At 33.2% G+C, this 144,179-nt stretch overlaps 2 protein-coding genes across 2 annotated transcripts in view; one reads left to right on the forward strand and one right to left on the reverse strand.

Moving 5' to 3' along the window:
- Nucleotides 1–7,050: 7,050 nt before the first annotated feature.
- LOC134691367 (two pore potassium channel protein sup-9-like) lies at nucleotides 7,051–103,425 on the reverse strand. The gene is made up of 3 exons (XM_063551873.1): nucleotides 102,816–103,425; nucleotides 63,064–64,076; nucleotides 7,051–9,308 (listed from the first exon to the last, which is right to left on the reverse strand). Exons 2-3 carry the CDS (start codon nucleotides 63,347–63,349, stop codon nucleotides 8,503–8,505), a joined length of 1,092 nt encoding a protein of 363 aa, XP_063407943.1. The 5' UTR covers nucleotides 63,350–64,076; nucleotides 102,816–103,425; the 3' UTR covers nucleotides 7,051–8,502.
- Nucleotides 103,426–142,831: 39,406 nt separating this feature from the next.
- Nucleotides 142,832–144,179, forward strand: part of LOC134690207 (cerebellin-1-like) — a 1,477-nt gene continuing 129 nt past the window's right edge. Inside the window, exons 1-2 of the mRNA XM_063550183.1 lie at nucleotides 142,832–143,015; nucleotides 143,878–144,179. The exon at nucleotides 143,878–144,179 is cut by the window's right edge and continues 129 nt beyond it. Coding sequence (XP_063406253.1) covers nucleotides 142,832–143,015; nucleotides 143,878–144,179 — 486 coding nt within the window. The remainder of the gene's footprint in view (nucleotides 143,016–143,877) is intronic.

Here is a 144,179-nt window from a genome sequence, read left to right on the forward strand (position 1 = left end):
ACCAGATAACAGCTAACAACACATTAAAAAAGGCCGAATCAGGTCAACATAAAAAAGGGGTTGCCCCCGTCTTACAAAATGTTTATCTCGACATTGCTCTAGGTCAGCTTCTGCTTAAACTGCTTATTGTAACTAGGAAATCGTATTGAACGAGACGAGCGATTATGAGAGGATTACAACAAATATTAAACGAGAAACTAGATTTACGCAAAAGTTAATCTACCATTTATTCTTTTCATTATAAATCACCTGCTATGTGTAAAACGTATTTCATCAGTTAAGTAATGATATCTATTGCACAGAATTGCACCAAAATTCTCAAGAATTTTATTTCATTATGCGATGATGTATTTAATTTTTTTCACACATCGTTAATTTTAATTGCTCCATAAATGAGTTTGGACTTGTTCACGTGACTTTATGCATGTAGATAAAACATAGATGCAACGTAGTAAGCAGACGTTGACGTCATTTTATTCCATGTTTTTGCACATATTCTAGACTTTTCATCATTTTAAGACGTCATTCAACAGTTGTAAAATTATATTGGATTTATGAATGGATTTAAGCGATAAGAAGATTTTCAACGATAGCATCGAAATTCACCAGATGTTGAAGAAATTTAAGAAAGAAAGGTACATTGTAATTCAAAGACATATGTTGATCTACGTTTTATTTCTAATCTCCACAACCGGTGACGATTTCGTCTTTTATAGCATTCCAGGAAATCCATCCATGCTCTGAACTACACGTTCACATTTGGTGAAACATGCAGAATCCCAACAACAATTTGGCATCTTATGCATCCTGGGTAATATTTTCAAAAGCGTACACCAAAGCGTTTTGATTGGTTTAAAACGTTATAAACAATGGAAATTTAACCAATGACGTAACGTTATTTTCACTTTGGGGTACGAACAATGAAATTACCCATGATGCCTTAGATTCTAAAACGGCCAATTACGAATTTGTCTTTTAGCGTTCTAGAACATTTTGACAGGCTGTCAGCTACACGTTACACTGTATGAAACATGCAGCATCCGAACAACACTTATAAACCAAAAATATGAAGTAAAAAGAAACAGAGGACTCCTCTTCCAGACCTCCAATGCTGAAAAATGAGCGTTCAAAATAAAAAAAGGAGAAGGTACACATGTATGGTAAGGTCACCAACTTTCATGGTTGATTCGGTGATTCGACAGATAATAAATTATATATTAGTATATATAACATCCTTCAGCTGTCTAACGACAAACTGTTAAAAGTGCCAACATCGCTTGAGTTCTATCCACCTATATGTAAGATACATGTATAAGCAGCAGCCTTACCAAAGAGATAGTTTGCCAAGTGTTGTGTTTGTAGTATTGGTGATGTAAGTAAAATGTCGCACTGATGCAAATGACATATGACATGTGCCTGTTCTTCATTATTTCTTATACAAAAATAGCGTTTTAGTAACCATGTCAAGTTGCAAACTAATGACATCACACATTGAATATGTACACTTAATAGACAGGAGTTAGGTGTGTGGTTTTACTACGTTATACATGTATATATATGTTGTCATGTTACACTTTTGTTTCAGATAAGGGTGAATTTTGGTACCATTAAAACATGTATACCCGCTGCAATCGTTTGCACTTGACCTATAGACTCGATGCGACCTCTAAGCTTTTTTAGTTGTTTTTTTTACATGTAAATCTCAATGACGATTATCTCACATCTCATGCCATATAAACATGAACATTGTATACACATATTCGATGGCAAAGAGACTGCAGTGACACTTTTTCCGATCAGTGTGTGGCTTTCCTTTTCAACTCCCGTTTTTCATGCATGAGATGGCATAGAACACGCAATACTTTTTATAATAACATCGCCTCATATTGAGTTCTATCTGTTAATACGATACATGTATGAGCAGCAGCCTTTATATCAAAGAAATATTTGACAAAATTTTTGTTGTGCAGAAATGTTGATGTAAATGAAATGTCGTACTGATGCAAAATACATTTTAAGTATGTCTGTTCCTCATCATTTTGTATACAGGAGGGAAGAGCTTTTTAGTAACAATGTCAAGAACATGTATGACAAGCCTATTGCGAATTGATGACAGCACACACAGAATGTCTACACTCAGTAGACCGGAGTGAGATAGATGACCTTGGCATATAGAACGCAATACCTTTTTATTATAACAAACCTTTATTGGTCTTGGAAATGACAAAATAATCTCCGGCATTCACATAGTAACAATTCATATAACAAATTGAAAACAGACATATATGATACCCTGAAAATTAAATACATCTTTGAATTGAAATTTTCATTCAGAAATATCATTATTTAATATTCAATCCTATACACTAAATCATATTATTTCATGTTCGGCCATTTTGATGTGTCAAACTGGTTTACTAAGAATGTTAACAGTAACAGTTTTCACTTGTATTACACGGTAGATTTTAGTTGTTCTTGGTCATTTAGATTATTTGCCTAAATCAACAAATGCCAGTGAAAATTAAAAAAACATAAAACTAAGACTATACGTCTTAGCCCTCGTGGTATGAAGATTTAGTACTTTGCAAAGGCTTTGAAATACACAGACAAGGAGCCTAATGGCGCTTTCAGCTACATGTATTCTAATTGCGCATATTTCGTGTCTCACAACTATTCCTTATATACTGCTTTCGTAAATGTTCATACTATGCAAATTTAGATTGACAAGTATATTTTTACATGACGTTTAAATAAAGCATAGCAAGTACTTTTTCTGAATAAAAAATCAATATAACTTTTGGCATTTGTGAAATATATCGAGCTCTCACAGACTGACTTCCGTCAGCCATGTTTAATTCTGTTACATGTATCTGTAAATCAACGTTGAAACATACATTGAAAACGAGTGACTAGGTTAAAGCACAATCCTGATCAGTAATATGTCATATCCAATACGATGTATTTGATAAACGAACTGAAAATGCATAAAAACATTGAAAAAATATAAATATGATGTGTATTGTATGTCGCAATGTAAGTAATAAAAGATTCCAACATACTTTACACTATTTTAACGAATACAGAATAAAACCATTAGATATATAGTCCTGGCTTTTGATAGCGAAGACTGATAAATTTGCCATCACAGAATCTAAAGCATTCTGGGTAATTTTTTCAAATGCGTACATCAAAAACGTTTTGATTGGTTAAAGTGTCCATAAACAATGGAAACCAACCAATGCTATTTTCATCTAAGGGGTACAGTCAATGAAATTGCCTATAGATCTTTGAATTCTGCATGGACGAATTGATATGCTTTGTAGAATATAACATCTCAATTTAAATCTTTGGTATTAGCTTATACGACAAATTTTTGATATGAAAAATTTAATTCTTCAATACAAATGAATTCTGGACTTGTAAATATAAATTGTAATATACACTTATCATATACCTTTAGTTTACAAAGCAAACGGTTTTACCGTTTCATTCCCCGCCCTAGTTTAAAACAAAATGGACATCACTGTAGAAAACCTATTTACGATTTCTCAAAATTTAACAACCTGAAAGATCAAATTAACTGTATTTTCGTCTCACGTCTGCTGTGGCTTTTGTGTTTAAAACAAATCTTTGTACACTATAAAAATTGTAGTTTATATCCTAAACACAATTCTAAGCACATCTTTTGTGCACTTTTTTACATCTTCATGTCTAAACGTGTCTCAGTACAATGAATTTAAGATTGTGTTTAGAATCAAGTTTAGCTTAGACAAATGTGTTTTATTTCTTAACACTTTCATTTCTAAACGTGTTTAAATTCAATTCATGTTAAAATAGTATGTGCTTACTGAGAAATGTGTTTAGAAATTAAACACAATCCTGAACACGTTAAGATCTAAACATGTAACACAAGTGTTTAATTTCTAAGCACGATTTTTACAGTGTTTATAAAACGATTTATTATTCAGGGTATCCAACATACATTTGCATACAAAATCAACATACATACACACACAAAGACTGGTTTCTAGGTAAATATCAAACTAACTATTGGTTTCGTTTTTCTTGTTCAAGGGGTATAAGGACAGAAATCTTGGCTGAGACGGTGTTAATTGAGAGGGAATTTATTTTGAAATACCAATATCTACTTTAATTTTAGGGTGTAGACCTAATTTTAGGGAGATCACTCTTAAAATCAGTGTTGCGTTTGTAAAAGTCAAGTTTCATCAATATATTTTAAGCATTTACCTGAAACAGATTGGAAATAATCTGTCATCTAGAAGCTTAGAATATATTTCAGAAAATGGTGGACAAAAACGTTCAGATAATTTTAAAGAGTGATTTCCCTTGACTTAGGTGTATCTCTGAAGGTGTTTGTACTTATATATATAACAGGTGGTATCTGAAAAGAACAAGTTACGCGTGAAAACAATCGGTTTATTTGGTAAAAAACTGTGGTAACCGAGTTATAAGAAACATAGTCACATCAACTGGTAACCTTAAATCAGCCTAGATAAACTGGGATCCAGCCGTTACTACCTCATTTACCAATTCTGTCACAACAAATTCAACAAACTGACAAAAAATGGAAGAAATATGGAATTGTTTCTCGTAAAAACTGAATGTTAAAAATTCTAATGATATACAAATTTCAACGATTGACATTCAGAAGACTTGACGATGAAACCAGCTAGATGGCAAAATATACATTTTATTGCTTCGATTTATTGCAATGTCATCTAGCTGTTAAAATGGAAGATTCCTATTCATGATTAACATATTCAAACTATTTACAAACAAACACGTAACAAAAATACGAAACAATGGACTAATAAAAAAAAATGCAAGGAAGCAACCATTTTATATAAAACATATTATTCCCTTTTATGTAAATGCTGATATTGAAACCGCATTTGATTGGTTGAAACTATCCCACGTGACATTTAACAAAACTTCCCTCAGAAAATCAGGATAACCTCGTGCGGTTAATGTACATTATTTTTTAATCGCGAAAGTCTGGTCATTATCATGTTTAAAGTTATTTTATACGTGAAAATTCTAATAGACTTTTTTGTTACTTTTGGTCGGTTTTGTTTATCAATCTTTATGTTGTCTTTATTTGATATGAAAATTGTATGGTACTTAATATTTATTGTTCAGGAAGTAAAAATGTATCATCAGAAAAAAAACCCAATTCATTTCCACCGGCTAAGGGAAATATGAAGAGTTGTTCACCCTACAAGGAAGTCGCTATATATGATATAATATATAGTGTCTTATATCAATTTCCTTTTTTAAACCCGACTAAAGGAGAAACTATTCATCTTACTCAAAGAATTGCATCATAAAAAAAAAATTCGTTGGCATATATTCAAATCACTATAAATAATCCAAACGAATGGACACAAAACTTTCAAATCACTAGTTTAGACCAAGTGTTGTAGAAACACGAACACACTACAGATAAAACTATCGAACTGGTTTCATCCGATAAAGAACAACAATAATTGGTATCACCCGATAATGGATAATAATAATTGGTATCGCTCGATAAAGGACGATAAAAATTGGTGTCACCCGATAAAGAGCAATAACAATTGGTATCAATTAATAACGGACGATGATAATTGGTATCACCCGATAAGAGACGATAATAATTGGAATCGCTCCAAAAAAGACGATAAAAATTGAAGTCACCCGATAAAGAGCGATAACAATTGGTATCAACTAATAACGGACGATAATAATTGGTATCACCCGATAAGAGACGATTATAATTGGAATCGCTCAAAAAAAGACGATAAAAATTGAAGTCACCCGATAAAGAACGATAACAATTGGTATCATCCGATAAAGGACGATAATAATTGGTATCGCACGATAAAGGACGATAATAATTTGTATCGCCCGATAAAGGACGATAATAGTTTGTACCACCCGATAAAGAACTAACAAAGAAAATTGAGATTGATTGACTGTTCGCTTCCTAGATCATCGATTTCAAAAATATCATTAACATATAAAATGACACAATGGCATATACAAATGAAACATTACTAGATTTAAAATTTACAATCTTACAAAAATCTAACCATAATGAATGTCCGATGCATGTTTGCACTGGAATGAACAATAAAAAACATCGAAACATCACGATATTAATCGCCACATAAGTCTATCGTAATGAGACACATTTTCAACAAAGATGTTAACTGAAAACGTTTTCTTACATTGTGTTACTGTGTTATACTTCTACAATAAGTATATAGGCAAGGCGGTTACGTGGGTTACTCAGAGTGCACCACATTTTAACGTTATTTCTTCATTGACAGAAAAATTATTATAGTCATTCCTTAAATCGTACTCCGAAATGACGAAAGATGTTAAGCTTTAACAAACGAGAAATAGTTTTAGGGAAAATCCCATGTAATAGACAACGTAAAAATAATAGTTGTGACAAAGTGCAAGGTCACGTTGAGAATGTGACTTCGGGGAATCTTTATACAATGCAGAAATGGTTTTGTATGGCATGGAATGGTACCAACAAAAGTTGAAAATGTGACTCATTACTTTTGCTAAATGTAACAGATACCCACAAAAATCAAAATGTTACCAGTAAACATATAACAAATGCATTTATGTAATACCCGGTATGTGAAAGCTCTGTCAAATCTTAAAAACCCTCTGTATTGGGGTAAAACGTAAAAGTTATGCATTAAAAAAACTCCATAACGCCTTTAAACCCCATAGAAAATGCCTGAAAAACTGATATGTAATGCCTTTAAAAGCTCTGTAATGCCTTAAATATATCAGCCATAAATACAGCAGTAATTAACAAGTACATGTGCAGAGTTAAACTGTAAGAGACTATCGAGAATCAAGAGAATACAGCATTTAATATTATTCGTGCTTGGGATATCAATCAGCGTTGATTTCGTGGATATAGGTTAACCTCCAATTTAAATGTTCAACGACGTAAAACTTTAAAATAGGTTCAATTTGTTTTCAGATTTTGGCAAAACCACGAAATCACAAATAAGTCAAACAGACAATTTAAACGAAAAGCAATGCTGGAAGACAAATATAACCATGATGTTACAATGCAATGTTACCATATAAATTAGAAATGGAAGAATATAACATTATAATTTCTAAAATGTAAAAATATAACATTTTAATTTCTAGCATGCAAAAATGTAACATTATAATTTTAAACTTGTTAGAATATAACATTATAATTGAGACTTGTACAAAAATACTATTATAAAGGAGACATGTGGTATGACCATACAGGGATTATGAAGATTTGACAGAGTTTTCAGCACATTATCAAAATTAACCAATGAAAACCAACTGATATTTTCAGCTCATCTCAAAGTAACTTGCTATAACCTGGAGTTGTATACCAAACCGGACATACATAAATTTTTTGTGTTACATGTAGACTTAGTTGGTAAATTTTGTAACTTACGAAACGACCAATTCGTCGTTTTAAAATCTTAAGCATTCTGGGTAATATTTCCAAAAGCGTACACCAACACGTTGTGATTGGTTTAAAACGTGATAAACAATAGAAATTCAACCAATGACGTAACGTTATTTTCATTTTGGTGAACGAACAATAAAATTACTCTTAGTCCTTTAGATTCTGAAAAGGCATATTAGCTCTTTTTTTAATAAATTAATTATTACTTTGAAAAACAAAAATTATCAGAGAGAATTAAAACAAGTTAAGATTGTTTTTTTTTATATTTAATATAAAGTTACGTTTTTAATACATAAATAGATTGACATTTGCATAATCGAAAAAAAAAACGCCCACTCAGAATAAAATGGTCGTTGTTGACGTTTGAATATTATACTTTTATGTAAACATTATACTTTGATTTGTTTTGCGGTTGCTGTATCAAGCAGAAGTTGTTCTATGCGTCATCGAACGTTTAACATTAATTTTCCTTATAGAATTGAAAAAAAAATTGTAAAGCCTTAAAAGGAATATCTAGAACCATGCAATCCTTCTGATCTTCGTCAAATGGGTTTTATTCAAAGCGTCAATTCACGTTTGAAGTTTTACTTGACGTCATTCTGACATGCGTCAATAGGTTAAATTTTTTGTTTCTAATTGTATTTCAAATGTATAGCAAGTACCGTTTAATCGTACACCACGTCGTAAGCAAAGACAAGATTGCTTGTCATAAATTTGTTGGCGTCCATTATTATTCTGATCACGTGATTTATACATATGAATGTTCTCATACAATTTCCAACATTTGATTTTTACTTTGGATGATTTTAAATGCAATACAAAAATTGATTTTTTTTTTACTTTGAGGCACAACCAGGGGAATGAAAAGCAATATGCTTAGTGTAATGGTTCAATTTCATATGTAAGATATATAAATTTACATAGGAAAACAAATGGCAAAGAAATAGTATGAAAACTATTTGGAATTTCTTAAAAAATAAATAACAATTATAATAAATAATATTAAATTACATAAATCATACTGATGCACGTTTTCTAGATAATGAATAATAATTACTTATAGAGTTAGAATCTCCTCCACAACTATTAATATCTTCCTTGGACTTTATACTATTCATTGGAAGTAAATGTGAGATTTTCCCAGGTTCTCGCGTGACTTTATAACGCTGTTTATTGCTGTTTATTGGACATAAATTATAACATGAGCAAGAACATACTGATATAACGTCGTTAAACTCCGGACTCTCTTGAGCACCTGACACGACATTACCGTTTGCGGTAATGACGTCACCGTCTAATCGAACGGCGGTCTGAGCAGCTGCAGCAGCCTCGAGTTCATCTCGTCGTTCATCTTCGGTATTCATCGTCAAAAATCGTAGAACTAACAAATTCATAGCAGCGGAAATAACTGTTAATCCAGCTAATATGAATATTAAGGTAAAAGCTACGTAAGATGGATTTGTTTGTAGATCACCTTTCTGTAAAGCGACTAAGTCGCCGAATCCTATTGTAGTCAACGTTATAAAACAATAATACAAGGCGTCTAAATATGGCCACTTTTCGTATTTTGAAAATGCTGCTGCACCTGCCGTTAAAACAACGATTGACAAACTCCCAGCCACTAGTATGAGGTTTGTTTGAGAAACTTCAGTGTTCTTTAGTTTAAAACACTTTTTGACTTGTCTCAGAAGATACGTCACAATTGTATTGAGCCTTTCACCAACACTTTGAAACATCACTAAACACAGAGGTATTCCGACTAGAGCGTACGCCATACAAAATATCTTCCCACCATCTGTCTGAGGGGTACTATGTCCGTAACCTGAAAATAAAGATTTCAGAATAACAAAATAGTATAAACTCATTATGACTGCTAATTATAAAATATAAATGGTTATGTGGTATGATTGCCAATGACACAGCATACTAGTTAAAAAGCTTTGAAACTGACCAAGTATAGATAGATGCTTGATGATTTCAATTGGTTTGGCGTCGCTTAAGAGAAAATAAGAGTAGCATATAGTATACACAAATAGTTCATTAGCGAAACAAGTGGTAGGGAAGATTGCGGGGGTTATAACTCCTTCATAAGATCAATGCTTTTGAATGGAGAGATATGGTTGGAACTTTCCCCTTTTATCCTGGGTTAGAACCTCCATTTTGAAAATGGCTGGATCCGCCCTTGTAGTGTACACAATCAAACAAACGGTCAAATTAGAATGTCCTGGAATATTTCTTGATTTCAAACGAACAGAGCTTCAGGTACATGTGTATAAGTTTAGAGCTAGGATTTTGACGGAAGGCGGTAATAGTTGTTTTTTAACTCTTTATAACGACTTCAAACTTCTCCATGACACGTACCAGCTTCCGTATATTTCCTAGATTCGAGTCTCATTACATTAATTGCTTTTACTGCACTGAGTATAACGACAATGTAATTCCTGTTTATGGCCATTTACCCCATTGATCTCAAAAGAGTTTATTTGTTCTTTTGTTGTTAATATTGGTGTTTGACAATTACTTAGCGGCGAAAATATGAACATTAAAGACAGCTGATCTTACTATAAACACTTTTATACTGCAATCAGCTAGTTTACTGTACAGATAAAGCTATACGTATAAACGTTAGCTTTATACGTCAATGACCCCAACTGACCTATAAGCCCCGCCTCCTTATTGTATTTCATCAACAACATCACGTCACGACCATGACAACGTAGAGTAACACTGGTCAAACTTTTTTCAATTTAAACTTTTATGTCTTCAAATTGGTTATTTATATATCATGTTTATCAAATGTTATTAATTAAGTTCATTTTCTCTTTCTAATTCCTTAATACGCCAATGTCTTACCACCTGGACTACGCTCATAGGGAAATACCCCAAAATGGTACCTCATGAGGGAAATTCCAAACACTTTTTTTAACAATTTTTGTTACGTGTTTTTTTCATTTTCATTTTTTTTTCCGATTTCAGTATAAAAACAATATACGTATAGTGTCTTGAAATATGAAATTTATTTGTATTCGGCACGAAACGTGAAAATGCTCGGTAAAACCTCGCATTTTCCCGTTTCTAAGCCTCATACAAATAAATTTCATATTTCAAGACACTATACGTATATTGTCTAATTATAACACTATGTTTTTACACACGGATAGTTAAAAACGTTAGAATGCAATTAATTGAGGATCTGCATGGGGTACCACATTTCTTTTTTATTATCATATTTGTAGACCGTTTTTCTACATTCCGTTTTATTTTACCCATTATTCTTTATTCTTTATAATTAAGCATCAAACATTTTTCTGTTCACATGCAGACGTTATTTGTTGTACTGCCTTGTTTTCATTATTCTTAATTTTCATGGTCCTTTACTCGCCACTTGTTGCCCATTATTCTCTATTCTATAAGCCTTATCCAAACCCCATATCATTATCGACCAGAATATAAAAGCAGTACCATATAAAAATATATATATATGCTTTCTTGTGGGTAAAAGATTAAGGTAGTTTAAAAAAATTTATAAATCTCGTCTAATAAGTACAAACTAATTTCATGCTGCTTAATTGATTTTCTGTAATATAATGTATTTATCAAGGTTTTGTTGGTGCATGCGAACTGACCGAATGAATGAATCACTGTTCAGATACGTCAATTTTTATGAAACGATAAAAACGGTTTATTTTCATTCTGATATTATATGCATAATATGTAATCAACCAATATGTTCACAATGAAGACCAAACAATCATACATGATTACTTTCAACGAGTGTTCCGTACATGCGTCCCACTGAAATAGGGTTAATATTATACAGATAATATATAGCAAAGAGGGTGATAGAGCACATTATTATCCCGAAAAAATATGTCAACAGAGGCGAAGACGAGGTTGACAATGTTTTTTTAGAGCGGTACCAGTTCTGCTGTATCACCCTCTCATCTGTGTGTTATCTAATATTATATTATACTGAGTGCACTATATTGTATTGTCTTGTATAGATAAGCAATGTATTTATAATAAGTGAGAGCAAAGAATTGTCGGTCAAAGTAAGAATGATATATCCGGAAGAAATTACTTTTCACAAATTATGTTAACCTATGAACATTTCTTGATGGATAATACCAAGAAAAGTTTATATTCTCGTAATGTTACCATACTATATATAGGCTTAAAATGCATAAAACAATTAACGATTGTCTTTAAACATCCATCCCTTTGTCTGCAATTTCAATTGACGAAATGGTGTGTATTACAAACAAGTTTAAGTGCATGGACTTTATAATGTGTGCACGAGCTAATCATTAAAGAGTTGAATAATTCAATTGTAATTTCATCGGCGTGACAAAGCATTGATCATGCATAATTTTATTCGTAAAGCAACTCGATCAATGTATTGACAACCCAGCCAAATTATAATTATAAGAATTTGATTTTAATAATCAAATTTAATATGCTACGTACAACTATGAAAAATACGTTTTTTTTCCTCCAATACATTGGTGTGACATTAAAACGGAAAGTTCGTTTAGTCATCAATTTTATTTAGATATATACAGTATGATATTGAAATGCCTCCTCGATTATTTCGGCCAATCAAAAGTAAACAAATATAATGTAATCATTCTCAGACACAGCTATTAGTTTTCAAGTTAACTGTGTTTGCGATAAATGTCAACCGCAAAACTAAAATCGTCTTTGTTTCCAATTTATTTTTTTTACTTTTAGGCTGATGGACAAAATATGTAATTTAAGCTGATTTTATCAAGCGAACATTTGTTGTCAATTGTAGCAGGGAAATTAATTATATTTAATGTCAGAACGTCTTAATGGATCTCTTGGATATGCAACACTATATTGAGCACAATATCATAAAGGAATAGGACCTTGAAAATCTCCAAACAAAAGATAAATATCATAAAAAAGGAAAAAAAGAAAATATCAACTTTTCTTCGATCTCTTAATTTGCTATAGATATAAGAAGATGTGATATGAGTGTCAATGAGTCAACTCTCCATCCAAGTCACAACTTGTAAAAATGTAAGCCATCATAGGTCAAGGTACGGTCTTCAACACGAATCATTAGCTTAGACCGAACAGACGACAAGTGTAAAACCATTCAAAAAGGAAAACCAGCGGCCTTATCTATATAAAAAAAAGAAACACTTATGAACAACATCAACAAACGACAACTTCTGAACATCAGATGCCTGACTTAAGACAGGTGCAAACAAATGTAGCGGGTTTAAACGTTTTATTAGTTATCAACCTTCACCGCTATCTAAAACAATAGTGTAACATCACAACATAACAAGACAAACTATAAATATCCAGCGAAATGGCTTAAGTTGGTATGGGTGTCTTTCGCCATCTTGGATTGTAAAAAACAGAGAATCTAAGGTCCATATTTTCTATCAAGTTAGCAAATTTTGATGCAGGAATGCAGATTTTTAATGTGAATTTTCATTGAAAAGAACCAATTTTTAAGAATATAACTTATAAATATTAATAATTTTAAAATTGTAGATTATTTTTGGTTGTTTTTTTAATATTTTAAAACTGTCAATTTAAGGGGAGGTAACTCTAAAACAGTGCATTTTCTGAAGGACTCTACATGAAATTTTCCTATTTTGTCATTAAGCCGGAAAAAAACGTACGGTGACCCTATATTTTCTTTTGATATTCTCAAAGCATTGTCTGAAAGCAATCGTTTCCTAATTCATTTTACAATTCTATCATTTTGTTTAGTTTCTATTCACAAAATGTTGTTTTTTCCTGTATAATCCATACACAATTTGTCATTTTGTCACAACCTGTAGCTTGAGAAAATGCGCGGTGACCTATTATGTTTATAATATTTTTCAACATGTATCAATAGATACTGCATTTTGACAAAGTAAGAACAAATTCTATCATTTTTATTTTAGACTCCCATACCACCTTAACTCATTCAAAAGACATATAAAGACAAGTGAACATACACTGAACATAAACTGAAATTTTATCTATGACACAATGTAAAAACAAAATCAATATAATAAGGGATGAATAAAAAAACAGGAAACAGTAGTATACACTGTACCGCTATGAGATGTTTAACAATTTCAGAAAAGCAACAATATTAACCTTGAACAAAATGCCGCCAAACAGAATAGGGTACACAGTTGAATGTGAGGTTGCAGTTGCGCAGTACTATCTAATACCGGAAGTGTTATGCCGTAATAGATTGAAAATAATTTGTAAGGTATATACATGTTGTGTTTTTGTGTACAGTTATTTTCTTGACTTTGTTCTTTTACAGCCATGTCCTTGTCAATTTGTCTTCGACTCTTGAGTTTAAATATCCCTTTTGATATCTTTCGCTTTTATTTGCTTATGTATTTGGGCATCGTTTCCTGTCACAGCTATTTACTTATATTCAATCTTTATTACACAAGAATACAAATTTTGTTATACTGTACATATAAAAGATTGCAACACATTGCTTCATTGTATTCTTATAGTTGGTTTGTTACCCACTAATGTTCACTCCGCATCAATTTAGTGTTTCTCATCTCTATGGTTAATAGTTAATAGTGGTAGTGGCCTCATGTGCAAGTACGCACGAAGAGGACTAAGTAAGTAAGTATGGTTAACAGTTATTACTCCTATTGATATTAAAATGTAAAGCTCTGTTTCTTTGTTTTATCTATTATTATAACATTGTTTTAAATGTCTAATGTGCAACCCTCCCATATATGTGTATGTGTTGCAGTAAATGGGCATGTTTGTCTCATTTGCCCTCATACATGTACCACATCTATTTATAGAACTTTGGAAAAATATAAAAACGGTATAAGACTTTTACAGATGGCTTATAATTATACATGTAAAAGGTTTATTAAAAAAAAATATGGGTCAATGGGCAAAATGTTTTATCTATAAAACATCCATATATAATATATATATGTAGATACCAGTTCCTTTGTTTTATTTGTTATGCCACAGTTTTAATGGGTTTTCTTTTGTATTTATATAACTAACAGATGCCTGACTTTTTTTTCATTATATACTTTTTTCAATGTTTCAACAAAGAAACTCAAAATTGTAATCCATTATAAGAAAATTAATATTTAATATATATAAATTACTGCGACACATTTCTTCAATGCATTCTTGGTGGGTGTGTTGTCTTCTAATGTTCTCTCTACATCTATTTAGCTTTTTTATTCATCATTTTATGATTGTAGTTGATAGTTATTGTTCTCATTGATATGAATATGTAAAGATCAGTTCTTTTGTTTTATCAGATATACCATAGTTTTTGATGATTTTCTCTTGTATAATGTATACTCCTCCTATTTTCCCCATTAAGTAGACATATAACCAACAGCTGTCTGTAACGGTTTATTCTATATAAAAATTGTTTTATGTATTAAAATTATGCTGAGGGCAGAAAAAAATATTATTGCTGATCCCTACATTGCTGAGCGAAATTTCACACAAATATATTCTGTCCCAAGTTTAGAAGACTATTGTTCAAAGGTTGTCGTTCGTTGGAGTGGTTCATAAGTGTTTCTCGTTTTACATATGTTCAAATTTATTATATAGACCTTTAGTTTTCCTCTTTGAATTTATCCTTTAAAGCTTGCTGATCGGTGTTAGCCAAGGCTCCGTGTTGAAGGCCGAACTTTGACCTATAATTGTCAACTTTTTATACAATGTAACTTGGATTAAGAATTGTCTCATTAAAAGTAAAGAAAAGCAACAACAGTGACAACATATAACATGGTAGTTAAGAAATGAACTAATGTAACACCCTGCAAATGGATTCAGCCATGTAAACAGTCTTATTTGTCATTCTTTTAAAAGAAAATATGATAAATCAGTTAGTAAACAACTTTAAAAAATATATATAAAACCAAAAAACAGTCCGTTTTGTCGGGCATACAAAGTAAACAGTAAACAACTTAAAAAAAATATATGTACATAAAGAAACAAACAGTCCGTTTTGTAGGGGATGCGAGTAATAAAAAGAAGTAAAAAGCAACAGAAGGGACAACACGAATAAACTAATTTAGATCCGCCTTGTAAAGTCTTGTTTGCCATCCTTTTTAAGAAAGTATGACAAAAAGAGTTAGTAAACAACTTAAAAAATATATATAAAACCAAAAAGTAGTCCGTTTTCTCGGGGATACAATGTGAAAACAAATGAAAAATCATCGACCGATTTTCCCGTTAATTACATCAGTTTCTCGTGCCGCCTAACACAAATGTCCTGTTGTAATATTCTGAGTATAAAGAATCGATCGGCTGAAGCCTTGTTCGTATGTTGTATATCATTTTAAGTCGCATAAAGCTCCATGTTTCCTAATATAGAAATATTAAAATAATTACACTACACGACTTCGTCTTAACTTTAAGACGAATCGTGCTATGAGAACTTTGAAAGGTTTTTTGTTAAATATGAGGATCTTTTTTTATTCATTCCAAAACGAGTTTCCGTTTTTATAAAATTTCTCCGTTTATATAATTATTTCACCTCAAAGCAATAGACGCCTTAACCATATGGACAAACAGATGGTTAATTTACTTATATGCCTATGTGTATGTATAAGAAGATGTGGTATGAGTGCCAATGAGACAAATCTTCATCTTAGTCACAATTAATAAAAGTAATCCATTATAGATCAAGGTAATGTCTTCAACACGGAGCCATAGATATCTCTATTTGAGAAACAATACAGGAATATTTAAAAACCCATTTTGACTAAAATCTTTTCTTATTCAGGTATACTGCCCTCCTTTTAAAGTATTCTAGTCCAACAGACACATAGATTGGTTATCTGTCGGACAAGTCTACTCTTATAGGAGTGTAGTTTATCTAACATAATAATGACTTCACGGTTCAGCTAGCAAGCAATCTATCAAAAGATATTACCTTTGCCAACACACTCAATGCAATAGGCTGTAAAATACAGAGCCTGTGCATGTCAAAGCTTTGCTTGCAATGATCTGAAAACGCGTCGGTCTACTTTCTATTTTAATGACATTTCGGGATTCTATGGTTAATACACACCTTACATAATTTGAAGAATGACATTGCATTGGCTGATATATAATAACTACCAGAACAGAAAGTAAACACCATATGTGTTCTTAGACTTGTGAATAAATGTTGTTTCTTCTAAATATTTTCAATCTTAAAAACAAATTGTATTTAAAAAAAAAGAGACCCATCTTGAAATGAAGAAAAAAGAAGATCCTAATATTTAACAAAAAGAGTTTTGATCTTAAATTCTCGTGAATTGTATCTTAAATTTTAGCTGAGAACATCTTTGCGGTTCATCACATTTTTGTTTTCAATTCTTAGGTTCAGAAATCATTATGCCATTTGATTTAGGAGCTTGTTATGTATCATCAAGAGGTACAGCTTGAGAAAGATTGGTATATTTGTAATAACAGTCACCATAGCAACAAGACTCTTCAACCTATTAATTTTCATCCTGTAATCTATTTCCATAATGCCTAAAGACAAATTATTAAATTTGATGTCACATAAAGGTGTTCAAAATGTACGCCGAATAAATCCCTAGCAGCAAATGTGCCAGCCAATCAAATTTGCCGTAATTAAATCTAAATCACAAGGGAAATAAAAAGCATAATTTTGACAGTGTTTAGTCAATAGTGTCAACAAATTCAATATGGCAATTTTCGTTTTAGGGCACGTGATCATATTATTAATAGAGTCAGTGCCAAGCTTCAAAGACAAGTTATAGAATGTTGTAATATTAAACGTTCTGGTGATCTCAAGTGAATAATTTCCAAGAAAGTAAATAGTCAAGGCACATACGAGATTAATCAGCCATGTGAATTTACATAGTTCTGTGGCATATTTTATTGTTCATGTCTTATATTGTTTAACAATGAAAAGGGTTCCCATGAGAATAAAGGAAAATTGATATATCACCCGTATATACAACTGGAACAATCTTCAATACTAAGAATAATTATACTTGAACGTACAAGAACACATGAAAAACTTAGGCCTTAAATCTTATTATATACACTTTTTGTTTCCATAAGGGCCGTCGATATAAATGATCAAGAAAAAACTGCAAACTGCCAGACTTGACATTGGAAAACGATTGATAAATTGTTGATTGCTAAATGTCCAGTGGCAAATATTTCATGCATATTCAGAACAATGGATAAAAGATCACGAGTTTGCAAAATATGTCGAAAATGTATATTAACCAGACAACTGCAATACCTTCATGAATTATGAACTAAAAAGAAATACAAATTTAAAAAAAATATGTACTCTTAATTTCATTTTTTTTTACCCATCAAAGAGTCAGGAAGCCTTGTTTTACACCACTTAAACAGTTTGAAAAAAAAAAGTATAAAACAAAAACAGAACTCCATGTTTTTTATAGAAATTGAAACAATCGAACGCTATCAACAAATAATTTAATTTTGGATGTAACACGTCTTCTGATTGGCTGACGTTATTTTGTTAGCCCATAGACATAATTTAGTCATGTGACCGTGACGTTATCAACGTTTTTTCATCGTTTTCTACGGTTTAAAATAGAATTTAGAATTAAATTTTAAGAAATGACTGTAATATTTAATATTTTTTCTGTCAATGAAGAAATAACATAAAAATGAGGTGCACACCGTTGAATAACCCGCACCGCGCTAGATTCAGCGGTGTGCACCTCATTTTGTATGTTATTTCTTCATAGACAAAAAAAAATATTACAGTCATTCCTTGAGTGAAAAACAACTGCCATATTCCTGACTTGGTATAAGTATTATTTTTTTTCCGAAAAACGTAAGACTTGAAGAGTTTCAACTATCTGTTTTATTCAGCTCGATTTCATACTGCATATTAAATTTTCTAATTCTTACGACGATTTAAACTTTCAATGGAAGGGTGATTTATTGCTTAATCAATGTATGAAACCTGAATGAAAGATGAATTTATTTTCTAAAACAAAATCTTAGAGAGTTTGATGAAAAAAAAGTATGGAGTACATAAATATTAAAATGCAATCCAATTATCCGTCCAATTGAAATAAATCCTGTCTCATGCCCCCAACCCCAAGAAAAACCAACACGTATGGAACGTGAATGAAAAATAAATTTATTTTCTGAAACAAAATTTTTGAGAATTAGATGAAAAAAAAAGTATGGAATATAGAAATATTAAAATGCAATCCAATTATCCCTCCAATTGAAATAAATCTAGTCTGATACCCCCTCCCCCCCCCCCCAAAAAAAAAGATACTGGAAGTTATAAAAACTTAAAAAGGGTATGTATCTGTATGATTAATAGGATAAGATAAGATATTTTGATTTATGATTTAACAATTTAACACAGTAAAAGATTGCATGCAAGCTCGTTGTACTAAAGAAGCATGCGAACGATTAGGTTAAAGACTATATATATTGTTATGCGTTTACTGTTCTACATTGGCTAGAGGTATAGGGGAGGGTTGAGATCTTATAAACATGTTTAACCCCGACGCATTTTTGCGCCTGTCCCAAGTCAGGAGCCCAAGTCAGGAGCCCAAGTCAGGAGCCTGGTCTTTGTTAGTCTTGTATTATTTTAATTTCAGTTTCTTGTGTACAATTTGGAAATTAGTATGGCGTTCATTATCACTGAACTAGTATATATATTTGTTTAGGGACCAGCTGAAGGACGCCTCCAGGTGCGGGAATTTCTCGTTACATTGAAGACCTGTTGGTGACCTTCTGCTGTTATTTTTTCTATGGTCGGGCTGTTGTCTCTATGATACATTCCCCATTTCCATTCTCAATTTTACACAATATAGCTTGCTATAAAACCACAGCACTTCTTCAAGTTGTATGATACATGATGATACAAGCATTTGTATTTGATATACATATAAATCGTTTGTTTTACAGTAAAATATTTTAGCTTTACATGCAGGTACCCTTTATGTACTTTACATTAATCTAGAAAATTCAAGTTCATATTAATACATCCTTTTTGTGCAATATGAAATTCAATATAGTAATTTCGTGATCTCATGCAAATAGCATATTTTCAACTCCCGCATGATTGAATCTTAAATTATACTTCAATACCCACACACCAATTTTCATTATTTATTAATAACTTCATTAATCACTAGAGACTATCCAATAATAAGCCATGCACTAATTCGAAATCAAAATTGGATTTATCATTAGGTCATGATGATATTTTATATTTCTCTCTGTATGTAATCTTTTGTTTAGGAAAATATGTCTATCGATTTCTTGTTCCTGATTAAATGAGTTCTATTTCTCAGCAGCCTTGTTCCTAAGTTCTGTGTCATTGTTTTGTAAAAATTCTTTTGTTCAGTATACAATAGCAATGTACTAGATTCTCAGAGGGAAATAATATGACTCAAATGTCAATTTAAGGATGAAAAATGAAAACAATGCTGCTATCATGACAAAAGACTCGAAAAAAGAAAATGTAAAAAATACCAAAGGAAAATTCAAAACGGAAAGTCCTTAATCAAATGACAAAAGCAAAAGCTTAAACACATCAAACGAATTGAAAACAACTGTCATGTTCCTTACTTGGTACAGGCATTTTCTTATGTAGAAAATATGTTATCAAACCTGATTTTATAGCAAGCTTACCCTTTCGATCGCTAGTATGACTGTCGTTGAAAATTATAAAAAGGCGGGAGATACCAAAGGGAGCCTCTAAAATAAAGAGACGGAAGATACCAAAGGGAGCATCGAAACTAAAGAGACGGAAGATACCAAAGGGAGCATCGAAACTAAAGAGACGGAAGATACCAAAGGGAGCATCGAAACTAATAAGGCGGAAGATACCGAAGGGAGCATCGAGACTAATAAGGCGGAATATACCGAAGGGAGCATCGAAACTAATAAGGCGGAAGATACCAAAGGGAGCATAGAAACTAAAAAGGCGGAAGATACCAAAGGGAGTAGGCGGAACATACCGAAGGGAGCATATAAACTAACGAAACTAATAAGGCGGAACATACCGAAGGGAGCATAGAAACTAATAAGGAGGAAGATACCAAAAAGGGAGAATCGAAACTAATAATGCGGAAGATACCAAAAAGGGAGAATCGAAACTAATTAGGCTGAAGATAATAAAGGGATAATCAAAACTTACGAGAGGGAAGATATTAAAACATCCAATCAAATAACCAATGTTATCAACAAACTGAGATTGACAGATCACCTTTTATATATGTCTATATACTTCAGATGTCTGATCTATCTTTAAGTGACATTTTGAAAAAAGATGAGATTAAACCTTTGAAAAGTTCTCCACATAATTTTGATTTCACAACAGCGGGTTTTCCATGTTTATGAGCCATTCAAACTGCCGTACTGTGACCTATATATAGTTGTTGATGTCTGTGTCATTTGGTCTCTTGTGTAAAGTTGCATCATTGGCAATCATACCAGGTCTTCTTTTTTATATTCAATTGAAAATTAAATTTTAGACTGACCCTTCTATCGAGAGTTGAGATTAACCTTTGAAAATGTCTACAACTAATATAAATGCATAAGTCGGCAATCTTCATATAGACTTGACATTTAAAATTTTGATGTCAGACTGATCCTTCTACATAGAGTGGTTTAAATGTTAAATGAACAAATGAAATATCAATGGTATATTTAAATGCAGTGTATAATAGACATTTCAGTATATGCATATTCTTCAGACACCATCGACCAATACTCTCAACAACAACAAAAAAATCGATTTTAAAACTAACTTACACCCTACCTATACCACACTTGATTGAATGCTTAAATGTATTTACACCATTTCCCACACGTCTGGCTATTTCGCGCCTGGCCTGTTTTAATTGGTTAAGTGAGTTGGAAGCGCCCGTGAAGAACCACCAATTTTTCGATAGGAAAAATTGCATTTCTTGTACATTATGATAAAATTGAACACACCTACAACATGCGATGTTGGGGATTCAGACCCACACAATCCGTGTAAACAGGCTTGCGATTCAGTATATACATGTAGATGAAATATTTAAAACACTCGGCAATCGAATTCTACCACTTATTTGAAAAATTACATGCATATATTATCACATTGGCAATATTCTTTGACTGAAAAATGTCACGGAGGTTCTTCCCAACTAGCATAGAATCCCAATTGACACTCATGTTTTAATGGGAGATTAAATGATCAAAATCTAATATGTTGTAAAAGCCTGATGGTCATAAACGTATGTTTTGTCCTTTGAATTAAAACATATTTATTTATAGCGGATTATGAAACAAGTTATTGCATCTTTAAGTTATATTAATCCCTTTCCACTTTGCAAGGGGGAAAGGGGGAGCTGCCTTGTAGCGGCATTTAACTGCTCTTTTTTTCGAAATCTACAAGGGTTTCTTTAACGTGCAAGAGATACATGTATTACTTCCCTTAACTCTGTCTACCGTGTATTAGTTTGGTTCTTTCGTATATTGTGGGTCTCATTGTGGTCTAAGTGTGACACGGGATTAATTGTCGATTTTTTAAAAGCGGACACGTGAAATACAAATTATTGTGCCGTGAAAACGGGAAATGAAGTCTGGCGGGACCCGGGAAATTACAAAAAAATTACAATTGCTTACGTATATAGTTTAAGCGGGATACGGGAATGGTAAAACAGTAAACGGGGTCCAGGATCAGACCCCCCCCCCCCCCCCCCCCCAATGAGACCCCCTATATTGTTCTAAGATTTTTTGTCTCCGTGCTTATAAATGTCGTTCGATAGATACTAAATGTAAGTTACCCATCTGAACCTGATGAGCGTCAATTGCATTTTTTTCTATAATATCTTTGTCAAACAAGGTTGTTTTTTTTCTATCGATCAAGATTTTAGCTTGCTCTAAGACACGAAGCCAATAAACCACATGCAATTAGATACGATACAAATATTTTATACTAGATCAATTTCTATTAACACATTTTGACATTTTGATCTAAATATAAAAATATGCCGATATTAAGGGGAGGTTACTCACTTGAAGTACGAGTTACCTAGTTTGAAAAGCATTAAATATAGAATGGTGTCATTGTGACGTTTCCTAGTTGGTGATTTATACCAAGATCAATTGCAAAATCAATGTTAATCTATTAGTTAATACTCTAAAGGAATTGTACCGCAGCGATGATAACAATAATTTCATTAAGTTACTGTATAGTGCATGTACATGTTAATATACTAAACTGGGATCGGTATTTTTCCTTTTTTTTCTTTCCAAACTGCGACATTTAAATGTTTTGCCATATAACGAAAGCATAAACTTCTTGCTTGAAAATAGCATCTTTTAAAAATGTAAAGCCATGTATCAGTTTTATCTAATGCCGACACAAATGTCTTATTTATAAACGAGTTTTCATATTCTCAATTTTATTTCACCATTATTATAGATACAGATTGGTTGGTGCGAATTCGGTGGAATTCACAGGTGTCAAATTAGTTGTCTAGGTTAGTCTACGAAAAAATATATACTATGAAATCTGGAGCGAGGAACTTGCCCCGAGCACGGAATATTTGCATAGTATAACCCTTTTCATAGAAAATCCGAAGGCAAATTAAAGCAATTTGATTGGACGAGAGATGTAAGTTTGTGCTAAGGAAATATATACATGTAGTCGGGAAAACAAATGAAACAAACTATTTACAATGCCTGACCCACTGAGTTCAGCTCGGGTTACTGTGAGTCATGTTCATTTATTCATTTGGTAATTACCGTGCCATGCTGCTAAAATGAATTAACACAATTCTAAAATTTTATGACTTAATGAAAAAAAAAAATTAACTTTCTGTCCTTCATATTATCATCACTGCTGTATGTAGCTTTTGACAATAGGCTGAAATTGATTTTCGATTCATCTTGTAAGAAAATCACAAACTCTTGAAATGTCAAAGTTTAGTATATTTCGGTCGAGTTTTTTTATTAGTCATTTGAAAAGTTCATGCAAGGTTGTGCGTTTCAAATAACACAGTATTTAATGTTACATGTGTGTAAACTTTCATTCCGCAGTAATAATTAATGTCGCTGTACGACAAAAACACGGCAACCCAAAGTATAAAATGGTCTCTCTCGTTTTATATGCTATTCAAGTTGACTTGATTGTTTGTTTATGTGTTACATGTTTGTTTTTCGTTCATTTTTTTACATACATAAGGCCGTTAGTTTTCTCACTTGAATTGTTTTACATTGTCTTATCGGGGCCTTTTATATGACTATAAGCGGTATGGGCTTTGCTCATTGTTGAAGGCCGTACGGTGACCTATAATTGTTAATGCTTGTGTCATTTTGGTCTTTTGTGGATAGTTGTCTCATTGTCAATCATACCACATCTTCTTTTTTTATATTATATAATTGTTAAACGTTATTTTTGCATTGATTACTCCCTCGGTATGTTTTAATACATGTATCTTCTTTCCTACTTTATTTCTTTTTGCAGATTTTATCAAGAAATGTCACATTGTAATACCTAATATTCTTTATTTGAATTATTTTGCCACACATAGCAAGTACAATTATTCTAATCAACCTCTAGTACATTGTAGATGCTGAATTGGGAATTCTAGATTATATTATTTCCAACTTTAATTCCTTTTAGTGTAGATTTATATTTCACATGGGTACAAAACATATTATATTTACCACGAATTCCTGGTAATCACAGTAATTTAGAAATATAGGTCATGACCTAGATTTAACTTGAACAAATCTAATTTTTACCAGGAAACACTTATAAACCACTAAAGAGGCTCTTCATGCAGCTTTTGATTATGGGATTACTTGGCTGTTGTTAAAGTGGTAATTTTATTACCGGACCAAGTTTTTTTGATTATCAATAATCTGATAATCTGGTAAAAATTAAATAATTTTTCGATTATCTTGTTTAAAAAAATAGTTAGTGATTATGTGATTATATTGGCCAAACAATTGTGATTATGTGATAACTTGGACACCCCTATGCGGGGCCTCACTAAATTAACCTTTTTAAATATCAAACGAGATTAGATCTCAACAGAGGCTTCTTCCTAGTCTAAAGAATTGATTTTATAAGAAAAATGAAAAATATACCATAATAGGAAATCTTAAAATATCATAAATTATTTTTGCAATAGTTAAATTGAGTGGGACTAAATGACACAGTTTTCTTGTCCAAGAAGTAAGTTAAACAAATTGAGTGGGACTAACTGGCAGTTTCCTTGTCCAAGAATTCAATTAAATAAGTTGAGTGGGATACTGACTGACAGAGTTAACCCGTCAAAGAAGTAAAATAAACAACGAAATGATCATGAGAAATTCGTTTAAGTATTAAAGAAGGAATTAAGAAAGTTCCTATGGCATGAAAGAGAGGCGAAAGAACAGGGATTATCTAACTCATAAAGTTCAGAACAAACTGTCAATGCCATGGCAACAACAAAATAACACGAAAAAAGACGAAAAACGAAAAATAGTTACAAAACACTACATGAAAAACTACCGATTTGGCACCATTAGTCCCACTAAATTCAGGGGTAAATTTCAATGATTTCAATAAATAATAATAAAATTTTAGTAAATACGTTAGTGACACATCTACATAAATCCCGAAAGGGAGTGTACATGGGATTCCTCTGTACCCTCACAGCTCTCGGAGGGTGATCCAAATAACGGAAGAATCTACACGTACACACAAACATACATTTTTCTATATTATTTCATATTAACATGTGGTTTTATTAAATTAATTGAATGAAATAAAACACTTGTATTAACATATATCTTCCATATCGTCTTGCTAACTGAAAGATTGAAAAAAAATGATACAGTGCCAAACATCCAATTAAAACACACAGAGTATTCACTGTGGGACTGTTTGTAATTTAGATTTGCTGCAGATTAGTACGTGTAATGACTGCTGTGAAAACAACATTTTTGAATTAGATGTTTATTGGTTTATTCTTCCATGTTTAAAAATAAATGAGGCATTGTGGACAACATCAGTAGAAAACCGCTAAATGACCCTTATTTTATTGATTGAACACGTCCCAGAATGAGATACGGCGTCTTGACATGTATAACCGGAAGAAAAGTGACTTCAGGAACTTTTACTTTAATTTGCAAAGTGCTTTTCAGGAACTCTCGTTTTAGATTGAATATTTATATGAACTCTCGTTTAAGGTTCAATATTTATATGAACTCTCGTTTTAGTTTTAAATTGAATATTTCTCATTTAAGTTTTAGCAGAATATTTCTTGTTTTATTCTTAAATATAATGTTTCTTATTTCAAGTATCCAAAGAGATTATAGATTTACTATTTTACAACTTAATCCGATGGATGTCAAAAATGCGAGATAATACATGTATCTAGCACTTGAACTACAAAAGCAATTATCGCTATTTTACTAAGTTCAGCCGGAGGACAATAATCCTATTATCATTACATAACATTGGACAATTATATTTATATTTTATGAGAACCTTTTATAATGTTTTAATACCCTTATCTTTGACTTAATTGATGTTTTGTAAACTGTTGCTGGGGCAGTCTTCCCCTAGCTTTCGAACTGTAAACTTGTGTGAATAAATTTGTATATATATATTATACGGTCTTGCGTTTAAAGCAGCCATAGTGTCGATTATAGACCTACAGACTTTAATGTAACCCGTGCCGAACTTCACGGACTCATGCCGCAAGTTCACGGGGTTATAATTGGGAAGGACTCCTCGATTACCGTAACCTTAGCAGCCAAGCGAGTGTTTTATTTATGAACTAGTCCCAGTATACGAAAATTTAAAAATGGAATTACCGAAATTGGAAAAGTTTAACGCGTTCGAAACAGAAAATGCAGATGTATGGATACAGCGTTACGAACTTATGTGCGAATTTTCAAAGTGGGATGATGTACAAGCCACAAGAGCGTTTACATGTTTTATTGACGATTACGTTTTAGCATGGTACATGTTATTAGACAATGCAGATAGAAACAACAAGCAGACATTGTTCAGAAAATTCACGGAGCGCTTTGGGAGAAAGAGTATAGAAAAAGTGGGATTGTGGAAAGATGCGGCCGATTTAAAACAAAAAGACGACGAAACCGTTTCACAGTTCATATCCAGGATCGAAAGACTGTGTTTTTTAGCAGGTCAAACGCTAATGATGGAACAATTTATTCTTCGTGGACTTAGACCAGAGTTTGTTGTTCCGTTTGTCACCGCAACCGGTCTTAAACAAAACTTTTCCGTAAGTGAGGCCATAGATGCTGCTTTGCTAGCAGACATCACCATGCAGCTAGTATCGAAACCAGAACCAGTCACCAGTGCTATAGAGGACACTTCTACACCACAGATCCAACCCAGAAGTGATGGTAAGTGTGATACATACTGTCATAGTTACGAACATTTTGAGAATGCACAATTTTACGTCCCCCCTGTCAATGTACTTAATCATGTTTATAGACAACAGAAACGCCCTCCAAATAAAAGGCTTCAGAGAAACAAATTCAATTTTTATCCAAGTCGTGCTAAGTCCAACCTATCCCATAATTCAAGCAAAGACAGGTTTATGAATTCTAGAAATAACCCCCCTAATCAGAATATTGTTAATCTTTTTGCAAATACAGGCTGTTCAAGGGCCGATTGTAAAATAAATGTTAGAATAGGTTCCTCAGTTATACATACTCTTGTCGATACCGGTGCAGCAGTATCGGTCATAAATACAAATACTTATAAGTCATTACAAGTAGACAAACCTTACCCTGTAGATAAATCAGATTTGTTAGGTGTTCGTGGTGTAAATGACAATTTTATCAGAGTGCTAGGCAAAGTCACACTGCCCGTTGAAATAGGAAAGCTTACTTTATTTCACGATTTTTATATTTTGGATGATGTCAATATGCCACTTATTTTAGGCCGAGACTTCATGCATGATCAAAAAGCTGAAATAAGTTTCCCCAAACAAGTTTTAACATTACAAAATGGAATGACAGAAGTTTCTTTAAGTCAGGGCCAAGATCGGGATCACACACACAATTTTGTTCGTGTGCTATCTGATGTTACCTTTCAACCAAGACAAAGAGTTATTTTTCCTGTAAAAATAGAAAATTTTAACGAAAACACATCAGGAGTGATTGAACCAAATTTTTCACTTGCTGGCAAACATAATATTATGGGAGCACGGTGCTTAATACAAACACAAACCAACACTTCTGTTTTTGAAATCTTAAATCCTACAAATGCTGTAATTACACTGAAACAAAATACTATAATTGGAAATTTTATTAAAATTCAAAATAATAAAATTTTTGGAGAATTAAAAGAAAATTTTGAGTTTATAGATAGTATCAGAACTGGCGAAGCTTCAAATTCAAATAATAATTATATCAACATTGCTACCGAGATAGGTATTGATCTTTCAAAATCCGATTTAAGCGAAACACAAAAATATCAGTTATTGACTCTGTTAGGGCAATATAGGCAAGCTTTTGCTAAAGACATAACCGAATTGGGCTGTACCAAAATAGGCAAACACATCATTGACACAGGCGATGCAAATCCAGTCAGACAATTTCCGTACCGGACTACCCCTAAAACAAAGGAAGAAATAAATACACATTTGGACGAAATGGAGGAACAAGGTATCATTCGAAAAAGCATGTCACCATGGAGCAGCCCCATCTTGCTAGTAGCTAAGCCCAATGGCGAGAAGAGAGTATGTGTGGACTATCGCAGACTAAACCGTCTTACGAAAATCTATACACAATCGCTGCCAAATCTTTCAGATGTCCTAGATACACTTGGAGAAAAGCATGCCCAGACATATAGCGTCTGTGATATGAGACAGGGCTTCTGGCAGCTAGAACTTGATGAGCAATCCAAAGAAAAGACTGCTTTTATGACGCACCGAGGTCAGTACGAGTTCAACCGACTTCCATATGGCCTAGCAAATTCACCTGCGACCTTCAACATGATCATGAATGAAGTAATCAGAGATCTCAACTGGAAAAGTGCATTAGTTTATGTAGACGACATTCTTATCTACAGCAAGAACTTTGAAGAACACCTTTGTCATTTAGCAGCCCTATTTGATAAACTAATTGAGGCTAACCTTAAATTGAAGCCGTCAAAATGTCAGTTCGCTTGCAAAGAAGTCCAATATTTAGGCCACATTATAACCAAAGAAGGCATAGCAGTAGATCCAGAAAAAACAGCATCTGTACATTCCTTTGCAGCGCCGAAAAATGTCAAAGAAGTACGCATGTTCCTTGGACTCTGTAATTACTACAGAAAGTTCATTCACAACTACTCCAAGATTACTTCTCCGCTCAATCAACTGCTACACAAAGATCAACAATTTCATTGGACAGACGAATGTCAACGATCGCTCGAAACTCTCAAGACAAAACTCACATCAGCTCCCATCCTAGTATTTCCGGACTTTAATAAAGAGTTTATTTTACATACTGACGCAAGTGGTACTGCAATAGGATATGTTCTGGGTCAACATGACAAAGACAAGAAACTCCGAGTAATTGCGTATGGTGGACGTATGTTACGAAAACCAGAACAAAGATGGGACGTTAAAGACAGAGAATGCCTCGCACTAGTTGTAGCTATCAAACAGTTCCACGTTTATTTGGCCAATAACAAATTCCACGTATATACTGACCATATAGCTTTGCAATATCTTCATCGTATTAAAGAAAGTACCGGACGTTTAGCTAGATGGTCCATGTATCTTCAGACGTACAATTTTGAAGTTCACTATCAACCAGGAAAAGACAACGTTTGCGCTGACTTCCTCTCCAGAATTCAGCACCCCGAGAACCAGCGTCAGCGTCGACTCAGTATAGACGAAATCGAGGCTTCTTATACAGCAACTGATCAACCCAGAAAAGAAACCAATCATCATATGTACAATGAATATCAAAGGTCAGTCGTCCAGCCAGTTCAGTTACAAGACTCGGACACATCAAAACATGAATCAGTATCAGCAATTAAGGCAATTACTGAAGCAGACAATCGTTATCGTAATGCGGATCCAGTACTCATGATCATCGAAACCACAAAGCTAACAGAGGATAGAATCCAAGCAGCTCAACATGAAGACGAAGAAGCCGGACAAATGCTACAATACATTGTACAAAACACGTTACCCCAAGACAAAAAGAAAGCTGACGTAATAGTCCGAGAGTCAAATCACTACGTTGTTTCAAATGGTATACTGTTTCACCATTACTATCCTAGAGGGAAAGGACACTTATCAGAAAGGGTCATCAAACAATTAGTTATACCAAAGGCATTACAAAACGACGTACTTTTATCGTACCATGATGCAATTATTGCAGCGCACCCCGGTATTGACAGAACTTACAACAACATCCGAATGAAGTATTACTGGAAGAGAATGTACTCAGACATTGAAGATTATGTGAAAACCTGTATTGAATGTCAACAAGGCAAGACTAATCCGCACTCTAAGAGAGCACCCTTACAGCCGCTTCCGGCAACTGGAGTATTTGAAAGAATACACATGGACATTCTTTGCAATTTACCAAAGTCAGCAGGTGGATTCAACCAAATCTTACTAGTTGTATGTCCGTTCTCTAAATGGTGTGAAGCCTTTCCACTTAAAACAGGAGGAGCCGTAGAAACTGCAAGAGTCTTGTACAACGAAATTATATGCCGATATGGTCCTTGTAGACAAATTCTTACAGATTTAGGGAAAAACTTCACTTCGAACCTCGTGAAAGAAATCTGCAAAATTTTCCAGATCACCAAGCTGAATACGTCATCCTATCACCCAGAATGCAACGCAGCAACCGAACGACAGAACCGTACACTAGCAACATCTCTGCGAATGTACTGCCATGACAACCAGTCAACATGGCCCGAATATTTACAAGGCGTAATGATGGCTTTCCGAAACACAATACAAACCGAGTCAACACAATATAGTCCATATTATTTGGTCTTTGGAAGAGAGCCTCGCAATCCCATAGATATTGCACTGATTCCAGAATCTGCAAAAGGTCTGAGCAAAGATGCAGAGTCAGCCCTTAAATTGATCGTTGATAATCTCACCCAAGCCAGGAAAATAGCCAAGACAAATATTGAAGCTGCACAACAGAAGTATAAAACGCAACACGACAAAAATGTAGAGGAACCGAGTTTTTATATACTAGACAAAGTATGGCTTTACTGTACCCGGACTCCAGTTGGTTTGTCTCCCAAACTCCAACGAAAATGGACTGGACCATATTACATATCGGAACACATAGGCGAATATACTTACCGTTTATGCAAAGCTTCTGACGATAAAATATTGAAGGCTCCAGTGCACGCAAATCGATTGAAGAAATTTCTCGATCCCAAGAATCGCCCCACAAACCCACCCGATGAAGTAGATGAGGATCAAGACCTAAACCCAGAGGAACTCATGGACATGCCTGAAATCCTTGACAGAGTCAATGACACAATCATTAACCACACACAAAATCAAGTAGGGAAAAATAATCAAAATGTTCCAACACAATTACACAAAGATACGCAACCGTCACAAAATCCAAACCCCCAACAGGACATATATGATGTCGAAAGAATACTTAAGTGTAGAAAACGAGGCAACATTAAACAGTACCTTATTAAATGGCGAGGTTATAGTAGTTCACAAAATACATGGGAACCATCAAACAACATACATACTAATTTAATCCAACACTTTCATGCTCAGAGTCGAGGTAAAAGTAAGCGAAAACGACATGGATAACTTTAATAATAAACCAGACCAAGTTTTTTTCAGTGGTTTTAATCAAGTCTAGATAATCAACTAAATGAAAAATGTATTTTTTTGTTTGTCATTTTCACATTCACAATCTTTTTTTATTAAGAACACCTTAGATGAATATCCATTTTTTCCTGAGATATTTGTCACTGGCAGTAAGAAAATCACCAATACATTTAGCTAAAGTCTGTGTATCCTTGTTGTGTCCTAGAACCTAGTGTATTACACAAGTAAAGGTTGTAACTTTGAACAAAGATCACTGACTATAGTATACCAAATAACCACAATTATTGTTTAGTTGTCGTTATTATTTTGTATCATTTCACGTACCATGCTATAGGTAGTTGAATTTACACGTATGAGCTTCCGTATGAATACATAGATTATCAGTGGTATAACAAAATCATTTTGGAATACAATTTTGGTCCGAAACAGGAGTGCAAGATGGACTCGTCACCTATCTTGTGTTCTTGTTTCCATGGGTGTACAGGAGTGACGACCTGTATAACTACATGTCAGAAAAATGCTTTGTTATGTTTGATCAAAACCTGCTTACAAGGTAGATATATCCACTGATAATCTGTTAATCTGTTCAAATTCTTGATAGTGTTTTCGAAAATCTTCAAGATAGTCTAGTGTAATGTAGTATGTTAGAATCCTAAACGGGCCATAATGATTGATCATTATTGTCCCCCTTTTTTCGGCAATTCATTGAATACTCAGATACTTAGTCCTACTTTTATGATTATGATGAAAGCACCCCTTCGTTGTTTTATATATCTATACATATGATTAAGTCAGGTCTATCCGAAATGTGAAGTGAAACAGGATATTATAGTATATTTATGTCAGTAGGTCCTCTCATCAGAGTACAGTATACTTATGTCAGTAGTCCCCCTCCTCAGAGTACAGTATACTTATGTCAGTAGTCCCCCTCCTCAGAGTAGTATACTTATGTCAGTAGTCCCCATCCTCAGAGTTAGTATACTTATACCAGGAGTCCCGTTCCTAAGAGCGTTAATATATTTATGTCAGTAGTCCCACTCCTCAGAATACTAAGCATATCGTTGTAGTCCCTCTCCTCAGAGTATTTAGATATTTTTAATGTCCCATCCTCATACCCCCTGTGTATATTAATAAAAAGGTCCAATATATGTGCATTTTCTATGTTCGGGATGTTTTCAGTATGTACACACTTTCAGCAACCAGAAAGAGGAATTACCCATAGACGAATCACCCGTAGACGAATTACCCATAGACGAATTACCCATAGACGAATTACCCAAAAACGAATTACCCATAGATGACATAACATTACCAACCCAAATACGAAATATAGCAAATTGTGCTCGGGACGAGCACTTCGGGGAAGTAGTGGAGAATATAACCGGAAGAAAAGTGACTTCAGGAACTTTTACTTTAATTTGCAAAGTGCTTTTCAGGAACTCTCGTTTTAGATTGAATATTTATATGAACTCTCGTTTAAGGTTCAATATTTATATGAACTCTCGTTTTAGTTTTAAATTGAATATTTCTCATTTAAGTTTTAGCAGAATATTTCTTGTTTTATTCTTAAATATAATGTTTCTTATTTCAAGTATCCAAAGAGATTATAGATTTACTATTTTACAACTTAATCCGATGGATGTCAAAAATGCGAGATAATACATGTATCTAGCACTTGAACTACAAAAGCAATTATCGCTATTTTACTAAGTTCAGCCGGAGGACAATAATCCTATTATCATTACATAACATTGGACAATTATATTTATATTTTATGAGAACCTTTTATAATGTTTTAATACCCTTATCTTTGACTTAATTGATGTTTTGTAAACTGTTGCTGGGGCAGTCTTCCCCTAGCTTTCGAACTGTAAACTTGTGTGAATAAATTTGTATATATATATTATACGGTCTTGCGTTTAAAGCAGCCATAGTGTCGATTATAGACCTACAGACTTTAATGTAACCCGTGCCGAACTTCACGGACTCATGCCGCAAGTTCACGGGGTTATACATGTTTAATTAGGTTAATACACACCAGTGACCAACAAGCTAACGAATGAGCAAAAATACACTGAGATTAGGAAGAGCGTTGAAAATTACTTTGAACTTTTGTACAAAGTCTAAATATGTAATATGCATAAACAACTATTATTCCTATAAGGTGTTTGTACTTCTTTTGGAATAGTAAGAGTATTATTATCAGTATTTACTGTGATCCATACCAGTTTAACCGTTTTGGGTTTTTTTTCTCAGTGGTAGTCCAATTTTCCAATTGTGGATTTTATTATTTTATTACACATTTTTTTTTGGTTGTTTCGTTTTACGGTTGAAAGTTTACAAAATTACTTAACTTCTAAGTCAATATTATTTATAAATTCTTCAGTGTGATCGTTACAGTTAAATACGAAACTCCTCCTGCATTGTAAATGCTAGTTTTAAATCGTTCAGATTAGTGACTATTTTTTTTTTAATTTAAATATATATTGATATGCAAGTTATACACCGTGAATGGATACGAGATTGAAATATCCGCAAAAACAACAAAGATAAAATATATATGCTACACATATAAAATAGCAAGGATGCAAATACAAAATTAAGAATGGAAATGTAAAATGTGTCAAAGAGAAAACAACCCGACCAAAGAGCAAAAAAACCAGCTGAAGATGTGGGTCTTCAAGTTGACAACACAGCGAAAACAAATCACGCATAATAATGCTAACCCATGATATTTGAACTAGCAAGGGTGCAAGGATATTTTCTAATTACCTACCATGATACATAAACTAGATATACAGTTAACCGTACCCTACCTCCTAAGCACGTTTTCTTTCTTATACTTCAAAATAGGAAGGTAACAATTATGTTCTAAATGTATATCCTTACCCAAAAAATCCAGACGTTATACTACGACTTTAAAACTATCGATCGCTACATTTACAAGATAACACTGACCGATAGAGGGCGCTGACTCAATCGAGTTAAAGAAAACATAAAATTGGAAGCAATTACAAGTACATATGCACTCATAAGACAATACGTCATTCTTAACGCCAATTATATTTTAATAGTTACGACTGTGATTACGCCATTAATTTACACATTTTTCCTCAAATATTGTCAGTTTAACCTTGAACCGTTCTGTTAAATTACGTGAAAATAAAGATTCGAATCCATATCCAATTATAACTTGACATTTTCTAATCATGTACTGAAAGTACAAATTACATCGATAAATCACATTAAAACTTGAAACTGAAAAAGAAAACTCGCAATTCAAAATCATCAAAGATACAACATGTATCCGTAAAAGTAAAATTGAGAATTGAAAAGGGGAATGTGTCAAAGAGATAGCTATTCGATCAAAGTGAAGAAAACATCACAAGGCCACAAATGGGTCTTCAACACAGCGAAAATAGAATGAATAACTAAGGGGTCGAATTAAGCTTTTTTTGTGTACTAGCCAGCCGGACCAGTGGACTGAAAACTCTTCTTGAATAAGTAACACGTGTCAGCGTTTACGTTATACACACTATGAACCAACCAAGCCTAAAAATAAACAGGAGGTTCATCAGTATGATCCACCAATGACATCAGGCATTAATGTCACGTGTTAGTGCATGAACAGCCTTTCCATGTATTTAATGTACTTGATTTGAAACTGAACCTCAGGCGACACAAAATTTCCCATAAGCGTTTTTATTGATAAAAGTCATCACTTTCTCTTTAGGTTTACTATATGCCAAAAGAGATTTTCATAAAAACGTATTTGTGTCAGAGGGCTAAATGCGTCATTATGTGTAATCTTATACGACGAACGCACTTTTAGTAGTTTATGCATGCACATCAAACGCAAACAATTATAGTGGTAATAAGGCATTCTATCATGTGGGATATCAAAGGCATCATCTGATTCCTTATTAGGTCGGTGGGCGTGTTTTATTTCAAGTAGCTCAATATCACATTAATGTATAACCAATAATGCATGTTATGATAAGTTTACAGTACTCTGCATTTCTCTCCTTATACGCGTAAAACGAGTCCCGAATAGCCTCTTTAATACCTTGGTATAGCTGAATGTTTCAGTTAGATGGTAGCTGCCGAAAGAGAACGAAGTGGGCTCGGCAGAGAAGTTCAAGGCTGTTGTATAATAAATTTAGCTTATAACAGACACTTACAAATTGAATTACAAAAGTCGGACAATTAATCGCATTAATATGTCATTTTCGAATAAATGTCAGTTACACATTGTCAAATTCAGTAAAGAGTCAGTAAATTATACTGGCTTTCCTATGTCAATATCATATCCGGAGCAAATTTTATAAATCAAACGTGAATGGACGAGTAATCGAGTTTACCCTATAAGAAAATATCAAGGAAGTTATCGCATCCTTAATTAGTGCTGCCAAATTGAATATTATACAAAATGTAATATGACTTACTTCATTAACTGTCATGCGCATTAAATTAGGGGATATGTATTTACTTCCGCCATTAAATACCTATATGGAGCACCTCTTTTCCACTAATACATGCCATTGTTCATCCCAAGTCTAAATGTCGACTAAACGAATAATATAAATAAATTCGAACTTCCAAAGTGATAAACATTCCATTTATACGTTTTTTTTCTAGTTTGTCGTTGTCCTTAAAGTTTGCTAAAATATAATCTAAAAAAATGACGTGGTATGACTGCAAATTATGCATATATAAACCGAAGGCAATATATCAAAGACGTGAAAATCTACACCACCACGTGCACGTGATGAAGAGTTCACTTTCGGGGGACTAGACCACCAAAGATGTCACAATACAAACGAACTTGAGAAGTCTACGGAAACTGATTCCAAACGAAAAGCTTGAAGGGATTTCAACATTGACTTTTATACTTAAATTTGCAAGATATCAAACTTATTGAATACACGGTACAGACATTTCAACAATGTATTTCTTTTAAGAATTCCTCGACACAAAAACCATGCAAATTAACATTTTCCAAACGACAAACAGGAAAGACAATCAAAACCATCAGACAAAAGCTAGCACTCATTTTTAGCAGTCAATCAAGATATCAGTTCAGACACCACGTGATAGAACATCCAACCAACTTCGTGAACACATACATTTGTAAGATCATACCTATCCTCAAGAAAATTTCAAGTTCATGATGGTCTTACGTATGTTTGCTACACAGTTTCAAAACAAGTAGGCTTTTAAAGGACTGGAATACATCGACAGTGTAAGAAAAAAATATCTTAAAAAAACACCCCAAAAAAATCATTATTGTTCTTTTTTTCACATATGTAAATAATCAATTGATTTGGCAGTAATGGTCTCTAGATTTTTTGTTCATAATCATATTTAACACTAAGACTTTTTTCTTTCAAATTCAAATTCTTTATTACCGTGAACTTACAGTTCATCGGTGTAAAGACAAACTTTCATAGTAAACAAATAATGTAATATTGTCTCTGATTTTAAATGCATTAAAAATGTTCAATAAATTTAGACACACTTGGTCTAGACCAGTAGTATAATATTTCTTTATAAATTACACTCTAACTTCCTTATATTTCGGACACATTCAAACATTATGAAAAATAACAAGGATTTAACAAGATTTTTGTTTCTTAACTCTATTATATATGTAGTGAAAAGAAAAGTAAACTTTTTAATGTAAGCGATCAAAAATGTATTGGCACTACATGGATGACACTTGAAAATTCCGAAAATCTGACAAAAAGTCATAGACAATAAACAAGCTTCCTTAAACATGTTTTGAAAAATTTTGCAAATTATCTGCTACTATAAAAACGAATTGAAGGATAACGTGTTGATCAAATCATCCAAAGAATGTTTAAATTGATTTAAGAGTGCATTTATATAAAGATGTAATTTTGATAAAATTATCTTGATTAATTTTTTGTGGTTCCTCGTTGATGATAATATTAGCAATTGCAGTCAATTTCATTTCAACACATGTTAAACCGATAACTTTTTCACCTGCTTTACAAATTTAGAATACGTTATGTATGTAATACAAAAAATCAACAAACTTCTCATTGCTAAATTTAGTGAGTAAAAACAACTTCAAAATGTTCATTTCCAGACAGTTACTTTCAAAAAAATATTTAAGTAAACAATTATTTATGAATTCTACGTCATATAGTCTTCTGTGATAAGTTGTAACAATCATGCCACATTCTCTTACTTTATTTATTACGGAAGATGTGTTATTGCTGGTTATCACTGTCCTCCCAAAGAGTAAAATACCGCCCACTCTATGTGCTAGTTCTTTTAAAAAATGTTTTGTTTTTAATTTCGGTATGCCCTTAATTTTTTAGAGATTCCTTAACGATAAGAACACAGTTATTGATCATATACAATTAAGAAAAAGTTATCGACACTATCCGATTAGAACATAGTTATCGATCCTATACGATAAGAACATAGTTATCGATCATATATGATACGAACATAGTTATCAATCGTATACTATCAGAACATAGTTATCGATCCTTTACAGTTATAATATAGGAATCAATACTTTACCATAAAAACTAAATTATCGATCTTATACGAATAGTATATGGTTATCGATTATATAGAATTGAACATAGTTATCGATCATATACGATTAGAATATAGTTATCGACCCTAAACGACTAGAACATAGTTATTGACCCTATGCAGTTATAGCATACATTGTACATTGTACATCCTGAACGATTAGATTATAGTTATTGACCATATATGATTAGAAAATAGGTATCGGTCCTTTACGATTAGAACACAATTATCGCTCCCTGACGAAGAGAACATAGTGATCGATCCTATACGGTTAGAACATAGTTATCGATATTTTACAATAAGAACATAGTTATTGATCATAAAACAATAAGACCATAGTTATCGATGCTGAACGTTAAGAACAAACTTATCGATCGTTCACGATCTGACCATAATTATCAACCCTTTACGACTATACCATAGTTATCGATCCTATACAGTTAGAACATAGTTATCGATCCTATACGATTAGAACATAGTTATCAATCGTATACTATCAGAACATAGTTATCGATCCTTTACATTTATAATATAGGAATCAATCCTTTACCATAAAAACTAAATTATCGATCTTATACGAATAGTATATGGTTATCGATTATATAGAATTGAACATAGTTATCGATCATATACGATTAGAATATAGTTGTCGACCCTAAACGACTAGAACATAGTTATTGACCCTATGCAGTTATAGCATACATTGTACATTGTACATCCTGAACGATTAGATTATAGTTATTGACCATATATGATTAGAAAATAGGTATCGGTCCTTTACGATTAGAACACAATTATCGCTCCCTGACGAAGAGAACATAGTGGTCGATCCTATACGGTTAGAAAATAGTTATCGATATTTTACAATAAGAACATAGTTATTGATCATAAAACAATAAGACCATAGTTTAATATCGATGCTGAACGATAAGAACAAACTTATCGATCGTTCACGATCTGACCATAATTATCAACCCTTTACGACTATACCATAGTTATCGATCCTATACAGTTAGAACATAGTTATCGATTCTTTACGATTAGAACATAGATATCAATCATACACTATAGGAATAAAGTTATCGATCCTTTACGATTAGAAAAGAGTCATCGATTCTATACGATTAGAACATTATCATCGAACATATTTATCGATCCTATACGAATAGATACTGATCCTTTACAATTAGAACACTGATAATTACTGATTCTATACGATTAAAACATATTTATCAGTCCTCTACAATTAGAACATAGTTATCGTCTAGACATAACCGTAAAATTTTGATACTAATCTTGTCGATTTGTTTACATCTTGTTTGAATAGTACATTTTCTGTATTTTCAAATGCAAAATAAGTGAAATATACTTCAGAAAAAAACATAAATTACTCTTCTTCGTTTTATCAGTTATCTGTATAATAACTTGGTTTAATTGAGAAGAACGAGAAATTTATGACAATTGTATTAAAATATCGAAACGAAAAACGGCTATAAATGTTCTTAACTCTATCATTCCAAAGATATAGATAAAGGCAACCGTAGTGCACCGGCGTTCAAAAGTAATAAATCGATCAAGAGAAAACAAATCCGCGTTACAAACCAAAGCCGAGGGAAACACATCAACTATTAAAGGAATGACTGTTATATTTTTTCTTTTTATAAAGAAATAACGTAAAAAATGTTTGTGCACACATAATAACGCGCGAAGCGGGTTATTTAACAGTGTGCATAACATTTTTTTTATGTTATTTCGAATAGACAGAAAGAATATTACAGTCATTTCTTATAATTTAGTTCTAAATTCCATTTTAAACCAAAGTAGACAACCATGAAAAAACGTTGATGACGTCACGGTCACATGACTAAATTATGTCCATGGGCTCATAACAAAATAACGTCAGCCAATCAGAAGACGCGTTACATCCAAAATAAAATATAAGAGGAAAACAAAGAAACAAAAGGATGTAACGAAGTGCAACAAAACAAAAGCCAATATACATAGACACGAACTATTTGATAACAACTGATATATTCCTGACTTGTTACAGGACATTTTAAGAAATAATGATAGCTTGGTGTAGGTTTAGCTAGCTATAAAACCAGGTTCAATCCACCCTTTTCTACATTAGAAAAATGTCTGTACCAAGTCAGGAATATGACAGTTGTTATCCATTCGTTTGATGTGTTTGGACGTTTGATTTTGCCTTTTAATTTTACACTTCTGTTTTTGAATTTTCCTCGGAGTTCAGTATTTTTGTGTTTTTACTTTTTAATGGCTAGCTAAACCTCCCCTTTATGACAATGTAAACACATATCGCTAAAACACTACTAAAGGATTTCGCTGATTTATTAGTTTGTATGATATTTACAATCTATAAAACAGATTTCAGACCTACAGCATGTTTTGTCTTTGAAATGCTTTGTTCAGACCTACAGCCTGTTTTGTCTTTGAAATGCATTGTTCAGACCTACAGCATGTTCTGTCTTTGAAATGCATTATTCAGACCTACAGCATGTGTTGTCTTTGAAATGCTTTGTTCAGACCTACAGCATGTTTTGTCTTTGAAATGCATTGTTTAGACCTACATCATGTTTTGTCTTTGAAATGCATTGTTCAGACCTACAGCATGTTCTGTCTTTGAAATGCATTGTTTAGACCTACATCATGTTTTGTCTTTGAAATGCATTGTTCAGACCTACAGCATGTTCTGTCTTTGAAATGCATTATTCAGACCTACAGCATGTGTTGTCTTTGAAATGCTTTGTTCAGACCTACAGCATGTTTTGTCTTTGAAATGCATTGTTCAGACCTACAGCATGTTTTGTCTTTGAAATGCATTGTTCAGACCTACAGCATGTTTTGTCTTTGAAATGCATTGTTCAGACCTACAGCATGTTCTGTCTTTGAAATGCATTATTCAGACCTACAGCATGTGTTGTCTTTGAAATGCTTTGTTCAGACCTACAGCATGTTTTGTCTTTGAAATGCATTGTTTAGACCTACATCATGTTTTGTCTTTGAAATGCATTGTTCAGACCTACAGCATGTTCTGTCTTTGAAATGCATTGTTTAGACCTACATCATGTTTTGTCTTTGAAATGCATTGTTCAGACCTACAGCATGTTCTGTCTTTGAAATGCATTATTCAGACCTACAGCATGTGTTGTCTTTGAAATGCTTTGTTCAGACCTACAGCATGTTTTGTCTTTGAAATGCATTGTTCAGACCTACAGCATGTTTTGTCTTTGAAATGCATTGTTCAGACCTACAGCCTGTTTTGTCTTTGAAATGCTTTGTTAAGACCTACAGCATATTTTGTCTTTGAAATGCATTGTTCAGACCTACAGCATGTTTTGTCTTTGAAATCGTTGTTCAGACCTACAGCATGTTTTGTCTTTGAAATGCATTGTTCAGACCTACGGCATGTTTTGTCTTTGAAATGCATTGTTCAGACCTACAGCATGTTTTGTCTTTGAAATGCATTGTTCAGACCTACGGCATGTTTTGTCTTTGAAATGCATTGTTCAGACCTACAGCCTGTTTTGTCTTTGAAATGCATTGTTCAGACCTACAGCATGTTTTGTCTTTGAAATCGTTGTTCAGACCTACAGCATGTTTTGTCTTTGAAATCGTTGTTCAGACCTACAGCATGTTTTGTCTTTGAAATGCATTGTTCAGACCTACGGCATGTTTTGTCTTTGAAATGCATTGTTCAGACCTACGGCATGTTTTGTCTTTGAAATGCATTGTTCAGACCTACAGCATGTTTTGTCTTTGAAATGCATTGTTCAGACCTACAGCCTGTTTTGTCTTTGAAATGCATTGTTCAGACCTACAGCATGTTTTGTCTTTGAAATGCATTGTTCAGACCTACAGCATGTTTTGTCTTTGAAATGCATTGTTCAGGCCTACAGCATGTTTTGTCTTTGAAATGCATTGTTCAGACCTACAGTATGTTTTGTCTTTGAAATGCATTGTTCAGACCTACAGCATGTTTTGTCTTAGAAATGCTTTGTTCAGACCTACAGCATGTTTTGTCTTTGAAATGCATTGTTCAGACCTACAGCATGTGTTGTCTTTGAAATGCATTGTTAAGACCTACAGCATGCTTTGTCTTTGAAATGCATTGTTCAGACCTACAGCATGTTTTGTCTTTGAAATGCATTGTTCAGACCTACAGCATGTTTTGTCTTTGAAATGCATTGTTCAGACCTACAGCATGTTTTGTCTTTGAAATGCATTGTTCAGACATACAGCATGTTTTGTCTTTGAAATGCATTGTTCAGACCTACAGCATGTTTTGTCTTTGAAATGCATTGTTCAGACCTACAGCATATAGCTTATTGTCTTTGAAATGCATTGTTCAGACCTACAGCATGTTTTGTCTTTGAAATGCATTGTTCAGACCTACAGCATGTTTTGTCTTTGAAATGCATTGTTCAGACCTACAGCATGTTTTGTCTTTGAAATGCTTTGTTCAGACCTACAGCATGTTTTGTCTTTGAAATGCATTGTTCAGACCTACAGCATGTTTTGTCTTTGAAATGCATTGTTCAGACCTACAGCATGTTTTGTCTTTGAAATGCTTTGTTCAGACCTACAGCATGTTTTGTCTTTGAAATGCATTGTTCAGACCTTCAGCATGTTTTGTCTTTGAAATGCATTGTTCAGACCTACAGCATGTTCTGTCTTTGAAATGCATTGTTCAGACCTACAGCATGTTTTGTCTTTGAAATGCTTTGTTCAGACCTACAGCATGTTTTGTCTTTGAAATGCATTGTTCAGACCTACAGCATGTTCTGTCTTTGAAATGCATTGTTCAGACCTACAGCATGTTTTGTCTTTGAAATGCATTGTTCAGACCTACAGCATGTTCTGTCTTTGAAATGCATTGTTCAGACCTACAGCATGTTCTGTCTTTGAAATGCATTGTTCAGACCTACAGCATGTTTTGTCTTTGAAATGCATTATTCAGACCTACAGCATGTTTTGTCTTTGAAATGCTTTGTTCAGACCTACAGCATGTTTTGTCTTTGAAATGCATTGTTCAGACCTACAGCATGTTTTGTCTTTGAAATGCATTATTCAGACCTACAGCATGTTCTGTCTTTGAAATGCATTGTTCAGACCTACAGCATGTTCTGTCTTTGAAATGCATTGTTCAGACCTACAGCATGTTTTGTCTTTGAAATGCATTGTTCAGACCTACAGCATGTTCTGTCTTTGAAATGCATTGTTCAGACCTACAGCATGTTTTGTCTTTGAAATGCATTGTTCAGACCTACAGCATGTTTCGTCTTTGTAATGCTTTGTTCAGACCTACAGTATGTTTTGTCTTTGAAATGCATTGTTAAGACCTACAGCATGTTCTGTCTTTGTAATGCATTGTTCAGACCTACAGCATGTTCTGTCTTTGAAATGCATTGTTCAGACCTACAGCCTGTTTTGTCTTTGAAATGCATTGTTCAGACCTACAGCATGTTTTGTCTTTGAAATGCATTGTTCAGACCTACATCATGTTTTGTCTTTGAAATGCATTGTTAAGACCTACAGCATGTTTTGTCTTTGAAATCGTTGTTCAGACCTACAGCATGTTTTGTCTTTGAAATGCATTGTTCAGACCTACAGCATGTGTTGTCTTTGAAATGCATTGTTCAGACCTACAGCATGTTTTGTCTTTGAAATGCATTGTTCAGACCTACAGCATGTTTTGTCTTTGAAATGCATTGTTCAGACCTACAGCATGTTTTGTATTTGAAATGCATTGTTCAGACCTACAGCATGCTTTGTCTTTGAAATGCATTGTTAAGACCTACAGCATGTTTTGTCTTTGAAATGCATTGTTAAGACCTACAGCATGTTTTGTCTTTGAAATGCATTGTTCAGACCTACAGCCTGTTTTGTCTTTGAAATGCATTGTTCAGACCTACAGCATGTTTTGTCTTTGAAATGCTTTGTTCAGACCTACAGCATGTTTTGTCTTTGAAGTGCATTGTTCAGACCTACAGCATGTTTTGTCTTTGAAATGCATTGTTCAGACCTACAGCCTGTTTTGTCTTTGAAATGCATTGTTCAGACCTACAGCATGATTTGTCTTTGAAATGCATTGTTCAGGCCTACAGCATGTTTTGTCTTTGAAGTGCATTGTTCAGACCTACAGCCTGTTTTGTCTTTGAAATGCATTGTTCAGACCTACAGCATGTTTTGTCTTTGAAATGCATTATTCAGACCTACAGCATGTTTTGTTTGTTCAGACCTACAGCATGTTTTGTCTTTGAAATGCATTGTTCAGACCTACAGCATGATTTGTCTTTGAAATGCTTTGTTCAGACCTACAGCATGTTTTGTCTTTGAAATGCATTGTTCAGACCTACGGAATGTTTTGTCTTTGAAATGCATTGTTCAGACCTACAGCATGTTTTGTCTTTGAAATGCATTGTTCAGACCTACAGCATGTTCTGTCTTTGAAATGCATTGTTCAGACCTACAGCATGTTTTGTCTTTGAAATGCATTGTTCAGACCTTCAGCATGTTTTGTATTTGAAATGCATTGTTCAGACCTACAGCATGTTTTGTCTTTGAAATGCTTTGTTCAGACCTACAGCATGTTTTGTCTTTGAAATGCATTATTCAGACCTACAGCATGTTTTGTTTGTTCAGACCTACAGCATGTTTTGTCTTTGAAATGCATTGTTCAGACCTACAGCATATTTTGCCTTTGGGTGCAATCAACAGTTTTTTTCTATGATGTCACATTTTTAGGGACCATGCATAAGTGACCCTTAGTGGTGGACTGATTAATAAAGATACTTGTATAAAACTTGATATCACTGGAATCAGAATGTTCTCTAGTTTATAATGAAATAAAAATAATGTGTACTTTTAATATATTAAAAACATTCCATCCAATGAACATGGGGGAAAAAAGCTCTAATTTTGACAGAAAAAACTTGAAACCAGGTCATGTGCACAGACATGAAGACATGATCCATGCACATTTTTCATAATCAAAACTGTATGAAATTTGTAGGTTTTTACCTGGCCTTTCAAAAAAATCTTGTTTCAGGGTACGGTTTCCTGCTCCTAAAAGAGCTACAGTGGCTGCAAATAAGTTTTCAATTTTCACTGCCAAAAAAACAGGATGTTTACAAAGTTGTCTCCCCTCAAAACATGTAAAGTTAATTTAATTTTTAAAAATATTTCAATCATTCAACCTGTTTTAATTGAAAGCTAATTAACTATTTTTTACAATCAAACACAAAAAACATGATACTTTTGCACCAATTGAGTTAATAAACAGGGGTTTCCCTCCATGGTTATTTTTAGTCAGGGAATAACCCCTAGTTTTTTATACGAAACCGTTTATAGCACCCTTTGAAATGCATTGTTAAGACCTACAGCATGTTTTGTCTTTGAAATGCATTGTTCAGACCTACAGCATGTTTTGTCTTTGAAATGCATTGTTCAGACCTACAGCATGTTTTGTCTTTGAAATGCATTGTTCAGACCTACAGCATATAGCTTATTGTCTTTGAAATGCATTGTTCAGACCTACAGCATGTGTTGTCTTTGAAATGCATTGTTCAGACCTACAGCATGTTTTGTCTTTGAAATCCATTGTTCAGACCTACAGCATGTTTTGTCTTTGAAATGCATTGTTCAGACCTACAGCATATAGCTTATTGTCTTTGAAATGCATTGTTCAGACCTACAGCATGTGTTGTCTTTGAAATGAATTGTTCAGACCTACAGCATGTTTTGTCTTTGAAATGCATTGTTCAGACCTACAGCATATAGCTTATTGTCTTTGAAATGCATTGTTCAGACCTACAGCATGTGTTGTCTTTGAAATGCATTGTTCAGACCTACAGCATGTTTTGTCTTTGAAATGCATTGTTCAGACCTACAGCCTGTTTTGTCTTTGAAATGCATTGTTCAGACCTACAGCCTGTTTTGTCTTTGAAATGCATTGTTCAGACCTACAGCATGTTTTGTCTTTGAAATGAATTGTTCAGACCTACAGCATGTTTTGTCTTTGAAATGCATTGTTCAGACCTACAGCCTGTTTTGTCTTTGAAATGCATTGTTCAGACCTACAGCCTGTTTTGTCTTGGAAATGCATTGTTCAGACCTACAGCATGTTTTGTCTTTGAAATGCATTGTTCAGACCTACGGCATGTTTGTCTTTGAAATGCATTGTTCAGACCTACAGCATGTTTTGTCTTTGAAATGCATTGTTCAGACCTACAGTATGTTTTGTCTTTGAAATGCATTGTTCAGACCTACAGCATGTTTTGTCTTTGAAATGCATTGTTCAGACCTACAGCATGTTTTGTCTTTGAAATGCATTGTTCAGACCTACAGCCTGTTTTGTCTTTGAAATGCATTGTTCAGACCTACAGCATGTTTTGTCTTTGAAATGCATTGTTCAGACCTACAGCCTGTTTTGTCTTTGAAATGCATTGGTCAGACCTACAGCATGTTTTGTCTTTGAAATGCATTGTTCAGACCTACAGCATGTTTTGTCTTTGAAATGAATTGTTCAGACCTACAGCATGTTTTGTCTTTGAAATGAATTGTTCAGACCTACAGCATGTTTTGTCTTTGAAATGCATTGTTCAGACCTACAGCATGTTTTGTCTTTGAAATGCATTGTTCAGGCCTACAGCATGTTTTGTCTTTGAAATGCATTGTTCAGGCCTACAGCATGTTTTGTCTTTGAAATGCATTGTTCAGACCTACAGCATGTTTTGTCTTTGAAATGCATTGTTCAGGCCTACAGCATGTTTTGTCTTTGAAATGCATTGTTCAGACCTACAGCATGTTTTGTCTTTGAAATGCATTGTTCAGACCTACAGCATGTTTTGTCTTTGAAATGCATTGTTCAGACCTACAGCATGTTTTGTCTTTGAAATGCATTGTTCAGACCTACAGCCTGTTTTGTCTTTGAAATGCATTGTTCAGACCTACAGCATGTTTTGTCTTTGAAATGCATTGTTCAGACCTACAGCATGTTTTGTCTTTGAAATGCATTGTTCAGACCTACAGCATGTTTTGTCTTTGAAATGCATTGTTCAGGCCTACAGCATGTTTTGTCTTTGAAATGCATTGTTCAGACCTACAGCATGTTTTGTCTTTGAAATGCATTGTTCAGACCTACAGCATGTTTTGTCTTTGAAATGCATTGTTCAGACCTACAGCATGTTTTGTCTTTGAAATGCATTGTTCAGACCTACAGTATGTTTTGTCTTTGAAATGCATTGTTCAGACCTACAGCATGTTTTGTCTTTGAAATGCATTGTTCAGGCCTACAGCATGTTTTGTCTTTGAAATGCATTGTTCAGACCTACAGCATGTTTTGTCTTTGAAATGCATTGTTCAGACCTACAGCATGTTTTGTCTTTGAAATGCATTGTTCAGACCTACAGCATGTTTTGTCTTTGAAATGCATTATTCAGACCTACAGCATGTTTTGTTTGTTCAGACCTACAGCATGTTTTGTCTTTGAAATGCATTGTTCAGACCTACAGCATATTTTGCCTTTGGGTGCAATCAACAGTTTTTTTCTATGATGTCACATTTTTAGGGACCATGCATAAGTGACCCTTAGTGGTGGACTGATTAATAAAGATACTTGTATAAAACTTGATATCACTGGAATCAGAATGTTCTCTAGTTTATAATGAAATAAAAATAATGTGTACTTTTAATATATTAAAAACATTCCATCCAATGAACATGGGGGAAAAAAGCTCTAATTTTGACAGAAAAAACTTGAAACCAGGTCATGTGCACAGACATGAAGACATGATCCATGCACATTTTTCATAATCAAAACTGTATGAAATTTGTAGGTTTTTACCTGGCCTTTCAAAAAAATCTTGTTTCAGGGTACGGTTTCCTGCTCCTAAAAGAGCTACAGTGGCTGCAAATAAGTTTTCAATTTTCACTGCCAAAAAAACAGGATGTTTACAAAGTTGTCTCCCCTCAAAACATGTAAAGTTAATTTAATTTTTAAAAATATTTCAATCATTCAACCTGTTTTAATTGAAAGCTAATTAACTATTTTTTACAATCAAACACAAAAAACATGATACTTTTGCACCAATTGAGTTAATAAACAGGGGTTTCCCTCCATGGTTATTTTTAGTCAGGGAATAACCCCTAGTTTTTTATACGAAACCGTTTATAGCACCCTTTGAAATGCATTGTTAAGACCTACAGCATGTTTTGTCTTTGAAATGCATTGTTCAGACCTACAGCATGTTTTGTCTTTGAAATGCATTGTTCAGACCTACAGCATGTTTTGTCTTTGAAATGCATTGTTCAGACCTACAGCATATAGCTTATTGTCTTTGAAATGCATTGTTCAGACCTACAGCATGTGTTGTCTTTGAAATGCATTGTTCAGACCTACAGCATGTTTTGTCTTTGAAATCCATTGTTCAGACCTACAGCATGTTTTGTCTTTGAAATGCATTACTCAGACCTACAGCATATAGCTTATTGTCTTTGAAATGCATTGTTCAGACCTACAGCATGTGTTGTCTTTGAAATGAATTGTTCAGACCTACAGCATGTTTTGTCTTTGAAATGCATTGTTCAGACCTACAGCATATAGCTTATTGTCTTTGAAATGCATTGTTCAGACCTACAGCATGTGTTGTCTTTGAAATGCATTGTTCAGACCTACAGCATGTTTTGTCTTTGAAATGCATTGTTCAGACCTACAGCCTGTTTTGTCTTTGAAATGCATTGTTCAGACCTACAGCCTGTTTTGTCTTTGAAATGCATTGTTCAGACCTACAGCATGTTTTGTCTTTGAAATGAATTGTTCAGACCTACAGCATGTTTTGTCTTTGAAATGCATTGTTCAGACCTACAGCCTGTTTTGTCTTTGAAATGCATTGTTCAGACCTACAGCCTGTTTTGTCTTGGAAATGCATTGTTCAGACCTACAGCATGTTTTGTCTTTGAAATGCATTGTTCAGACCTACGGCATGTTTGTCTTTGAAATGCATTGTTCAGACCTACAGCATGTTTTGTCTTTGAAATGCATTGTTCAGACCTACAGTATGTTTTGTCTTTGAAATGCATTGTTCAGACCTACAGCATGTTTTGTCTTTGAAATGCATTGTTCAGACCTACAGCATGTTTTGTCTTTGAAATGCATTGTTCAGACCTACAGCCTGTTTTGTCTTTGAAATGCATTGTTCAGACCTACAGCATGTTTTGTCTTTGAAATGCATTGTTCAGACCTACAGCCTGTTTTGTCTTTGAAATGCATTGTTCAGACCTACAGCATGTTTTGTCTTTGAAATGCATTGTTCAGACCTACAGCATGTTTTGTCTTTGAAATGAATTGTTCAGACCTACAGCATGTTTTGTCTTTGAAATGAATTGTTCAGACCTACAGCATGTTTTGTCTTTGAAATGCATTGTTCAGACCTACAGCATGTTTTGTCTTTGAAATGCATTGTTCAGGCCTACAGCATGTTTTGTCTTTGAAATGCATTGTTCAGGCCTACAGCATGTTTTGTCTTTGAAATGCATTGTTCAGACCTACAGCATGTTTTGTCTTTGAAATGCATTGTTCAGGCCTACAGCATGTTTTGTCTTTGAAATGCATTGTTCAGACCTACAGCATGTTTTGTCTTTGAAATGCATTGTTCAGACCTACAGCATGTTTTGTCTTTGAAATGCATTGTTCAGACCTACAGCATGTTTTGTCTTTGAAATGCATTGTTCAGACCTACAGCCTGTTTTGTCTTTGAAATGCATTGTTCAGACCTACAGCATGTTTTGTCTTTGAAATGCATTGTTCAGACCTACAGCATGTTTTGTCTTTGAAATGCATTGTTCAGACCTACAGCATGTTTTGTCTTTGAAATGCATTGTTCAGGCCTACAGCATGTTTTGTCTTTGAAATGCATTGTTCAGACCTACAGCATGTTTTGTCTTTGAAATGCATTGTTCAGACCTACAGCATGTTTTGTCTTTGAAATGCATTGTTCAGACCTACAGCATGTTTTGTCTTTGAAATGCATTGTTCAGACCTACAGTATGTTTTGTCTTTGAAATGCATTGTTCAGACCTACAGCATGTTTTGTCTTTGAAATGCATTGTTCAGACCTACAGCATGTTTTGTCTTTGAAATGCATTGTTCAGACCTACAGCCTGTTTTGTCTTTGAAATGCATTGTTCAGACCTACAGCATGTTTTGTCTTTGAAATGCATTGTTCAGACCTACAGCCTGTTTTGTCTTTGAAATGCATTGTTCAGACCTTCAGCATGTTTTGTCTTTGAAATGCTTTGTTCAGACCTACAGCATGTTTTGTCTTTGAAATGAAATGTTCAGACCTACAGCATGTTTTGTCTTTGAAATGCATTGTTCAGACCTTCAGCACGTTTTGTCTTTGAAATGCATTGTTCAGACCTACAGCATGTTTTGTCTTTGAAATGCATTATTCAGACCTACAGCATGTTTTGTCTTTGAAATGCATTGTTCAGACCTACAGCCTGTTTTGTCTTTGAAATGCATTATTCAGACCTACAGCATGTTTTGTCTTTGAAATGCATTATTCAGACCTACAGCATGTTTTGTCTTTGAAATGCATTGTTCAGACCTACAGCATGTTTTGTCTTTGAAATGCATTGTTCCGACCTACAGTATGTTCTGTCTTTGAAATGCATTGTTCAGACCTACAGTATGTTCTGTCTTTGAAATGCATTGTTCAGACCTACAGCATGTTTGTTTTTGAAATGCATTGTTGAGACCTACAGCATGTTTTGTCTTTGAAATGCATTGTTAAGACCTACAGCATATAGCGTATTGTCTTTGAAATATGTTTTACAAGAAGTCATCAGTACTTTAATTACGCATGTTTACTTTAGATTATTACTGGCATACTAATTGAAGAATGTTTCCCGTTTAATGGTTCATTATATGTCTTTAAAAAAAGGCATAGATAAGAATGAATGTGCAATTAAATTTAAATTACATGACAAAGAAGTTACAAGAGTTTTGGCGATTAAAACCATCTACTATTTCAATCCTATAAATATTTCTTACAGAGGAATATACAACATTATGTAACCATCAATTGATGGTTGATCTCTCCTGCAAGTAGTGACCCTCTTAAATTGCGTCTGCTCCATCCAATTAAAACTGAATAAAATATCCAGCCAGACTGAGGTAATTAAAGTAAAAGTTGACACTTTTCCACTGAATTTCCCTTAGAATAAAAAAAACTGTTTTTTGCGCTTATCGACATAAATACGAAACTTACATTGTATAATATACGTTACATTTGTTATAGTCAGCCCGCTGTTTCGAACTTTTTTCCTCTTTTTTTTGGCATTATGTCTTATTCACTCACAGAAAAATCATTGAAAAATGAATTTGTATGCCCATTAGCTGGATACCCTTTCAAAATTTCGTATTGAATGTATATAACAGTTAACATAATGTCATTGAATATAAATCAGAAGCACTAAAACAGAGACATTTAATACAAGTAATATATGTCTCTGACTAAGCCAACTGTGAGGTGTAATTAGCCTATATCGGGCATCGCAATTAAGCACCATTTTTGTGGCTAGGTATAAGAGGGTGACACTATTTGATATACAAGTTAATGCTTGATTTGGCTTTAATTAAAGGGAAGCTCTGGAGTACATTTGCATGGTCATATAAAAAAAGATGTGGTATGATTGTCAATGAGACAACTCTCCACAAAATACCAAAAATAACACAGAAATTATCAACTATAGATCACCGTACGGCCTTCAACAATGGGCAAAGCCCATACTAAATAGTCAGCTTTAAAATGTCCAGAAATGACAATGTAAAACAATTCAAACGAGAAAACTAACGGCCTAAATTATATTTAACTGAAATGTTTTGTTTTCATTCTGTGCCCCTTCCTAGACACTCGTATTTACAAATGTACCGCAGACCATACGCTATAATTGATTTAGAGTCTTCAAAATACTTTTAATTTTCTTTTGATGGTTGTATGTTTGCATTTAGCATGTGTTATGTAATTAATAGCTTGTTTACTTATTAAACGAAATATGTGCATTTTGTATAAAGAAAACAATGGGAAAATGATAATAGCACAGGACAAAACAATTGCAAAACTAAGCAATGATATTAGTCATTAATTATTGTTTGTAATTTGCAGACACATAAATGTGAAGTAATGACGTTTTATGTCTTACTTGTTGTTTTTCCCGCCTTTAAATGTGAAATGAATTGTTGTCGTCTGCGTATGATGCAACACAACTTATTAATTTAATTCCGGTATCTTGTAATTTAATTTTTATGTCACTTTGCTGATTTCAATGGTGGTATACACAATAGGAAAAAGAATAATACAAGCGGTAAAACAAAAATATAAAACGCGGAACGCAAGAACAGAAAACGCGCAACGCAAGAACCGAAAACACGCAACGCAATAACAAAAAACGCGGAACGCAAAAGTAAATAAATAACAAATGAAAAATAAAATTAATCCTCGGCCTATTATATAATAATGCTGCTCAAAATTAAGGGCCATACGATGATACGTACTTGTTCAAATCCTTGTTTATAAAATATACATTGTAGTTGGTAAATGTATTACAATGTATGTGGATACGGATAGGGATGGCCTGGACCTTTTTACAGCCACATATACCATTTATACCAATATTATATAAAATAACAAACATTAATAAAATTGAGAATGGAAATGGGGAATATGTCAAAGAGACAACAACCCGAACAAAGTACAGTCAACAGCTGAAGGCCACCAATGGGTCCTTAATGCAGCGAGAAAATCCTGTACAGGTTCTGATTCTCATGATCAGCTGGCACCTAAATGAGAATGTGTCTATTTTGGAAGCCCTTTTTTCAAAATTATGAATCAGACTACATCTCCTTATACTTATATCAAGGAATATCACAAGCGGGTAAGTCAATGCTGGTAACATTATTATATGTATATCAATTAAGTTTGAACTTCTGTTTGTCTATATTGTTACACTCGTATATATCCCTGAAGGTTAATATTATTTTTTCAATCATCTTAATTAGTACATACAGTACAGGATTAATTGAGATTTTTTTTTAAATCTGATCATTTAGCGATAAATTTCTAGAGATTATAAATTATTAAATAAAATACAGCTGCAAATATCAAACTCTGGTACAAATATATATAAAAGCAAAAACATGTTCAATAAGCAGGAAAATAAATTTAAAATCATTTATCTAAGTTGGTACAGTGCATTTGTAGTGCTGGAAATACATTTACTTCTATAATTATTCATCATCAAAGGCATTGCACTGAAACGTGAATGTCAAGTTATTTTCAATACAATTCATTACAAAGCACGTGTAAATAATGGGTACAATGCAGAGTAAAGAATTCAATGACATCTTTATATAAATCCATACTTTACGTTAAGAAATGGAATTGTAAGTTTAATTGTCGTAAAATTAATCGGTACGCGAGGCCTACATCGACATGTATTCTACAACGAGACTTCAACAGTTTCTTATTGTTTGAAACCTGGCCGTCCGAGACCCTCTCGTATTGTCAAGGTCGTTGAAAACAACGAACCGGAAGTATTAGTATTGTTTAACATTGCTTGTTTGATGTCTGTCGAGTGCGATCTGATATTGCTGCAAATGTGTCAATCGATTATACTGAGTACAGTTAAACCTGGCTTAACCGAACTTGTTTAAAATTGTATGCGCTGTGAACCTAATTAAACCGAATATAGGCCAAACCCGAACAAAATCTAAAGTCCAAAAGAGGTTCGGTTCAAACAGGTTTAATTGTAAAAGAAGAAAAAAGTTTAGGATAGAGGGAGGAAAAATGAGGTGGTCTGAATACAGGTTTCCATAGGCGGATTTGGTGGGGGAAAGGAAGCCCGGCCCTCCCCCTGTTCTCAGATAAATTTGGTTGATTATAATAGGTAATCACTGAAGCATGACCGAAGGGGGCCCTCTCTTAGTCAGTGAGTGGGCCCTATTTACAAAAAAAAATCTAGATCTGCCACTTGTTCCAAAATGCCCACCGGCCACGAAAAATATTTTTTTGTTTGTCATTCTCTTTTTTGAAAGGGTAAGAATGAGTGCGTCCATGATTGTTCAACTTCGAGTTAGAATACTGTGGATTCATTATTATTCGTTGGATACCAATTTTCGTGGATTTCGTGGGTACAGGTAAACCACGAAATTAAATGTTCAAAGAATAACATATTTTCTATAGGTTTGTATGCAGACTTTGCCAAAACCACGAAATTAAATATTAACGAGCATGTAATTTTTCCTCTATCCATGAAAATTGGTACCCACGAACATAAACGAATCCATAGTACATGTCGAACAGACGTGGTCAGTTTATTCCGGCCAATGAGATTTGATCTGTATGGTATCTTCCGCCTCTTGACCAATGAGATTTGATCTGTATGGGATCTTCCGCCTCTTGACCAATGAGATTTGATCTGTATGGTATCTTCCGCCTCTGGACCAATGAGATTTGATCTGTATGGTATCTTCCGCCTCTTGACCAATGAGATTTGATCTGTATGGTATCTTCCGCCTCTTGACCAATGAGATTTGATCTGTATGGTATCTCCCGCCTCTTGACCAATGAGATTTGATCTGTATGGGATATTCCGCCTCTTGACCAATGAGACTTGATCTGTATGGTATCTTCCGCCTCTGGACCAATGAGATTTGATCTGTATGGGATCTTCCGCCTCTTGACCAATGAGATTTGATCTGTATGGTATCTTCCGCCTCTTGACCAATGAGATTTGATCTGTATGGTATCTTCCGCCTCTGGACCAATGAGATTTGATCTGTATGGTATCTTCCGCCTCTTTATTATGCAACACTTTTCTTCGAACTGGTTTATAATACAAGACTACATCAAAATATTAGCAACACAATTAATTAGGAAAGTCATCATTGGCTACCTGACTCTCGCTGATTGTTTTAGTGTCAATTCAAATATTACAAATTTCAAATTTAAACAGTTTCAAAGCGAGTTGATGACATGACATATTGTTTTACGGTCGGGTTCGTTGTCGATTTGTACAGAAAATCAACAATTCCAAATGAATTTTTGTCAGTTTTAATAATGTTGTTTGGTGTAAATTAAATTAAATGGTATTTCTATCAATTTTAGATATATAAAACACATCGAATTTAATCAAATTCTTCTGATGTCCTGTAGTGAAAACGTTTTTTACTCGCGTAATAATTTCAGCATAAAATGAAAAATTCAAGATTCAAGTATTGAAGCAAATATATTATTTACGGTATGTGTGATAATATTCACAGCTAGTCTCCTCGGTTGAATTACAAATTATATACAAGACAATGAAAATAAAGTACAAACTACATTGGCGGATCCAAAAGGGGGGGTCCGGGGGTTAGACCCCCTTTTTTTGCCGATCAATTCATTTAAATGGGGACATATAGTTGGGACCCCCCTTTTTAAAATGACTGGATCCGCTCCTGCAGAGGTAATATAAATATGCGACATTGTCCAATTCATCCTGATTTTATAAAGCATTGTTAACCGTATAACAACTTTATGTGTGTAAGTAGATTTGTGAATTAGATTTCTTTGAGAATTTTGAGAATTTTCTAAAAATGCCTTTTTTTTAAGTTTAGAAAATATTAAGTGTTTGATTAAAACAATGAATACGATCGGGATCAATGAATACGGACTATACCTAATTTTAAAAAATCTACTTGTAGAACAATTGCTGTTTTTCAGATAACAATCAACTGATTCAAAAGTGTTTCGGGGACCGATATCGTATCTGAAAATGTGAAGGTCACAAACCACCAATGACCTTGAACCTTATAAAAAAATGTCATAGACAATGAAAATTAATGTCAAGTTTAAAATTGGTTTAAATTTTGATTGAAAACACTTCTATGACTTAGTATTATGGTTATTAGATACATATTAAGAAGATGTGGTGCGAGTGCAAATGAGGCAACTCTCCATCCAAGGCACACTTTGTAAAAGTAAACCATTATAGGTCAAAGAGAAGTCTTGGCTTAAACTTAAAAGCAATGCTGTATAAAAACGTCGCAGGCTCGACAAAAACGTGACTCAAAAAGGTATAAAATCTGAAGTAATAACCTTAATTTTAATCGACCTAAGCTGCTTATATTTCATATTACTGACGATTTTAGTCTTCCATTAATTAAAATAATATTGAATGTCAAGACTCTTAATACTTTGCACACCACATACATTGTATATGCAGTTTTGTTAACCTGAAAAATCCTCAGTTTTAAGTAGGAAAGGTAATCTTTGGTCGAAGTCTGACATAAAGACTTTAAAGAGGGCGAGGACAGTTTGTTATATAAATGAATGTGCACGTGCATGTATAGAGAACCGCTTTCAACCACTGTTATGTAGAGTTACAATATATAATGTACCCAGTGGTGGATCCAAAGGGAGGGTTCCGGGGGTTGGAGCCCCCTTTAATTTGTTTTGGACGATCAATGCACTTGAATTGGGACATACAGTTGGACCCCCCTTATCCTGGGTTGGGACCCCCCTATTTTTAAAATGGCTGGATCCGCCCCTGGTACCTCAGAAGGATACTGTTTTTTCACCCTGTCCATCATGTCATCTTAAAACTAGCATCAAACAATAGTTAACTTGAATACTTATAGATTATCGTTGATCATCTCAACGAGATTGATTTTCTCGCTTGAGCTGGTACAGCGAAAGTGAGAAAAGCAATCGAGTTGAGATGACCAATGATAATCTGTTTATCGCTATTTTACCTATGACGACGTTGTCAATTTCATGTCAATTTCGTTAGTAACGCCACGTGGCCTCCTTAGTTTCTAGCGATAATTTTTCCATCTCAAGCGAGAAGCATGATATGAAAATTATCACAAAAAAGATCAAAGGAAAAATGCACAAAATAGCGATAAATTGTTTTTATTTTGCAGATATATTGAATCGTTTAAAAATGCAAAATGCACGCATATATATGTGAGCTGCAGTATAAGAAATCACACCTTGCAACGTCACACGAGATCTCGTAACACAATGCAATGTATATGCAGACAAAGAACATTTGTCAACCATGTTAACTTTATTGAACTAGTATTGAAAATATTACAAAATAAGTATAGCTTGCACTTTCAGGGAAATGAAATGTGTCACTATGAAATGTCAAGTGTCAAGTGTCTGTATGAATATTGAAGTGCATGTCTACAGTTTTGTTACATGGAGATTGTGGTAATATTAATCATTTTCTGTTGTAAATCAATTTTATAAAAAAGAAGATGTGGTATGATTGCCAATGAGACAACTGTCCACAAGAGACCAAAAAAGACAGACATTAACAACTGTAGGTCACCGAACGGCCTTTAAGTATTTTTTATAAAAAAAAAACTTGACCCATTCTTGTAATTGGTTTATTAATAAGTCAAATAAACATGATAAAAACCTAAATATTTAAATTACGAATTTCTTACTTCTTCTGCAACAAGGAATTATACTGCCACGTGGAATGTTACGCTTACTTAACAATCTTATGTATTTGATTAAATGAAATCAAAATGAAAATTTCATATCTCAGGGGAAAAAAATCAATTATATAATAAACAAAAAACAAACAAACAAACAAGCAAAAAACAAGTCATCATTCAACACCAAAACGATGATACAAAAAAAAACCAACCCAAATGTACCCTAGAGTTCAAATAAACCCGTGACAACGAAGATATATATGTGTCTACAATGGGGGGGGGGGGGGGGGGGGGGGAATGATTAAAGAAGTAAGACATAAGACATGGGACTCAGGGGGGAAAGTTTAAGACCCAAGATATGCGATAAAACAAAAATTAAAGATTTCTAGGATTTATGCTAGAAAGTGCTACCCACTCTCTTTATGAAAAAATGAAAATAATGTATATGAAATTACCACGAGTTCTTCGATTTACTATAGTTTGCTTTAGTAAGGTATTTTAAAACTACATTGTACATGTGAATACTTCAATGCCTAAAGTTGAAAGTATTGAACTACAAAGCAGTCGCTGTATTGTAGAAACAGCTAATCTGTTAAAATAGTTAATTATCAAGATTAAAAAACTACGCTATTCATAATGTTTAGAGCAATAACATATATCGATCTATTTTCTTCCTGACGTGATAAATTTGATAAAAGCAAGATTTTTCACGCCGGATACTCTAACACAAACGAGAAAGGAAAGATTTTACACGCCTGACAGTAACGGTAAACGGATATATCTAACTCAATCTGATTGCTGTAATAGATTTAGTGGATAATGCTGTGAAATAATGTCCTTAAAGCCGACGTTGACGACCGTGTTCGTATTGATTGGTATTCTGTCATACCATCATAACACCGAGTTACTGCAATTAATCCGCGTTAGACGGTTTTATACAAATCGTCATGTCAGCGTTATTGTAACCAGAAGAAATAAAGCCTTTATGATTTGCTTGCATCGTTGATTGCGATCTCATTCTGTGATTATTATTTTTAATATTCATTTCGTTTTTTGGCGGCAAAGACTATATAACAATAGTAAAAAAAATCACAAATAATATCAACCATTTTCCTAAATCATGGCGACGAATGACGTCATACGCTTGACAGTTATGTTGCGATTGACTTTTCTGTCAAATATTTTTGGAGTACCCAATTGATGAATGTGCAATAAAAGTACCAACGATTGTCGAAATGTCTGATTTAGTGTAAACAGAAAAGATTACCAACTATCTGATATACATACATGTATAATGGATTAATTTTGGATAGTTCTATAAAATGGTTTTCAGCAACTTCTATTATGTAATGAAAAGAAAGGTTGTCAACAATAAATCAGAAAATATAGTATTTGCTGTTTGAATCCCCTTGCTTTTATCATGTTAATTTTTAGACACCTAGACAACTAAAAGAAGACTTAGTGTTTACATTTGTAAAAGGAAATAGTCAAGTATTATATTTTGGTCAATTTTTTAAAACTCAATATATGTACATTTTTTTTTAAACAAGGCGATTGAAGTTGGAACTCCATTGCTCCCTTAAGGTACTACGTATTAAAGTCAAACTCATTTTGATTTGTTTATGTGGAAGTGTATTTCATGCACCATTTAACAAAACACAATTTTCATTATTATATCAAAATTATTCATGACATGATTATGCGTAAGTTTCAATATTCCTGTAACATACACATATATTATAAAGTATATTTCAGTGTGTCCAAATTCATTAGTACTTGTTTTGAAATAAGAGAAAATGTACGAGGGTTTGGATGGGGTTAAATGATTAAAGAATAATGCCCTTAAAAAGTGAAGATTTAATAACGGGCAATACAAATGAAGATTAGAGAAATCCGTGGTCTATTTTTTTGGAGATTAGAGAAAAAGGCGTTATTTTTTTTAAGATAAGAGAAAAAAGGGGTGAAAATTAAATGTTTACAGAATAACAGATTCCCCCAATCCAGACCCTCATGCACAATTCAGAAACTTATTATAAATATGGAGGAAGTAGTGATCTAGTTTATTGTTTATGTAAACAAATATTCTATTTAATTTATTTTCAAATATCACATGTAATAGACATGATAGAGTAAAGTTATTTATTCATTTCTACTTCTACTTCTACTTTTTAGTGACCACCGCCTTCAACACGTTGAAGTTTATGTCACTTGTTCTGCGCATATACAGTGAAAAGTTTAAATTTTATGATTAAAAAAAAAATTATAACATTTTTACAAAGTGGTAGTGCATATTTTTATTTTATTTATTTATATATTAAGATAAAACTATTTACACATAATTATTATATCATGTATATGCAGTGTTATTTTTTTAAATTACTGAATAATTAATAATTTACTTTTATATATATTTATATATGCTTGGAAATGGGCCATTTAATTGGATTCAATAAAATAGTCTTCAATATTCTTATATAAAGACAGACTATTAATTTGATAGATATCCATCGGATATGTTAGACAAACGAATAATGTGACGAAGATATAAATGTATACATCTTTACTAAAATGATCAATTATCCGGTAATCAATGTCCAATTTTCTCTGCCGTAGACTACTTTTCAGCCATCGACCCATTACTAGACCACCAGCTGCGAATACAGATTGTTTTAATTTTCTTCAAAAGAATAAAAACCAGAAAAAGAACAAAAACAGTAAAGCAGAACGGAAAATAACACAGAATTGATTACACATATGCACTGAAACTTCAATTAAGCGTTTAAATGAATCTGCATATAATTCTTTTAATGAAACATCTAACTGACACAGACAGATGGTGTCTGTACGATCAATACGACATCTGGTGGTGTTATTACAATCGATCATATTTAATTGTTGTACCTGTTATTATTTGTATTATGTTACTTTGAAAGATAAACCCCGAGGGAATTTCATATTTTGGTTACAGTTCGGATCGACCATAACATGATAACTGTGCTTATATATAGTGTAGCCATATATAAATATATATTTGTGCCATGGTCTTGATTTACAAGTGTAAAAGACATAAACATGACATTGACCCACTTGCAGTACATTTGGAATTAAATTAACGGTACCAATTTTCTTACACCAGATGCGCATTTCGACAATACATGTCTCTTCAGTGATACGTGTGGCCAAAATATTTGAAACCCAAAGCTTATATAAAAGACGAAGAGCTATAATCCAAAAGGTCCAAAAATTAAAGCCATGTCCGTGAAAGGAATCAGAGCTTTGCATGAGGGAGATACATTCCTTAATTTATAATAATTTCTAATATTTTGTAACAGCAAATTTTAATAACACAAAAAATCCGTATTTTCATGCCAGTACTGGCTACTGGGCTGGTGATACCCTCGGGGACTAATAGTCCACCAGCAGAGGCATCGACCCAGTGGTAGTAATTAAATTAACGGTACCAATTTTCTTGCACCAGATGCGCATTTCGACAGTACATGTCTCTTCAGTGAACATGCGTAACATTTTAAAATATGGTTTCATTATAATATACTTATTGTATTATACATTACTTCTTTAGAAAAACTTTTTTCGATGAGAGTTTTCTATTTTAATCTCAAGTTAGACTTTAAACTATGAGACTCTAATCAAAATGCAATTATTTTTACAAAAGTATTTTGTTTTGAATCATGTGAATTAAAATCATCATCGCCATCACCACTTTGTGGTACTCGGTCAAGCATCAGCAACACAACAAGCTTACAACATATACAATCATCAGTTCAATTTGCGGAAAGGCTTAACTGAATTCCGATTATTCACTCGTGTATTGTTAGATGTACAAAAATGTACAGTACATGTACGTTAATAATATAAGTACATATATATTGAGTTTCATTGATTTTTCTGTCTCTCTGAAACAACTAGGTTAACACACGTTTTAATAAAATTGTCATGTAGAATACACAAAAATTAATTAGATTTGGGCTTATATACTAAATCTCAATACAAATGCATTGTATGTTCTCTAGTTGTAATGCTTGAAAGAATTCACAATTAAACTTGTAGCCCACATCTTCGCTAGCCAAGGGTTACGATCCAATGGAGAGTATTAGACTCGACCCTTGGCTAGCGAAGACATGTTGCTCATGAAGTTTTAGTCTTTGTGAAAACTTGATTTGATAGGATAAAAAAAATTGTCCTCTTTTAATTGAAATCTCTGTCATGACTCTATTCGGTGCTGCTTTTTATTATTATAGTTTATCCTAACTAGTTTTACATGAATTGTCATCCTGTGCTTTTTTTGCAACTTGCTCATCCTGTAATGATTGTTTTAATTCAAAAGTTCTGGCCTGCCTATTTTTCAAATTTCATCCTAGCCACCCCACCCTTAAAAATCACTGAAATGATAGCTCCCTTAATCCATGTTTTGATGTCATGAACTCCAAAATTCACACCAATCAAAAAAAAGTACAGAAAGTGCACAAGTTCATGTCTGTATGTCAATTTCAGACAGCACTGAATGGGGATCCTATGTGTCGCCAAAGCTGGATGACACCACAATAAAAAAGGTTAAATATTGACCTGATAGAAGCATCAATTTGCATCTCTAAGATAACAAGAAATAAAGCATGTATAACACCATGCTGTTTTCATTAGAGCCATGCTGTAGGAATTTGATACCCTATTTATACATAATCGATGCGATGGATAAATACAAATGTTTGAAAGTGCTGAACAAATTAAGATAACCAAATAATAATCATAACAATCTTAATTAGAAAATTGTACTCGAATTTATTGTGTTTGAAAGTGTTTTTAGGTCAATGCCCTACATCGAATCTTCTTCGATTTGACACAAAAGTCTGATTCAAGCAATTATAGTTGCAAAGAGTATTTTATCACAATCATACTGAATTGGGAGCTTAATTGTAGAAAAAGTAGAACAATAGAGTTAAATGCAATTTTATAACTTCCAATGACAACACAATCAAGACAATCAAATGAACTTTAAAGAACAATATAAAAATAGTGGGCTAACACGTGTGTGCTTATCTTGAATATATCCTCTCCCCCAATTAGATTTTTATTTGGGATAAAACAATCAAACATATATATCCCCAATCGCAAAAGCCGTGCCATCACTCTCTAAGAAGAGCAAGACAAAAATGTATTACAATAGCAGGTAAACAATTGATGACGAGATTATTTGCAAAATACATTTCAAAGTGTTTGTTTAGTGTGATACTTAAAACTAAGGTGAGCTACATGACACACATAGATTATAGATGTAAGAGAATACAATAGAGAATGGAAATGAGGAATGTGTCAAAGAGACAACAACATGACCACAGAACAGACAGCAGCAGAAGGTTATCAACAGGACTGGTCTTCAATGCAGGGAAGCCTTAATTTAGCACAAATCTTCGAAAGACCGCTAGTAATTTTATATATTCTTCTTTATCTTTTGTAATTGTGTTTTAAATACTCCTTACATCAAGGTCAAGGATAGGATCTCGAATATTCCTGGGCATCTGATGCATGTGAACACGGTGAAGGGATATATCATGTATATTTGGAGTTGCTATAAAATAACATATGGAGTCTTCATGAACATGCTGAATAAAAATCAGTGACTGCCAGGACGCACACAGTTTTATACTCTTAAAGTGTTAAAACCTGATACTCACCTATCGTTGTAACTACAGTCAGTGAAAAATAGAAAGCACCAGGAAATTTCCACTGTCTTGAATTATTAGTGTACGGCATTGCTTTCCATAAAATTATCCGCAATTCTTCATATTCTTTTGTACTTATATTATAATGATCCTTGAAAAAATTCTCTTCTTCTTCGTATATTCTTGTGTATTCGCTTTCGTATTCTGATTCCAGCGCATCAAACACAGCTGCTCCTATGAGTAAGTAGGTAAAAGTGCACACAATTAGGGATAAAGTTCGAACGTTCTGCTTCTTCATATCCTGAAATCCGTATCCATCGCCGGAACCAGTTCTACAACTATACTATTCCGGGCTGTCTGAACTCTTGTCACTTAATTCCATCTGATTCCATATGAAGAAGATATGTAATACCTAATATTCCTATGAGCAAAAACTAGTTTCTTGTTTGTAATCGAAACTGATTACTGCATAATTAAATGCATATTGCATTTATTCTATCATACATGATATAGTTTTAATCCGATCGTAAAATATCTGACATTTCTAATCAAAATTCTTGCTGCAATGTGACTTCCGGTCTAAATAGAGCACCAGTAAATTAAACTATTGATTGATTGTTCGTTTGATTCATTTAAGAACCAATGTGACGTCCTATTTAAGATGATGTAAACGCTTTAAAGACATTGATTAAATCACTCCTGTGACGTAGAATATCAATTGCATTATACTTCCATATGTTTCCTTAGTTATACATCAAAAATCTCATTTCCATTGTTTCCGAGAAACGCTAATTTGAAAATTAAATCAGTTTGATTGGGAATTTATTCGTGTTTCTCGAATAATGATTTATTTTGTTTGATCTCCGGTGTATAATGAGTTTGGAAACAACTGTCAATACCATATTTCTGATAAAAATCAATTATAATCCACACACCATGAGTTTTCTGTGCAAATAAACAATCGTTGATCTTGTCATCAGTATTGCAGTATCATGCTACAAGATCACAGTGTTCAAATGTAAAATCTGAAATGAGAAAAAAAAGTTGTTGAAAAACATTGATAACAAAGATTTGAAATAATAGCAAAATACTGATCAATAATTAACAATGTTCTGATAGTCTGAGTGTACTGTAAACTGATATGTAACCTTCAATAATGGAAAGTTAAGTTATACTAGGGCTTTTCTACCTCAGGCATAGATTACCTTAGCTGTATTTGGCAAAACTTTTAGGAATTTTGTTGTTCCTCAATGCTCTTCAACTTCGTAATTTATTTGGCCTTTTTAACTTTTTTGGATTCGAGCGTCACTGATGAGTCTTTTGTAGACGAAACGAGCGTCTGGCGTATATACTAAATTAAGCCCTGATATCTATGATGAGTTTATTTATTTCGAAGCAGATATTTTTATCTGCATAATTTAAAACATGATAGAAATTGTTACTTTTTTTATCCAAGTAACACGCACTTTATACTCGGAATATTGTACTATGAGATACATGTAACTTTTTATATTTCGTTGAGCGTTTATTAGCATATCATGCAACTTATCAAAAATATCAGCCTTATAATGATGTACACCAGATGCGCGTTTCGTCTACACAAGCCTCATCAGTGACGCTAGAATCAAAACAGTCAGAAGGCAAAATAAAATACGAAGTTGAAGAGCATAAAAACTGACAATTGCTAAGTCAATCTGTAACTTCGGAAAGAAACCTTATGCTCAGCTATTTTAATATTTTTTTTAAAGAGAATTTACCACAAATGTGATATTTACTGATGTATAACGCGTCTTCTTATTGGCTGACAGTATTTTGTCTATTTATAAATGTAGATAACTGTATAATTGTATTTTAAGCTCCAACGGCATCAATTGGGGATTTGATGGTCGCATATTAAGTTTACTGGCGACGCATAAGCTGAAACAGTGAACAAGTATTTGCGACCATCAAATCCCAAATTGATGCCGTCTGAGCCTAAAATACAATATTGTTATCTCCATTTTGATGAAACTGACATAAAACAACGTTAAAACATGTATTTAAAATCTGCCATATGCCGTCTGCACATGCGCGTACGTCCAATAGCATCAATTGTCGATTGATGCCATGTAAGAAAGTGACGTTATCCAATCAAAATGAACGTTACAAACGTTGTTGCATTAGAATAGCTTATAGACATGATTTTGGCATGTGGCTGTGAACCACCAACAGTAGCCTCGACCCAGATATTGTAAATTGTCTTTAAATATCAAAAATAAAAAAACCTCAGCAAAGCACTTGCTTCAAGGAACAACACCTTCTAATCTTAAAAAGAGGAAATAATTTTAAAAAGACGACAAACTGTTATAATAAGTGTGAAATGTGACTAGGTGTAGATGGTGAAACTAGGCTTGGTACATGATATGAACAAGATTTGTGTACTGGACAAAATGGACCTAACACGTGCTGGCATACAAGGGTTTTCTTTTAGTAAACAAATGAATATGCAAAAATTTATTCGTGATAGTAGCTGATATTACAAATCATGCAAACAAAATATAACTTGTTAAAAACAAGAACTTCTGCTGTTGTCTGTTCTATGGTAGGGTTGTGGTCTCTTTGACACATTTCCCATTTTCATTCTCAATTTAAGTTAAATAGAATCACATCAATTCGTACATTTAATTTGTATTGTATTTATTTTAGGATCACACACTTACATAATTAGAACGACGGTTAGTATTTGTAAATTAGAGGAAGTGGTGCGAGCGATGCAAATATGACATACGTTACATTTGTATCACTTTGCAAATAACTATGGAGCATGGGATGTTAATTTCCGATCATTTGATTATCTGCAAGTATACTGTAAAATATCAGCAACGAGTCACAGAAGATATTAAACATATTCAAAATGCAGAGAATATCTAATATAATTATACAATAAAGCCATGCAATAGTTTCCTCATATTGTAATTGTGGGTATTTCATGGTAGAAACAATAGTCTAATCAAGCTGGTATTGTACCATTAAGGATGTTCGCTTGTCAGTTTTTGGGAATCCTCTGGTTTTATCCATCTGAATGCATTAAAAAAAATTGCCAATTGACCTTCACTTTTATTTTTATAATTAAATCATTTACATGTATAATTATAAATCATTTGTTAATTTCTTATTAAATCCTTGTTTTTTTAAACAGATTTTTAGTACCTAAACTTGTCAATCACAAAGCTATGAAAAATCAAGAGAGAACATTTTCCCGCCAAAATTCCAATGGCTAATATCTCAAAATCTAGCATATTGACCGATATTTTCTGTTTGCCCTTTCGTTTTCTTTAATAATCCTAGTGTTATGAAAAGCTTGTTATTTGAAAATGAGTATAGAACCTCCTTAACAAAGAATTTGGTGTCACAACTTCGTGGTATGAAATTTCATTAAGATCTGAGAACAGTGACTGTGTACAACAATGGAAGCTGACCTTGTTAGAGTAGAGATCTTAAGATTAAGGTTCAAAATGCATATGTCACGAAGAACAGTGTCACATCATCGTCATGACCTTTAAGAAGTGACAGATTCTCGCTTTAATTAGACATGACCTTTACACGAATTTACTGTACGTGAATTAAATAAGCGTGACTGAAAACAGAAAACCCAATAAATTTTCTTCACTTGACTATAATTATATTGAAAACTGGAAAAAGTACAAATAAAAAGTACTTTCTTTTCAGCATATGTTATAACTCAGAGTGTCTTTTAGAAAACAAATCAGCTCATATAGTCTAAGAGTTTCTTTTAGAATTAAACCGTGCAAAGTAAAAAGTACTTTATTTTACATGAACTCAGCAAAATATATAATAACTCAGAGTTTCATTTAGAATACAAATCAGCTAAGAGGGTGAAGAACAGTTCATTTATTTTATTTGTTCTGACAGCTTATTTGTTTAATAGAATGGCGCTACAAATACCATAGGAAAATTAACCTGTCAAAAACTTAAGGTGATATGACGTCATTCAATGTACTTTTAAATTATATCTCCTCCTATATATTGGATAACCTCCATTTGAGTATAAGAAGATAAACAATTTTAATAGAGAATTCCAGACGTTAATTAGTTTATTGTATTCTATAATTGACTATTGTAGATATTAGTTTGTCATGCTGTCAAAATAATTCCAATAGTATTTAATATAAGCTAAAACTATAAGAGTAGCAATACTCAACAATAAAAGAAACGCACCGACTGCATTTTAATACTTTCTTTGCAATAAAAACAAATCAATTTCTTTTAAATGTTAACTAAAATGACCCAGTATTTAAGGAATTCAATATAAGATGTCTGTCATTAAAGTGTGCATTTTATCATATTAAGTAAATTTCGGTGAGGATGTATAAAAAAGAAGACGTGGATTGATTGCCAATGAGACAACTCGCCACACATGACCAAGTGACCAAATGACACATATAATAATTTATTTTTCGAGATAGTAAAATTTGTGTTATATGATTTTAATCCACCAAAAATGTTAAAAATATCACAATTTTAACATGAAGCTTGAAGACATCACCTTGGTCAAAACAAAGATTTGTATAGGTAGATCTAACTATACAAATCCTTGGTCAAAATATGCAAAATAACCTGACAAAAAAAACTATATGGTAAATTTTCAATATCAATTATAAATATACATTAGGTCTTCTTGCACTTAAACCGATGCCTCAGTCACACATACATGTATCGTGCTATGATCTATTCACTTAAGCAAAGTAAAGAGCTAGACTAAATACATATTATGTCCGGCTAGTCCAAGTTGACATCTCATTGACGATAGTCGGTTACCCAACAGCTAGTGCATTTTCATTAATAGCTTAAAACATCTATCTGAAAATTGCATGCGTAAAACGTTTTATTCTAAGTTTTAAATCAACAAAAAAAACTGTGATGTATCCATCATCATAAACAAAGTTACATGTTATTGGCCCTTGTGTAAGAATCATAATTTATACTTTAACGATGAGTTTTGTACTTTCAAAACGGAAGTGTGTAAAGTTTACCGGAACTTAATCAAACTAATTCTTTCAGACGTTTTAATACATTTCCAATATTATATAATACACTTTAAGGAAATGATTTGTATTCGGCTCTTTGGATCAAGAGTACTTGGTTCATTTAAACTGTTACACTTTATTTACTGTGGTAATGCACTTTTACCAAAAAAAGCTTATTGACATGATTTATTGTTGGTTGCTCAACGTCTAGTGGCAAATATTGCATGCATGTTCAGGACGACATATATACTTCGTGGCCTTCAGTTGTTGTCTGTTCTATGGTCGGGGTTTTGTCTCTTTCACACTTTCACCATTTCCATTCTCAATTCAGTTTATTAAGAAGAAAGTAAAAGAAAAAACGTAAACAATAAATTATACCATACAAAAGAAAATATTGTAAACCGAAATATCTTGCATAAACTTATGAGGAAATTGTTATCATGTGAAAGTTACAACTGACGAGTGAAGCGTTTCAATACCATACAGTATGAAGATCCACTGCAATCATTTTAGAAATGTGTATTTTCATAAAATCCAACTTTATTAAAGTACATATTGCTATTGACACGAATCCAATTCGATTTAGTAAAATGTCAAATGCTTTTGTACAACTTTAACCAAAACGACTTAATTCAGCTAGATTATCGGTATAATTTTCCTCAGATAGAATTCTTTTAATTTTGCCAAAGTTTTCTTTATATAAATATAAATAAACAGTCAAACCAATAGATTGCAAATCCGTCTCTAAATTTGCAGATTTGGGCTAAGAACTACATACATCGATTGTGTACTGCGATTGTACAATCCAAGATGGCGGTATAACATGAATCTACATTGTCCCTTAAAATATTAGTCCTATTCGTTTTTATAGTATGGTACTTCGAAGAGGCTGCGTATAAATAACTATATAAGTTTGAAATAATGTCCACGGTTGACAAGTCTCATATATATTTATAATTGCTTTTTTTTTAAATTTCCTTTCTACATATAACCCTGACAGCACAAACAAAACATTTGATTGAAAACAAAACCCTCCGCCTTTGTCCTCCTGTTGACTTATTGACTTAACACAATCAGACCTATGTTGTATATTACCCTGTTGATAAAACCACTACTCTAAATTCTAGTCAATTTTTCCTCACACAAAACTAATTTTCCGACAAATCTTCAGGGAATATTGTATATTTTCCAAAGCAACAACTCGAAATTACATTATTTTCTCAGTTGTCAAAATATAATGATGTACACAAAAGACAGAAGAATTGGATATCTCCGAAGGACAGCGACGTTCGGAAAAGAAACCTGTTTAATATTATTTATTAGTGATTCTTTGCGTTAGAATCCTCAAGCCATGGTTGAGGATCTGAATAGGGTGTTCTTCATTTCTAAGCAACTATTTTCTTAGACCATATTTCTACTCTTTATATTTTAAAATCTATTATAATTCTCTATTCTTTATATCTTTGATCTTTTATTCTCTATTGTTTATATTTTAGCACCCGCTTATTGCATTATCAGAGGAGGATTTAGGGGGGGGGGGCGGGCCCCCCTTTTTGAGAAAAAAATGGTTGCTTATTTAGGGAATCATTGAAGCGTGACTGGAGCGGGCCCGTTTCTTAGGTCATGCAGTCAGTGGGCCCCCACTTATGAAAATTTCTGGATCCGCCACTGACTATCTGCGAATGTTTTAACCTAACATTCTTTTTTTCTGTATATTTGAGCACCAAATTATTCTCTATTCATTATATTTTTGAACCAATTATTCGCTTTTCTTTATATTTTTAACCTTTAATTATCAATTCTTTAAATTTCATTACCCGATTATACTCTATTTTATTTTTATTTTTTTTGGCTGAAAATGGTCAAATTATATATATCTTTCATCAAAAGTTTCTTTTCTGCAAGCTTCTTTGTTAGTTTAAGTAAACAATGACATCAAAAGCTCGATTTTTTGTCAGAATTGGCCTACTTTTACCAAAGACATATATATAATATTATAAATTGTATCATAGTAAATGTCATCTGCTTGTTTGAAACGTCCAGACCCTCGTACTTATTCAGTGCTAGCTGTATTGTATTTCGTTTCCTTTGATAGATGACAATAATTTTGTTCTGTATAAGTTATATGCCTTTAGGTTACAAATGTTAGTCTCTTCTAAGGAAAAATATTCAATGTTTGCAAATCGAATAAATGATCACAGCTGTAACCACCTGATGAACTGCGGAAGAAAAACGAGACTCGATCGAAGTATCGCCAAATGTAATTTTAAATTAAAAAAAAAACTTGAAATCTAGAGCTTTAAGTTATATCAGTAAACACAAATATTATTTCAATATAAATGCACTATTAGTGCACTATAGAAACCAAATTTAAACAATGTATATATGAATGTTGATAGATATATGTGTAAGTACGTTTATGAAATTCCAATTGGAAACGGGGAAATGTGTCAAAGACAAAAAAAAACCGACAAAAGAGCAGAAATAGAGCCATAAGCCACAAATTTAGTGTACAAAAGAATTGTTTGTCTTCAAAACATGACGGAAACTGACCTCACAACCGAAAGAAAAAAGTTATACACTAAACTGTACAGCAATTTTATGTTGTATATTGGTGTTGTTTCACCAGCTTGTTCTTACTATTGTACCATTAGGGAGCTACCATTTGATTTTTATGGGGGGGGGGGGGGGCTAGGATGAAAAATTTTGTCCTGCATTTTTTTTTAGTTGTAATCTCTGTCCTGCATTTTTATTTTTTACTCTATCGGGTCCTGCTTTTTTTTTTTAGTTTATCCCGACTTTTTTTTTGCAAGTGTCTCATCCTGCCTTTTTTTTTACTCAAAACTCCTGTCCTGCCTATTTTTTTCAAATCTCTAAATTCTAGTCAATTTTTCCTCACACAAAACTAATTTTCCGACAAATCTTCAGGGAATATTGTATATTTTCCAAAGCAACAACTCGAAATTACATTATTTTCTCAGTTGTCAAAATATAATGATGTACACAAAAGACAGAAGAATTGGATATCTCCGAAGGACAGCGACGTTCGGAAAAGAAACCTGTTTAATATTATTTATTAGTGATTCTTTGCGTTAGAATCCTCAAGCCATGGTTGAGGATCTGAATAGGGTGTTCTTCATTTCTAAGCAACTATTTTCTTAGACCATATTTCTACTCTTTATATTTTAAAATCTATTATAATTCTCTATTCTTTATATCTTTGATCTTTTATTCTCTATTGTTTATATTTTAGCACCCGCTTATTGCATTATCAGAGGAGGATTTAGGGGGGGGGGGGGGGGCGGGCCCCCCTTTTTGAGAAAAAAATGGTTGCTTATTTAGGGAATCATTGAAGCGTGACTGGAGCGGGCCCGTTTCTTAGGTCATGCAGTCAGTGGGCCCCCACTTATGAAAATTTCTGGATCCGCCACTGACTATCTGCGAATGTTTTAACCTAACATTCTTTTTTTCTGTATATTTGAGCACCAAATTATTCTCTATTCATTATATTTTTGAACCAATTATTCGCTTTTCTTTATATTTTTAACCTTTAATTATCAATTCTTTAAATTTCATTACCCGATTATACTCTATTTTATTTTTATTTTTTTTGGCTGAAAATGGTCAAATTATATATATCTTTCATCAAAAGTTTCTTTTCTGCAAGCTTCTTTGTTAGTTTAAGTAAACAATGACATCAAAAGCTCGATTTTTTGTCAGAATTGGCCTACTTTTACCAAAGACATATATATAATATTATAAATTGTATCATAGTAAATGTCATCTGCTTGTTTGAAACGTCCAGACCCTCGTACTTATTCAGTGCTAGCTGTATTGTATTTCGTTTCCTTTGATAGATGACAATAATTTTGTTCTGTATAAGTTATATGCCTTTAGGTTACAAATGTTAGTCTCTTCTAAGGAAAAATATTCAATGTTTGCAAATCGAATAAATGATCACAGCTGTAACCACCTGATGAACTGCGGAAGAAAAACGAGACTCGATCGAAGTATCGCCAAATGTAATTTTAAATTAAAAAAAAAACTTGAAATCTAGAGCTTTAAGTTATATCAGTAAACACAAATATTATTTCAATATAAATGCACTATTAGTGCACTATAGAAACCAAATTTAAACAATGTATATATGAATGTTGATAGATATATGTGTAAGTACGTTTATGAAATTCCAATTGGAAACGGGGAAATGTGTCAAAGACAAAAAAAAACCGACAAAAGAGCAGAAATAGAGCCATAAGCCACAAATTTAGTGTACAAAAGAATTGTTTGTCTTCAAAACATGACGGAAACTGACCTCACAACCGAAAGAAAAAAGTTATACACTAAACTGTACAGCAATTTTATGTTGTATATTGGTGTTGTTTCACCAGCTTGTTCTTACTATTGTACCATTAGGGAGCTACCATTTGATTTTTATGGGGGGGGGGGGGGGGGCTAGGATGAAAAATTTTGTCCTGCATTTTTTTTAGTTGTAATCTCTGTCCTGCATTTTTATTTTTTACTCTATCGGGTCCTGCTTTTTTTTTTAGTTTATCCCGACTTTTTTTTTGCAAGTGTCTCATCCTGCCTTTTTTTTTACTCAAAACTCCTGTCCTGCCTATTTTTTTCAAATTTCATCCTAGCCCCCCCCCCCCCCCCCCCCCCCCCCCCCCATAAAAATCAAATGATAGCTCCCTTATCTCAATAAATACACAAAATTATAGCAGTGTAAGTGTTGTTTCATAAGCTTTTGCGTAAAAGTTACAGCATTATTTTAAGAAATACATTAAACTGTACAGAAACTTCACATTAAAACAAATTACAGTGGAGATCAGTTCTAACCTCTCATTAAATCTGTCAGAATCTGTCAGGAGAACTGTTCTAGAACAGTACGTAGAACTGTCAGCCTGACACCTTTTAGTCAGTTCTAGGTTAGAACTGTTCTAGCTAGAACTGACTTGGTCAGTTCTAGCTAGAACTGATTTGGACAGTTCTACCTAGAACTGATCCTGACAGTTCTACCCTAGAACTGATCCTGACAGTTCTTCCTATAGCTAGAACTGACCAAATATTTGGTCAGTTCTACTTCTAGAACAGTTCTGCGGTTAGAATTGATTACAAATTCTACGGCTAGAATTGATTTATAAATTCTACGTCTAGAATTGATTTTTAAATTCTACGGCTAGAATTGATTTATAATTTTTAAGAAATCTTTGACTAAATATAAAGGCTTCGACAAAATAGAGATTAATATTATAAAGAGTTTTGCTATTTTGCCGGTTTTATTTCAAATTTTTCGTCGGCAAGAGAACATGTTTAACCCCGCCATATTCTGCATGTATGTGACTGTTCCAAGTCAGGAGCCTGCTATTCAGTGATTTTCTTTTGTTGATGTATTACATGAATTATTTGTTTTTCTTTCATTTTTTGAACATAAATTAGGCCGTTAATATGGGGGAGGGGGCATTATTATTTCAATTGTTTTACATTTGTCATTCCGGGAGTCAGGATGGCTCGTTTTAAATAACAAAATTATCTTACCATCTATAATGTAATACGTTGTTCCGGCGGATCCAGCAGTTTTAAAAGGGGGTGGGGTGGGGGGGTCCCAACCCAGGAAAAAAAAAGGGGGGTCCAACTATATGTCCCCATTCAAATGCATTGATCGTCCAAAAAATGGGTCACCCCCTCTGGATCTGCCATCGATCCACTATAAACTTTAACTGACCATATTTGATTTCTTCATATAAATCTATATCAATCTAAGCTGACTATGCGATATGGGCTCTGCTCATTGTTTAAGGCCGTACAGTGACCTATAGTTGTTAATGTTTGTGTCATTTTGGTCTTTTGTGGATAGTTGTCTCATTGGCAATCATACCACATCTTCTTTTTTATATATTAACTGACCTTATTTGCTCTTTCTTTCTGCAAAGCTATATAGCTGCACAGTAATTCAGTTATAATTTTAGGTCAAGAGGGACTGTAATATGCAAGTTACAGCAATATTGGAAAACAATGACCTAAAAATTTTGTTCGCATGAATTTAAAGTGCCAGCATGTCCTCTTTTTATTCAAAGTATTGAACATGTTGAATCGTAAACAAATATCAGTAGTTTTCATACTTCAGACTGAGTCATGTAATAAAATGTTTTGACCACATCAATCTAAACTGACCTTATAAATTGCTTTTTTTTTCTGCAAATCTATTTAGCTGCACAGTAATTTAGATATAATTTTAGGTCAAGAGGGACTGGAATATACAAGTTACAGCAATATTGGAAGACAATGACCAATGATGACCTCAAAACTTTGTTCGCATGAATGTATAGTGCCAGCATGTCCTCTTTTTATTCAAAGTATTTAATCGTAAACAAATATCAGTATTTTCATACTTTAGACTGAGTTGTGTAATAAAATCTACTGACGCATCAACTAAAACTGACCATATCTGCTTTTTTTTATGCAAGTCTATATAGCTGCACAGTACTTCAGTTATAATTTTAGGTCAAGAGGGACTGTAGTATATAAATAACTGCAATATTGGAAATTAAAGAACAAAAAAAAAAAATCATTGATTGAGAGTGCATTTCCTACTTTATTCAAAATATCGCATCAGAAACAAACATCGTTAGATTTCATATCTGAAATTATTTGTCTGCATCAATCAAACCTGACCATATTTGACAGCATCAACCAAAATGACCATATATGCTCTTTTTTATGTACCGTTAACTCTTTTAGTTGCATAGTAAATCTGTTATATTGTTATGTAAGAATTGATTGTATAATACAAATGATAGAAATATTGGAACGCCTAATTTCTTTTGCATAAATTAACAGTGTCAGCGTGTCCTCTTTTTAATCAAAATATTGCATCATAAACAAAATTTCAGTAGTTTTCATACCGAAGACAGACTGGTATAACAAAATTGTGTGTCTGCAGCAACCAAAACTGATCATATTTACACTTTATTAGATAATTATATAGCTGCATAGTAAATCACTTATAAAATTGAGAAAGGAAATGGCGAAAGGTGTCAAAGCGACAACAACCCGACCAAAGAGCAGACAACAACCGATCACGATGGATAGTATAATTCAAATGACAGCATGTCCTCTTTATATTCAAAATATTGAATTGCTAACAAATTTCAGAGGTTTCGATATATCAGACTGAGTTGTTTTAATAACAGCATTATTTGACCACATCAAACTAAACTGAACATATATACTTCATCATGTAAATAAATACATGTATGGCCTCATTGTAAACCAATAATATTTCTATGTCAGGATAGATACTGCATGATAAAGACAATACCAAATTTCAAAATCGATTTAGCGAGCCCTTATTTCCTCTCTGTATCGATAATATTATTATTTATTAAGAAATGACTGTAATATTTTTTCTGCCTATGAAGAAATAACATAAAAAAATTGGTGCACACTGAATAACGTGGGTAGCAGGTTTTTTTAACAGATTGCATGCACCACATTTTTAATGTTATTTCAAATAGACAGAAAAAAAATATTAGTCATTTCTTATAATTTAATTCTAACTTCCAATTTAAACCTTGGCAAACAATGAAAAAACGTTGATGACGATACGGTCACATGACTAACTTTTATCTATGGGCGGATAACAAAATAACGTCAGCCAATCAGTGACCCGTTACATCCAAAATTAAATTATTAAATAATGAATCGTCACAAAAGTGACTTTTTAAGTCTGTGTAGTTCATGATGGTTTTTTTTTAAACAAAACTATTTAACGGCATCATCCAACACTACATGACTGATTCATATACTTTATTTTAAAATGAAAAGTACATGTATGAGAAGTTCTCTTCTTGGAATAATTTGAAGGAGGAAAATGATTGGTTTTGGTTGTAGCCTGAAGTCCAGTGGCAAATGTTTCATTCATGTTCACATTGAGTATATTTTTTCTGACGTTCCAACTTCCACATTCCCAGATTATTGACGAGATAATGCAAATGTAGCCTACATAGTTTTTTTACGTTTAACAACACTTTTTTCGTTAAAATATCCCATAATTCATCCACTGTACAATTTTCGTTTGAACATTTGTCAAAACAGAATCTTAAATCATGAATGTAAATCCAAGGTAAACAAGGTAAATTAAGATTAAACTTCCATGAATCAAATGCAGAGTTTTATGAAGAGACTGTTAAAGACGGGGAACGAAGAAACGTAAACAATGATGTTTTCTATGCAATCTTATAAAAATGTTTCTCCGATGAGTTGGATAACCTTCAATTCACTTCGATATGTGTACATGTAACGTTTGATTGGTAAAAAATATAGAAAATCTGCTATTAAATAGCAAAGTAATTGGAAGTGATTTATTTCTTCTAAATTCTAAAGTGCCCTTACTGTAGTGACGTCATTTAGAACTGTTCTACAGTCCTGACTGATTTAGTAAATTCTGCTGACAGTTCTACGGTTAGAACTGATTTGGACAGTTCTACCTAGAACTGATTTGGACAGTTCTACCCTAGAACTGATCCTGACAGTTCTACCTAGAACTGATTTAGTCAGTTCTACCTAGAACTGATCCTGACAGTTCTACCTAGAACAGTTCTAGGGTAGAACAGTTCTAGCTAGAACTGTTCTAGGACAGGTTAGAACAGTTCTATGACAGATTATTCTGACAGTTCTAATGAGAGGTTAGAAGTGATCTCCACTGTACCTCCATATTATGCAACCATCTTCATGATAATTTATTGAAGCACTAACAGCATAATTTAATTACTGAAATTAGTTAACAACTTTTTATTTATTGGTTTAAAGGGTTAACTGATGATGACACGGATAACACGATTGGTGGGATTATAGTCACGTGATAAAAATTCTATAGATCATGGAATCCTGTCTGACTGCCTCACAGTAGAGTAAAGATGAGGTTTGTCCAGAATGCCATGCAGGGTTGGAAAAATAAGAGATGTGACAGGAATAAAGCGGGAATACATGTACAAATAGAAATTAATTCGAAATGTCTTGAACAAGGGAAGTATACAATAAGCGCTATTACTATTAAATGGTCTTGCATATGTTGTACGAGAGAATTCTTATAAATACATTTTGTAATAGCTATACAGTATTGTTGGGTTGAAATTACACAACAAAGATTTTCTTTTACGCTTAAATCCGGGTACCAATTGTTATTTGCCCCCAAATGTTTGTAAGTTTTTTCCTACACTACAGCATAGAACTTTTTGCATTCTGTTTCAAAATATTTGAACATTATCTCTAAGAATTAATTTGAGCGTGTAAGGCGACGACCATTTGATATTCTGGGGGGGGGGGGGGGGGGGGGCAGGAGGATTTGTTTTTGATCGGTTATTTATTTTTGTAAACTGAGAGGACAGATTATTCATTTTCTGCACTATTGAAGCAAGATTTTTCATTTTCATTAAAGCAAGGGACTGATCATTCATTTTTTACCACTATATTTATGATATTCGAAAAATTATGAATAATTAGATATTATAGGAAGATGTGGTGTGAGTGCCATTGAGACAACACTTCATCCAAATAACCATTTAAAAAAGGCAAACCATTAATACGTCATGTATAGTCAAGTCATTGTGTACCATTTAATCAGAATACTAGTAGATCATTATCCCCTTCAGAAATTGTAAGATTCAAGATTTCATTCATAACCTCAGACACATACTTGTGTACAAGAGGACAATATATACAAATATTTTAAGATAATACATAGCGAGACAGGAAAAACGAAACACAAATACATAGTAATAAGTATATTATAAGAGACAATTGGTATAATTAGATTAAGTATTTTATAATTTTCTGAACGAAAAGAATCATTTATATTCCCAAGCAATATACACGTATTGCATACTTAATGTATAGTATTAAAATTAATTTAGTTTGGTTTTACCTAGCCTCTTTCAAAAGCATTGTCAAACATATTTTGCCGAGCGGAGCGAGGCCAAAAAATTTATTGAAGGGTTTTGGAACCGCTGAAGGCCCAATAAGCTATAGACCTGCTGAGTTATTTATTTTCAATACATTGCAAGTCAGGTAATTTATTTTCAAACTACCACAGAACAAACCATTTATTTTTGTGATTATCAAGGCTGAGTTATTTATTTTCAAAATTCAGCTAAACGTTTTAATTACGTTGTGTCGTTAAGGGAATATTAAGCTTTTCAATGATCAAAATTTGTGTTTGTCAAAATGCTATTTAACTAGTGTAAATTTTCTGATAAAACGGTTGGTTCAATTTTTAACCGGATTTTTGTGACAAAAATGTCGGTTATTAAATTGGGGATGCTCGGCGGGCGGGCGGCAGGGCGGGCGGGCGGGCGGTCGGGCGGGCGGCAATCAAATGTTGTCCGTGCATTAACTCAAGAACCGTTCAACCAAAGCTTTTAAAATTTTAATATGTTGTTACTGACAACTTAAATGAAGGTCAAGTTCAATAATGGCCATTTTGACTTTTACCGTTCAGGAGTTATGGTTCTTGAAAGATTGAAAAATGGCGTTTCCAGTCGTGTCCGTGCATTTACGCATGAACAGTTCTACCAAAGCTTCCCAAATTTTAATATGTTGTTACTGGTGACAAAATGGAGGTCAAGTACAATAATGACAATTTTGACTTTTTCCGTTCAGGAGTTATGGTTCTTGAAAGATTGAAAAATGGTGTTTCCAGTCGTGTCCGTGCATTTTCTCATGAACTATTCAACCAAAGCTCTTCAAATTTTAATATGTTGTTACTGATGACAAAATAGAGGTCAAGTTCAATAATGACGATTTTGACTTTTACCGTTCAGGAGTTATGGTTCTTGGAAGATCGTAAAATGGTGTTTCCATTCACGTTGTTGCATTTACTCACAAACCATTCAATCTAAGCTTTTCAAATTTTAATATGTTGATACTGATGACAAAATAGAGGTCAAATTTGATATTTTAACTTTCACCAATCATCAGTAATGGTTCTTGTGATATTGCCAGGACACAAATAAATGCTAATACATCCGGTTTGCTGTCGTTGTGACAGCCTCTTGTTTTGAAATGTTTACACTTTTGTCAAATGGTCAAAGTAAATAATTTGTCAAAAGTTTATACAAATTAAACGAGCCAAATTAATTTCAGTGAATGTGTTGGGTACCACCTTAAGCATGTCAACGTTCTGCATGCAATAGACACGACACTTTGATTTTAATTATCGGAACCTTTAAGTCAATACTTAATTTTCACTTAGTTCAAACGTAAACACGACTTTTATAAATGCATGTCAACAACTTGCACAAGATCTGTCCGTTCGGAATGAATCTCAGCTTCAGTAGATTTATGCATATCAGCCTTGCAAATGTATATCATCTGATCAATATGACGGTTTAATTGAAAAGAAAACATATTCATGTATATTAAGTTTCCATGCTTTGTATAAAAAGATTCGTTGTACAAATGTATATTAACATATCAAGTAATATCACCTTTTGGATTACTTAATAGTTTAATTGATGAATGGTTTATTTCTGTTTCACTCTATTTTATTACGCTAAGTTTTTATTGCTGGAGGACGCTGGAGTGCTCGGAGCGAAACATCAATTTTCGCCAGGAAAACTGACTATCCTCGTCAAATAAGATGGTCCGAGACCACAATTATTTCGTAGTGCAGTTCTTTTAGAACATAAATGAAAATTTAAAAAATCCCACCTGCGCATTCTTAATGAAATTTTAACAGTCTGTTGTACTACTTTTGGGACAAATTATATCAAAATTATAGAAAACTTCATCAGCTCTTACTCAAAATATGGACAATTTTATGTTTAGGGCGTCTTGAAATCTTTTGACAGCTTCCGAAGTGCTAATTGTTAACCTTTTTCAGCTGGTCAGGACCAAATCACTACTTTCCTTTAAAATTCTGGACCCAATTTTTTTACAGTGTAATTTCAGCCCCCCTACTTGCAATTTGAGGCATGGAGCAATAAATTTGGAAGGGGTATAAAAATTAATGGCAAGTAACCCACTGTCAACACTAGGGACTATATTCGTGTCTCGGGCCAGATTAGGGAGCTACCATTTGATTTTAATGGGGGGGGGGGGGGGGGGCTAGGATGAAAAATTTTGTCCCGCCTTTTTTTTTAGTTGTAATCTCTGTCCTGCCTTTTTATTTTTCACTCTATCCAGTCCTGCTTTTTTTTTTTAATTTGATCCTGACTTTTTTAACATAAATTGTCATCCTGACTTTTTTTTTTTGCAAGTGTCTCATGCTGCCTTTTTATTTTACTCGAAACTCCTGTCGTGCCTATTTTTTTCAAATTTCATCCCAGCCCCCCCCCCCCCCCCCCCCCCACACCACCCCCATAAAAATCAAATGGTAGCTCCCTTAGATTAAAACGCATCTGCCATTTACAGTTTTTACAGTTTTCGAACTTACAAAACTTCGGTGTTGATTGGCTAGTTACAATATATACAGTAATTCATTAAGACCACTCTGCCACCTATAGGCTCCTATACTTGAAGTAACGTAGGAATTACTTAAATGTGCAGAGCTTTTAAAAAATGGACAGAACTACTCCTTACTCTACGAATTAATTTCATCAAGCAATGAAAAGAAATTTATATTGTTTCTATGAATGTTTTTAGACACTGTTTTTCAAAATTTAGCTGCCTTGTTTCATGCATGATCAGTGCATTTTGTCAGTTTTTGCGAAAAAGTAAACTTTTAATAACTTAGTACCTATTACATTGAAATGACGGACGAGTAACCATGCCTTGTGTTGCCAAATTCAACGGTATTAAATGTGTTTCACTATAAGTCTTGTAAAAAGTGAAAAGTTCATGCAAAAGGGTCCAAAAAGCAGTACTCAGCAGCAGTTTTCATTGCACATGAATGTCAATCAGAGAAATCTAATAAACAAAATCAAACCCACCAGGAAGTAAATTGAATATTTCTATTTTTTATGAGCTTTGAATTGTTTGTTTCACTTTATTGGTATTGTTCCAATCTGTATACATTGTATTCATTAAAATGTCAGATTCCTTTTCAGATACGATTTGTTTAATTTAAACAGAAATGTTTGTTTATCCTAATCGCAAAAAAATGAAAGTAACTTTTATTTGAATTTAGTGCCCCGCATTGCTTTTCTGTTAGTATAACCTTCATCAGATCTAGAAGCGATTTTTTGTTGTTGTTGAAAATCTGGGATGTTTAAATAATTAAATACCATGATCCCATCTGACCGAAAGGGACATATTTACTTATAAAATGGAAAAGCGAAACCAATCCAAGGTTTTATATTAGTCTATAATTAGCTAATTATGCACTATCGGCAATCTGATTTTTAGCAGAGAAGGTGATTGAAAACCCTTCGTTCGAGGTCCTTTCGAAGCATTGTCAGTTAGAGGACAGCCAGAATGACAAATTTTAGTGAATTAACATCATAATTCTCAACCAGAAATCCTTCTACATTAGCCGTAAAGATCTTATTCATAAAAAGCATACTTCTGAAAATAATTCCTCTGTATCTAATTATACAGTAGATACACATCCTCTATATATACAGACACTATTTGTAACGTCGGTTCTTATCATTAATATACTCAACAATATGGCATGTTAATTGGTAAGCTGATGATGACGTCATGATGCAGGTTAAAGCATATTAACTCTTTTGATGTGATAATCAACATTTAATTTTTGACAAATGAATATTGCAGTCAGTCAAGAAGGATATTGGGAATGAAGTACCCAACGTGAAGATTTAAGATCGAAAGAGGTTGGGAATGAGGTACCCCACGTGACGATTTACGATACATATGTTTGACAAATAAATATTGCAGTTATTAAAGAAAGAGATAGGGAAATCCGAATGAGGTACTCCACGTGACCATTTACGATACACCTGTTTGACAAATAAATATTGCAGTTACATGTATTAAAGAAAGAGATTGGGAATGAGGTACCCTTCGTGACGCACATCTTTCGTGTCGACGCTTACAGTATAGCTTAAAGATGTGATGGGTTCGGTCAGGAAAGAGTTTGGGAATGAGACCACCGGGTACCCCAAGTGACGGTTTACGATACACATTGTTCTCGTCTTGACGCTAACAGTATAGCTAAAAGACTTTATGATGGGCTTGAGATTGGGAATGAGGTACCCCACGTGACAATTTACGAAACACATCTAGGTCACGAAATAGATTGGGGAAAAATACACCGCGTGACGATTTACGATGCGCATTTTCTTAACTTGACGTTAACAGTATAGCTCAAAGATACGATTGGCTAAATGACGAAATCATTTTATTGTGAGACAGTATGTATACATGTACTGTAGCTGTTAATGATATGCGAGAGTTTATTTGTTGCATCTGATCAGGTTTCAGTTTATGGAAGATTTGATACACCTTCGTTCTTTTTCGAAACTCTAGTCGAAGTAGTTTTAACTATACAATATATATCCATGTTAAAAAGAAGGCATCTACTTTACGAAATCTCTACACGCACTATTTAGGATCCTTATGGTGTATTCTGTGCTTGTTTTCCCCAAACAATTCTGCGTTATTATATAAAACATGTTTCTGATATTAAGTTTTCAGTTCCACTAACTTTTTTGCACGGTGTATTCCGCGCTTGTTTTTTCCAACTTTCTAAGTTATTAATTAAAACGTGTTTCTGATATAATATATTCAGTTGCATAAACTTGTTTGCACGGTGTTTTCCGCGCTTGTTTTTTCCAACATTTTGCTTTATTTTATAAAACGTGTTTCTGATATAAATTTTCAGTTCCATTAACTTTTTTGGTACATTACTTACAAGATGTTGCCTTATCTTAATGTTGTCGAAATGTAAATTCCCGCAATAAACTGCATCAATCTACAGGTTAAACCTTCATGTTCGACAAAAGAAATGCTGGTACCTAATAGTCCGTTAATTTCATTTGATTTCTACGGATCAAATACTTCAAAGAGCTTAAATGCATATATACTGGAATTAGTCTCTGCATGATTAAACATATACTAGATGATATATTATACATTTTATTTAATGTCCTCTAAAGTTGCAAATGCTACAAGTGTTTACAAGAGTTTGAAAGACTTTATGACCTTGATTTTATGTTAACATACGGGTCATTATAAAAAAATATGCAAATGTCGATGAGGGAATTTACTCAAACGATCAGTATTTGCATGTTTCTCACTGTAAATGAGTTAAATATGTTAATTAACCTTTTTAAACTAAAATCTTGGTAGAAGTTTCAGCATGAAGACATGTCAATTTGGTCTATTACTTATGGTTTAATTATTGTATAAATATTCGATATATCAGAGTATTATACTTCATGTTAAAATGTCAGATGTTGATTGGTTAATACGAGGGAGATAACTTAATATATTATCGTTTTAGATAATATTTTGAGATATTATACGTACATCAACATTCTGCTTTTTGTTAACGACATCCTTATCAAAGAAAGAAAATTCAACCAATGGCGGGACGTTGTTTTCATTCTACAGTACACGGGAAACAATGCAATTACCCATAATTCATCATTACCAACAAGGCGAATAGGCACAGTATAAACAAGCTAGAGGCAGAAGTATTTTATGCAGCACCTCGACTAAAAATAACATTGAAACAATCTAGTAGCTGATTAATATAGCCCTTGAATTGTGTGCCCCCCTCCCCATCTATTTATCGTTTCTACTTGACTCTACACTCGTGGAGCATTTACACCAATCAAAATGAGCCACAATGTAACGTTTTTGAGAGAATTACAGATTCCAACCATCTTTATTTTACAAAACGAACTGAAATTTAAAACCGTAAATAATTACACCATAAAGCCAAAACAGAATTTTCATTACACCTTATACAAGATGAAAAGATGTGGTATTGCAAATGAGACAACTATCAACCATACACGTTCACATCATTCGAAACGCTACATACATGAGTTTTTGTCGTTTTAATGTGCTCTAACAACTAATGAGTTTTCAGTCAATCATTTTTAGGACGGTAAAACTTTTCTTTGAATTTATGATAATGCATCAGCTATACTGTAGATTAATGGAAACTTAATCTAGTGTAATACGTTCATGCATATTCATGACTAGAACAGATACCTAGTTAATTAAATAGGTAGATTGGAAAATGGATATAGACTGTAATATAGGACTTCGATTGGTGCTCAAAATGAAGATACCCGTATGTTGGAATGAAACAAAGGGTTGACCCTGCAATAATCCCCTTGTGGACCCCTAACAGAGTTGTTGAAATGATTGATTCCTTAACAAACAGACAGCAGTTAAGTCTCCCTACATAAGGCATTGGCTTTCACGACTTCATTCAGAACAAAAGACAGCGTGCATCTATACACAAACCTTCCAAACATGGAGCTCAAATTGTGTGCTTCTGGAATATGAGCAGTTCATGCGTCTATTCTTTTATACAATAACTAACAATTCTTTTAAGAAAAATACATGTAGAGAAATTTACAAAATGTACATTCAATTTGATATCATTATTTATGGCATGCATGTTATTCTCTTTGAAGTTCGACTGCTAGTTACGAAATCCTTGTAGTTACGTAAAGACCTAAGCATATATCCATCAAGAACTGACTTACCATTCATCTACATCAGTTAATTCTGACTAATCACAGTATACAAGATTGTTTAATATCAAACACGTGTCTCTTTACAATCATCAATTACCGTTATCCAGAACCCATCAAAACATTGTTGCATTCTGAGTGTCTGGAAAGTGAGAAAGGAAATGCTATTATAGTACCAATCTAACAGAAACATTCGCAGAAAATGTACCGAAGTTAATGAGAATGAATAAGTATACATACTTCAGGATTTGCTATTGTAATAAGAAACAATTGCAAAAAATGTACCAAATAATATGACAACGAATAAATATTAGAATATGTGGCATGAGAGCCAATGAGACAACTCTCGATCGCGAAGTCACAATTTGTAAAAAAAAAAATATTTATACTGAAGGACATATTAGTATTACCGTACCATATGAAACAGAAACAATCGCAGAAAATGTACCGATGTTAATGAGAATGAATAATACACAAATATAAGTATGTACATTTGTACACTGAAGGAAAGCTTTAATAATACCTATCAAATAGAAACAATCGCAAAAAATGTACCGAAGTTAATGAGAATGAATAATATAAGTATGTATACTAAAGGAAACCTATAATAGTATAATCGCAGAAAATTTACCAAAGTTAACGAGAATGAATAAATATAAGAAGATGTGTTATAAGTGCCAATGAGACAACTCTCCGACCAAGTCACAATTTGTAAAAAAAAAAGTATGTATACTGCAGGACATGCTATTATCGTAACATATTAAACAGAAACAATCAAGGAAAAATATATATATTAATAATATGAATACTTCATGAAATGCTATTGTTATAAGAAACAATCGCAGACAACTTACCAAAGATAATCATGGCAACGAATAATTATATATACATGTATATAAATATTGAACTCAATGAAATGCTTTATAGTACCTATTAAACAGAAACAATCGTAGAAAATGTACCAAAGATAATGAATATGAATAAGTATGTATATTGAAGAGAGTTGAGTAAATAACTTACATTGCAAACACAATATATATAAGCATAGTTTGTTTGTTTAGGCAAATTACCTAGTCTATCAATTGTTATATGTAAGCCAAAGTATATTTATCTACACCCAGTACTTGATTAATTCATTGTTTTCTACAAAAGCAGTACAAGTAAAGTAAACGATAAATTACTACCGAGCAAAAGTCGTCGTTCTTTCCTTAATTGTTTTGTGGTATTAAACAAGTTCTCATTAGCTTCTGGCTTTTTCCATTTAAGAGTGTACCAAAAACCTTGATTAAAAATAATTTGGCTCGTTTAATTTTCATTAAATTTGAACAAAACATTTACTTTGACCCTTTGCTAAAAAGTTCTAAAACTTTGAACCACATATTATCTTGGAAAAATGTCATTGGATATATAGCAATTTGACAATTTTGATCATTGAGAAGCGTAATATTCTCTTATCAATACAACGTGATTAAGTACCACCCCTAAATAACAACTTTCATTTAAATGAAACGGACACCGGTTTCTGTAAGATTTTTTTCCCACCGGCTTAGCAAAATTTATTATTAAGTTTGTTTTATAAAGATTTTTACCAAAAAATAAAAGAGTTGCTTCAATTATTTCACTGTATATTTCATTTATATGTACATTAAATTTAACAAGAATGTGTCCAAAGTACACGGATGCCCCACTGGCACTATCATTTTCCATGTTCCATGGACCGTGAAATTGGGGTCAATAATCTTATTTGGCTTTCAAATTATAAATATCATATCATAAGCATCAAGTGTACTAAGTTTCAAGTTGATTGGACTTCAGCTTCATCAAAAACTACCTTGACCAAAAACTTTAACCTGAAAATCCCACTTTCATTTTATATGTTCAGTTGACCGTAAAATTGGGGTCAAAAGTCTAATTTGGCTTTAAAATTAGAAAGATCATATCATGAGCAACAAGTGTACTAAAGTTTCAAGTTGATTGGACTTCATCTTCTTCAAAAACTACCTTGACCAAAAACTTTAACCTGCGGACGAACGAACGGACCAAAAAACATAATGCCCCTCTACTATCGTTTGTGGGGCATAAAAAAAAAACAAAAAACAGCAACACTACATCAGTAATTTTATTATATTCCTCTTTGAAACTGCAGGAAGTTTTATAACTGCCAATATTTAATACTAAAGTAATTACATTTATATTGAATTTAAAAAGTAAACAGCTGGGCTGCATCAATAATCCCCATAACTTCAGATCAAATCACAATTATCTTGTAAATAATTTATTGTTCCCAATTGGATGCATGTTCGTGATATGTAAAAACAATGCTACAACCTAGTTTATTTACTTTAAAACAGAAAGTCTGATTAAAATGGCCTTCACTGAGGTCGTGCGCATGTCAGTACAAATCATAAAACGCGCATTTCAGTAAAAATCATAATACGCGAATGTCAGTGCAAATCATAATACACCAATATAATTATGAATATTGTAGGTGATTGAAGTCAAGTATTAAACGTCATAGACGATAATTTATTGGGTTTGGCACTACTGAATGTCATGATGGTTATATCAAAGATAATTAAAAAGGCCGAATTCTACATCTACGAAATAATGCATCCTAACACGAAATGTCTAAAACGTATGCTTAACATGATGCCAATATCACAGTGAATCTGTTTCGCCCTATAGCATACGACATATGGGGAAAACACACGTGTAAAATATGTACACAATACACCAGTGCGACAAGTATAGCATGGACGCATATTCATGCTGATGTTAGCGTCGAACATCAGGTCATAAAGGTCAACACACGGAAAAATATACACGAAAAAGTCATGTAAACGTTGATTACTGTGTCTCATTGTAACAAGTATAGCATGGACGAAAATGTATCTTGACGTTTGCATGGAACATCAGCGGGTGTCAATCTTAAGAATGACACTAATTCACCCTATTGATTGCGAAAATTTTAAAAGATTTGAATTTTACAGAACTCGCAGGAGATTATATGCTGTCCGCCTTATCATGGTGTTTTAAAAGAAGGACGGCATACAATTTTGTTTGCTCTTCATTTACATATGTGTCTGAAAACCTCGTTCAAAATCAGCTACTGCAAGAAAGTTAATTTGCATTTGCCTAATCGAATAAATTTGTGTTTGTTGTGTTTACTCACCGACACACTAATTTTAATTAGAACTATTTTGTAATATCGATTTAAGCTAGACGAGTCGACGAATATTATAGTTTTTCACCGTCCTTCCTTTACAATAGATACATTGTACCATGAGAACCTTCTTTGAGCTTTCATTTATTTGATATTTGAAACATTTAATATTGGACGCATTTGATATTTAAAATACAAGTTTTGATACAAAAAGATTTTGGGAATCTCCAAAGGCTATTTATGGGCGATGCTGCGTTACCTACGCCTTTATCTATTTGCACCATCTTTGGATCTTCAGCATTGTCATTCATTGTAACAGTATTAAATAAAAATAAAATTCAATGAGATTAGAAATGGGGAAAATTTCAAAGGGACAACAACCCGACCAAAGAGCAGACATCAGCCGAAGACAAGCAATTGGTCATATACAGCGAGAAAATCTCGCACCCGGAGTTAGACCTCAGCTTGCCCGGCATTATTATAAAATGTGTACTAGTTCAGTAAAAATAAACCCCATTGAGAAGTTCTTCATAATCAGTAGAATATTGAAAAGCTATACTCATGTTTAAAATTTTTAATCATGAAACAGGCTGCGACGGCCACCAATAGGTCTTCAACACAACACACATTCATTTTAACACACACATCCATGTGCATTTAATAGTATTTCAAAAGGTTAAAATGTTTACAGATTGTTCTACAACGAAAATACTGTAATTATTGTAATAGCTACGGCCTTGAAAATTGTCTGTATTAATCCATGGACTTATTTATCGTCTACATAACTACTCGGACTAGTATCTTCTATTACACAAAATGGTTAATCAAGTATATCATTGAAGATCTGAATAGCTTATCAATATATGAATTGCAAGTGAACTGATTGAACCTTCTAAAGCATTGCTTTACAATTCGTTGTCAATAAATATACAGTTACAAACTTCAAAAGGTAAACTGGTTAACCATGATTTTTAGAACCTATATTTTCATTTCCCGTGTGATAAATGGACAAGGCAATATTTAGTTTCAACGGTTTGATAATAAATGAATCTCTGAAAAATATGTCATGAATAGTTGAAGTGATTCGCCTATGGATACGTTATTGGTCTTGAAAAAATATTTCCGAAATTGCTACGAACAAAATGCTCAAACTAGCATACGACATCCTCTGTTTATATATTTGCAGGATGATACATAGCCTTTGGTAAAAGTATAAGAAAACAAGTCAACCATTATAAAGCGAAACTTTAAGCTATATTACAATGCCTTCAAATATTATGTTAGTTCTAATATAACTATTTGCTGTCAGTAGTATTTGCAACGTCTATCGTTTGAGGACCTCACTCGGATCCAGTAAGGGCAACCTGGACTTGCCGTGTATGGGTTTCGTTGATCTTTTGTTTAAATCTTCAAAAAGTTACCAACAAGGAAGAGATGATATGTACACCTGGGAAACAAAGGGCGGTAATGCACTATATAATTGTTTTTGGGGACATGATCTATACTAATAAGGCTAGTAGAAACAAATAGTAAAATTTACCTTTTCGTAATTTATAGAATCGTGATGCCATGATCATGTGTATGTACTCTATCCAACGAATGTTGACAATGTATACCGGCTTCAGATTGATTCAGGCATTCCGGGTCGTTAAAAGTATGCCAGTCACTATGTAACATCATGACAGTAAATTACAGTATTACAAATATACATGTATTTTCAAATGAAAAATGAAATCAATGATAAAAAATATTTCAATATCTGGACTGACCATGAACGTGTCTCGTATAACTCCTATGATATATTTTTTATACAAACCCTCATTGATTTTGTATAAAAATTATCAACAATATGCACTTAATTAAAAGGTCAATAGTAGTCAGAATGTCACAGCTGTTTGCAACAGTAAACATATCAAAATGACATAAAACAAACAATTGAGAAATATCCCGTATCACTCGTACAGATCATTGTTTGTCGTGTTCTTAGGATCGATTTTGTTTATGTTTACAATTTATGGATGACTTTATCTGTTCTTTGCAACAGGTGCCCTCTGGTTCATTGGGAAGTCGATTTACTGTTTAAATATGACACTTTAATGTCGAATTTGATGGATGGTGGATGTGTGTTTAACGTCCAGTGGCAAGTAGAACATGCATATCAGGACGAGAATATGAAGTTTAATGTCCAGTGGCAAGTAGTACATGCATATCAAGACGGGAACATGAAGTTTAATATCCAGTGGCAAGTAGTACATGTATATCAGGACGAGAACATGAAATTTAATGTCCAGTGGCAAGTAGTACATGTATATCAGGAAGGGAACATGAAGTTAAATGTCCAGTTGCAAGAAGTACATGTATATCAGGACGAGAACATGAAGTTTAATGTCCAGTGGCAAGTAGTACATGCATATCAGGACGGGAGCATGAAGTTTAACATCCAGCAGCAAGTAGTACATGCATTTCAGGACAGGGGCATGCAAATTTGATATGTTTATATTTAACACCCATGGCCAACGGCAAGTAGTACATGCATATCATCATGGGAACATGACGTTTAACGTCCAGGAGCAAAGTATTTCATGAATTTCAAGACGAGAACATAAAGAGGTGGTATGTTTATATTTAACGTCCAGTGGCAGGTATTACATGTGCATCAGGACGATAATCTGAAGATGTGCTGTGTATATTTAACTTCCGGTGGCTAGTATTACATGCATACCTGGGGAAACATGAAGATGTGATATATTTACATTTAACTTCCAGCGGCAAGTAGTACATGTAAATCAGGACAAGATGTAATATGTTTCTTTTTTACGTCCAAGTGGCAAGTTTAGTACACACAAATCAGAATGGGAAAATGAAAATGAAGATATGATATGTTTATATTTAACGTCCAGTGGCAAGGAGTACATACATATTAGGTCCAGAGAGTTTACAAGTATGTTAGAGACACGCTATTTCTGTATTACTTGAACGCATGCACACAAACGTGTGACCAAATGACATAAAAGTTGGCAACAATTTTACCGAAACATGGACCCCCATTTTTCTTTTTATAAATCTTTTACATGTATAATTACAAGCCATTTGTAAAAGTCTTATAAAATCTTATTTATTTTTAAATAGTTTTTGAGATCTTTAACTTGACAATGATAAAGCTATGAAAAATCAAGAGAGAACATTTTCCCGCCAAAATTCCAATGGCTAATATCTCGAAAACAAGCACATTGATCAGATGCGTGAAAATACATCGTTCACTACTTAAAGTAGAGTTCTACGTTACGCAATCTAATCGCATAAATCAAAATACAAAATAAATATATCACCACTTTACTTTAACACGATTTCTAATCAGTATACTATCAAGAAATTGAAATTCAAAGATTGCCACCTACATAGTTAAATTACCTGAAATTGTTGAAATGGTGTTCTTAAACACTTGTTATAGCAAACACTCAAGATATTGGAACTTTACCACCTACACGGTGAAATTACATAGAATTGTTGATATGGTGTTCTAAAATACCTTCATTATTATATAACAAATTTTCACGAACAAATAATGTGTTTTTCAATTCTCTAATAAACCAGACATTTTTTTTTACGTTGTATTATTTAATTATTATTATTATTTACAGTGCTTATATAGCGCTTATCTAAATAAACATTTACTCTAAGCGCTTTACAATGCATAAAAAACAATAAAACAAGTACATATAAACAAATTTAAAAATCAAATAAAAATAGAAACCGTAAAAAAAAAATATACGACTAAATATATGAAAATTAAAACTTATTCATCAAAAAAATATAAAAAATATAGGCTAATTTAATTTTTAATTTAATGTTGTTTATAATTATTTTGAACAATGAATGCACAATTGTCTTTCTGTTTTATCCTGGTATATAATTTTGAAAAGAAACCTAACGTTCAAAATAAATTGAAAAGACAGGCGCAGATCCAGCCATTTTGAAATTAGGGTGCAAAATAAAAATAAAAAAAGGAGTTGTTAAAAAAAATACCGGACCCCTTCCCCACAACCCTGAATCTACCAGTGAATGGGGTATTTGTTAATGAGATATCATTCAAACGACAAAAATAACTAACATGCAAACTTCGAAAGGGCAAAGATGATTTTGTCCCCGAGGGTATCACCGGCCCAGTAGTCAACATTTCGGTGTTGGCATGAATATCAATAATGTGGTATTTTTTTTTAATAAATTTCCTGTTTACAAAATATTGAATTTTACGAAAAACTAAGGATTTTCGTATCCCAGGCATAGATTACCTTAGACGTATTTGGCACAACTTTTTGGAATTTTGGATCCTCAATGCTCTTCAACTTTGTACTTGTTTGGCTTTATAAATATTTTGATATGAGCGTCACTGATGAGTCTTATGAAGACAAAACGCGCGTCTGGCGTACTAAATTATAATCCTGGTACCTTTGATAACTATTTACACTTAAGATCTTGGAAGATGACTGACTGTCTTGCACCCTTACATGGCCCTCAATGTGTTGATACATTTATTCTGCTCAATCAACTAGATTGTTATTTGTAACTTATCTTAGACTAAAAACATCAAAAACGTTGTTTATAAATGTTTATCTAATGGTATCTGTTTAATCAATACTTTAACACCATTTTCATGTAATAGAACAACGATATGTTGTTTTCAACTATTGCTTTTTACACGAACCACGTGCATTTTATGAAGGGGATAATTAAAAGCCATATGCATAGTCGTCTGGGAAATTGATTAATCACAAGTTCAGCTAAACATAGAGTGATCTACAGTTTAAGAGTTTAAAGTGTACGTTAAAGTTGACTCTCAGAGTGTTTGTTAATAAGGTCATAATTAGAATCAAGGTTGAAATTTAATTTCAAAGAAAATATTTGAGTAAATTACGAAATATCAGTTCCACTCAAATTTGTGTTCAAGCCACACTTCCGACCTATCACATCTTCATATGCATAATAAACATCTAAAACCGTTTTAGGACATAATTCAGCCCCTCTCCAATATCGATGAGGTCATCGATCTTTTCTACATGCACGCGTTAAATGTGCAGCCTTCGTAGAAGAGTTTTGTTGAGATACTGTAACCAATTAGAAATCTATTCTATACGGTACTTGAATGTTCTCTTTTTAATATCTGATCGTATCTTGAACTTTGAAGGAATATTTAAACCGATTGTAACAACCTGAGGCATATCCCAAATAATACAGGCCTTCCACCATTTTGCCCATGCACGTTATCGATCACTTCTACTCGCGTTTAATGTAGCATTCGTGGAGCACCATAATATAACGAGTTTTGTAGAAACATTGCAATCATTTATTCTTTAGTTTTGTTTATTCTTTAGTTTTCTATGTTGTGTCGTGTGTACTATTGTTTTTCTGTTTGTCTTTTTCATTTTTAGCCATGGCGTTGTCAGTTTGTTTTAGATTTATGAGTTTGACTGTCCCTTTGGTATCTTTCGTCCCTCTTTTAGACACAAATCTATTTCATACGTTTCTTGAATGTTCCATGAAATATTTGATCTTTTCTTGAACTTTGAAGGAATATTTAAACCGATTGTAACAACCTGAGGCATATCCCGAATAATGCAGGCCCTTCATGTTATCGATTTCTTCTACTCGCGTTTAATGTAGCCTTCGTAGAGCATCGAAATAAAACGAGTTTTGTTGAAATATTGCATTCAATTAGACACAATGAAGATTCTTGAATGTTCTATGAAATATTTGATCGTATCTCGAACTTGAAGGGTGTATTTTAACCGATTGTAACAATTATAAAGAATAATAATAAATATGTCTGAACATGCATGACCTCTAGGCAACTGCACCATGATAGCTAAGCAATTTATTGGTAATCCTATTTGAAACCTGACTATTTAATTCAAGAAATCGTCTTACGTCTTATTGGAAAATCAAGTTTTGATCTGATTTTGTCTTGATAATGTTCTGTGAATATTGCATCTTCGTTGGGATTTTTTTATACGGCATTTTAATGTAACTATTGATTTATTGTTTCCGTGCAGCGGTACTAAGTTTGAGCAATTTAAGATTAACACGCTGCTATAAACATGGGTACACTGGCTGATCAAACTTTAGTACAAAACTAAATTCGTTTGTATCATTTTCATTATTAGATATAAGACGATGTGATATGAGTGTAAATGAAACAACACTCCATCCAAGTCACAATTTGTAAAATTTAACCATTACAGGTCAAAGTACCTTGGCTCAGATCAATAAGCAAGTTATAAAGGGCCAAAAAACGACTAAAGTACGGGAGAACCAACGGTCTAATATATATTAAAAACGAGAAACACTTATGGACCACATCAACAAACGACAACTACTGAACATCAGATTCCTGATATAATTGTTTGTAATAACAGTTTAAATATTTAAAATATAACTTGAAAGTAACCTATCAACGGTTTGTCTGAAAGGTATCTCCACAAATCTATTTTCAAATTTGTCTTGTTCCCAGGTTTTTTTTCTAGACTTTTGCAAACCATTATGTATATTCAAATTTTACTATGATTTATATTCTATTCTACATCACTCTGGGTTTTTCCACTGTAAACTACAGTATATCAAGTACTGTTGACAAGTGCATATGCGATACCATGTTCCTGCTTTTTTGTGTTTTCTTTCATTTCTTATTTGAGTAACACCTTTGAATGCTATTTTTAAACGCAGTATATTTCTGAGTTATCATTTCAATTCATCAGATGTGACTATCTGCACGTGTCACGTTACATCAGAGATGTCCGACGCTGCAGAAAATACTTGATACATTTGATCAAAATGAATAAAACCAGGACTAAAAGTATTGCGAAACACAGACTATGAACATATCTACATACCTATAATAATAAAATTGAGAATGATAATGGGGATAGTGTCAAAGAGACAACAACTCGACTAAAGAGCAGAAAAACAGCTGAAGGCCTCTTCAACATAGCGAAAATCCCGCAACCGGAGATTTTTTGTAAACAATCTGGTGAACAGCTTCAAGATGTTGCTTTGGTGAAAAGTATTTATCTTTCTTATTTGTCCTGAATAAGCGTCCATATCGGCTAAGTATATCTAAGTGGTCTGGGGATTTACCACAAAATTAATACCACGTGTTTTATTGAATTGTTAATTGGTTGATTGGCGATCACGTGTTCTATTGAATCGTTAATTGGTTGATGGACGATAATACGGCTACTTTATAATACTTTATAATTATACTATCTGCATCTAATTTAACAATAAAAACGATAACTGACAATAATATAAAAAGGGATTTTGAGAGTTCAGACAGAGGACAATATAGAAGTTTTATTCAACTATCAGCTGGTAGCAGGCGTCCAATTAATATAACTGATAATTAGAAGTTATTATTTCCAATGAGAAGCAAACTCCTGAGAAAATAGATGATAATCTAGTTAGAGCTGAACTCTGAGTTTACTTATGACGTCATTATAGCGCAGACAGTTTCAAATTTTATTTTTGAATAGAACTTAAAGTTGAAATATAAAAATAAACTAGTAAAAAGCAGGTTTTTACGTACAGTTTGTTGCCTCTTTGCAAACTGATAAGCTTGCAAATAATATCTCAGCCAAAATGTGCATGGAAAAAATAAAGATGTTTCCTTCATCGGAGGAGGTAGAGTGTGCTGTACAAGCTGAAATTCTGTGCAATTATTGGCCAATCAAAACGTAATTGCTTTCGCTCCTATATTCTAATGGATGATTTTACAATAACGAATATAATGGTACTACAGTGTTAGCCGAGACAATCTTGAACATTACTGTACAATATTTTGGTAAAATTTGTTCTACATGTATTATTATTTCATTTTATTTATCAATCGGTCCTTTTTATTTAGCTTCCCCCTCCTTTTCCCCTTAAATAAAAAATATATAAAAAAAAATAGGCATGATTTTTGTAAAGAGGTCTACTGTAACCATTTAGTAGGGATTTTCTGAAAGACATCTCTTTTCGCTAATTATTGTGATATAAGTTTAAAACAGGTTAAAACAATTAACAAAAATAAACACAAATTCGCTATTTCCATTCTCAATTTTACCACGTGTAGCATGAAATGGATTTTCGTCCACACTGAGTAACGTGTTTCCATAAGGAATAAATTTCATCGTGAACCATACTATATTGAGTTCAAACGTTTTACGAAGGCCAAAAGTATTAAATATTCAAAGAGCATTGAAACCATGCAGGGATTGATTGATTGATTAATGAATGTTAAAATTTCCAGTGGCAAATATCTCATGCAGTTTTCAACGAGAACAATGACAGTAAAACTTTCGTGAAACGTCCGATGTCATTTTTAACATTGTGGATCCCTGATACTCAACAATGGGCGAGAAAACAAATCTGTATACAAAAAATGTGAGTTTTAATGTTTTCTGATTGATTCATCCATTCAATCATGGTCAGTAAAATGTTATGTGTAACAAAGTGAAACAAGTTTGTATGCCTGTTCGAAATCTTAATATTTTCTTTGAACACGGTCACCAATTACTTAACAATTGAATTATTCGTATATTTGTAACTTTTCCTTACAGTAAGTAAAACAACACACTCTTGAAAACTTGTCAGAATATTGGAATTGATAGCAGAAGGCCACTACTTACTATTATTACACAGGCATCAATTACATATGATTCGAGAAAACCATTAAAGTCAGGACTGCTTCCATTTTGAAAGTTAAATGGCGTGGGTGATATTATTTACAGCTGTTTTAATAGATATAGATATATATATATACATAAGTTTGATATTTATCTATATTTATGCCTGACGTAGAGGTTCTAATTGCATTATCGTGTATTTAACATTTCTGTGGTTTCAAAAGTGGTATTTTTGAAACGTGAACACGTTTGTGTTATATATTTGTAAATAAATAGCATTTGTTTGTAAACGCATGGAAGTGTTCCTCGTCATCAATTTTGGGGTTGTTTTATCTATTATTTATGACATAACTTTTGTGTTGCTTCACGCACATGGATAAGTGCTTACACGTGCGATGTTCATAGAGGTGCAGTAACCAATCTCGACATGTGTCAAAACAAAAATAAACAATCAAAAGTCGAAGGAAATAAATATAAATGAGTCAAACAATTATATCAATAAACGTATAAAAACAAACAAATACCATTCCACAACAATTGAATATTCTAACACTAGTCATTTGTGGGGCCCTGTATAGCTTGCAGTCGGTGTGAACCAAAGATCCTTGTTGAAGACCGTACTTTGACCAGTAATGGTTTACTTTTGCAAATTGCGACTTGGAATGAAAGTTGTCTAGTTGCACTCATACCACATCTTATTATATCTATTTTCATCTAAACAATAAGCTACTTTAATATAGATAGAGTTCGACTCGAGAGAATAAAAGATAATCTATACTATATCATGTTTTATAAAACTGACATGTAATAAAAATTAGATAGAACTTTGATTGCATTTATAGGGGTATAATATATATTTACGGACATGACAGATATAATGTTCGAAACAGATTTGTTTCTACGTTTTAAATTTATACAGTTTCGCAAAAGGAGGAATAAGAGCCATTGTTTGGACTCTGAAATTCTAAAAGGAGTATTACGGTTTCTGTTAATGGATTAACAGGTTTAAACACTATTGTGACCTTAGTGCAGAAAGGTCACTTGAGATGTCCCTGGTCGGTCATTACCGGAAATGAAGAAATTGACATGTTTGAGCCATAATGCATGGCAGTTTATGCATTTTGGTATAACATGTACGAAGGCTTTACTTAAAATGTTGACTGATTATTGTTTGCTTTATTTCCAGTGGCAAATATTTCTTCATCTTAGGACATACATGTAGTACAATTATAGCTACATGTAGGTTCTGTACTATTTGTAGACCAGGAAACTTGATGATGGACGGAATATTTGCAGTGCCACCGGCATTGTGTATTTGATAAGGAACACAAACTTAGCCTTACAACAGGTTATACCTACGGACTCCCACCAAGAGTTGTTTGCTCTTAATAACATGCAGAGAGGAATGTGGGTAAACGGGACCTACACACCAGAATTTGTAAAGGTTGTTTTTCATTTTAAATTTGATAAGTAAAATAATAGCAAACGTTTAATACAAATTTGCTCCAACATATCAATGTACCTTGTAGAATCAACAATCCTTAACTGTGAAAGAGAGACGAAAGATACCAAAGGAATAATCAAACTCTTAAGTTGAAAATAAACTAACGACACCATGGCAAAAAAAGAAACACATAGACCAAAAGACAAACAACAGTACACAGAACGCAGCACAAGGTAGAACACTAAAGACTGAGCAAGACTGAGCATCAGAAAAACCCAACAAAAAACTAGATGTGCCCCAGAAGGGGAAGCAGATCCTGCTCATCATGTGACACCCGTCGTAATTCTCGTGTAAATATATACAAAAGAGGAAAGAATCGTGGTTATAAACGAAGCATATATATCGTCAAGTGTAACCGTACAGTGCCCTAAAACTATTTACACACATCTTCTTCCTTAGGTCTCTGGTGGGTTGTTGTTTCATAGGCTTCATAGACAATTATACAATATTTCATTATTTTTATATACTATTATAATATTAGATTGCATTATCAATATATAGACATTTCGTGATGAAGTACCTATATTTATATACATGTATAAAACAATATATAGAAACATATTATAAAAGTCAGCAACAACGTCATATGGTTAAACAAACAAATAAGCCAAGGTTTAATGACATCTGATTAACTTGTCACCTGATGTCGCACGATATACATGTATATATAATAACAGTCTTTAAATATAACCTTTGAAGGCACTGATATGACCATTCATAATCGGTGGTGGACATGGGTGGAGACAGCCATTCAAAAAAAGGGTTTCAATCCATGATAATAGGCGGGGGTTCAATCAGGTGTCCGAATTCGGAAGCATTTATCGTCAGGATTTTTATTCCTATTATTATGATTATGGCAAACACTTTTAGACATCAATAAAAGCATCTATATTTGTAGTTCTAATTGTTCTAAATAGAATTATAGGGAACATGCAAATTTTATGAATTTGTTTTTCCCTGATGATCAAGTTACAAGGAAACAAAAACATATTTTTTCTCTCTTTCTGAAACAAACAATGTTGTTCACTACCATCCTGAAACAAACGTATTTGTTTGCAAAGATTCCATCAATTTATTTTTGAACCATCCATCCCCACCCTACCCCTCCCCCTCCCCCTTCCCAGTACTGATAAGGAAAAGATGTAAAATTAACTTAGTGCCTTGCAAGTCATTACACAAGAAATATAACAGCGTGTCGTGAGAAACACGAGGTAGAGGGATTATATTGTGTTTCTGGACAAGGATAAAAGAAGTAAATTGATCGCGGAAGGATTATTTCGTTTCCAATACATTGATACTTTTGTATTATTTAATTAATTTATAAATTGCATATGTTAATATTTCATATTTATTGTATTGTATCAGATTTCCATACAAGGGTCAATCCATACTTTATTTGCTCTACTTATTGCATTAACCCATTAAACGAATTAAAATATTAAAAGAAGCTTAAGCACACACACGTGTACACATTTACACACAGCAGAAAAAAAACCACAAGAATCATAGTACACTTGTCAACTTATATGTGTGTTTTCACTAATAGGAGTTCATCTAGAAACTTTGTTTATATACAATGTTATTATATCTCTCCATTTTGGAATACATATTCTATACCCTTAATTCCATTATGAACACATATTAAAAAGAATCTCTTTCAGTTGCAAAAAAAACACCCTTCCATTTCGAAGTTGTATTCTTATAGGAACTTTTATTCGAAGACACAGCATTTGCATTATAAATTACTGTTTTTAATTTGACCAAATGAAAAAAAATAAAAAAGAAAGGAGGCACTATATTTATAATTATGTTGTTTGTATGCAGAAAACAAATAAAGGCACAAGAAACAGCCAGATAAAATAGGCATCATTTACAATTTTACTTATAGCTGATCATGAAAAGCGTAAACTCAATTGTTACATATAGTCACAAAAATAGACAGATAAGTAATCAAGTGCAGGTATGCAGTAATCAACACCCTCTTAGTTTAATGCAGTCATTGTTATTAGAACTGAAGAAAACAGACTCCTATGCTTATATTATTGTTTCATATATCATTTGTATATTGTTCATACTAATAGTTTTACCTTATACAATACACGTTTCAGTTTGATTAGTATACATGAGAAAATGTGTTATGAGTGTCAATGAGACTACTCTCTCCCAAGTCATAATGTATTAGAAGTAAAGGTATAGATAAAAGAAGATGTGGTATGAGTACTAATACCAATGAGACAACTCTCAATCCAAGTCACAATTTGTAACAGTAAACCATTGTAGGCCCGAGTACGGTCCTGAACACAAAGTTTGTTTGTATTTACTAATCATGCTAATATAAGATAAATGATACCTATAAATAATTTAATTTTGGATGTAACGCGTTTTCTGATTGGCTGACGTTATTTTGTTATGAGCCCAGAGTAGAGACATTATTTAGTCATATGACCGTGACGTCATCAACGTTTTTTCATGGTTTTTATACGGTTTTAAATGGAATTTAAAATTAAATCATAAGAAATGACTGCAATTTTTTTTCTTTCTATTCGAAATAACATAAAAAAAATGTGGTGCACACTGTAAAATAACCCGCTACGCGCGTTATTCAGTGTGCACCAAATTTGTTATGTTATTTCTTCAAAGACAGAAAAAATATTACAGTCATTCCTTAAATAATAACAGCACAAAATAACAGACAAATAAGATTAAAACAATAAAATAACGATTGGACAACCCTTTAAGTAACTTAAAGGCTTTGAAACATGAATTCCAGAAATCAAATTGAACAATACTTCGTGACCAAATATAAACTGCTGTAATGATTGAATTGTTTCTTTGACAATCTGGTTTAAATGGTTTTAAACAACATGGAGTTCTATTGGTATAACAGTGTATACTTTTTGGACATCAACTGCCTCTAAAATGAACAGCTGTAAGGGTCGATAACACTTTAGTGTAAACGTTTCCGATAAAAACTGATTGTGATTGCTAAAATATATATATAACAACCACTTGAAGCTTATCTATGTCATATGCTCTTAGACATGTTAGATTTCAGATGCCGTTTCAAAAATGTCTAATAAAATCTAGAATTGTTCCTTTCTTTTCGTCTATAAATCCATGAAGAAATAGAGTAATGTTATATATTTTTTATCATGTTACTGTACATCATGGTATGAGGGGGTACTAAATGGGCATCCTAAAACCGAAAATCTAAAATGACAGGCAACACCTCAACGACCATTAAAAAAAAAAGAAATCAAAACAAATCGCAGAAATATGGCAAAACACTATACAGTTGGGACAACTGAATCCCAATGATACCCTAACCACCCCCACCTCACTCTCGGAGATACGAGACTGCTACAAAGAGCCATTTTGCACTGGCCATTAACCTATTCTCAACATCTGTAGACATGCTTAGACATGTTAGAGTTCAAGTTAAACATTATATTACTGGTTGGCTGTTTCGAATTAACATCTGTTTATTTCATTAATTGAAATGTACACGATGTATGATGAATCATTTTAATGTTTTGAGTATTAATATAAATTTCTGCGTAACTTCTTCAATGTAGACACAGATTTAGAAATTGATTTTTTCCAGAACGTGTATTTATAAATATGTTATATTGCATATTTTTTTAGTATTAATATAAATTTCTGTGTAATTTCATCGATGTAAACACAGATTTCGAAATGGATTATTTTCACAGAACGTGTATTTATAAAATTGTACTATTTTATAGTTTTTAAAAATTACTATTAATTTCTGTGTAATTTTTCCAATGTAAACACAGATTTAGAAATTGATTTTTAACCAGAACGTGTATTTATAAAAATGTTATAATGTATCGTTACAATCGTTAATCAATTAGGTAGGTGATCACGCTTAACTCTCGCAACTCCACAGAGAATACGGATATTGTTAAAAATATAATCAGCAACATTTGAAAATGATTAGTGACTTTATTATAGATTTACACTGACATATTTTATTCCTTTAGAATGTTCGAATGCAGTTTGTTAACTATTTCCGTGGCTCTTAATAATAACATAATGTGGATTAATGTCAATCAAACAGCAACCCATCAAATAAATTTATTTTTTATTTTTGTCTTGGCATGTAGTGTTATTCCCGTTACGTTGTTTAAGTGCATGTTTTAAGACTATAAAGATTATCATTAACATTACACACATACAAACACATAAATTCAGAATGTTGACAAAAATATACGACAACCCCTGTACCAACATCTTTTTAGTTAGATCTATTTTATATATAAATTGTCGTGAGAGCAATTACACCCCCCCCCCCCCCAAGGATATGTAATATCTATCCAAATCATGATCGCAGCAAAATACACAAGAAGCAAAGGGACAGCGCATTAATTGCTGTTCTGCATCTGAAAGTCAGAATAAGGCCTTCAAAATGGAGCAAAATGCAAAATATGTTTGATGTTTATGTCCTTTCTATCCTATTGTTTTTTTTTTAAATTAAACAAACAACTGTTACAGTTTGTATGTTTTAACATCACTTTAACACAGGCATACACAATTATATAATAAGTAAGAAGTGGCAATTAGAATCCTAACGAATCTCTAAATCTTTGAGTGTCTCGATTTATATTTATAATCGACAACACAAAAACGTTTAATTCCTGATTTTAACAGCTTTAACCGTTTGCGTGAAATAACATCAAATAATTAATTTTATTATCTGGTAAGAAGCAACAGATACAAATAAAATAAACGGAGATAAAAGACAAAAATCGTTAGAGTAAAGAATCTTACCGTGTTTTTTTTCTCTGATCCTGTGCGTAGATAAGTATCCGTTTTTTTCCACGCTTATCAGAGCATCTGAATGATAGCTATCTACCTCGGATAATTAACGATTAATTAATTGTGACTTCTTAATTGGATGTATTTGCTAATTCGCCATATAATAATCATACATGTATAAATATACCATATTCCCAAGTCATCTATGTCATCAAATATTCCTTTAGTAGACACGCACCTGTTTTAATGTAGAAAGTGATCGGATTTGTAAATATGAAATGATAATTTCATAATATCACATTTTTATCTTTTGAAAATCCAGTTTTACATCTCATCATATGTGTGTGTCCCATCTCCGATTGTACAAATGTAGTTAATTCAGTAGTATTGATTTTTACATTATTCACGCAAAAATATTTCCTCAGTATCTTCATGCTTGTAGAAGGACATTATTCCGTTTGTCAGTCACACTCAGATCCGACATTTGTAAAATGTCGTCTGCTTCGCGTATAACAGTATGGGTAAAATCCGAGAGAATCGTATACCTATTGAAAATGGAACGGAAACACAAAATAAGCATAATGCTATGCGACTGAACAGACATGATCATTTGATCGTGTTTACATATTGATATTCTTTGATATCTGATAATTATAGCAATCAACAATGTGCTTTATGTGAAAATGTCATTTATTTTGAAGATAATTGGTTGATATGTACGATCGATCATCCAAACGTTAGCAGGAGTAAGATGCTAACAGCTGCGCGATATGATTCAAGTATTGATCTTTTTCACGCATATTATTTCTTAACGCCTGTCGCACACTGAATGTGAAATTATTATTATATTTTAAATTTACAACTTAAATACTCCTAATTGCATCATATCAATAATGTTATTTTACAAAGCATATTATATTTCATTATGATCCATTATGTATTGGTTGACCGGATTTTAAAGATGCTGTTTTATCGAATTAAATTATTCAATCTACAATGTATATGAGAAAACCTCTCAAGGACCGCTGTCGTGGTAATTCTTGGTAGAAAGAATTAATTGAAAATAGAATTTCAATAACAGCTGAAAATCTATTTTCCCTAATTTGTATACGTCGTAAACAACCGCCAAGACATTGACACTAAGCATGTTTCAATGATGTCGTGACTATTTTAAATTTAACCAATATTTCTTAAATTTAGGTTAAGGGAAGACAATAATCTTTAATACATTCAAGCTCAGAAGATATTTTATGCAAAGTTATAAGGAAAAACAATGATCTCTGCTAAAAGATTTGGGGACTTTTTTGTTAGCAAGGGTCATATCAAAATTAAAATAAGACGATTTGATCACATTTTGTTTAAGGGAAGACCATAGACTTTAATACATTCAAGCTTAGGAGATTTTTTGTGCAGAGTTATGTCAAAAGTTAAATGTTGAAAGACGATTTGCTCAGATTTTGTTCTCTATATTCTAAACAATAAAGGTTAACGAAAGACAATGATCTCTGTTAAGAGATTTGGGGACTTTTTTTTTTTAGCAAGGATCGTATCAAAATTAAAATAAGACGATTTGATCAGAGTTTGTTCTCCATAACCGACACTTCTTAAATTTAGGTTAAGGAAATACAATAATCTCGAATACAAAATAGAGGATTTTTCTACGCAGGGTCATGTCAAAAGTTAAAAGTTAAAAGATGATTTGTTTAGATTTTGTTCTCCAAAAAAAACAATATTTCTTAAAACATGTATTTTAAGGAAAGACAATTCGTCTCTAAATTTGTCTTTAATACAAGCTGGTATTTGTTGATGCCGCCGGGTCATGTTAAAAGTAAAAAGTTTTCAGATTTTGTTCTCCATAAACGATATTTTTTTTAAATTTAGGCGGAGGAAATAAAAATTGATTTCTATACAAACTTTTGATTTTTGTTTATGCAGGGTCATATCAAAAGTTATAAGACTAAATGTAAACACTTACACTAGTATGTTTTAAATCATGCATAGCATATACATGTACTGCAATGGACCTTGGACTATTAGACATTTGCGGAAACTAGGTCTACACCTAGACTTACGATTACAGTTAAAAAAACAAAGGGTCATCTCAAAATGAAAAAAAAAACCAAAACAATGAAAGATACATAGTAAAATGATTTTTTTTAATTATGTAAACAAGTCTTTACGGCGGCAAACGAAGGCAGCTCATATGGTCACAACAGATGTTAATCGCTGTCTTGGATGCTCCACAAAGTCCCCATAACTTTATATGTTTTTAATTCTCCGATTGCGTGTTCAACCTTAACTCTATAGTGGGTTATCAGTCCACTTAACTTTCTACATTTTCTCAGAATTTTAAATAAACTCGCGTTGCTATCAAAATATATCCTGGTTTTGTGAACTTTTACAAATTCTTGTTTAATATTTTTTTTTAATTATTTGACCTTTTTTTGCTGGACCCTCAATTCCTTAAACGAAAAAAAAATTGTCGCAGTATCTTACCAGGAGTTATTACTTATGCTGAGGGCATATCAAACACAACCGTGTTCGTGGGACATAATAATTTACACAGTAAAGGAAAACATCCATATTCTGACAACCGATGCACAAGATCTCTACAATAGTTGCATACAAAAAAACAAATCAACAAAATTTCCCTGGCCCATCAACTGCAAATGAAAAAAGGGATAAGATACTTGAGGATCTATCATCTGAAGATAATAATAACGGGCCACTTAAACCCATTCCAAAAAAAACCCCAAAATGCTACTCCAGTTCAAAAAAAAATATAGAGCAGGAAGAACTAAACGAGCCAGAGGAACCAAAAGAACGAGACTTCACGAATGAGGAGGAAATTGAGCAACCACAAGCTGGCAAGAGGGCCAAGCTACAAAAACCAAAAACCCCAAAAAATTAATTACCACGAAAAAAATATTATATATGTAGGACTCAAATCTATGGCGGGTTCCAAATATATGGCAGATTCCTAATCTATGGCAAATGTGACGTTACAAATTGTCAAACAACTCAAATCTATGGCAGATTTTTGTTTTCTCCAAATCTATGGCAGATATTTTTCATAACGTCACAATTGAATAACGCCATATGATATCGTCGTCGCCGCTAACATGAACGATAGCGGAACAGAATTCCAAATAAAGGTATTTCTTTCGACAACAATTTTAGGATGGTTTATAATAAAAAGCCATGATGTCATCTTTTATCCGAAAGAGAGGCAAAATGTACTGTACCTGCCGAAGCTAGCGATGAATAATGACACTGCGGCTGTTTTCAGTACCGGATATTTTAGAAAAAAAGCAGTTATAATGAATAGTTTACGGCTGGAAAAGTTTATAAAACGAAAGATTAAATTACCAAATACCTTCTTAATTTAAATTGTCACCAAAAAATACAAAAATTTAGTATTAACGATGAAATAACATTATGTGAAAATTTAAACTTTTCAATTTTCTCAGTTTTCTTTTTGATATTTATAAAAACCTGCCTTCTTATTTTTTTAAAGGACTCACTGGTTGGTTTAATAAATGGGCTAAACACAGAGGCGGAAAAGGGGAGGGGGGACGGGGGTTGGAACCCTCCTTTTTTTGAACGATCAATGCATTTAAATTGGGACATGTGGTTGGACCCCCCCCCCCCCCCTTTTTGTCCTGGGTTGGGACCCCCTTTTTAAAATGGCTGGATCCGCCCCAGGGATCATACACAGGTTTTTATATTTTTTTTTTTATTTTTACGTGGCGCATCATTTCAATCTTTCCGGATTGAATTCATTGTTTACGAAATTGTTTAGTTAACCGTTACGGAAATCAATATTTGTTTCACAAATGTTTAAAGACATGATCCCGTTGTCGTATAGTTCCACTTGTTTAAGACAAGTAATTTGACGGATATGTACTACACTTGCTTTCCATTTGCACAACATTTGTCCTAGATTTGGAAACAACAAAAATCCGCCATAGATTAGGAAATAACAAATCTTGCCATAGATTAGGAGATAACAAAACTTGCCATAGATTAGGGATCGCATGACGTCATATTTACCATAGATTGGGAATCTGCAATAGATTTGGAACCCACCATGGATTTGAGTCCTACATATGTATATACATGTAGTTCTTAAACAACAACTTGTTGAATCTCATTCTCCTTAAAAAAAAATCTCAGTTGTTAAATCATTTTATGAAATGATGTTCTTTCATTTCTTCATATAAAATATATATGAAGATGTAGTATCAGTGCCAATGAGACAACTCTCCACCCAAATAACAATGTATAAAAGTAAACCATTATAGGTCAATGTACGGCCTTCAACGTACATTTATGGCATACTTAAACTATAGTTTAACTCAACGACCAATATTAAATATGGTAATTATAGTTACATGTTTTGCTTGAAAACTCAATTGTTCAACATTTAAAATCATCATAAAAGAGATAGCATTGGTTTGGAACGACAGTTTGTATTCACACTTTGAGACGACCAAAGTTTAAATGTTACCTGTAAGTGTAATCGTAATCCTAATAGACCTTTTCAACATCTCTCGACACCGACTAATGACACCTACAGTTTACAGGTAAAATGGATGGGTCGTCTCAAAGACAAAAACCATCATGATTATCATTACGTAACATATTGGATTGGCGGTTTTATACTGTTTTGACTTAATAGTTTAAGAATATATATATCAATCAAATAGATAAATAAATATATGTATGCTGGCCGGATGCGGCCATTTAATTCGCTTTTTTCGCGTTTTTTTTATACTTCCCCTTTCATTTTGCAAACGCGATATTAGGAATTTGAGATATCGAAAAATCGGGAACTCGAGAAGTTGGAAACTAGATAAGATTGAGAAATCAAGAAAGCAAAAAACGACAAAAACACGAATGAGAAAACACGAAAACACAAAATGAATTTTTGCTTTCTCTATTTCTCTATTTTCCAATTTCTTGATTTCTCGATTTCACGATTTCTCAACTTCTCGATTTCGCTTTCTCGATTTCTGGATTTCCCCCAAAACACGAAAAGGGAAACCGTCCGCATGCGTCCACAATGCATATGTCTCTGTCATATAATATTCTTATTTTGTATGAACTTTCAAGACATTTCATGTTGAATTTATTTAAAAACAAATATTCCAATTATTCTGAATCCTAGCCCATTTTCTCTTCACTTTTGTGATTATGTTGGTATTTCGCCAACTATTTGCCGCCTGCCAATAACGATTTTTAAAATTTGTTGGTGTAAAAGTTTTTATGATTTTTTTTTAAATGAAAAAGGATACTGGACCGTCCGTCCGTATTACTTGTGAACACGACCAACTTGGTGTTTTTCAAACGATCTTCACCTTATTTGATGTACATACTCAATTTCTTTAGGGATAAAATACATATTGATTTTTTCGGTCAAGGGAAAATGTCACGTTTTTTGTTGTTGTTTTTGTTGGGTTTTTTTTGTTGGTTTTTTTCAACGACGATCTTCCCTGCTGCAAGATATCTAAGACTTGTTCGAGTTAAAGGTTTCCTTGGTGAATACAGAATTCAAGTGGAGCACCAAATTGGTGAATTGAAATGAAACAAAGTATTGAGTACATTATGGAGGCATCCAAGGCCAAAAATAACAGACATGTGCCGCTCTTGTTAAAACGGACATAATCATTGTTTAATCAAATATCAACTACGTCAATAAAACACATGATTTGTTCTTTTCGTTCTCCAAATTCAACCAGGACAGCTAGAAGCTAAACAAAATGAAATGTGACTTAAAGTATAGCATTTTGTTTATAATAAATTAAAAAAAAAAGAAGTCATTTGGACTCTGTAGGAAAGTTTTATCATTGTCAATGATTGAAAGCAATAAGATCAATAATGATCTAATTTTTTTTCTATTTTTGAGACGACCCTTCACATTTTACCTGTCGTAGTCGTTCTCAACTGTAGGTGTCGAGAGATGTTGAAAAGGTCTAATCGTAGGTGTATGCGAGTTTTCGCAAATGTCTAGGAATGAATGAATGAACAAGCACGATGAAGGTTCCATTGATACTGGTGTGAAAAAAGAACTCAATTAGATTCAAAACACTCAATTATAAATTTGAGATCATTCATCCTGTGCGTATAAATATAGTCCCACGTTTTTGACTTACTCAATTAATTTGAATGTGAGAACAATGAAGTGAATGTAAACATGGACTATTTGGAATATTTTACATGTTGTGCCACATTTTGACATTTCGACTGAAGATGAATTCGACCGTATGGCATTTGAGGTTACAAGAGCGCAATTATTTGTTTAAATTTTACCGGCAATTTTTTTTTACCCCAAGATGATATTCAGAATAGAATCCTATACGGCTTCTGATTGGTTGATACAGGATTGGAATTACAATTAATCGAAAGCTTATCTAATTAGGTTTAAAAATTGCCGAAAATCATTTTCAAATTTTACGAAGTATAGAAAATATCTTCCATTTCTGTACGTCGGAGCCATTAAAAATATGCCTTTATCATTAAGCGAAAAAAGTAGACGATCTTTTCATGACCCTATATAATTTTTTGGTTGTAATGCAACACTGGCATTTCTAGTAACACGAACTTCTACCCATTTTTCCCTAGTTTGTGTAGTCTTTGAGAAAAAAATACGGAACACTACTTGTGGTACCCTATGGAAAATGCATTACGAATAATTACGCTCTTGTAACCTTGAGGAATGCATGCTTGGCAAGGAACACAACCCAAGCCGACGCAAAACTGCGGAGATCTTTCGGTTTCCCCCTTTTTTTATTTTTTTATTTGTGTATTAAAAATTATTGTTCCATTTATTGTTTCATCATACACCAGACCGTTGGATTTCTCCTTCCAACTGTTTCACATTTTGTCATGTTGGACATTTCAGGCTCATAAGTTTTAGATAAACTAACAACGGTATTCGAAAACACGGACAAAAGACAAAGATGTTTGTTTATGTGTCATTCGTCTCTTGTAGAATGTCATCTTAGCTAGCCAATGGTGAAGATCCACTCCCACTCTCTCCGCTTGAAGAGAGCGGAGGTGGGTCGTAACCATTGACTAGCGAAGATGGTAGAAAGTAGTATCATTGCCAATCATACCACTGGCGCATTTTCTTACTTTTATAGTATATCTCAAACACATCATAGAAAACTCAAGAATGCGCAACAAGAACCCTACTAAAAACATTGGGGTGATCTCAGATGTACCGGCGGGAAAGCAGATTCTGCTCAGTATGTGGCACCCGTCATGTTGTTCATGTAAGAACAAATCCGGTAATAAGCTAGCTGAGGTCCATAATCGTAAGTGAGTGTAATATGTGGGTCATTTTCAACAACACATTTACATATACATACTCAAACAGACAACATGTATTTTTTTATGCATACATTGACTAACATCTGGTTATATGTCCTAGTTAATGCATATGTACTAAGACACGTACACATGTAGTTATTTAGTTGTATAAAACATATGTTTTCCATGTTCTTGATCAGAATTATTAATTTAGCTCATAGTTCAACAGACGACAAGTTGACTTAATGAACCAACCGTGAACCCGACCAAAATGCAATTTCAATGCAAAAAAATAAGACTCTTGATTTGGGGTCTGTATGTCTGTATTTTTCCATTTCGTTGGCCATTTCTCTCCTTTGCTATAGAATATTTAGGGCGTATCCAGCCATTTAAAAAGAGGGTTTCAAACTTCCGCCAATGTAATATAGTTTCATATTTCTTTTAATTTTGTTTTGCCGATTATTATCTGTTTTTTTTTTAGGTTTTAGGGCAATACTCCTCTACTTTTGAATTTCAATGTATTTTTTCTGTCAATTATTCTGTATTTCTTTATCTAATAATTCTCAAGTCATTCAACCCCACCCAGAACCTTCTAAATGGATCTTATGAATCTGATGTACAGTAGTTGTCGTTTGTTTATATGGATTATACCGTTTGTTTTCCCGTTACAATGATTTTACACTAGTAATTGTGGGGCCCTTTATAGCTTGTTGTTCGATGTGAGCCAAGGCTCTGTGTTGAAGGCCGTACATTGACCTATAATGGTTTACTTTTTTTTAAAATTGTTATTTGGATGGAGAGTTGTCCCATTGGCACTCATACCACACCTTCCTATATCTACTTATAAACCCTTATATTAATACATAATTATACTAAACTTTACAAGAAACTAACCATCAAAAACCAATACTTTCAATTTTGTGCGTTTTATATAGATAATACCACGAGAAATATTCTTATCGCTCAATTCACGAACCTTTCATAATTCCTTTTCATCATTTTTCATGTATATTTATATAAGTGTTGAATGACGTATTTAAGTATTGAAAAGTCTGGAAATTATAGCAAATAAATCGCGGGAAATGACTTGAACGTCTGCTCTTACATGTAATTTTGCACTCAAACCCATCAACACTAAACAGCGATCAACCACTTTCATTCATGCTAGAGGCTCTAGAATAAGGGTTTACTTCATTTCTCTTTTATTTATAATTTTATACCATATTTCTCTATTCTTTATACTTTATATATTTGACCATTTTCCTCTGTTCTTTATATTTTTGCACCTCAATGTTCTCTAGTCTTTATACTTAAGTGAGTCGAAATTCTCTATTATTTATTTTTTGGCCTATTTTTCTTCAATCTTCATATTTTTTACCCATAATTCTCTATTCTGTAAACCCCCATCCGTACCCTCTACCATTAAATGTTACGTCGTGTTCATAAAATTGTAATTAAGTATCGTTACATGGTAAATTACGGGTTTAATTAATTCTTAACAGTAATGGGTATCCATTATAACAATTAAGATTGTTTAAAACGTTCACGGGATCAGCTAGCTGCATGTAAACATGTTTGAAAATATAATTTTGGATGATTAAGTCTTAGAGATTGATTTACATACATATTTAAATTTGTCTGCTTTTTTTAACACGTGTTTCAAAGAGTTTGTAACTGTACATTAAGTTAAGTGTTCTAGACAAGAGTTCTATGAATTGTCTAGCAGCGATCGGCATTTTTAGATAATAAAATAGAGTGCTTTATCCCGGCAACAAAACTGTCTTCAAGGCTAGGTGGTATGGGAGTCTAAAATAAAAATGACAGAATTTGTTCATACTTTGCCAACATGAAGAATCTATTGATACATGTTCAAAAATATTATAAAAATGATAGGTCAACTCTCATTTTCCCAAGCTACAGGTTGTGACAAAATGACACATTTTGTATTGATTATACAGGAATAAATACCATTTTGTGAATAGAAACTAAACAAAATGATAGAATTGTAAAATAAATTAGAAAAAAAGATAGCTTTCAGACAATGCTTTGAGAATATCAAAAGAAAAGATAGGGTCACCGTACGTTTTTTCCGACTAAAACACATAAAGTAGGAAAATTCCATGTAGATAACTTCAGAAAATGCAGTTTTAGAGTTTCCTCCCCTTAAAATGCTAATTTCAAAATATTTAAAAAACAACCAAAAATAATTCTAGACTTGTAAAAATATTAATAATTATAAGTTATATTCTTATAAATTGGATCTTTTAAATGAAAATTCACATTTAATATTTGCATTCCTGCATCAGATTTTGCTTACTTAATAAAAAATATGGACCTTCGATTATCTGTTTTTTACAATCCAAGATGGCGAAAGACACCCATACCACCTTATACCGACCGTGCGAGGGCTGAAAAGCCAGTCAAGGTCGTTAAACACTTCCATATATACACCTTAAAGACCAAACAGCCTAATGTTTATGCGCATCAACTAACGCAACTTGGTAGTGACATAAAAGTTCTATGACGTTGTTTCTAGCAATTAAAAACGTCAAATTATAACGTCCTATTTCGCGTTTTCAAGGATTCCAACATGGTGCACGTTTAAAAATAAATGTTTGCAAGTTAATTTTTAATTTCGCAATGAGAGATTTAAAATATAAGCTGTTTTGTTAAGGGGGCATCTTTTTCTATGAAAAAAGTCTGTAAAAAAATTCAAATAGAAATAGGTAGATGTGGTATGAGTGCCAATGAAACAACTCTCTATCCAAGTCACAATTTATAAAAAGTAAACCATTATAGGCCTTCGACACGGATCCTTAGCTCACACCGAACAGCAAGATATAAAGAGCCCCCAAAAATTACTATAATTTTCAAGGGGTTACCGAACTCCTTTTTCAAATATCAGCCGTTGAAAGGGTGTTGCTGACGGTAAAAGAAGGGGAAATCATGACGTCGCCGAAAGGATTACGTAACGTCAGAGCTATATATTGTCAAGACAACGACCGCTTCATTATTTTTTTTCAGAACTACAAATGCGCTATAGAGAATCTTATCACGTCTGAAAAAAGGACGAATTGCATTTATTGTCATTTTTTTCACTGATTATACAAGATCCTACTATGTATGTATGTATAACTACTAGTAGCACTGCAACCAGAGTTCAATTTTTTAAAACTTTAATGGTCCGGAAGAACACACACCTTAATTATATATCGATGGAATGAGGAAAATGTGTACAATAAGAAAAGTTGGGTCGTAAAAATCCAGAGTGGTCACAATTTTGTGAAATTAAGGTCAAAGGTCAGACCTAAGAAAATAAATATTTCAACCACAAGAACAAAAAGGAGAAATATTCTGATATTTATTCAAAAGAATGCTAAAAAAACGATTTAATCTGAAGCATATCCTATAAACGATGTTAAATCGACAAATGAAGAGCTGCCATGACAAAATGGCGTTGATTTGGAACCTTCTGATTTTTTTCCATTTAAGACATAGCAAAAGAAGAAGTGGCCTTGACCTTTTCACATCCATTAACTTTCATATTGTGTATAGTGTTTCACTATAGTATATTACAGAACTATTTTCTAAACTATTAAACCCCAGTTTATCAAATTATTTCGATATTTTTTCTATCTTTGAAAAAAAAAAAAAAATCAAGCGCTGAAACAGTGTTTTTAATTTTGCATCTTAAAGGTTGTGTATTTTGTGAAAATTAGTATCTACTTATAGATAAATACATATTGTGTATTTGCAAAGTCTGGACAGAACAGTTATAACACAAAATATATTTTAGTCACCCGAGGCGAATGCGAGGTTTAAAAAAGAATTGAGTGTAAAACAAAGTCAGTTTGGTGCATGAATATTTTTTTAGTGGGATAATCCTGGTAAAAAAGTTAACTTATTTATTTTTTAAGGGAAGGATGAAAAATTATACAATGCAATGCCAATTTTCTAATGTTTTAATTCAAAATCAGTCATGATCCTCATGTAACTTTTTAAAGCGACACACAATAGCTCATGTATTCATTAAATAGGGACATGAATCAATCTCTTAGTCATCATATGCGGATTCAGTACACGTATCAGCATTACAATAATTTTCCCTTTTTTTTTTATAAGAACAAGTTCGGCGCAGGACAGAGGTTGTTCAAAGCAAACACAGTTTTTGAGTACAAATGCTATCTGAAGCGTAAATACCGTCATGATTCGGTTAAACTCGTAACTGATAATAGTCTTAATTATCTTTGCATAGGAAACACAAAAGCAATGTGAGTACAAAGTGTCGATCAATGTTCGTGACCTATATTCCAATATGCATATGCATGATGTATCTGCACTACCAATCCCAAATGTAATTGGGCAAATGTTGCTACAAAAACGATTGATTTTGTAATAGCCATACATTTACGATTTTTTTGTTATCTCTAGGAACAATATACGGTTCAGAAGCGCCTTTGTGTTATTTTTCGTCAATTAACTAACAAATGAACTTATGAGCCAAGGCTCCGTGTTGAAGACCGGACCGTGACCTATAATTGTTTAATTTTATAAATTGTGACTTGGGTGGTGAATTATATCATTGGCACTCATACCACATCTTCATATATCTATTAAAAAGCTATGCGGACATCATTTCCATAGAAATACCAAAACGAGGATATAGCTCATAAGAGCACTGGTGGCAGGGTGAAGTGAGTTTTCTTCTTTTAATGTATCCTTGGTATTTTCAGACACACCTTTGTGTTATTCTGAAAGTCTTAACATGTACTTCAATTTTCCTGCGCAGATATGGAATCCCCTATATTTCATTTCCCTTGGTCCCACTGTGTCTGAATTGTAAGGTGTCGCAATATCTAGTTAGTTCTGGAGTTTGGCAGTTTGGTAAGCATCAGAGACAATCTTGGGTAAAAGTGATCGGTATATGTAGAGGATGTTCTACATGAGAAAGGCTTTTTCTTATGGAAGAACAAATCACATCACCAACAATCGTTATTAATAAACTGACAGCAAGTTCAAATTCTAATTTTTCAGTAACTGTTTTACTTAATTGCACAGAAGATTACTTCAATAAGTACTTGATTATGCATGGATAAATGATTACTAAAATTAATAATCAAAGCTTAAAAGACTGTCAACAAGTTTAGAGGACTCAGTTTTGTGTAGTTTTCTGGGTTTTTTTAAAGATTTTTCCTTAACACAAAAAACCCGTTTTCATATCAAAACTACAAGGAAGTCACTGAGCGCGAGATCGTATAAAACTGACAGGTTGTGAGGATACTTGTCGATCAGTTTGATCACATATATGAATTTCTGTTTTTTCTATTGAAAGTTCCCCAAGGGGGACTGGGGAAACGAAATATGGTCACTTGGTCTTCTTCCGACTGGCAGTAAAACGAAGTGGAGAGTACGTTTGGCTGTGCGGGATGTATCAAGTTCGCAGTCACGTCCGGTCAGAATGGGGACGTTAATTAAATCCGATGTCTCCTGTAAAGGGAGTGCCATGCCAGGTTCTTTGCACGTTAAAAACCCTTGCAACAACTCTTTGAGGGAGTCGTAGATGGCCTGTTGCAATGGAAAATTTCTGTCCCAATCCAATATACAATCATTTTCCCGACCATCATCCCGAATGGCCTCTATTATGACAAAACCTATCTTGTTTTTATTGTTAACTTGTTCTCGTCTTGAACATGCATGAAATATTTGCCACTGGACGTTAATGGTGGAGCTGATTGACGGATAGGAAATTTCCGTAATTAAAAAAGGTACAAATGATGTTTTTATTTTTGAGTTTGACAAAATTGTTTGGAATTTGCCCAACAATATTTGCATGCAGTATCGCAATAATATGTTTTGTCCTCTCAAATGTCAAATACTGGTTTTCAATCATATGTTTTCTCGTTTTCAAAGAAAAACGCGTTAAATTTCTATCTAAAAAAAGCCAACTTTAAGTTTGAAAGTTTTACTTGGAGATGGTATTATATTTATATCTTCATCATCCCGATGATCCTTAGTTATATGTGCATAGAAAATATTTACGAAAATAGCGGGAAATTTAACCAAAAAATATATATTTTTGGATTTTAAGGTAACTATTCCAAAACCGTAAATTGAGGGGTATCCTCATCAAAGGGATTAAATACAAAAAAGTGACCACAGAAATTTTTTACGACCCGACAGAATTAAAATTTAGATATTATTCTATCATTTAAAACAATTTGCAGCCGTGTGTTATTCCGGACCATTAAACTCGTTAACTAAGCGTCTTTTTCGATGTCAGTTGCAGTACTATAAATATTCAAAAACAACCAAAAATAATCTACACTTGTAAAAATATTAATATTTCTAAGTTATATTCTTATAAATTGGTTCTTTTAAATGAAAATTCACATTAAATATCTGCATTCCTGCTTAAAATTTTGCTAACTTGATAGAAATTATGGACCTTAGATTCTCTGTTTTTTACAATCCAAGATGGCGAAAGACACCCATACCACCTTAAACTATTTTATTAATTTAAACGAACGGACTTATTTACAACAACATATTACGAATAATAATGTATGACCAAAGTGAACCAACAACAACCACATAAGTACAGGCTCCTTACTAAGAACAAGCACATGCATACAGAATGTGGTGGGTAACACGTGTTGTAATTAGTTTTAACTCGTATGATTTGTACATACGAGGCACAAACACAACTAAAATAAAACAAAAACCACGAAATACCGAAAATGAGTATTTGTACTTTCAGCGACTCAAAACTATAGTTTAAGGTCAATAACAAATAAAAAAAATATGTTATCCCAGACTAGATAGCCAAGAAAGACACGTCTCGTAAATTCGGGGACCTAGTGGTCGAAGTTGTCGAAGAAGTCGACATACTGCATCACTGTATCACTAGCCTGTCAAGACTCCGGTAATGAGGTCGAACCCCGGCGCACAGTGCAGGTGCACTCGACACTTATCTTAATTGACTAGGATTGTCAGTTTTCCTACCAAACCTACCTCAGTGGTTTTCTTCGGTCTACCGGTAAAATATAAACGCAACGAAATAACAAAACAGTGTTGAAAGCAGAAAAACCCCAAAAAACTAGCAATAAGGGAGCTACCATTTGATTTTTATGGGGGGGGGCTAGGATGAAATTTGAAAAAAATAGGCAGGACAGGAGTTTTGAGTAAAAAAAAAGGCAGGATGAGACACTTGCAAAAAAAAATAGTCAGGACGACAATTTAGGTAAAAAAAGTCAGGATAAACTAAAAAAAAAAAGAAGGCAGGACCGAACAGAGTGAAAAATAAAAATGCAGGACAGAGATTACAGCTAAAAAAAATGCAGGACAAAAATTTTCATCCTAGCCCCCCCATAAAAATCAAATGGTAGCTCCCTAAACACCAATCGATCAGATTATTTTTCGAATTCAGTGTTCAGACGTCGTCATAAATATTCTGACAAATGCATTACCTTGTGCAATGCCAAAACATAAGTAAATAGAAACCGTAATTATATACATCGATGATAAAATGTACTGGTACCTAAAAAAGTCGCCATAACCCCCTTAAATTTTACATAAAAGCCCTTGACGACAAGTTAACCTCAGTCTCCTGGAGTCGGTTTCACAAAAATGCGTACGACCAAGATTAATCGTAAGTCATGAACAATTCAGTTTATTTACGACCAATCTCTCTCAGTCGTAAGTTTCTTTGTGAAACCATGGCAGGATCTTAAAAATGCAAAAATGCAAAAAAAAAATATTCTGTGTGTAACATGTAAATAGAATAATTAATTAATATCAGTCAGCAGAAAAAAGAAATCGGTCAATTAGATGATAAATAATAAGCTTGCGTCTTTAACTAGATAATTCTGGATGAAACGGCACCAACTCATTAGCTTCGTGACTCCGTACACCTATGTTATTATTCCAGCGAGAGTTTAAATCTTGTCATACTATCAGAACATTAGCCTCGCCATGACTTCTCAATAACTCTATAAAATATTATTTACGACGATAAAATCCATTGCTTAAGCTGCATAAAAGTAGTAATAACTTAGCTATTTCCGATTTTACGTCGGAAAATCCTGCAAAATTGCTCTAAAACTGTTAGCGATAATGTCTCCACATTAATTTATAATTTTTAGGAGTTAATACGATTAATCAATAAGATTTAAAAGGAAAATGCAGTTGTTTCCTCATTATTTCAAATTATATGCTGATGAAGAACAGTCCTGATTCTGCTAATTTTCCGAAAGACTTCATTCGGAATTAGATTTTAATGGTTTGACAGACACTGTTTGAATCGTAGAACATTTCAAAAGACAAGGGATTAGACCATCCTCGTTTGGTTTATAACTAGTTATTAATGCAATAAGAACAAAACATTGAAATTAGGGCAAGAGTAAAATAAAAATTCACACGAACACAAGACAAACAAAAAAACACACTAGAACTTTGCAAAAATCAATTAAAGTAATGAAAATTCACACAAAAACAAAACAAAAACAAAAAACATACCTTCAAACTTGCAAAAAACCAATCAATTAAAGTAAACAGTTCCGAAGGTTCATTACATTCACATGGAATGGTCAGTCACATAAGTTAATTGATAGTTTCAAGTATTTTACGGTGTACCAGAGCAATTAAGCAATATCAATGCGATTCCAAAATTTGATATTGACCCTTAACAGTTTATTCATGAAGCTTACGAATTGATAGTTGTGGATCATCTGTCCTTTGCACCTTCGCTATTCATTTTTATCCCGTGGGTCACTATATTGAGTCAATCTCCCATACAGACAGAGTTATCGTCCTTTCCTCCTCAATCTAGTCAATCTCCCATACAGACAGAGTTATCGTCCTTTCCTCCTCAATCTAGAGGAGGAAAGGGACGATAACTCTGTCTGTATGGGAGATTGATATTGAGTATGACACATTGATATTGAGAAAAAAGTATCCATGTCATAGAAAACCTTGCCATTCATTTGCTTGTTTAAAAAATAAAAGGGAGTTTTATGGAAAAGCCTACATAAACGCTCTACACTTATACACGGTGGCATGTGTGATGAAGACCCGTTGGTTGCCTTGGACAGTTTTATCCATAAACTGACAAAGATATTATAGTACATCAAAAGAAAAGCCTAGCGAGTAATGAACTGGTACAATTATCTATCAACCAGGAAGCAGTTATAAAATAAACAACATGACTCACAAATAAGTCCGATTTATACTCCAATAAGATGACAGTGCACTTAGTGTATATGTGTTAACATCACGTTAACAGCATTCTTTAGTAGTCGTATGTCCTTTTAATTAGAATATTTAATACCAATTAAGTTGATGAATAAAGATCATGGGCAGTTACAGATATTTACGGGGGATATTGTACCTTGTTTTTCAAACGCACCTTTCTGGTCTAAGATTTACTGGCTATTAGATGACAGTGCAATTATTTTATGTATCAAAATAACCTTTTATAGTTAAGACAAGGAGCATCGGTTGCCAAATAAACTCTATTGTTCATCTATGATATCACTAGCCGGTCAAAATATAGGTTGTTAGTTCGAACCCACTAATTATGTTACTGGTGCATTCGATCGATTCCAGTCTTTAGCCTGGTATTGTCAGTTTGTCCTACTAAATGTCGTTTGTTTTCTCCTTTGTACTCGGCTTTCTTCCATTAACATACGATACAGTTACAGGGAAGGTAATGACGTTGCTAACGTAATTTGTTATTTTCGCGACGTCAAACTGTGACATATCGGGAAAAGATGCATTTTTCGACCGATTTTTATCATTCAAACTGATTTAATTTGAAAACGAGTTCATGGACCCCTATTTTTCCAAACGGCATTTTGTTTCATTTTGCAGGGATATTATGTGACCCAAATTTTATAAAACTGTTAATAGAGGATTTTTTTAAATTTTGATAAACATGCAGTAAAAAATGACGTGTTTTCCTCAATTCATGAACATTTGATAAATATGAGTTATTTCTGAATAAAAAAATGCACATTTTTTAGGATATTTATAAAATACAGAAATTACCGATTATTTAACAAAAAACAATTTGTGTTTATCTTTTAAAACAAACAAGTTATGTCTTTCTTTCGAAAAAGAAATTACGGCCACAAATCTGAATTTTGAGCAAATATACAAAATTTCGACCTCATTTTACTCAAAAAGTAGCACATGAAGGTAATTTTTTATTACATATTTGATTTAATCAGGTAAAAAATAGCCTATATGCAAATTTTCTTGAACTTGTAAATACAGGATCAAAACTGTATCGTATGCCCTTAATAAAAGGTGACCGCCATCATATTGTCAATAGTGCTAAAAGTGGCGTTAAACCACAAACAAATCACCAATCATCAATTTATTCTGCACTAAGCATGTTTTGAAAGTGTCTATAAACTGACAAAGATATTATAGTTCATCAAATGAAAGGACTAGAGAGTAACGAACTCCAACTAGAATAACTATTTATCTACCAGGAAGCAGTTATAGAATAAACGACATGAATCATATATAAGTAAGATTTATACTCCAATAAGATGACAGTGCAATCACTTTGCTCATATGCTTTAGCATCACGTTTACAGCATCTATTAGTAATGTTCTGTACTTTTGAAGAGAATATTTTTTCATAGAATATTTACGATTATGGTCAGTTAAAGATATTTACGAGGCATATTGTACCTTGTTTTTTAAACGCACCTTTCTGGTTGAAGATCGAAGCTACAAAAATATGGCAGTGCAATTTATTAATCTACATGAATTAAATCTAGAATGTCCTGCTTATAGTTAATAGGAGGAGCCTCAGTAGCCAGAAGACTGAAGCAGTGTTCTACCCTTATCACTAGCCTGTCAACATTGAAGTTGTCAGTTAGAACCTCCATAGACTCAGGTGCGTTCGATTTCAATCTTAAGTCCTACATAATGTCAGTGTTTTTTCTCCTTGTACTCGGACTTCTTCTATCAATGTATCAACTAGGAAGTGTTAATACACGGCCGGGAAAGTTCTATATAAAACTTGAACGGAGTCGGGGGGTCCCATGTGGCTTTCCATACTTTCCATATGTTATAGTTAGAGTACAGTTATAGAATGAACAACGTGATTCACAAATAAGTAAGATTTATTCTCCAATAAGATGGCAGTGCAATCACTTAATTTATATGTTTCAGAATCACGTTTATGGCATTTACTAGTAATTGTCTGTACTTTTAATGGGAATCTTTTTTTTTATCAATTAAGCTGATTAATGAAGATTATGGGCACGTAAAGTTATTTACGGGGGATATTATATCTTATTTTTGGAACGCACCTTTCTGGTTAAAGATCGTCTTTATGTGCTTTAATAACTTTTTCGTTCGAGATTTCATTAAAAAAATAACGTTTTCAATAGAAAATAATTTAACTTGATACACTTTGTGAGAAAACAAATATAATTGATTCATAAAAAACAAATTGTCTATATGTTTTACAAACAATAAACAATTCTAATAGCTGTAAATGGGGATGTTATAATTTTTAATCAGTTTTATATCTGATACATGTAGTATATTTTGGAAAAATAAAAAAAGAAAAGAAAATTCATGGGAAAGATCAGATTATAAATTTATTGTTTACAAAATGTACAATTTTTGAACTACTAAGGCTTTTCTACATTTACATCAGGAATGGATTGCCTTACAAATGCAGCTGTAGTTGGTATAACTTTTATAACTTTTGGTCCTCAATGCCTTTCATCTTCGCTCTAATTTTTTTTTTTTTTTTTTTTTTTTTTTTTTTAACTTTTTGTGGTTTCGAGCGTCACTGATGAGTCTTTTGTAGACGAAACGAGCGTCTGGTGCAAATATCCTGGTTACTATGATTGATGAATTTATTTGTAGCTAGACACCATGCATTTATATCTGTTGATAAAATTGCTGCAGTAAGATCACAAGATGACACGTCCTTAAATGAGGCTCCTCACAGGGGTGTCAAATTACAAGTAATCATTTAATCAAAAATCTTTTGCCAATATAATCACAATATCATAATTATTTTTTTTAACCAGATAATCAAATAATCAAAAATGCAGTCATAATTTATCATATAATCAAATAATCATGAAATATTTAGTCTGTTAATCAGATAATCACCAAAAAAATTCCAAGTAATCACTTAATCACAAAATTTTTGCCAATATAATCAAATATCATTAATTATTTTTTTTTACTTGTTAATCAAATATTCAAAAAAGCATTCATAATTTGTAATAAAATCAAATAATCATAAAATAACTAGTCTGATAATCAGATAATCACTATAAAAATGCCAAGTAATCACATAGTCCAAAACTTTTTGCCAATATAATCATAATGTCATAATATTTTTTTTTAACCAGATAATCAAATAAACAAAAATGAAGTCCTAATTTATCATTAAAATTATAATCAAATGATCATGAAATATTTAGTCTGTTAATCAAATAGTCACTATAAAAATGCAAAGTAATCACATAATCACAAAGTTTTTGCCAATACAATCACATATCATTTTTTTTTACCTGATAATCAAATATTCAAAAGAGCATTCCTAATTTGTTATAAAATCAAATAATCATAAAATAACTAGCCTGATAATCAGATAATCACTTTAAAAATGCAAAGAAATCATTTAATCACAAACTTTTGCCAATATACATGTAATCACATATCATAATTTTTTTTTACCCGATGATTAAATATTAAAAAGAGCATTCTTTATTTATCAAGTAATCAAATAATCATAAAATAACTAGTCTGTTAATCAAGTAGTCACTACAAAAAGGGCCAAAGTAATCACATAATCACAAACTTTTTGCCAATATAATCACAATGTCATAATCATTATTTGAACCAGATAGTCAAATAATCAAAAATGCAGTCCTATCTGAATATACTGAACTCGTATATATATGTTTAGGGACCAGCTGAAGGACGCCTCCGGATGCGGGAATTTCTCGCTACATTGAAGACCTGTTGGTGTCATCCTGCTGTTGTTTTTCTATGGTCGGGTTGTTGTCTCTTTGACACATTCCCCATTTCCATTCTCAATTTTATCTAATTTATCAAAAAATCCAATAATCATGAAATATTTAGTCTGGACAGGTAATCAAATAATCCCTATAAAAAGGGTCAAGTAATCACACAATCAAATACCCAATGAGGAGGTTCTTTTAAAAATTGGTGCAGTAAGATCACATGCAAGATGACACGTCCTTCAGTATCGGATCTAGATGAGAATTGTATTAAATCCTGACAGTTCTGTGAGACATGAAGGATTGTCACAGCCGTACAATTATATTAGATGCTGCCGATTTAGATAATAAGTAAATGTTTCATTTTAGAATGTAGGAAAGTGCTATTGATCATGGTTGAACTTCTAGTAGACAAGTGCAATTATAAAAAAAAGTGGTCAATTATAAGTAATGTTATACAACCTACATTATATAACATTTAATAGCATTTGAAGATTTATGACAAAACGTGCATACGTGTTAAACATGTGCATAGGTTAATAACCAAGTTTGATAACGGATTCTATCATTCGAGAGCAAGGACCTGTAATGAGGGCCCTCATGGGGTTTTTGATTATGTGATTACTTGGCTGTTTTTTTAATGATTATTTGATTATTAAGCCAAATATTTCATGATTATTTGATTACCTAGGACTGTATTTTTAGTTTATGATTATTTGATTACTAAATATAAGCAAATATTTAATGATTATGTGATTATATTGGCAAAAAAATGGTGATTATGTGATTACTAGGACCCCCCCCCCCCCATAAGGGGCCTCTGTAATGGAATACATAGATATAGGAAGATATGGTGTGAGTGCCAATGAGACAACTCTCCATCCACGGAGCCTTGGCTCACACCGAACAACAAGCCTTAAAATTTCTAGTGTAAAACCATTCAAACGGGATAAATATAAAAAAAAAACGAGAAACGAGAAACACGTATAAATTACATAAACATCAGATTCCCGACTTAAAATGTAGGACAGGTGCAAACATTTCCAGCGGGATTTAACGTTTTAATGGTACCAAACCTTCTCCCTTTTTCTGAAACAATAGCATAACATCACAACATAGAAAAAAAACATGCATGTTCGTTGCTGACTGTCATTTTTGTTTTTCCTTTGTGGTTTTGACATAAATCATGAATTTTAACAAAAAATTTAACCTATAGCCACATGTAGATCGCTAACCTATATCAATATTCCTTTCGTTCTTTCAATTACCTTTCTCATAAAATGCATAGACAAACTGCCAAAAAAACTCATTGTATATATAGAGCAGACACTAAACATGCAGAATATTTTTTTTGCAGCAGTGCTTTTTTTTTTTAGTATCTGTCAGAAACATGGTAAAAAGGACGTTTTTGATGATAGGTAATGATATCAATTAAAATAGGACTATTTTCCATCCCATTACATCATAAGTAATACACAAGCATATTTGAACACGTGAATTTCACATGAATCTCACATGAAATTCACGTAAAAGATTAAAAGTGTCACTGAGATTATATGCACCTCAAATGATCTGATACATAAAACTCACGTGAAATTTGCATGTGAATTTTACGTAAATTCAGATTCACAAGAATCTCGCATGCATTTCACGTGAAATGTACGAAAAAATGGTATTTTTCATGATTATAATGAAATTGGATAATATTAAACGATGTTATTTAAATTACCTTATTTTAAAAATTCTATGAATTTCACGTTTGATTTTCACGTGAAATCCACTTATAATATAAAAAAGCAGATGTGGTATGATTGCCAAAGAGACAACTATCCACAAGACCAAATTGACACTTACATTAACAACTATAGGTCACCGTACGTATAAGCTGGTTTGAGGTGAAATTCATTTAAGAATTGAATGCTTCTTTTTGTAAATTTATTGGGGTGTAAAAGCGTTGACCGAAGTACATTTTGTATGAAGCGCGGAAGCGCTTCATTCTAAAAATGTACGCACGGTCAACGCTTTTACAACCCTATAAAGTTACAAAAAGAAGCATTCAATACTTATAATTACATTTTTTAGCTAGGATTATAAAAAACACGATTTTCATGAAGTTAAATTTTTAAATACACCTGTGCACTTTATTGTGGGACCTCGTGTCATCATGGATGAAATGTTATTGTCTCATGCAACTGCTTACGGAATAACATGTGATGTGCAATTAGCCAATCAGAATAACGTATTATAATGAAACATACATCTAATGTAATTATATGACTTTAAATACTCGTGTGAAACTAATGTCAGTGAAATTTCCCTGTGTACATTTGGAATTTCACCTAATATGATGTGCTACGGAAAATATGATTCCTTGATATATTAGTGCAATGACCCTATATCATCGATTGAAACCGTTCTCTTGATGTATTTACTTTTTCTCTGCATGCAATTGTCATAAAAATGATCTTATCAACATGTATAGTGATGTGAAAATAAATTGGAATAAAGATTGAAAATAACTTTTGTTTATATAATAACAAAACAGTAAGCATTCACAAATTTCTTCTTGAAAATACGTGCTCTTCAGATGGACAGATATGGCAGTAATCATTTAAAGAATAATTTGGGGTAACTATTCTTTAAACAGAAACCTTTAACCATTCATTATACATCAAATATGTAACATTGGGATAATACATAACAAAGATGTCAGGAATTTCCAAACAAAAGGAAAAAAGTTGGTATATTATCAATTGTTTTATTAGTATAACTACGTGATATGTAAAATATCTCTATTTTAGAAGTGACAGGTGTGATTTTGGAAGAACCACAACCAGGGGCGGATCCAGCCATTTTAAAAAGGGGGGTCCAAACCCGGGACAAAAGGAGTGGGATTCCAACTACATGTATATGTCCACATTAAAATGAATTGATGGGCCAAAAAAAGGTGTGTTCCAACCCTCAGACCCACCCATGTATCCGCCACTGACAACTGGATATAATATTAGTTACAATCGATCTGATGGGAGAAAAAAATACATTATACAAAAAGAAAACAACAGCTGCAGTTTGGATTGTGAAATTACGTATATATAAATGGCAAAGTACATGATTTTAAACAAAAAAAATGCATTACATAATTTACCAAATTGGCTGTCATTTCAAAAATGATATGCTTGCTTATTCAATAACGAAATTATTTTATCATTTTTATCTACATACGTATCTCTAACTTGTGCTTCTTTTGTTTGCCCTCTGGCAAAATTCAAACTTAACACTGCACATGTCATAATATAAAAAAAAAAGATATTTAAAATTAGTACCTTTTTTTTACGTGTGAAGTCTCTAAGGGATAATAATAAAATTGAGAATGGAAATGGGGGATACCATGTTTAAAATTAGGATACTAGATCTAGGGGCGGATCCAACAATTTAAAAAAAGGGGGGTGTCCCAACCCAGAGTAAAAGGGGGGGGTTCTGTTATATGCTCCCATTCAAATGCATTGATCGGCCCAAAAAGGGGGGTCCCAACCCCCGGAACTCCCCTGGATCCGCCAATGAGATCAACCCGACAAAGACATTGACCGAGAAGATAGTGAAAAAAGTGCATGAGTAGATAACACTCTTTAAAGTGCATTAAAACAGACTTTTTTTTATTTTTATTCAAACTGCCTTTTTAGATAGAGAAAACAAAATCTATAAAGAAATATATAAATAAAACTGCTTTAAACATGTTAAATACCATGTTCATTGGAAATACTTTTTTCAATATAATTTCTTACATGATAGAAAACTAAGTCATACGAAAATTGATCGTATGAAATTGCATGGTATCTTATACAGTTGTCAAACGACTCAAACATTAAAAGCGACGTGTTTTTAATTCTCTCCAGTGCTGTCTATTCGTCTGTTTGGCTTCCCTTTGGCAACGCCATGTTTGATCAAATAAAGAAATTTCTTATTTCATTCTCTGACAACGAAGACAAATTAAGTTTTCTTGTACCAAAACATCTAGTATGTCTATTGGGTAATTTTACTTAAGTCCGCTTCCTTCTGACATGGGGAAAACAAGTTTAGATATTTGTAACGGAATTCAATGGCGGCTTTTAGTAAGACTGTGTCATTATGTTACACAATGTATCTTACGTTTTGTAAATTGTTTGTCCTCTAAGGAATTTGATGGCGGTGACAGAACTTTCATCGTAGTCATCGTAGTATCATTCGGCAATCCTCGGTAGAATTCGCTACTGTCCTACGGAACCGGCCGAGTTGAGACGAATGATCGTAGTATCTGTTGATCGAGTTATTCAGAAAATTTCCAGACTCAGTGTGAGTTTTAGCTTTATATATTGTATTGACACGTGTCTTTTGTGTAAGCTCGTCTGTAGACCTCTAGATACACATTTTGTTTACCTCTAGATACATATTTTGTTGACCTCTAGATACACATTTTGTTGACCTCTAAATTCATATTAAGTGTCCATGGATTGCTGTCACACGTATAGAATACGTTTGAAAAAAAACCCACCGCCATTATGATAATCACTTCTCTTCTTTTATGGGTAAATGTTTTTCAAATATAACATTTCGTCGTAACTATGCATCAGGACTATTTGTCACTGTATGTCTTTTTATAAAGTATAAAACCGCGTTGTATATAAATAACTTTCAATGAATATTCATAGATAATCGTTTTGAAAATGCATGGAATATTTGCAACTGGACGTTAAAACCCGTTAATTTTTTTTTTCTTTTCAAAAAAGGTAATTTGTGATTCTTGGGTACATATTTATTAAGTTTTTTAACATATTGATCACCCTGGATTAATAAGAAAATAAAACACGAAGATGTGGCATCATTGCCAATGAACAAACTATCCACCAGAGTTCATATGAAGTAGATTTAAACATCTATATAGCTATTTGAAACTGATTTTACAGATATTTTTATGTTGTGCTTCTACATCATAATGATTATTTCAGGACAGGGTTAGGGGAGAATACGAGCTGACAAAGAATTGTTTACTTTTACAAATTGTGACTTGGATGGGGAGTTGTCTCATTGGCACTCACACCACATTTTCTTATATCTATCAACCTCACCACATTCTTTGTTTGCATGTCCCAAGTATTGATCCTGTTTAATCGTTCTCCTCCAAGGAAATGCCCACCAGGGTGCTAGTGTTTTCTAATAAATTGTTTCGCATTTTAAAATATCAAATAGGTTCGCTGAATATTGAAGGTCGTATGCTCACAAACAACGTCGTTTGGAATTTAATGGATGATTACTTTTGGATATCATACAGCATCTTGGTATTTTATATCATGTCAGTGCTTATTAATGCATTGTAGAGGGGTAAGAGGGTACTGATCCCGAAATCCCAGGCTTAAAAACTGAAATCCCGAGGTCTCGAATTTATAAAAAATAAATCCCGACATCCCGAAATTCTATAAAAAGAAATGCCGGATCCCGAAAGAGTCAATCCCAAAATCCCGAGCTTAAAAACACCCGATCCCGCACTCTCGAAAAAGGTCTAGCCCCCTAAAAGTAGACGACAGACTCTTTCATGTGACATCTGTGTCCTTTATTCCACCTGATACACATGCATGTATTGCATTGCAACTCTTTATTTTTTTATATGAAACTTTGTATTTAAAACATGCGCATGTATCATACGAAATCAGGTTTTGTTATAAATTTTTAATGATCTCTTTAAATATCATCATGTAGGATCTATGCAGTGTTTATAATTGACCACTTTTTGTAATTGTACTTGTCTACTGGAAGTTAAAGCATGATCAATAACACTGGTCTCCTGTTTGAAATAAAACATTTACTAATTATATAAATCGCCTGCATCTAGTAAAATACAATGTAGTTCCCGCAGTGACAATACTTCATATCGCTCAAAACAGTCTTTATTTAATTTAATCTAATATCTAGTCAATATCAGTTAAATGTATATATACTGAAAGCCATGTAATCAAGACTAAGGTTTTCAATGAAAAGAAATTCATTCTGTCATCGCGGCCATCTTACTTTAAAAAAAAACCAACAACAGGGGTACTGATACGTGTTACATGAAGCGATATATATGTGCGTGAGGGAAGTGAACGGCTTCGTTAAAATTATTGTATAATCACAGTTTTATGTGGGAATAACCATATAATTTCAAAACAAAAAAGAGGTGGGGTGGGGGAAGGGATTACGGTTATTGGTCTGAGTCAGATGTTTTCATTTTTTAGATGCCCTCCTTCCCATGCATTTGAAGTTAAATTGTCGTTCCCTAAGGCTCATTTTTGATTGTCAATATAACTGAAAATCGAAATGAACGGAAATTACTAGGTAAAAATCTGTTTGTTTAAGCGTAAATGTTCAATTGAAGGAAAGTACTAGGTATAATCTATTAGTTTAAGAGTAAATGTTTAATTGAAGCATAAAAGCTCCCTCGTTCTCTGAAAAGATTGTACAAATAAAGTGTAGGTTGTCATTTAATAAAAACAAGATGTGGTATGATTGCCAATGAGAAAACTGTGATCTACCAAAGTTCAAATAAGTAGATGTAAACAATTATAGGCAGCGGTAGGGCCTTCAACAATGAGAAATAATGATACCGTATTGTCTGCTCTAAAAGGCCCTTACATGAAAAATATGAAACAATTCAAATCAGAAAAATTTCCTAATTTATGACTTAACAACTGCATTTTTGTAACAAATAACAAATATGACAAACATAAAGCAACGAAAATCACTGAAATACAGACACCTGATTTGGGACAGGCTCATAAAAAAAGTTGGAGGGGTTAGCATGTTAAAAGGTGCCACCAATCCCCTAACCAGAGACGGTAGTTCAACTGCACAACACATTGACGATGTACGTATGTATGTGTATGTGCGTGTGCACTGTGTCTAACCTGAGTGTCTAACATAGCAGTAGACTGCTGTACGGCAGAAGTGAATGAGAAAGAAAGAATATAAACAAAAAAAATACTAGATTTTTTTAACCCACAAGCTTATTATATATAAGTATAGCACTTTAAAAGTTAGAAAAATCGTAACCCGATGGCTCTTTGTAATTGTATAAACAAACTAGGTGTTCCTGGTATGGCTATCCCGGATGTTCACTTTCTGTCAACCCCATCCCCCTTTATTATTTCAAATTTCATTAATTCATATATTGGAATCTAATCCAGCTTTAGAAAAAACATTGAAATCTTATCCAGCTTTAGAAAGAGAATTGAAATCTTATCCAGCTTCAGAATGAGCATTGCAATCTAATCCAACTTTAGAAAGAGGAGTTGAATAAGGCTCTCTTATATGTTTAGGAAATATGACAGTTTCCCATCAACATTTCGGCATTCGGATCTGTTTTGATGTATTCATTGTTTACGCTCGTATGAGTATCAAAATACAGCCTCTGAATCTTTTAAACTGCAATCACATAGAAAACCAAAGCTTCATCAGATATTCAATACAAAGTTTCCTTTGATCATATAGCTAATGATAGATGAGACGGCTGGAAGCATCATTTGCAAGTCTAAATCAAAATTACCGTAATCAATATCAGTGTTACTCCCGGGAACGATTCTGTGTTTATGTTTGTCCGTAAACATGCGACCCTCATCTATATTCAGAATAACGTCACATAAACGCTTGATGTATCGATGTTTTATTATGTTTTATACAGAATCTAGTTAATAACCTGGATGAATGATAGCTTATCAAGAAAATCATTCAAAACAGTTTTTGCCGATAGGAATACTTCATTCCGTGTCGTCCGAATAAGACGGATTTATATTGAATGTATTCTAAAACGATAATGCGTGATTGCGAGTTCTTTTAAACTTGCGTAAGCAATGTACGTATGAATATTGGACAATCTGAAAACATGCACCGGAAATGCTACGAATTTACAAAATTTCCAACGTTATTAGACTAACGCAATATATCGGCACTTATCTATTTCGTTCAATTAAATTCAATGGTACATGTATATCAATTTTGGGATTTAGGGAAGCAACATAACATTTTAATTCTTGAACGTATACAATGTATATGAATGTATGCCGGCAACCTCTAAACATAATCTCAAAATATATAGTAGATATAGGAAGATGTGGTGTGAGTGCCAATGAGGTCTGTTTAAAACAAGTATGAAGATGCCGATACCTAAGGCAGACAAAACAATAAATCACATTTCACAAAAATACTTCTGAGAATACTATATATACAGAACAGATAACACAATAAAATTGAGAATGGAAATTGGGGAATGTGTCAAAGAGGCAAAAACCCGACCATAGAAAAAACAACAGCAGAAGTATATTAATACGAAAGTCGGGGTAGTCTCAAGTAACCCGAATATGAGCAGACATAACAGTAAATTACCGTTCACGAAACGCCATTTTTCAATCTTTCAAGAACCATAACTCATTCACGGTAAAAGTCAAAATCGTCATCAAAGTATTGAACTTGACCTTCATTTTGTTGTCCATCCCCAAATCAATAACCGACATTTTTGTCACAAAAATCCGGTTAAAATCGGGCTAGTCTCAGGTACACAACAGCAGTAAAATGTGTCGTTTTCACTTTTTATACCACTCATGATTTTCTAATTTGACTTTGTCCACGTTTCAATTCTAAAAGTTCTAAAATTTACCAACTGATACATGTAAATTTCCCATTTTGACATAAAAATAACCTTGCAAATCCTTCAGAAAAGGTTTACCGCGTAGTGTTGCCTAAATGTAAAAACCAGTAACATGTAACACAATACAAAAGTATACCGAGAATCGCACAGTGTAGAAGGTACCACGAATATGAGACTCGAAATAGAAATTATAATCCTTGAAACATGAGCATATTTGTCAACCAAAAGGGTTTACTGTGTGGGGTGTGTAACTAATAGTGGCGGATTCAGAACTTTTCATAAGAGGGGCCCACTGACTGACCTAAGAGGGGCCCGCTCCAGTCATGCTTCAGTGATTCCCTATATAATCAACCATTTTTTCCCCAACTAATAGGGGCGCCCGGGCCCCCCGGGGCCCTTTGGATCCGCCTATGAATACGACTACACGTTCGATCAGAATGGGGACGTAGAAATCGATATCTGCCTCTGTATGGGAAGAGTTCTATGTTCTTTACATTGAAGACATTTTGAAGCTGTTCGTTCGGATGTAGATGAGCTTTTACAACGTTAAAATGTTGCCACTATATATACATGTTTATTCAATGTCCTAAAAAAATAATTATGAAAGCACACCAACATGTACAATCTGACAATTTCTCTGCGTTCGGACAATTTTGACAAAAGAAGAATGTTACGACAGTCAAGCATATGTGATAAAAAAAAGTAAAATCACAAAAATACTGAACTCCTGGGAATATTCAAAACGGAAAGACCCTAATCAAATGGTGAAACACACCAAAGGAATGGACAACATCTGTCATATTCCTGTCTTGGTACAGGCATTTCCGTGTAGAAAATGTTGGACTGAACCTGATTCTATAGCGCTAAACCTCTCACAACACATTAAAACATTTGATGAAGGATGTTAAATGCATTAATGGTCGGAGGCGAAATAAATACAAAATATTGCCCGATGAATAATTACGGCGGAAAATATGTTTGTCTTACTGAGGAATGACTGTTGAAAGGTCATCAAATGTAGTGAAATGTTATAAAATGAATGGCGAAGGTTATCAAATATGTGGCGAAATGCTATAAAAAAATGGCGAAAGGTTACGGAACGCACGGTTAAGGGTCAATAAATGATTTACAAAAGGTCTTTTAATTGATGGCGAAATGTTAAAAATTAGTGGCGAACGATTATTGAATGAACGGTGAAAGGTTATGAGATGTGGGTGACAAATGTAAATTAACATATATCATATAATACTGACAATAGAAACTATTGAGTGTTACCATGGATCAAACAGTCATTTTTAAATGCAACAATAGATTACTGATGTTCAATTCTCGTAAATCGACCTATAAGGGAGCTATCAACCATTAAACTTTAAGGGAGGTGGGGGCATGTTTCTTTTTGTCTCAGTCAGATTTTTATTCTACACAGCTACTTTTGCATAGGTACTATGTCTGTACTAAAAATCTGCAGTACTGGAAATTTACTTTTGATATTCAGTACCATTATGTTACTTTATAATTATTGTAATATTTAGGTACCTATATTTTTCTCGCTCAATATTTAACACTATAAAGTATAAGGTATAACGGGAAATCTGGATTCAGAATATTTGTTTAGTCATCTGCTTGATCAGATTATTTTGTTCATCAAATTGTGAATGATTTTTTTTAGACCCCCCCCCCCCCTTTTGCAGTTAAATGGTTGTTTCCTAAGAGACAAAATCAAACAGATACTGAGAGAAAATATGAATCCCAAAAGTAACACAGCTGGTTGCGTCGACATGGTTAGCGTTTCCTACTGTGCATGCATCACCCATCATAAAAATCTACACTCGGAATCAGTGGCGGATCCTGGGGAGGGGGGTCATGGAGTTGCTGAAAAAGTCCTTTTTGGACGATCAATACATTTGAATTAGGACATATGGTTAGAACCCCCCTTTTTAAAATGGCTGGATCCGCCTCTGGGAATAGGTCACAATCGGCAAAACTTGTTGCGATGTGCTAAGAGTCTAACGGTATATATAGATTTAAGCCGGCGACATACATGTACATCGCTAGTGAATTGAGACAGCGACGCATCGTATTTATATACGCGTCAATGTCATTATTTTTTCTTATATTTATTTTGGAGTAGTTTTGTGTACGAAGCAAGATTGTTTGTAATGAGAAAACGAACTTTCATTTGTGATTTAATCCTCTCTATTCGTGCTACTTTCGACCAGTTGATAACTAAACATTATTCTTTTTTTCTTCGCCTCTTAATTAACAGTACCGGTAACCCTTTATACAGACACAATTATATTAAACCCATGATTTTCTAGCTTTATTTAGAATAATTATGTCCACTATGATTGCCAGTTTATTTTTAGCTGCCATTTTGGAGACACATAAAGCCCGAAATCGTGACGGATCAACTATGACTACCACTCTGTCTTATTTGGAATTCTATACCCGTCATCCCTTTCATTATATAGTGTCTGTCGACAAAGCATCATTCTTTGATGTAAATTGTTCTATGCCTTTGTGATAACAATTGGCTTTTACGAGGGAATTCTATAGATACACTATAAGATAAAGTTCTAACAGAAAGAAAACATTGGATTGTATAGATTATGGAAGGAAACGCATGTCATAATATTATCTTGTATTTTGTCCTGAAGTAATCTAAAATAAGCGCAATATAATAATAAATCTTAAATGATTTTACAAGCTGAAGTTGTTATTGGAGACTACAAGTATGAGGGTTGAGATCTCACAAACACGTTTAACCACGCCACATTTTTGCGCCTGTCCCAAGTCAGGAGCCTCTGGCCTTTGTATTATTTTAATTTGAGTTTCTTGTGCACAATTTGGAAATTAGTATGGCGTTCATTATCACTGAACTAGTATATAATATTTGTTTAGGGGACAGCTGGAGGACGTCTCCGGGTGCGGGAATTTCTCGCTACATTGAAGACCTGTTGGTGACCTTCTGCTGTTGTTTTTTTATTTGGTCGGATTGTTGTCTCTTTGACACATTCCCCATTTCCATTCTCAATTTTATACTATAAATAAAGGCAGCAGTAATATACCGCTGTTCGAAATTCATAAATCGATAGAGAAAAAACAAACCCGGGTTACAAACTAAAACTGATGGAAACGTATCAAATGTAAGAGAACTACGACACAACAGAAACACAACATTAAAATGTAACACACACAGAAAATATAATATGTGTCATGTGCACACTGAAATAAGCTTAAAGATCTTCTCGTGTGTCTGAGGCTCAAACTACGAAAGACATGGTTGCGCGGTCTTTGCACATACTACAACACAATAATACCGATGCGATGAGTATCTTTATTAACCCTATCGTGATTTTTTTGACTGAATGCAACCTCTCCTACATGTATGTCGTTTTAACTTGGGGGATACATACACGTAAAAATCCTGATGAATTTCTGTTATAAAATAATGCGTGATGTAGACTAGCTATTTAGATGAAATGATCTTTTATTTGTTGACCATACTCGTTATAGACAGCGACTATACACCTTTTTTGTACATCGCGATAACCGTGAGGGCAATAGCCATTCCGATGTAATGTTTCTTACGCATATCCAACTATAGCAGTCATCACGTGACTTTTGTGACGTCACACATCACCCGTATCAAGCCCAAGTAAATTGTATAGAAATGCATAGGGGCTTTCTGGAATCCATGAAATACATTAATTTAAGTTCATGATACTAAAAGTGTGGGTCTTTGTAGTAATTCCTCATATATTTAGAAGTATAATTATTCCGTTTGGAATAGTTTAAATTTTGATCTTCTCCCTTCCAAATGCTTTATAAAATTTGTCTTGTTGCCTCGATAGTTCACACTGTTAAATCATACAACTACGATAAATATTGGATTTTCTATCGTCTTTAACCTTAAATTGCGATTTAAACAAAACAGATGGAATAACTGTGGGTCTTTGTGCTTATTATTATATTGATAAATATTTGAAATATCGTATATAGAATAGTTTAATTTTCTATTATGTCCCTTCCAAATTGATTTGAAAATAAGCTATTTTCAGAAAATCTGCTATTATTTTTCAAGATGGCGACCAGATTGACAGCGTGGGGCGACATGGTAAAAATATTATTTGTACGATTTTTACTATGAAAATCAATTAACTGTTGGATGCTCGCGTTTTCATTCATTGTCTTACCTTAAAGCAGCATGTAATTGAACATTGGTTCCTTTTTATCAAGCTTAAACATGCTGTTGTTATTTTCATAAAATTTTGAAAAATGGCGAACAAATAAATTTCAAACGTAGAGGATGTTCGACACTTATTTTGTTAATGCACATAATTCAATTTATTTTCTCTGTTTATATTGCAATTAAATATGACACGTTATTGTAACTATAAGAATAGCCATAGCAAGAATAAGGAGATATTAATTAAGTCATAACATCAACGTGATCAAAGAAAACAAACATGGCACCTAATCACGATGTAAGTTTTGACAATACCCATGTAGATGCATGTTTTGACAATACCTATGCCGGTTAGTGTTGTCCGATTATCAATGAAATTCTTTGTTATAATATTTCATATTCATAAAAGAAGACATCGAATGGATATAAACCGAGGTGAACTAAATATATTTTTCAATTTTCTTTAAATAATTCATCAGGTAACCAGTATAAAAATCCTAATTGAACCAGTCACATGCAGAGTTATCGAACGTGATTATGACTGTAATATATAGTTGCATATGGAGATTCCACTTACGTTACTTTCGTGTTTGATCGATCCATAAACAGATAAATACGCGGGCATTATCGAGTACAACATAACATTCCTTATCTCTTGTTGTAAATTCCTTTCTTCAAAGAATACTGATAAACATATTTTGGTTTAGAACAAAAATTATTAATATCGAAAATTTGTGTAAACGCATGCAGAAGAACGTTTTGTGGCAATCTTCCACACAGAGTTATCGGTCTCAGAGCAAGGACCAATAACTCTGCATGTGAGCTTGGTTTTGCATAAAGTTATTAATGCCTACTCAAATCTATTAGAACAAACGAATTTTTACAGAAGAGTGTCCACCATGCACTTGCACTGCACTATCAATAGAATAGTAAAATATAATGATATACAAATGGATGAATTATCAATGTAACTGTTATATAAATTAAATATTTACCAACAAACCAAAGTATACTGTTTTGTATCACTTCAATATAATAGTTATTACTATGATGTTGAATTTCCTATCATTTATTCATCATCCACGCACGAACTTATCTCAGAAAAAATAAATATATCTTTATATTAACCTCAGTTTTAGGTATAGAGGTGACTTTTTTTCTGAGACAAGTGCCTTTGACCATTCACAAGACCTTGCGGTGATTCGATGTCAGTACTTCAGTACTTTGATTTAAGTAACCACATATCCGTTTAGCCGAGTAAAAATGTATTCATGAGGCCACACGTCCTTTAACTTGAATCAATAGAGGTAGGAATCAAAGTACAAGGATTTATTTTATATAACAATTTTCATAAAAATACAGTAGTTCTGTATTATATAAAAAAGAAGATGTGGTATGAGTGCCAATGAGACAACTCTCCACAAGAGACCAAAATGACACAAAAATTAACAATTATATTTCACCGTACGGTCTTCAACAATGAACAAAGCCCATACCGCATAGTCAGCTGTAAAAGGCCCCGAAATGATAATGTAAAACAATTCAAACGAGAAAACTAATTTATTTTAAAAATGAACGAAAAACAAATATGGAACACATAAACAAACGACAACCACTGAATTTCAGGCTCCTAATATCAACTGCATCATACATCATGCATTTCAAAAATTAGTTACCACTGTCATCACTAGATGTGATAATAACACATTATTCAACATTGCATACGGTCCTTTGCACAGTTATGCATCCATTCCATATACTTTAAAGATAGTCGGGAAATCATAATTTAAGGCAAGGTACATAACCAAGAAAAAAGCTGGCAAGTCTCATTTTCATAAAGCAGCCAACAATATGTTCCTTTATATTGTGACTAACTATCTTTTATGATTTTTAACGGATTTCGCACTTGTTAATAATTTCATGTCTGTGAAGTTTTGCATGTCCATTATGAAGCCCTGATGGTCTCACATACCAGGTAGATCAAGATTTTTGGGTTTTGGAGTCCATCACTGATTTACTGTAGAGATATGCCACTAATATAATATGCAGATTGATATGACGATATACACGCACATGTAGTACACGAATCTTGACATTGTCATATGTGTGGTCTTATCTTTCGTGACAAGCCTGTTGTTGATACTACATGGAGAGTTTATAGTGTACAATATAAATTCAATTTCTTCTTCCAATCATGAACGTAATTATACTCTTTTTCGTGTCTATCATGATATCCGAATTCGGAGTATTTTCTTGTATATCTTTCGAGCCTGAAAGTTTCCAGATAATGAAGAATAATGGCGTAACTATTGAGGAACAGATGAACTTTGTGTTGTCAACACTCCAAAGGATGGCTTATGAAAATAACAGACTCCAAAATGAATTGGATACGAGCAGAGATGAGCTAAATAAAACCAAGCAAGAGTGTTCGAACCTGAAACATAGACTTGAGAACATTGAAAAGGGGAATCACCAGAAACGACTCATTCCAGATTCCAGCGGTATGGGTAAAGTAAAATTATTCATCATATGTACACTGCATTCAAATCTACAGTTTACAAACTTCATTTATCTAATCACATGTATACCACGACATACATGTATGCTTGTTCGTTTTTTCTTGTATGCACATGCAGTAATATAAAATAACGGCGGTATTCAAACCTTCAGTTCTGTTTTTCATTTTTATTTTGTTAAAATAAATGTCTAAAAGTAAAGGAAAAAAAATCATTAATAAATCCTGGTTCTAACATCGTTTTGAGCCGAATTGCAACGAAGTCAAACTAGGCGAATTGGATCCGGTAGTCTTGGCGTCAACATGTCGTTTTCCGGACAAAATCGTGTAAGCAATGTGGAATATATCTACTAAACTTGGTATTCTCATGACCAAGTATGATAATTTCGCATTAAATGAAAATAGTACAAACGTTAATATCATCTAACATTTAAGTTAAACCGTTATCCCAGATACATGTAGTTTAAAGGGGTGGGGTTATAGTATTGCTCAGTATTTTCTTTTTATGCCTGTTTGTAGCTATAGCCGGGACATTGGAAGTTTTTTGTGTGATTTGTTTCAAATTTAGACCTTTCATAATCTTTTATAACTGACTACACGTTATAAGTTTTGCACATCGTTGAAACCTTAGAAGGGTCTATGTACTTGTATGCATTCTTTTTTTTTGAAATTAGAAGCTGGAGATGATGTTTGGATCCGTATATTTAATAATCCTAACGTGAATGATGGCAACGTTCGTGTTCATGGATACGGTTGGTCGTGGTTTTCTGGTTTCATAATTTCTCAATAAAATACATGTATGTGCATATGTGAAATATTTTTCTTAATTTATCAATATAACATAAGATGATGCCGTATGACCAATGAGACAACTCTCCACAAGAGACCAAAAAAACACAGAAAATAATATAAAAAAGCAGAATCAAACAACACATGTATCAAACAATGTTTTTTTTTTATGTTATGTACATATTATATGTTATTCAGGTCTCAGACAGGGTATATACTGTGACATTCCCGGCTTAGAGTTTATATCCCCTGAGCCGAAGGCGAAGGGGATATAAGCCCTAAGCCGGGAATGTCACAGTATATACCCTTTCTGAGACCTGAATTACACATATATTACGGATTACCCCTGACTTAATGTTATTTTCCAGTGCAGGAATTTGTTGACAACACATATTTAAGTCGAAAACCCAACCTGATATGTTCGGCATACGTTAAGGATCTTCTAATTTGGTGTGAACATAATTTTATCGTGTATGTAATAATTTATAATAACACTTTTTAACACTAAATATAAGTATTAAAAGTGTAAATTACGTGATTTTGTATCAAAAATGTATTATTGACTGAAGCACGTCATTATTTTCCCTCTATGAGCCCCTGAAAGTCTGATAGCTTTTGACTACGTCACATAGTAACCGGTTTTATGATGACGTTTTTGAGGTTCCAATTGGGGATATATAAACGTCGTATATACCCCGGCAGTTTCCTGAATATATACTGACATCTCTGTGTTGTTATCCAATCACAAACCTCGACACATTTGTAATCCGTAATATATATATATAGTACACGTGCAAACATTACAATTTTGGAAGAAGAAAAACTCAGATAAAAATAAAATGGTATATTTCTTCAACGCTGAAGCTGATATTTGATTTACAATTTCATCGCGTTATGGTTAACTGAAGTTCTTTCGTAAGTCTGATAAACCCATGCACTATGAATCAGAATCATCGTATATAATTTTTAAGTGTTGCTTTGATGAACGCGGCGTAACTCTTGTTTTCACGCAACCCACGAATGTTTTATATAAGCATTCAATGTTTTGTCATAGCTTCTGTGTCTCCGTAAGACAAATCGATTCAGGTATCGTATTTGACCCGTAAGAAGGCATTGGTGGTGTATTATCGAATAAAATTAGAAGATAAAAAGTTCAAATTAAAGAAAAACACGTGTGTTCAGTAAATTTAACTAAGACTGATAAGACTCAAAGTAGTTGCCTTTATTAAGGTACTGAAACACGCACACGTTTCTCGATGAGTTTATTTACTATATTTTGCAATTTCAAAAACATCATAAAAATACTCACCACTGGGTCGATGCCACTGCTGGTGGAGATTTATTTCCTCGAGGGTATAAACAGCCAAGTAGTCAGCACTTCTGTGTTGACTTGAGTTATCATTTATGATAAAAATTATGTTCATAACTATAAATTAACTGTAACAGTTAACAAAACTTTGAATTTTGAAATACTAAGGCTTTCCTACCTCAGGAAAAGATAACCTCAGCTGTATTTGTCAAACTTTTAGGAATTTTTGGTCCTCAATGCCCTTCAACTTCGTACTATATTTTGCCTTTTAAACATTTTTTATTAGAGCGTTTCTAGTGAGTCTTTTGTAGACGAAACGCGCGTCTGACGTATATGTAATTTTTTTTATCCTGGTGTCTATGATGAGTTTATTTATTGACAGAATTGTATATTTGTATTAAACTGTTTGTATTCAGTAGTAATTTGAGAGATCTCGTCAATGGTATGGAGGTAAAATGTAGATCAGAATTTTTAGTCATCATGCGATTGTGTTAAACAACTGTATTGACAACAAATTCAACATATATTTAATGTTAAAAGGCATCCAAACAGGGACATTCTATACTCATATAGTATAGACAGTCCCTTATACATAGGAACACAGCTGGTCGCTGTATCATTGCTGTTCAGAATATTGCATATATTTTCATATCTGATTTTAGTTTTCTTACCAAAGATGTGAGAATATAATTCAATTGTCAACAATTCGGAAAATGTACATTGTACAATCAACTATTCAAGACCATTACAACTATTTCCTGTCTTATCTTTCTTTATAAGTCCTGACCTCGAATGTATATAAGCTGTCAAGATTGTTCAAGATATCTGTCAAGATGGTCTTACAGGTCTCCTTAATCTTTTGTGCATTTAGTTTAGTGTTAGCGCAAACGTATACAAATTATGATGAACACACATCGATTAAAAGTGGCCCCACAAATGAGGCAAATATGGCGGAAAAGATGGAAGTCGTCCTTTCAACTTTAAAATCCGTTATTGACCGCAACACCAGACTCGAAAATGAGCTTGGTAGAACCAACAAACTACTGAATATTTTGTCCAAAGAATACTCATCGACCAAGGAACTGTTGCATTCATTTACCAAAGATTACACATTGACCAAACAAAACATGGCTGCCTTGACAATTGAACATGCTTCTACCAAATATGAGCTTGCTGCCTTGACAAAAGAAAACTCTTCTACCAAAGAAGAGCTCGCTGCCTTGACAATCAGGGGCGTAGCTAGAAAGAAACGATGTGCAAACAAAAAATTTTGGGACCCTTTTATGCAGGAAAATGTTTTTTTTTCGGCTCTCGGTCATAGGACAGTTGAAAGAGGAGCTACATGTAGATAGGACTTTTAAACAATTTATGAATGTAAAACTATTCATAAAGCTTCTGAATAAAGTAAATCATGGTTAATTGAAAACATAAACTACACATTTTTTTGATACAGAATTCACACTGAAATATCGTTGAATATGCAGTAATGCTAGCGATGATAACCTGTCATTGTTCATTGTTGATCGTACATTTGATTTCAACAGACGTAGTACACTGATAGATCACCACGGAAGCACTCGCGAGATGTTATAAACCAGTGTACGTGTTTGCCATCGAGCGACCTCCCAATTGAATTCGTCAAAATTACATACCAGGTCAGTTTCGTATGTCTCACACAATGTTGAGATTTGTCCGTTTGTTATATTTCCTACAACACGAGGAAGCAGATACGGCACAAAGAAGCGATTTTCTGATAATACCAGACGCAACTCCACTCTCCAGTTCCATTATCATATGGTCTATAAACGCAAAATAAAATGAGACTTTCCAATACTGTTTTGGCGTGTTTGCAGGATGAGTGGCTCTGATAGTCCCTCGAACACATCGCCGTGGCATAATTTCAACGATATCGAAGGGTTTAAAGCTAATGCCGATTGGTACATCTCATTCCAAACAGATAAACCGTACTCTGTAAAATGTGCTCCGAAACTACATGTATTAGACTGAGTATAACAAATTCAAATCTTGTAAAAGATACAAGTTACAGTGTCCGATTTTGTCATGCATGATCTCCAATAAAACTTCTATTTTGAAACCAAATGCCGTTATTTAATGACATTTCATCAATCAAAAAAGTGACAACATAGTGTAAAATTTGATTATAAATTTTTAATTTTGCAATATTTTTTTTTGCATGCCGAACCGATGTGCACGCAACTGCGTGTTGGCGTATAGGGAGCTACGCGCCTGAGTCAATCATGCACACTGACACTAAAAACCGACTAAGTGCCCTTACAGATGACCATTCTGCCACTAATCGGATATTACATACAACCAGGACTGACCTTGGCAAAGCTAGTGATGAATTAGTCAAAGTTAAACGAGCGTTGGCACACGAAAAAGAACAAAACCGCCAGTCCAGGATTATACCACCAACTGCAGGTAAAAATGTCTTTCTTAAAATGATATATATTATGTAACAAAATTAACCGGAACCTTAGGGGCTAAAAATGCCTATTGCATCTTCAAACAGAAGTAACATAAATAAAACTTTTACTGGCTAATACAATAGACTGATAGTTTAAATATCAGGCTCAACAATAACTTGCTTCTTTTGCTTCTTTTTAAGAAATCTAGGTAAATTCTGGATCTGATTCCCATAAAGCGTAATCCCCCACCCTTTGAAATCGATTCAGATTTTACCTATCCACCGTTACAAACTTTTTATTATTAATTATTGCTCTCCATGGTTTCGGCTCCTCCCATGGTTTGTTGCCTTGATACGAGTACCCGGTGGTACATGTATAAAGTCTCTCGGAAGATGATAAAAAATACCGATAAGATGTTGTTATTTATCTGTTTGGCTCTTGACAACAAAGGTACATGTATCTGAGATACCCGTATGTTGCAAGGAAGAAAACCAGCCTAGATGATCTAAGAAAAATTGTTTTGTATATTAAGCAATCGTTGTCCATTTTCTCCTGAATTCCGGTCTTGCCAATTGGTAAATAAAATTGTTTGTTCAAATTGCTCTTGTGAATATGCAGTTACTGTACCTTTATAACACAATCACCTCAAAATCAAAGGAAAATCACCTCAAACTCAAGGGACATCACAAAAAAGTGACCAATGAAATACATGTAAGTGTTCTTTATCTTTTCATAATGATTCAGAAAAAAAAATATCCAAATATCACGATCTGTGCAATACATATTATAAAGTATTTGAATGTTTTAAATCAGATACATAACTTACTTTTTTGCGTAAAAATTCATGTATTTACTAATATATTTTTTTTCAACAGTGACGACATCAAAACCGGGGTCACAAAGTGTCGCTTTCTTTGCCGTTATGACGGATCATCAGCAACATTTGGGCATACATCAAACTGTAGGTTTCCAGAGAGCAGTTACAAATGTTGGTAATGGGTGGGATGGACAGGCCAATGTTTTCAAAGCGCCAAGAGCGGGACTTTATTATTTCTCAGCAACAATAATGAGCCACTACGCTGAAGATATTGAAACCGAATTAGTCATGAAAGGCGTTCCGATTGTGTATTCATATGATGGAGATAAAGCAACACATGGCGTCGGAACTTTATCTGCA

Source organism: Mytilus trossulus, chromosome 11, assembly GCF_036588685.1.
Source record: "Mytilus trossulus isolate FHL-02 chromosome 11, PNRI_Mtr1.1.1.hap1, whole genome shotgun sequence".
Classification (NCBI taxonomy): domain Eukaryota; kingdom Metazoa; phylum Mollusca; class Bivalvia; order Mytilida; family Mytilidae; genus Mytilus; species Mytilus trossulus.

Bases quoted from the DNA above. Each gene is read 5' to 3' on its own strand.
- LOC134691367 (XM_063551873.1), bottom strand. From the start codon at position 63,349: ATGAAGAAGCAGAACGTTCGAACTTTATCCCTAATTGTGTGCACTTTT. The intron at 9,309-63,063 runs GTGAGTATCAGG...CTTTATTTTCAG, and splicing joins GACTGTAGTTACAACGATAG to GTTACGGACATAGTACCCCT.